Genomic DNA, 134732 nt, shown 5'->3' on the forward strand with positions numbered 1-134732 from the left:
AACGGTATTACGGAGTGTATTACTATTTAAGAAAGGAAGGGCACCGCTATATTAGTAACGGTATTGCCGAGTTGTTATTAGTCGAAGAAGGAAATCGAAAGCAAGGGAAAGTTAGCGCTAAGACGACTAGCGCCGCTATTGGCGACATTACTTGCTATTATTACTACGCCTATAGATATAACCTTACCTATACTACGAGCCTAAGGCACCTTAATTAAAACTTTAATTAAAACTTTAAGGCTAAGTCAAAACTTTAAGCCGCCTAAAAGATTAAGCGACTAATAGACTAACTAAGGGCAAAACTATAGAGCTAAGCTAGCCGGGGTCGATCTTGCGGATAATAGGTTACTTCTTAATCTTTCTAACCCTTTAAGCGAGGCGAACCTTAACTACTGCACTTATAATAGCCTTTACCTATAGAAACTAGACGAGCTGTGTTTTTTCTAAAAAGTAAATAATAGCCCTCGTAATAATAAGAACAAACCCTCGGAAGCGGACAACCCTTAGAAGCGGACATTGCTAGGTCTTTTAAAAGTAGACGTAAAGAACTCGATACGATATTACTTAGAACGGAGGCAGTGCTATAATACCTCGTACGTCTACCTATTATAGTAGGGAAGACGCGCTCGTATTATAATTAGTCGAAGGCCTTTAATTCTTATAGATATATATTACTTTATAGTTTATTATATACAGAGATAGCGCAGTTAGAGTTAGACATTGTGCTATATTAGAGGTAAGGTTTGATATAGTTATATAATCAGTAGTTATACGTTTAATTTAGCGCGGGCTAAGCGGCTTATTAGACCTGCTAAGTTAGCGATAATAGAGGTTAAGACTAGAATAAAGACTAGCTACGAGGGCGCGGCCTTTAGAAGGGAAGCGTATATTAGGACTAAAGAGGTTATACGTAATTGGTATGTAACCGGGCTCGAGTAAAGCTAGGGTCTTAATGCCTTAGGTAGGGCTTAGCGCTTAGTAATAGGCTAACTTGCCTGCCTTCCTCCCTCTCCTCTTAGCTCCTTATCGAATACTACTCGTACCTACTACTACCCTATCTACCTGCTAATATACCCCGCTTACAATTAGTTATAGGTACCTTAAAGAGCCGGAAATATATATATCTTCGTAGATTAGTAGTAGCTTCCGTAAGCGCCCTTGTTTTATAAGGTTACGTATATAGAATATACTAAATAACTTATAGTTATTATAGAGCTTGTCTATAGTGCGCCTAGCAATGTTTATAAGGTCGCTAATGCTATTATTCGATAGGCGACCTTCGTTAAAGAGGCGCTTTATCTCGTTAAGCTAATCGTTAGGTAGGCGCGCTATTAACAATACCTTAGAAGGGTCTATACTATTGAAACAGCGACAACATGGAATTTAGCTATAGTAGTAGAGATCTAGACTGCCAAGAACGCCAAGTTGCTAACTAATTATAGTGGCAGCTGGCAGAAACCGAAACTCGGCCCTCCGACCCCATGGCGCGCACTTCTGAATACCACAATACGACGCAAGTACAGGATCTACCACTTCAGCCATCATATTCCCCCCATATCGGCTACAGACTTCCTAACGCGAGGAGCAGGCCACAAAGTCCTCAATCCGACATACAGCACAGTGCTCGTCACCAACCCGAACAAGTAGCTCTTTTGCGACAGAATTTGATGAGCTCACCGCATGCGCAATGCCAGGAGTCAACGGGATCCAGCTGATGCACCACGCAGCCACAGCTCGCCCATTTGTACCGAACCGGTTATATCGGTACCTCGCATCGGGCTGATACAGCTCTGGAACCACGTATGACTGACGCTGAACGATCCAGTAGTCTGCAAGAAGCACGCCAGTAATCGGTGCCAGCCAAATCGTGTAGCCGTCCATGAAGTTTAACAACGCAGACGCCGAAGCGAGGATGTTCCAAGGCGTGAGCGCCCAAGCACCTATACATGCAACGACGTAGCTACCTCGGCGTAGATTGATATACTGCGCACTGTAGTTAGTATGAGTGGTGCGATCAGAATTGGACGCATTGACTGCTTTTCGTTAGTGTGTGACTCTAGACACTGGAAAAGAAGGACCTCACGTCAAATGTCCTAATGTGATGATCCCGATTGCTGTCTACTACGACAGACCCAGCGTGACGACCGAGGAGCCCAGTCGCAGGTTCCCTGGCGCCATTGCATCGCATAGCCAAATCGATCTTGGGATTTCCTCACAGTTGAGGCTGTGCCAGGTCTGTTGTTCTGGAGGTGTGGGTTCAAGATCTGCGACGTCAGCCCCCGTGTCCTCATACATATTCCAATCGTGACATTCGTCCGTACCAGCGTTGCTCTATTTACTGTCATCGTTTGGTCCGTCTGGCAGACGAATCTTATTTAGACACCGGTGAATGCCGAAACGACCACCCAGGTTTAGGCTTTCGGTGTCGCCGGTTTCGACTTCGGATGCTGCCACGGTGTCGATCCCCTTGGCTTTCTCCTTGCGCTCCATCTCGTCAACGCAGGATTCCAAGGAGACAGTTCGGAGTCAGCAGTACTGTCTGCCATTTTGAAGGATGAGAGACAGTTGGTGCGCCACGCCGTTCTTTGAGTTTGACTGATATGTCGATCGGGCAAGCAAGGCTGTGAAGCCGTCGGGCCCCGGGCTGACTTCAACCGATTACGGTGGCCGGCCCAAAGTCTGATAAGTGTTGGGAACTTGGGACTGCCAATGGGATGGTTTCATCGGCATCTGCAGACATGTTCTACGTATCATACATGTACCTAGCGGTGTGGGACACGAGGAGATTGTAGCCTACTCCTCTGCAAGTACTATGTTGGACAGTGTCAGATGACAGCCTGAAGTGTCATCGAAGATGCCGCACAAAATTGAGGAGTTGAAGATCATTCCGCTCGATGCAGAACTGCGTAAGCAGACGCAGCTGGGCGCCGAAGTGCTGCTGCCGACATCGTCGCCTTTGCTTGACCCTGCTTCCTTGTCGGCTTCAGATCTAGAGACGCTTCGGAATGCACTGTTCGAACATGGGGTCTTGGTGATTCGAAATCAGACTGGCGTCAGCCCAGATGTGCTTCCTCAGGTGGCGCGGATATTTGATCCGACAGCACGCGACATCCACTCGGGAGGCGCCAAGCAGGAAATGAACAAGCAGAACATCCTATCGCAAAACAACTGCTCAAGGATCCCACGAGCTCCACAGGTCACGGTGATTGGCAAAGGAAACACGAGCGGCCATGAAGATATTGAAGACCTGGAGCTGAAGCATCTAGTGAGCACTGGTTTGTAATATCCACCGTCTGAATTGCAAAATTGACAGGAGCGTGCCAGGATCACACCTCATTTCATGAAACGCCATTATGGGACGAACAGATCGCCGCTGGCTACACTCGGCCTTATCGATGGCAAATGGACGCCCCATTGTACGAATCTCTGCCAGGCATAGCGACCGCTCTACACTCGGTAGAAGTTCCAGAGCTACCTGATCAGAAGATCATGTTCCCGACCGGCGAAGAGATGGAGGTCGCCGCGGGAGCAACTGCTTGTCAGTATCGCCGTAAAAGCTCTCAATTGAAAAAAAAAAATACTGACCAGGTCCCAGTTTTCTCAGGCGCCAGGGCATTTGATCTGTTGACGCCCGAGGAGCAAGAGTTCGCTCTGAACACCACGGTTCATTACGCCCCTCGGGCATACGAATTTATCAAGGACTGCAAGGCGACTGACGACGGCCTGACCATTGCGAAAGTAGGTCGGGAGAAGAAGCAGAGCGAACTAACTCCTTTCGAGTGGGATAAAGTCCACTCGTATCCAGTGAGTCGTCCGGTCAGAAGTAAATCGAATGGTGCTACACTGACCGAATTGCAGATGGTATGGAGAAATCCAGCAACCAACAAGCCTCATCTCCAAGTCCTGGGCTGCTGTGTCGCATCTCTGCACACGAAGAATGCATATACCGGGAAAGTGTACGTTGTCGATGATTTGGCCAAAGCTAGAAGGATGGTCCATCGAATGCAAAGCCGCATCTATCGTCCCGAGAACATCTATGCTCACCGCTGGCGGAAGGGTGATCTAGTCATCTTTCATAATCGCGGTGTGATGCATAGCATTACCGGACAGCTGGAGAGGCATCCTCAACGAAGGCTGTTGTGGCAATGTAGTATGGCTTCGGAGACGTGGCCGGAAGCGTATAGGCCGCGGTGATTCGGGATTTTGAGGGTGCCGCTGATGGAGGGAGAGCAGTAGATATATACATTCCGCTTTGCCGTTCTTGATGAGGGTGTAACCGCGGTGTGGAGATGTTTCCGGATGGGACTCCTCTCTGGGCGGCTTGTTTCGAATCAGATCTGGATCTGAAAGTGCGGTGCTTATTCCAGTGTTCGCTCATTCCGATCTTGAGTCTTTCGCGAGATCGTATCGCAGCAGCGAGTCCCCTTTTGCAAGCACTCTGAGGTCGGATGGACATCGCTTGCCATGCTCCAGTGCCTGACACTTCGGATATGGATGCATGGTATTGTATTCTTGCCCTGATGAGTTATCCACCGATGTATGACGAAGCGACATGTATGGATTGGGATTCTGCAGTGAAGCCAGCCACAGAAAGGACCGACACGATGATTAAAAGGTCAAGCTCCACTAGACAACCGGCAGTTGAATTACCTTATATCCCGTAAGCACCACCACATACAACCTCGTCACCTACGACGTGAGATCTGGCATTGAAAATCATGAAGCATTGATGAAGCATTTGAATGGACGTGCGTGGCACGGTGGCACCACTTCATACAGTAGACTCCACTCCCACTCCCATGTTCGTAGTGCCCGCACCTCCACCTCCACTGCTTTAGGAACGTGGATACTACGATCCCGACATGGTTTATTCTAGTTGCCCCATCGATACAACTCATCAAGAGATTCGCACTGTTTCAAAACCTTGCGAAGCCTCACCATATTCCTCAAAACCCGATCTGTGTCAATCCGGCCTTCACGATCCTAGAAATGTCCCACCTCTTGGTTTCCAGCGCAAAATGCCCAGCGTCGACAAATTGCACGATTGCATTGGGATTATCCCTCTTGAAGGCTTCGGCTCCAGGTGGAATGAAAACTGGATCTCCTTTGGCCCAGATAGCGAGGATTGGGACCTTTGAATTCCGAACGTATTCGTGTACCTTTGGATACAGAGTGGCAGGGTTAGTGCGGTAGTCGTAGAAAAGGTCGATCTGGATCTTGGTTTGCTTGTCGCCAGCGATATTCTGCAGGTAGTCCAAGTGCCACGCGGTGGGGTCCAAGAGTGCGAGATCAGATTCGGGAACACCGGTATTGTATTGCAATTTTGTTCCTTCGAGCGTCAGGAAGTTGTTCGCAAGGTACTCTCGTTCAGCTGAACCGTTCGATGAGTTCCAGAGATCGAATACAGGAGCCCAGAACTCCTGGCCAAAGCCTTCGTTGTAAGCATTTCCGTTCTGCGAGATGATGGCTTTGACCTGGTCTTCCCTCTCGAGGGCAATTTGAAGACCGACTGGTGCTCCATAGTCGAAGATGTAGATGGCGAACGATGTGAGATTCAACGCTGCGATCCAGGCGGATGTCACTGCTGCAAGATTGCCGAAGGTGTAGTTGAAGTTAGAAGAGACTTGGGTCAGGCCGAAGCCAGGGAAGTCGGGGGCGAGAACATGGTAAGAGTCTGTGAGGAGAGGGATAAAGTCTCGATACTGATATGATGAGCTCGGGAAGCCATGAAATAGTAGGATTGTTGGAAGTGTTGGTGCTCCGGCCTCAACGTAGTGGACTGTTGCATTGCCAGAAGAAGTTGGGCCAGCGAAGCTCACTGGAACATCGTGGTAAGTTGGCACGTAAGGTACTGCTGTCAATGCCATGACTGTAGACTGATTTGACTCTTCTCGACTTTGTTCGATTGTTTTTCGCTGTTCTCTTCCTACATCTTACCTCTCAAGAAGCTTTCCAGCTTTTATAGAGCTATCGGCGGTGATTGCAATGTCTAGGGTTTCAGCATGGGTTGTTCTGACTTGATCCTCTCGCAACGTGCATGATTGAAGTCTGGTTAGCTTGCCAAGCATCAAGTCCAGTGTGTTGCTGCTGTGTCAGCAGAATGGCCAACTGAGCCGACACTGCTAACCTATTTGAGGCTTCGCGAGCGAGCTCTAATGTCATCATTCGTGGTTGCTTGTGGAATCATGCCTCGCATCAAGCTCACTTAGATCGCTTCGCTCGTCCATGCTCTATCCATGCTTCAATTCAATCTATGCCCGATTATCAGGCCCGCGAGCTACTTAGCAGAGGGCCATCGTGTCACTTCGTCAGCCCGAGCTGCTAGTATGAATTTGGCCGAAAATAGTCATGGCGGTCGCTCGATCAGCCGTGGTAGAAGCGTCATGGCGTGCAAAAATGGGCTTCGCAGCCGTCTTCAGAAGACTGGCCCAGTCCGGATGAACGAGGTACATTATTCCTCAGCAGCGCCAACAGCGATCATGGCCGCGATCTATGTGTCAAGTCCTGCTGAAACATCATAGCCCTGCTGCAAACGCGTGCTGTCAGCGATGCGTAAGTATACGTCAATGCAAAGTGCGTGATACGACATGAAGCAGACGAAGTCGTGGGTTCAGCGCTCTCGGCGGAGAGCCCAACAAGTATAAGCTCTTTATGTGCTGTTTGAAATCTGCCGTGTAAATGTAGACGATCTGGCGTCTCGCAGCTGATGTCTTCGTTGATGGACGGGCTTTTCTGAAGGCGAAGGAAGCAAGGCGAGACAGGTTCCAAGTTCAAGGTTGAGAGTGAATGGAGGCCGAGCCAGGAGGCGGCCAGTGCTTCGGATACGCCAACATCACAACTTCGCATGCCTTCCCACTTCTTCCTCTTCCCCATCTTCTATTCAGACAGTGTATCATACACTGTAGCATCTCATGAATGCCTCCATCGCTGAAGTCGATTGATTGCCGGCTACTCCGCTGTAGCTGTAGGCTGGTGTGTGTACGAATATCAGGCCGGCGGCCGCCTGCTTCCAAACACGATGCGTTCCTCGCGATTCAGCGACAGCACCGCCGCCGACATCTCATCGAGACTGTAAAACAAATTAAAGCCGTTCAAGGCGACTATAAAGAGCACAGGAATCGTATTCGAAAGTCCGCGGAGCTATGGAAAGCACCAATGTAGCAATGGTAGTCTAGCTCTTTTGGAGCTCCATTCTGCAGCAGTGCAGCTACAAGCAACGGGAGGAGCACAGGGTTCGAACGGACGGTCACATGTCCAACCTCCAACGAAGTTTTTTTGCACGAGGCCGCGTACTCTTGTCGTGCGGCTTGTATATTGCTTATCCTGGTATATCACGACTTCAGCTGAACCGGTCTCGTGCTGATACCATCTACATTCGTTGAATACAGGGAGCAGCCATCTATTGCACCATGCTATATCTAAGGGCCTTCGCTGCCACGATCGGCGTCCTCGTCACCTACCTAATAGCCGATGTATCCGGTCAAGATATTGACACTATTGTGATCAAGGGCTCAAAGTTCTTTTACTCAGGCAATGGCACACAATTGTAAACTTGTCACATATTTGCATGCACGCAGAGCTGACTGAGCTCTACAGCTTCATCAAAGGAGTCGCTTATCAGCAGGACTTCCAGCCTGGTCGCGGTCAGCCGAGTAATGGCTACAATGATCCTCTGGTGAGTGCCAGAAAGCTGTCTTCAACCTCTACGTACGGCTGACTTCACACCTATCAGGCCGACACTGCTGGCTGCATGCGAGATATTCCATACCTTAAGCAACTCGACACTAACACAATTCGCGTGTATGCCATTGATCCTACTCAAGACCACTCCGAGTGCATGACCGCATTGGCCAATGCAGGAATCTATGTCCTCGCAGATCTGGCGGCTCCCAATGAGTCAATCGACTCGAATGACCCATCATGGAATACGGAGCTATATGCACGATATACTTCCGTGGTCGACGAGATGCAAAAGTACAGCAATCTGCTTGGCTTCTTCGCTGGAAACGAGATTGTCACGCAGCCAAACGTCACAGCCTCGGCAGCTTTCGCGAAAGCTGCTGTGAGGGATATGAAAGCATACATTCGTTCCAAGAAGTACCGCGCGATCGGCGTGGGCTACGCCACGAGTGATAATGCTGATATTCGTGTGCCACTCGCGAATTATATGTATGTCGGAGTCCCATGCTTGCGAAAGACCAGCTGACGAGGTTCCTAGGGATTGTGGTAACTCAAGCGACGCCATTGACTTCTGGGGCTACAATGTCTACTCGTGGTGTGGAGATTCGTCATTCTCAACGTCCGGCTATCAGACTCGTACTGAGGAGTTGGCAAGCTACAACGTGCCGGTCTTTTTTGCTGAATATGGATGCAATACCGTCCAACCGAGGACTTTCACAGATGTTCCCGTGCTTTTCGGGCCTCAGATGGACGACGTCTGGTCCGGAGGCATCATCTATCTATACTTTCAAGAAGTCAACGACTATGGTAAGGATCATGACTTGAATGCAGAAATTTGTACCACCCACTCTACTGACGGTACCCAGGTCTCGTCTCCATTGACGGAAACTCGGTGTCTACTTTGGTAGATTTCAACAACCTAAAGTCACAAATCACGACCGTGTCGCCAAGCGGTCCAAATTCAGCTTCCTACAGCCCGACCAATTCTCCTCAGTCCTGCCCGACAAAGAATTCAGCCTTCAGCGCAGCCACGAATCTTCCGCCCACGCCAGACACCTCTCTGTGCGACTGCATGTACAACTCTTTAGGCTGCGTGCCGTCCAACGATGTCGACGCAGACTCCTACGGCGATCTCTTCAGCTACGTTTGTGGCGACAACGCCAACCTGTGCAACGGAATCGCTAGGAACGGCACTACTGGTCAGTATGGCCAATTCGGGATGTGTAGTCCAAAGCAGCAGCTTGGCTATGTCTTGAACCAGTACTATAGTAGTCGCGGTGCCGATGCGACCGCATGTCGCTTCTCCGGTTCGGCAGTGACACAGGCTGCTGCGAGCGCCACTGGCAGCTGCGCTACACAGTTATCTGCGGCCAGCTCTGCGAATCCCGCTGCCGGCAGTGCTTCTTCGAGCCAAGGTGTTGGTGCTGTGAATCCTGTGGCCGGAATGGATGTTGGATATGTTAGCTTGGCGGTGCTTCTTCAAGTTGCTATCATCTCTGGTGTCGGTATGATCTGGCTCTGAAGGCGGAACGTATATGAGAGGAAGATGAAGTTCGGTGCAAGAAATATATCACCATGACGGTCTCGGCACAATATATAACAATGGATCTTGGGGAATCCGGTTTCATTTGACACTCTGCCAGTCCGCCGATCCCACGAAGTCGATACGCTCTCCGAGACAACCGCGCACTTGAGCTCAGCATATCAAATACCGCTGCGGGGCTAAACAATAGTGATGATGTTGCTGGAGTGCAATTTTCATGCCACCGAACTGCCAAGATCGGAATAAACTTTCTCCGCTCACCGATATCGACATCAAATCTCCGTTCCTTCCAGCCACTTCCTCTTCAGTAGCACATCCTGCTCACGCATATCATATGCACGACACAGCATGGAGCCTTGTATGTTAGCCCGCTGGGTCTGTTTCTCGGCTTCTTTCGCCCAATCTGCTTGACTGCGGACACGGCACAAGCTTGCAAGCGCCTGACATATATTGTCGTTCCAAGCATACACATAAAACCGTGTGTCAGATCAAGGCGAATGAAAAAAAAGGAAAGAAATTCGGCGGCCCCCAAAAAAACGTAAAAAATTGCAGAATCCACATGATCAATACATTTCATACCGGAACGTACCAAAGAGCGACGACTTTCGATCAATCGATCCACCAACGACATCCCATCCACCCCTTCCCACATTCTACCTCCACATTTACTTCGCCGCGGGCAAAGTAACCCCATCCTGATAACTAACCTTCTCCCCAATATCAAGCCCCCAAGCAATACTATCAAACTCCAAATCAAGTCTCTGAGCCTGAAGCTGCTTTCCCTTACGGGTCATAGTAAAGAAATTATATCCATTAACAGGAAACTGAGCGCTCCCGACGCCGAGGAAATTCCATTTCCACACGATGTGGTTGCAGTCGGCGATGACGGCTTTGGTGGTGATGCCTTTGATTTGTGGGGAGTGGAGGACGCCGGCGGTCCAGGTTGCTTTGTTTGGGGCGGAGATGTTGTCGCCTGGTGCGATCTGGGGAGGGAGGAGGGGGAATGTTAGTTGATTGTGCGTAATACGAAACGCGAATACGTACGGCTTTGTGTTGGAGAGATAGGATCGAGTTGGAGTACTCGACGAAGTCGTCTGCGATGATTTTGTCGGCTGTTTGGGCGGCGTTCTTGTCGGTTTGGCCTAAGACTCCGATGAAGGTTTTGATGTAGGCCTCTGCCTCTTTCTGGGTAATGCACTGGGATGGCCAAGAGCTGTAGCCTGGTGGGCTGGCCATAGCGGAGGAGGCTAAAGCAATGGCAGATACGATGAGGGAGAACTTCATTTTGATGGTTGGGGGTTGTTGCAAACGAGCGACTGAAAACGAGTGACTGGAATGAGGGTCGGGAATCTGGATGGTAGAACAAGATTGATCGAGTGCTGCTGATGATGAGAGAACAGGTGATGAATTGCGAGTTGCCCGCGACGTCTTATACCTTCTTCGAGCCCTCAGCTCTAGTAGTCTACCTTTGTTATGGTCCATGGCGTTGGCCTCTCGGTCCGGAAGCTCAACGCCGCTACTGTCAGGTACGCGAGTGCCATCGCATGACTTCAGCATCAGGATCAAGCAGAAATGCTATTTTTGTTCCCACGTGATGTTTGTTCGAGCACGATTTCGCTCACGTCAGACCGGCCGGAGACGTTGTGATCACCAAAAGAGAATCAAGGTTACTCTTCGAAGCGCCATCTTCACACTCTCAGCCCGGAAGCAATCTTCCTTCAAGCCCTACAGAGACGTTAGCCCAAGGAGCTACCGAAGCATTTAATCTCGGCAAGCCTTGCTTCCAAAACAAGCCTCCTTGGATATCGCCAAAATGGACTGTTCTAGCCAACTTTTCTTCAGCCCGCCAGCCCCAGATTCTCGCTCTTTTATGATATATCACAAGCCATCGTACCGACCGTACCTTCTCGGAGCAGATTCCGGACATCACTCACCAAACCCGCCCGTGAAATCCCGAATTTTCAGCCCTGCCCTCAAATTTAATTACAGTTACCAAGGCAGTTCTGATTCGTGACATCTGATTCAAGCCTGCGGGTGTGGTGTGCGGGTGACTCGTTTCAGCCACCCAGCCCTCTCCTGTTGCTCGCATGCAGGATGCCGAGCCTTCCAACATCAACTCGAACGCGGCATAACAAGCAAGCACAACCGACAGACCCAACGGTCAATATTGTCACCAATTCGGACTCCAGACGAGGATACTGCTTACAGTATATATAGAATTTCGACCAATTCGGGCAATGTTGTGATTTTTTTCATAGTCCTGGATAGAGCAGTAAGCAGCCTATGGAGTCTGGACACGCTATCGGAGAAGGAATGCGAAGTGGTAGAGGAATCTCGATTTGCTAGGAACGTGGTGCAATTGCTAGTCTACTACTGCAAGTTCCAGCGGTAGACTATGTCTGTGTCCGATTCTCGTAAAACTGGCCATGCCGGGTTTCGTTTGGGATGAGACCGTACCTAGCACTGTACCGAATCGGTTACTGGTTTGGCAGTTGCCTCGTACCTTCCTACCTTCCTCCCATGTGTATAACACAGCCACGCGAGGAAAGTACGAGCTTGAAACCTTCATGTTTCTTTCAGATTCATAATTCCTCATTTCAGTCATATCTACATCCAACCCAACAAACCAATCCAGCAATCGCGGCATCTCATCTCATCTCTATCTGAGTATCGTATCTCTCATACTACTACGACAACTGTATCAATGTAATAGTGTGTCCTCGCATGGGAGGCATAGGGTATCATAAAAGCGTCACGTCACGTCACGCCACAAAAGATCCTGACTCCAAATCCAAGCTCCCAAATTACCTCCTCCTTCTCCCTCCTGAATGCGATCCAAACGCCAACCTCTATTTCGTCCAAACAGAGTACTCTTCTTGATCGTCATCGTACACGGCTTCGCTGTACGAGGGCTCGTTCCAATACGAGGTATCGCTATCGTCGGTTTGGTTGCCGCCGGGGAGAGTACCATCTTCGATATCCTCTTCCGGCGGGATGCCAGTAGCGGGTTTGGCGCCGCCGAGCCAGTGCCTGACCTCGCAGGTGCCGTGTCGCTGGCAGACGTTTTTCCGGCCGAGATTCTTGAACTTGGGGCCTGTAGGTCCGTTGACGTAGTGGTACTGGCCGGCGAAGCGGTACTGTCGTGGGTCGGAAAGGGGGTAATATTTGTCACCCCAGTGGCCGGCATAGTTGAGCCATTCCACCGGCGACGTTGGGTTGAGCATGGAGGCACGCATGGTTCGATTCTTGGCGTCGTAGGTGTAGGATTGCAGGTTCTGCACTGGATCCCAGAGAGGGCCGCGGTCGGTTTCGTCGTGAAGCAGACCCCAGGGTAGGATGTAAGGGTGAAGTCCAGGCGTGCCGTACATGGCGTGTGAACCGAGGGCGCTGTAGACGACAGGACGTTTGGCCATGCGACCAGCAGTCTCGTTACTCCAGCTGCCGATCATAGTTCCAGATCCGTCGTGGCTGGGGATGTATTTCTCCATCGCCTTCCAGGTATAGGCTTGTCCGAAGTTATGCTCTGACAAGAACACCTGGTAGGGCTTGCCATTCCTGAAGCGCACGCACGTGTGCTCCCAATCGCCGACATGGTTGCCGAAGCGGATGTTCAACACGGTCTGTCCGAGATTGAATGAGTAGAAGAAGAACCAGAAAGCATCGACGATGCCATTCTCCTTGGGGACAACGATGAGGATGGCAGGCGCTGAGCTCTTGCCGCCTGGCTGCGGTCGGTGTTTATCGTCGTTAAAGTCCAAGGCATTTCTTCGGCGCAGCTCCTGGTGTGGCCCACGAGGTGGATTGTACGGATCAAAGCAAGTTCCGGCAAGTGGGTCGCAGGGGTCTCCACAATATTCTTCGCTCTTGCCGCACCAACCGTAGATGGAGCAGCAAGACCCGAACTTGCTCCCGTCGCAAGTATATCCGCTGCTGCCACCACATCGTCCGTCTTGGCTAGGCACGAGATCGGAGAAGAAGCCTTGAGTCGAGGCCTTCTCATCAGACTTTTCCGCTTGGTCAAGAGCCTGATGCTTCAGGGCGTCGAGGTCGTAGTCCTTCAAGTCGTCGAAGTCAGGCCATGGGGCCTCTGCGTCGTCTTCATCGTCGTCGTCGTCGTCTCGCCCTGGAGGACTAGGTATGTTTTCAATACTGGTGAGCCAATCAGGTCTCTCTTCGGGGTTATCGTCGCTTTGGAGGTAGATGAACCTGCTGTGTTCGCCACCAGCGTAGTCGTTTAGATCATTTAGATTGGTGAGATTGCGATCTTTCAGGTCGGAAATCTTGGTGTAATTGAGGTAAGGCGAGGTATGCACGAGGTGTTCGCCAACATCGCTGGGCCAGAATTTCTCTCCAGAGAATAGATGAACGTAAGGAGCGTGGTCCAGCACGTACTGCGGAATCTCTCGAAGCTTCCTTTCAGCATTCGACCATGAGTTGGGATCTTCACGTCCAGACTCCCACCATGGTATAGGATCGTCATCGGGTAGAGGTATGCTGTCTTGAATCTTCGATGACGTCCATGCGCTTTTGAAGAGTATGTGTGTGCCTCCACATATTCCTATCCAACGACAGGCCTGCCTGTCCAGCCAATGCTTTGACGTTGCGATCCATTCCGAATTCTCTAGCAGTTCGAGCGAGCTGGTGGTCTTGTCGATCTGCACGCCAATGAGGCTGCCCAGAATGTAGACGAGTGCAAGTCCCAGGAACCAGGCAAAGGTTCGTTTGAGGCGAAAGCGCCGCCTCGCGGGAGGTTGCATGTGAGTTTGGTGTGGAGTGGTCGCGGGCCTGCTGCGAGACTCAGCATCATTATCACCATGATTATTGCGAGCGAGATGGTGAGAGTGGCGCGGCTCCATGCTCGCTTGAATGGGCGGAGCAAGTGGACTTACCGATGCAGCTGTGAGTGCCGCTACCGGTTCATCGGGTGTTCTTAAATGCTGCACCGTAAATGTTCGCTGAACGCTGCAAAATGCGAAAAGGGCCGATGAAATGTAGATGCGATGGCAGATGCGCGATGGAGGCGTAGTAGGAGGAGTGAGGAGGGCAGTGGGTGGTACGAGATGGCGGAAGGCCGGAGGAGATGTAAGCAGTTCCTGACCGCCGAGAAAGGCCACTACGCAGGTAGTTGCAGCACGACGGCTGACGGCTGACGGCTGCACTGGCAAGGCAAGCTGACCAAAGTGTCACCGCTAATGAATGCTACTCCAAAAACGCTGGTGTGAGGAGGGGGTGGAAGGAATGCGTGGGTGCCGAGCAGTGGAAAAGAGGCTTCCCGGTCGCTGACGTCGCGCCTTATGATGATAAGTTAAGGCCAGCAGGCCAGTAGAGCAACAGCCAGCAAGCAAGGCTCTGCAGTGTGCACGAGGCGGGAGTGGGCGGAAGGTTCCGGCTGCAGGTTTGTAATGCAACAGAGGGATTTCGCCGCGCCTTCTAATGCCGCTCCAGGTGCCGCTCTAGCACCTAATATAGACTAGGGCGGCCTAATAAGGAAGTGAATAGTGCGCGTATACGTGTTACCTTTAGCTACCGCTCTAGCGCTAGCGCGGTACTAGAAGGGCCTAAATAGGCTACTAAGTAAGTAAATATAGCCTAGTATAGCGGAATTAGCTATAGTATCGGACCTCCTACTTTCTAAAGGTCGCGTCGATTACTATCGCTATAGTATAAATTAGTATATATATTACTAGTAGTAGCAATATAAGAATAGCTTCTTAAGAGTCTCGTCGGTCGCCTTATCTACTATTTAATAGTCTCTAACCCCTATACCGTTTCTATAGGCATAGAGCGGTACTTAGCCGCCTATATAGTCTCTAATACCTATACTACTATATCTATAAGTACTAAGTATTACTTAGCTACTTAATAATAGTATTAGCTTCTACTATTTCTATAAACTAACTAGCGACTAACTTTAAGTTATCTATAATAAGTATAGTAAACTATTCGCTTAATAGACTAAGTAATAGACTATAACGCCTTAACCTATTACTTAGTACCTTACTACCCTTTAAGGTAAAATACTACTACTAAGTACGCTATAATCGTTATATTATAAGTTAAGTAAATTCGCTTAAAGAAAGGCGAGGTTAGAAGCTTAATTAGAGGCTAATTAAGAGGCTATTAGTATCGATAAAGAGGCGCTACGAGCGAGTCGGCCTATAGGCTCTTCTAGCCTTAGTAACTATTAGAAGGTCGTACTTAGCAAAGTAGTAATAAAGTAGATAATAATACTTAGTATACCTAAAATATAAGATACTATTAGCCTCGTATTCGCGAGAGAAACCGGCTTTATATATAGTAGCTTAAAAAAGGAATTTAATATTAATACTAAAGGTCTATAATAAATAGCGTAACCCTAAGTAAGGCGGCACTTATATCGACTCTAGTACTAAATTTAATAATAAATATACCGACCGCCTTAGCGAGATTAAGGCGGCAATTGCTAAGAAGTAATAATTAGTTTAAGACAAAGCAAATACCGCTAAGAAGAAGGAAGATAAAGCTATTAACGCTTAGCTAGTAAGACTTAATCTAACAAAGAGCTAGAAGGGCAAGGGGAAGAAGAAGGCGCCTTTACTAGACCCTAAGTCTAGTAGTAGTAAGTCTAATACTTATATTAATAAAGAAGATGATAAGACAGACGGGGAAGCGGACTATAATAAGTATAATCTACGAGAAATAGTCTATCCGGAGGCGGACCTTAATAAAGATTTAAGAGGCAGTATATAATTTATTAGAGCTAGCTTCTTAAAGTTCTTATTCTTTAGTAACGCCGGCTTCTCGTTTAATATCGGCTTCTCGTTTAATAGTAACGCTATAGCTAGTTAATAGCGCTAGGAAGGCCTCTAAGAAGCGTAGGATAAAGCGAGAGTTAGCTAAAGAACCTCCGATAATAGAGGCTAGTATAGCGGTATTAGTACGGTCGTTAAATAGTAGTAAATTAAACGAGAATAGCAAGCGTAAGCTAAAGAGGCTAAAGAGCGATATTAGTACGCTTAAGGCTTATAATAATATAGTAACACTATTCTATCGCTCTTAAAGAATATAGCTAGCTAGCAAGAATCGGGCTCTAAGTAGGCGAATTTAGTAAAGGAAAGCACTCCGGCAGTTATCGAAGATATAGAGGTCGATTTATCTTATAAAGTATTAATTAGGAATACTTATAGCAAAGTAGAGCTATAGGAATATACAGTAGCGGGTATAGACCTATTCGATCCGAGCGTAGATTTATCGCAGTTTAAGGGTTAATAAAATAGTATATTTGTCGCTTTAGGCTTTAGCTATATAGCTATAAAATAGTTAATTTTAGTTATATTAAGTCGCGTAAAAAATATATTATAGCTACTATATACACAATAAAGCGCTTATATAGTTATATACAGGTATTAGCGCTACGTTATAGTAAAATATAGTACTAAAGGTTATAGCTTAGTATATATATATATTAGCTAAGATAAAGTCTACCTCCGCGGACCTCCTATCTAGAACCTACTCGACTATTATTAAATATTAACTGTCTGTCTATATCTTCGCGTTCGTATATGTTTTCGCCGTAGATAGATAGGCTCGTCTAGAATAGGTATATTGCCGTATAGATATAGATATTCTATAGTAGAGGGAGGTCTTATCTTAAAGCGCGTATTATACTAATTGCTACTACGTAGGTAGGTATAGACGTTTGTAAGTAAACTAGCTATTAGATAATAAGACGAGACAGGCTAGTTACTAATATATTATTACTTAGTAAGGCCTAGATATCTCTCTAACTATAAGGTCTTTCTAAAAGCGTATTCTATCTCTATTTTTGCCCTTAGTATATAAGTATTAAATACTTGTTTTAATAGCGGCAGTAGTTTACTAGGCTATAGACAAATAATACTAGAAGTGTAATAGTATACTAGATCGCTATAGAGATTGTAAGAAGGGTTATATTAGCAGGTAGATAGGGTAGTAGTAGGTTAGTATAGTATTCGATAGAGATCTAAGAGGAGAGGGAGGAAGGCAGGCTAGTTAGCCTAACGCTAAGCGCCAAGCCCTGCCTAAGGCATTAGGACCCTAGCTTTACTCGAACCCGGTTACATACTAGTTACGTATAACCTCTTTAGTTCTAATATACGCTTCCCTTCTAAAGGCCGCGCCCTCGTAGCCCTTTATATTTCTATTACAATCTCCCTAGGCTAACTTAGCAAGTCTAATAACTAACTCGCTTCTAAGCTAAATTAAACGCCTAACTAACTAATTATGTTATTCTATCTAAACCTCACCTCCGATAATGTCTAACTTCTAACTACGCTATTACTTCTACTTATAATAATAAGGGGTTATATAGCTATATAAATTAAAGGCTAGTAACTAATTATAATACGAGCGCACCTTCCCTACTATAATAGGTAGGTATACGGGGTATTGTAGCACTGCCCCTATTCTAAGTGAGGTTGTCCGAGTTCTTTACGTCTACTCTAAAAGACCTAGAAATGTCCGCTTCCGAGGGTTGTTCTTATTATTATAAGGGCTATTATTGTTCGTAGTTTCGCTAGCCCTAATTAGTTAGGTTTAGCAGCCTTTAATTGTTAATTAATCTTATCTTTTCAAAAACACAGTTCGTCTAGTTTCTATAAGTAAAGGCTATTATAAGTATAATAGTTAAGGTTCGCCTCGCTTAAAGAGTTAGAAAGATCGAGGAGTAACCTATTATCCGCAAGATCGACCCTAGCTAGCTTAGCTCTATATTTTTGCCCTTAGTTAGTCTACTTAATCTTCTAAGCCTTAATCTTTTAACTTAGTTAAAGTTTTAATTAAACCCTTAATATATTTAATCTTTTAACTTAGTTAGTATAGTGCTTTAGGCTCGTAGTATAGATAAGGCTACCCTCGCTAATATAGCGATAATAGCAAGTAATGTTAATAATAGCGGCGCTAGCCGTCTTAGCGCTAACTTTACCTTGCTTTTGATTTCCTTCTTCGACTAGTAACGCTTTAACTAGTAATATACTCCGCAACACTGTTACTAATATAGCCGCGCCGGCCGCGCCGTCCTTTAGTATAAGCGCGACGCCGTCGTTATTATTATTATTACTATTTACGCGCGCGCTATCCCCGCCGACCGCCTAGGCCTTAGGGCCTCGATAGAATAAAGAAACAAAAGGGGGACCCGAATACTAAGGGAAGGGCCTTATTATATTAGCGAAGCGGTAAAATCCTTAAAAGAGTAGACGGTTAGTTAATACGTTATAGCGCGCTTATTAATACTCGGTACGCGTTTACTATAGTAGTACAGTCTTATTATCCTTTATTGCTAACAATTGCTTGCCTCTAATTAGTTAGCTAATAGCACCCCGAGGGTAGCATTAATCCTAGGCCTTTCTAGTAATATTATAGGCCCTTAGCCTTCTTCTTGTTCTTTATACTAGTCTAATACTTATCTAGCAACTTAGTTATATCCTTAAACGAGTCTTTAGCCTCCTACGAGTCCTATTTAGGTAAATAGCCTTACTATCTTAGTAGGTACTCCTTCTTCCCTTACCTAGTCCGATGCTTTAGTATACGCTCTATAGACTATAGCTCTTTACTATTAGCTAAGACTTCTTCTAACTTAGTAGGCGCTTTATTGCCTTTGCGCTAGTAGTATAGTTTAAAAAGGGAGATATAGAAGGTATTATAGATAGTATAATAAGGTAGGAGCTATAACTAGTAGGCCTAGCTATTGCCCTTTAGTTCTCGGATGCGGAATAGGCTAATAAACCGTAGTACTAGTTTAGGGCGTGTTTTGCTATTAGGCGACAGGTGTTTGCGGATACAGAGGTTCTTAGTGCTTAATATAACTATATCGCCTTGTTTAAAGGTTATTAGCGTATAGTGTTTGTTATAGTAGGCCTTCTAATAGGCCTAGGCCTTTGCTAGTCTATTAGCTATCTTAGCGTAAATTTCTCGCATCTTTTAAACCCTCTTAATAGCCGCTAGTATTTTAGAGGCTTAACGTTTAGAGGCTTAACGTTTAGGGGCTTAACGCGCTTCCCTTTCCTTACGCTCGGCCTCGAGCGATAGGGGGTCTTATAGTATAGCAGCGTTCTAGCCTATTATAGCTATATAAGGTAAGACCTTAGTTAATAAATGCATACTATTGTTATATACGAATTCGGCCGGTTATAGGAGGTCGACCTATCTATTAGGGTCCTTATTAATATAGCTTCGTAAGTATTGCTATAGCGTAGCATTCTACCTCTCGGTCTAGCTATCTGTTTATAGATAGAACGCTATAGACAGGCGATGCTTAAGTCTTAGCTATAGGCATATCTTACTCTAATAATAAGATATAAATGTCGAGCCTCTATCGGAGACTATCCCTTTAGGGGTCTCCTAATAGCTGTAGAAGATGTTATTCTATAGTAACTTAGCTAAGTTAATAGCCGTCTAATCCTTCCGAGCAGGGATATAGCGAGCGACCTTAGTAAACCGGTCTATAACGACTAGGATAGCGTTAAAGATGTCTTTGCTTCCTTTTCGCTTAGTAGAGGGAAGACCTATAATAAAGTCTATTATAAGCTTTACAAATAGCTTATAAGGGATTAGTAATAAGAATAACTCGCTAAAAGGCTAATGCTTTAGTACCTTAATACGTTAGTATACAGTATACGTATTAACGTATTCCTTTATATCCCGCTTACTATTTAGCTAGTAGTATATACGCGATAGTAGCTCGTACGACCTCTCTATACTATAGTAACCGGCAAGCTTACTATTATAGTATCGCTTAAGAAGTTCTTATCGGATCGAATATTTAGCGGGGATATAGTATCTGCCCTTAAACCTTAAGTAACCCTTATTATCGATCGAGTAGTTACTCTTACTAGATCGAGTCGTTCGCCTACTTACAAGCTTATCGATACGTTTAGTAGTAAAGGCGTCCCTCTACTAAGTACGTAATAGCTTATCTATAAACGATTAACTATCCCTATTTGTAAGGTTATTTAATAGCACCCTCGCTATTAAACGAGGTACGTATTATATATATCTAATAGCACTAGCAGCCGGATTTACTACACTAGTGCCCTAATCGCTGTTACTATATATAGCGATATCGACTAGGGAGTTATTATAACTTCTCCTATCTGTATTCTTAATACGCACTATTAATATAGTAAGAGTATTAATATACTTTAAGCCGTCGCGGAGTCCGGTAAGCCGCTTATCCTACGCTTGCTTACTAACAACACGGGCTATAGCAATCTTACACTATAGGGTTGGAAATAAAGAATTAATATATTAGGTCTCGCTATCGTAATTAGGTCGCCTCGATAGGCTATTAGTAGGGTTGCTTACGCCTAGCCGATATAATATATTAAAATTAAACCTAGCGAGGTAGACGGCCTATCTAGCGGCCTAGCCTATCGACCTATAACCCTAGTAACCTTAGTAATACTACGGAGGTTATTATAGTCCGTATAGACCTATATCGTATACTAAGCCCTATCGAGGTAGTGCCTCTAATACTTAAAGGCCTTAATAATAGCGAGTAATTCTTACTTATAGGTCTCGTAGCGACGCTTAGTATTAATTATCTTCCTTAAAAAGAAAGCAATCGGGTGCTAATAATAGTCTTTGTCCGATTGTTATAATATAATAGCTAATATAGCGAACTATAAAGCGTTAGTCTTAATGCGGATTAGTTTGCTTAGTACGAAGTAGTATAATAAGGGGACTTTAGTAAAGCGTTGCTTTAAACTATTAAAAGCGGCTTGTACTCTATTAGTCTATTTAAACTCTCTAGTAGGGTTGGCCTTAGTTTTAGTAAGCTTAGTTAGTAGCATTATATGCCTCGAATAGCTCTTAATAAACCGACGGTAGAAGTTAGCGAAGCCGAGGAATAACTGTAGTTCCTTAATACTAGTAGGTATTAGCTACTTAGTAATAGTCTTAATCCGATTAGGATTAGCCTTAATACCCTTAGTTAATACGAGGAAGCTAAGGAAGGCTACCTCCTTAGTAGCGAAGGTGCATTTAGAAGGCTTATAATATAGCCTATAGGCCCTTAGGCGATCGAGTACCTTACGGACTATAGCCTAGTGCTCCGCAATATTAGGTAAATAGATATAAACTAGGATATTATCTAGGTAAACTATACAGAGGTAGTCTAATAGGCTAGATAAGGCCCGATTAATATAGGACTAGAATATAGTAGGGGCATTAGCTAAGCCGAATAGTATAACTAAGTATTCGAAATAGCTATAGCGAGTATAGAAGGCTGTTTTCTATTTATCGCCCTTACGAATACAAATACGATAGTACGCATCCTTAATGTCTAATATAGTATAGAAATAGGCGCTAGATAGGCGGTCGAGGGTCTTATTAATAAGCAGAAGTAGATAGCGGTCCTTAATAGTAATAGTATTAAGCCTACGATAATTAATATATAGGCGTAGGCTACTATCCTTCTTTAGTACGAATAGGATAGGTATACTAGTAGGGCTGTTAATATACTAAATTCGACTATTAGCTAGGTTCTTATCTAGGTACTTACGTAATATAGTAAGCTCTCGTTTACGGTTTACTAAGGTTATAGAGGGGCCTAAAAGGAACCTCCTTGCCCTATATAATATCGATCTTATAGTCCGTCTCTTTAAATATAGGCAATGTCGATACTAGGTAGTATTTAAATCTACCTCTATTTAGGCTTATAGGAGGAAGAATTACGTTACATCGACTTTTATTAACATTTAATAGGACTTTCACGACACTTTAATAATATATAACTAATTCTTCGCCTATAAGCCTAAGAACAAACTAGGCTAAACTAGTACGTAGAATATAGCTGTTTGCCCTCGGAGGCTGTAATACAACTATCTCTACGATAATATTACAATCTAAGTAGCTAAGTTCTATCGTAACGTATCTAACTAGGCCCTCTAACTCTAAGAGCGAATGCGACGGGGTATTGTTATCGCGTACTACTTAACGCGAGAAAAAGCGAATTGCGATAAAAGTCTTAGCATTTGCCCTCGAGGCTAACACTCTAGGAATAATAGGGACAGCCGGAAACGTATACACCTAGAGGGCCGAGAGACAAGCTTATAGAAGGGCCTCCTTATCGTAGATATCGGCAGGTATATAGTCTTGTAGTCTCCTAGCCTCCGAGCCGCTAAAATCCGGGATTTTATTCGACTTTATACGGACAACTAGCCTTAGTATATAGCAAATGTAGCCTGCAGTATCTAAATTAGCGATAGGCTTATATAAGAACAAATCTTCTTCTTATTATTACGTAGAACAGCTTTTTAGGGTTTGTCTATCTAATATATAGTTATGCTTCTATAAATTCGAATTCTTATTTATATACCGGACGGTTGTATAGGAGCCGTATAGTTTTCTTTTAGGCGCTTCGCTATAGGCTTAGTATAGACCGCTAACTAGATATATATTAGTATAGATAATGTAAGAACGAGCGAGAATAGAAGGTAGAAGGTAGAAGGTAGAAGGTATATATAAGCCTATAAAGCGGGGCGCCTAAATAGAGGTAGGTTTAAATACCTTAATATAGGTTTCTCGAATAGGCTAAGGTATACGAGCAAGCTAATTAGGATCTATGCCGTTAGGGGGCACTAGTTTATCGTTATTACTACCGAGTAGGTCGGTAGTCGGATTAGCTAAGGCGGAGGCTAGTATTAGGTTGCTAATAAATAGGACCCTAATATCGTTAGGGCACTCGCTAGCGTCGATATACTTAATGTCCTCTTTCCTAGCAATTCTAAATCGCTACTATTAAAGGCCTAAGTCTATAGTAATAGCGTAGTACTTAAGAACAGGGTTGCTAATAATAATATCGGATAGAAGGCTATCTATATCTATTACGTCGGCGGTAAAATCTAATAAGCGCTTATTACCGAGGTCGTCTCTTAGGACTATAGGAATATAGTAGGCTCTATAGATTAAGTGCCGAGCGTTATTAAACTAAGCAAGGGTTAGCAGGTTAGCTCTATCTAATTGTCGAAGGTCTAATTGCTTAGCTAGGCGATAGCTAATAAGGGTACTAACTAAATTTCCTAGATCTAGTATAACCTTAGTCTTATAGTTAGTTCTATACGTGTCTTATATAAGATAGGTACGTATAATAGCTAGTATAATATCGATAGTCTTACGCCGTACAAGGCTAATAGTTAGTGCGGCGCTTATTCTTTTTTCGACTAATAGGAAGGACCGACAGGGGTAGCATTAGCGGCTAAAAGGTACTTTCGGTACTTAGCGGTAGTACGGTCGATTCGGGCCTAGTCTCGAGGTCTATTATATTAGCCTAGTAGATAGCTAGTACTATTATAGTTAAAGCACTTCAATCCGGTTAGAAGGTTACTAAACCCGCTCGGATTAGCGCTAGAATTAGAGGAACGATTAGGGGTATATAGAAATAAGCCCCTTCCTCGCTCTCTTCCTTACTAGGGGTTTCTACCGCGGTATCGGCCTCTACCTCTTCTACGTTAGTAGTCGTTACTGTTTCTATTATTAGTAGTGTTCGTTTAGGGAGTACTTCCTTAGTTTCTACTATAGCTACGGTTATTAGCGGCTAGCCGTATCTTAGATTCTAGTCGTTACTAAAGCTAGATAGCTCGTTTAGCTATTTCTACTTCGACTATAAATTAAATGCGTATTAGATTAGCCTGTTCGAATATACGATAACGGTCTAATTCTAGGATAAGCTCCTATCTAAGCTTTAGGCGTATTTTAGAGATCTATATAGAATTAGTCTTAGCCGGAAGGTTATCTTCGAGGGTCTTTAAATAGGCCTTAAATAAGCGAGCCGACTAGTTAGTTTTTTGTTTAGCTCGAAGGTACTAGTCCTAAGTATGTTGTTGCCGTAGTATAGGGTTTCTAAGGGTGTCTAGTATAATAGTTTTGTAGGTCTGCTACTAAACAGTAGTCTAGTTATTAAGGGAGTCGAAATAGTTATCCTAGGTACGCTTTAGGTCTCTATTAATGTACTATATAGCGTAGACGACTAATAAGTAGTTATCTAGAAGAGCTCTTAGTGCATTTCGCTAGTTAAGCTTATAGTTACGAATATAGTCGTTGTATTGCTTTCGACTAGAGCTATTAAATACAGTGCAGTCCTTAAGCTTAGCATCCTTCTTCTAAACTAGGACGGATAGTAAGGAAGGCCCTACTATCGGCTTAGTATTAGTTATTAGAGCTTCCTATAGGCGGCGAATTTCGAGGAAGTTATTCCTTAGCTATTATTCTTAACGTAGAGTAGCGAGCCTGTTTTAAATAGCTTTATAAAGTACCTCTGCTAGCTGGGGGCTAAAGGCTGGTTAGCTATATCGTCGATTAATAATATTGTTAAGAATATCGTTAATAGGCAATTCTAGATTATTACCTAGAACTATAGGTTCTTTAGTAGGCACTTCGGTAGGCACTTTAGCGGGAACTGTGCTACTAGCGTTGTTATTGCTAGCGCTACTAGTAGCGCCGCGGTTATTGTTATTGCTTCGTAATAAGCCGGCTATTATAATAAGGGATAATACTAATAATATATTATAGCCCCTTATAGTACGGATGTAGCGGAATTAGCAGATACCGGTCTAGTGCGATTAACTCGGTATAATAGGCCGTACAGAAGGCCTTGCTTAATAATTAGTACGGTTGTTTTAATAGAATAGTACGTATAGGTCCCGTTCTTCGGGCGTAATATAGTTAGATTAACAGTTTTCGGGGCTATACCGCTAAAAGCTTGAAATAAGGACTATCTAGCTACTGCCCTTAAAGGGCAGATCGAATACTGTATAAGAAGGGTTATATTAGTAGGTAGATAGGGTAGTAGTAGGTTAGTATAGTATTCGATAGAGATCTAAGAGGAGAGGGAGGAAGGCAGGCTAGTTAGCCTAACGCTAAGCGCTAAGCCCTACCTAAGGCATTAGGACCCTAGCTTTGCTTAAACCCGGTTACATACTAGTTACGTATAACCTCTTTAGTCCTAATAGAGATAGAGCATTCTCCGTTTTACTATAATACGGCGAGTTTACTCGAGAATCGGGGATTCCTACTAGATAGACTTATAAGAAGGGTTATACTAGCAGGTAGATAGGGTAGTAGTAGGTTAGTATAGTATTCGATAGAGGTCTAGGAGGAGAAGAAGGAAGGCAGGCTAGTTAGCCTAACGCTAAGCGCTAAGCCCTACCTAAGGCACTAAGACCCTAGCTTTACTCGAACTAGTTATATACTAATTACGTATATCCTCTAATAAGACTAGTTATTAGATCTGCCCTAAAATAGGCCGATAAGAGACGATAGTATACCGTTTGTTCGGAAACACGATATCTATACGAAGCGTAAAAAGACGGAATACTAGGCTTATTCGAGACCTAAGCGGCTATAATTAGGAGCTAGAGTAGTATCTAGAGTAGTATTTAGAGCGGTATTAAAGGCGCGGCGAAATCCCTCTAATTAATACTTATAGGCGCTCCTTAAGTCCTTAATATATTAGACCGGTATTCTACTACGACCGGCGTTCTACTATCCTATCTAAGGTACGATCTTAGTAAGAATGTTATATATATAATACGATAAAACAAATCGATTTAGTTCTATATACTATACTTCTATACTTATAAATAGTAAGGATAGTCGCCTAATACGATTGCCTATCTCGAAAACTTCGAAATCTAAGCTCGTCGTCGCTTTCTTCTATCTCGCTTCTATTCTATAGATCTAAGTCCTCCTACTATCGTCTAATAACTATATAGCGTTAAGCGAATTTTAATAGCGCTATACTTAATTTGTATCTTAGGAAGTTACTAAGATCGTATCTTAGGTAGGATAGCGGAAAGCCGGTCGTAGCGGAATGCCGGTCTAAAATAATATATACCCTAAATCTATATATAATTTAGTATAGTCTATAATTAATCCGGGATTGCAATCTAGATTAGCTTAGCAATTTAATCTAATTTAATCCGGCTTATTCCTGCTAACTAAGCAATCTAATTCAATTTAATCTAGCCCCTTTCTAAAGCAATCTAATTTAATCTAGCCCTTTTTAAAGCAATTTAATTTAATCTAGGGGCTAAAGGGCTAAATTAGATAGGCTTAGTAATTCAATCTAATCTAATCTCGCCTAGTCCTATTGATTTAGCAATTCAATCTAATTTAATCTAGCCTCTATTAAAGCAATCCAATTCAATCTAATCTAGGGGTCCTAGCAATCTAATTCAATTTAGGGGGGTCTAGATTGATTAGATTGATTGTAGACTACACTAACAGAATTGGCCGCTAACCTGTCCGGGATACGCTATTAGACGGCCGGGCCCGGATAAAACGGCGATTACGGTTAGTAGAACGGTTCGATAGAAAACTTCCGCAATAACATATTCTATACTATATAGAAACACACATTAGTTGAACCGCTGCGACGTAACGATTCCGCTAGTACTAATATTTTCGTAATACGACGAGGCGCTACCTCGCTGTCGCTAAAATAAGTCCCGCGACGCGTCCGATTAAAACAAACTAGCGACTAACAACACTAAAACTATACTATACCGACCTATTATTAGATAACACAACTATTATTACGAAGCACTACTACGACCTCGGAGCATAGACTGCATAGTTAAAGGGCGAGCCTAGAAAGAGCAGACCGACTAAACAAGACGCGCTTCGAATGCTAGATAAACTAGTAGAGCTCTACCTAAACTACGCGTCCTAAGTAAATAACTACGCGACGAACGATATTAGCAAAATGCTATATAACATTCAAGCGAGAATGATTGCTTCGGTAGCGATAGGGAAGGAGACTCTCTACTGCGTACGGACTAGCCTTCGCGGTAATGCCCTCGTAGTCCGTAAATCTACTTAAGCCGTATAGAAGGCGGTCCTCTCTTTACGGAGCTTATACCTCGGCTAAGGGGGAAGAACGAACGAACAATTATTAGTATACTCCCTACGAATTCGAATACCCGACCTAGTAATATAGAAAGCCCTCCGGACAGCCGACTAAGAACTATATAAGATACTCTCTCTAATCAATAAGAACGCCCGAAATTAGGGAGTCTAAGTACAGATAGCAGTAGCTAAACAACTACTATTAGGCGACCTAGAACTACACTTCGATAGCTACGCGGAGAGAGAGCAATTTATACGACAATCGGCACCGTTTTTAAATAGACTAGGCTTAGGAACTACTATTATTACCTATACCTACCTACTAGTCGTCTATAGCATACTAATACGCACAATTAGCATATATGCGGCAGGCAAGCAAAAGGCTATTAAGGAAATCCTCCTATAGAATAGTATAGCTATACTAAACGGAGCGATTACCTATATCGGCTAGCTAGTTAAAACTAGGGCGAACAGCAAACCGACCTTATTAATCGTTCTATACTTTACCCGCGCTTTAGACGCTAATAAGGTACTCGGATAAGGCCTACGATAGTATAGCAGCCTATGCGTAGCCGAAATCTATAAGCTAGGCGCGAGAATCTAGTAGTACTTTAAATGCTAAATATATAGTTATAACGGAACCCGGTGCCGTACGCTAGATCGATGCCTACTATATGCTAGGCTATATAAGAAGGAGGCTTGCCCGCTAGGCACACTACTATACTACGCACTATGTGCTAGGCTATATATAGCATTTAGCGAGGGCTGCCCTAAGAGGAGGAAGGCTAAAGCAAAGGCGGCGAAGAGCCGTAAACACCGTATAAGGTTTAACGTTCCTACTAAGGAATAACTAACAAGAAAGCAAAGCATTCGAGCAGTAGAAGTAGGCGACCGGCGAGACCCGGAAAGTAGCTAAGCTAAGACGCTAGGGGTACAATCAAAACAGACCGGCTACATTATACTACCCGACTTAGACCTATAAAGTAACTAGGACCTACTAGAGAGGCTCTATTCGGATATAGGTAAACAACGCGTCTAACGCGTCTCGGACCCTAGCGGTAGTATAGCAAAAGCAACAGCTCCCGCACTAAGCACTAAAGCAAATTTAACGTCTTTATCGCTAACTCTAGTCGTACTAATACCCTACCTAACGTAGACGCAGAGGGAAACCTAGCTAGAAGCTATACCTGTTTTTACCGATCCTAAAGACTACTACTAGGAGCGCCCGTTAACGACTGTAGTAGGAACACTAAAGAAAGGCAACGTACCGCTTTTACCGCTCTCCTACTTAAAGACCCGCATTCGGGACCTTCGGGCTAAAGCTAAAGCGTTTAAAAACCTTATTCAAGCCGAGCAGGTCCGGGAACGCGCTAAATTACGAAAGAGAAAGCAACTATTTAACGAGGACCCTCTTTAGTAGTATACTAACGGCTAGCAATCTAGCGCGGACTTAGGCGACTCTATCGGCGACATTAATATACTTAAATTACTAGAGGGCGGTAGAGGCAAAAGAACTAAGACCCTTATACCGAGTAGCTAATAGGTAGCGGCGCTTATCGCTAAAAAGAAAGCTAACAGCCTAAAACGCAAGAAAGTAGCTACCTCCTCTTCGAATAAAGAGAACGAACTACTAATAAAGAAAGTCGCTAGAATTACCTAGCAGTTAACTAAAGCGCCCGTCTATACCTTACCGAAGAAAGTCCTTATAGAAGACGAAGAATAGATACTTAAACTAGTATAGGGAGACCCCCTACTAGGGGACGATAGCGATAGCAGCTCCGGCGACAATAGTAGTAGTAGCAACGAGTCGACGGACTTACCGAATTAACCGGACAGTTACGACGACGTAATAGACCGGTAGGGCGGCTACTCTCGAAGACGCTACGAATACTTTAGTATAATGTAGCCGGTAGCCTTTACCGGATAGCCGCGCTCTTCGATAGTAATTAAATTTATAAATACGATATTATCGCTATTTAGGAGCCCTATCTAAATCGATAAAACGAAGGCTACGTAATAACCTACTACCTATAGAAGGACCTCTTCTAGCTACTCTTCTTAGGAAAGCTAGACGTACGAGTAGCAACTTTCGTAACTAAATATTAGGATACGAGCAAATAGATAACTTATCTTACTAAGGAATACGTTTACAAAATAACTATCCGGTCGGGGCTACAAACGGTAACAGTAATTAATGCCTACTAACCGCCGATTAATAATAATTCTACGGTAATTCAATACCTCTACCGGCATATTACAAGGCATACGATAATAGTTAGGGATTTCAACGCCTACTATTAAGACTAGATGCTAGACCGACCGAATAACGCTAGGGATAGGCACCTTGCCTAACTAACTTAGGACTACTATTTGGTTTAGGTAGTCCCTCGCGGCTAAACTATACGAATTAACCCGCGAGACGGGGGTATATCTACCCTCGATTTAGTCTTTTACTCGCTAACGGTAACATACCGCAACCTCTCGGTTAGTACTAAACACGACTAGGATTTAGACTATCTCCTAATCGAATCGACCTTCCTCTTCGCCGATCTCCTATTAAATTAGAAGGAAGAACCCCGAAAGAAATAGAAGGATACCGACATTTACGCCCTATCCGCTTGCCTCCGCTAACTCTAGGTACTAACAATACAAGAGCTAGACACCCTAGAGAGGCTAGATAAATGTGTAATTAGACTTTAGGCTATCCTTTGCTAAGCTATAGAGGAAGCAGTACCGACGGTTCGCTATACCGAAGGCAGGACTAGGACCGGATAGAAATTAGGCTTTACCTAGCTCCGCTAGGAGATAAGACGACTAAAACGATACCTCCGACGCTATCAAATTACCGAGGGACCTAAGTACGAAGAATACCGGTAGCTATATAAAGAATATAAGCAGAAAATCCGAGCCTAGAAGCGTAAGAGCTTTAGGTAAGATATAGTAGTATGCGATAACAACCTGCTACGCCTATAGAAGGTAATTAAATAGAAGTCTAACTAGGGGTGCCCGCGAACCTTACACTTTCCGACAATGTAGTATAAAGGCCAATTAGTTACCTCTAGTTACGATAAAGCTAAACTCCTCGAGGCCGCCTTCTTTCTAATATAGAGGTAGGCAGACCTAGCCGATATTACGCAGGATTTTACCTACCCTAAGCTAATCCCCTACCCGCCGATTACCCTCTACGAGGTAGCGTTAGCGGTAAAGAAGATAGCTACCGGCAAAGCACTAGGACCCGACGGAATCCTAGCGGAGATAATTAAGAAAGCCTTGCTATACCTACCGCTATCTGATAAAGACCTATCCGATCCCGACTATAAGTCCGAATTAGATAACGAAGACACTCCCCTATCTAGTAGCGGCAGCTCTAACTATACCGCTAACACTACGGCGAGCGCCCGCTAACTAAGGGATAAGGAGAATATTAGACTAACACCGTTCTACGTATACTTAACGGCCCTCTTTAATATATCTCTAAAGCTCGGCTACTACCTATAAGCGCTACGGACATCTACGACGGTCGCCCTTTAAAAGCTAGGTAAAGACCCGGTAATACCGAAGGGATACCGACCGATTGTATTACTTAATATAATTAGCAAATGCTTAGAAAGCATTATTACAGAGAGAATGCACTAGGCATTCGAAACCTAGCAAATCCTCCCGACTAGCTACTTTAGAGGCAGAAAGGGCTACGTAATAGATAAGGCCCTTTACTCCCTAATCGAACTGATAGCCGACTTATAGTAACAAGGCGGTAAAGCCTCCGCACTAGTACTCGACATCTCCGGCGCTTTTAACTACGTCTCGCATTAAAGGCTACTTTATAACATACGTAGACGCCGCCTAGGCGGCGAGCTAGCTAAATAGACATAGAGCTTCCTTATAGGCCGGAGAACACGCCTGCGATTACCGGACATTATAGTACCGGAAGCAGAGGTTACCGTCGGGATACTATAGAGCTCGCCGCTTTTACTACTACTTTTCGTAATCTTTAACGCAGATCTAGTTAAGCAAACGAGCGCGGTCGAGAACAATATATTAGTAGCCTAGATTAACGACGTAACTATACTAGTTACCGGCCCGACAGTAGAGGCAGTTAAAAGGGTAATAAAAGAGTTAGTTACTATCTACGAGAGATAGTTAGCGCAATACGTAGCTATCTTTACACCGGCTAAGTTCTAACTTATCTACTTCTACGCCCTAGGCACCCGCTACTAAACGATAAGAGACTCCGCCTTTACTATCGAATTTTAAGGGACAATTATCTAACCTACGGCGGCGGTTAAAATACTTAGAGTTACGCTAGACTTACGGCTAACATTCGCGGTATACCGAAAGGATATCGAAGCTAAAGCTACAAAGAAAACTAACGTTATCGCTATACTAAACAAATCCTTATAGGGAGCCTCGCTAATAGTAGTACGGCGAGCCTACCTAGCGACTATCCGACCCCTTCTCGTATATAGTGCTTTAGTCTAGTACCGACCTAGTATAGCGGACGCAAAGAAAGCAGCAAAGCTTATTAATTCTATTTAGCACCTAGCAGCCTGTTAGATCGCCGGCGCCTTTAAAACGACCTTATAAGCAGTACTGCACACTAAGCTGTATATTAAACTAGCTAAGGTGTACCTCTAATTAGTATGCCTCCGTACTTTTATTAGAATAGCTAGTCGACTATATAGTACTATACTTATTAAATGTGCAGATACGGACGCACGCCGGAGATAGACTATACTACTCGCTTACTACAAACAAGCGTACCTAGTAGTAGGCGGTACGCTGCTGCTCTAAGTTTAACAAGTCTTTATTAATACGCTATAGGGAGAATACCCGAATATAGCAATACTAGATAATACCGACGAAGCTATTCGAAGGCACGACGAGACCTCTCGGCTACCCGGTATTTATATCTATACCGACGGATTACTTAAAGAAGACAAAAAGGGTAACAGCAAACTCGGCTGCTCGGCGGTATTACTAGACGGGAGAGTCTTCGAATTAAGACTACTCGGTATAGCCCCTTTCTTATTATCTTTCTACGTAGAAGTATACGGGCTTTTATTAGCACTCTAATCGATTATTTACTATAGTCTAGTTAAACCGGTTTACATCTATACCGATAATAGGGGACTCGTACAAAGAATTACCGATACTAACGCTAATATAGTATAGGACGCTATCCGACAATTTCACGAGCTACGGCTATATATACTATGCCCTATCGCAATCTAATAGATACCCGGCTATTCGGGCATACTAGGCAATAAATTAGCGGACAAACTAGCAATAGAAGCCGCCGATAGAGCGCGACTAATTCATTCATCCCTAACCTATAACTATAAATAGGCAAAAGGACAAATCGACACCTTCCTTAAAGGTAAATAGCAACTTAAATAGGCAGACGGCGATATAGGACGGAGTGTCTACCGACTATAGCCGCATATAACTAAAGACGTCCTTTAGAGATACTAACAAGCTAGCCGGCCGATAGGAAGTATTATTACCTAAATGTAGACAGGAAAGATAGCCCTTAACTAATACCTCTATAGAATCGGAGCAGTAGGCAGCCTATTCTACGGCCTATGCATTAACGAGGATAATTACGAGCTATAACGCTAAACGCCCGTATATATACTACTCGAATGCCTACGACTAACTAAAGACAGAGACAATATATAGGCAGCCCTCGGTAAACGAATTACTAACCTTAACCTCCTTCTTAGTAACTTAGCGATAGTATAATAGGCAGCCCTATTACTACTAAAGGCGAAAGTCTTATAGTAGTTTAGGGCAGTCGATCCGGAACTCGTAGAATCTAAGCATAGCGACCTAATTTAAAAGCAAAGCGAGGCATTGAACTCTAAGAGAGAAGCTAAAGCTATAAAGAAAGCCGCGAAATAGGCACGCTAGGCTTAGATAAAACGAAGACACGCGGAGGCTGCTAAGCAAGCAATTACTTAAGCATTACCGGGTCTAAGTCAAGTAGTATATAGTACTTATATACAAAGAACGTACTACCGTTCTAATTTAGTGCCGCTAAAGCGGCTATACGAGAGACATCCGCCTAGACCGTTAAGCTACTACTAATCTTTGCTAAAGTATACTATAAAAAAGGGACGAAGGGTTATAACTAAGCGATTAAGTATAACGAAGCTGCTAGAGGGACTACCTACCGTTATAGGTCGCGGAAGGGCTTACGGACTATAGTAGAAGGATACGAATCCTAGGTAACGAACGACTTACTATAATACGACTTAACGCGCCTAGCTTTATTACCTCGCACCGCTTATTACGGGGTAACCTTAGGACCCTGTTTATATAAGGCTTAGCATGTGACCTTAGGACCCTGTTTATATAAGGCTTAGCATGCTTAGTTATAGCTTCGTTATCGGCTTCGCGTACTTCAACTCGCGTTGCTTCTTAGACTTAAGCTCTTCGTAGCAAGTACTCGATATTAAACGTACCTATACACTTCCGCCCCTTGTTATTACTTACTATCCTTAGAAGCTTAGAAGCTATTTAGCGACCGCCGTATAGAACACAGAAGCGCTAAGTAGCCGCTAGAACACTCGACTTAACTAGATTAGTCTTTGTTTACGATAACTAGTACCTTCGTAGTAGCATACGACGAGCCGATACTACCCTCGACTTACCCTTCGTATATCGCACTCTAGAGAAAGCGTATAACGAGCCCGACCGACAATCGGATCCCCTTTCTAATACAGAAGCCCGACTACTTTGCTAGACAGCTATAGGTAGGTAGTAACCGAGGAAAACTGCTTATTCCTATACCGAACCTAAACGGAGCGCTAGCGCTATACGAAGTAGACGGCAGACTCGAAGACACCTTCCTCGATATAGAAGGTAGTATATTTAGGAAGTTTAGCGGAATAGGAGGAGGACTATCTTAGAACCTATTTAGAGTTCTAGGAGCTAGCATCTCTTAAGATACTCTAGCTAATACCTAGTAAGAGCAGGAGCGCCGTTAGCAACGCGCCGCTTAAATAGCTAGGTAGCAAAAGGAATTGTAGGCGGAATACGACCGCCGCGTCGCTCGAGATAGCGGGTAGGGCACCGCTACTCGGAAGGGAGACGCACTCTCGCTTACTCTATTTGTGCCGATTAAGCGTAAGGGTAATAATAATCGAGGATACGACTATAAGCGTATATATAACCTAAGCTACTTTAAGGTAAAGGATATAGATAAGCTTGTTACGCGGGTTACGTAGAATAAGGAGGAGTAGATAGAAACACTCGACGAATAGAAGCTTCTCTATAACTATAATAAGGACCTTGCTATCGAATAGCGCGACAAGCGTAAGGCCCTCGATAGGACTTTAATAGACGCTAAGGACCGCATTACTAAGCTCGAGGAAGAGACCGAGCGCCTAGAAGATAAGAATAAGCGTTTAGAGGCTAAGAATATAGAGGCTACAAATGCCCTCGAAACTAGAGGCACTAATCTTAATTAAGCCGCTCGTATTGCTAAGCTTAAGAAGGAGGGTAAAGAAGCTATAGAAGAAATCGAGTTACTATAGACTCGTATATAGGCACTAAGTAACGAGCGAGAAGACTTAGAGGCTTAGGTATATAATCTAGTAGTGTTCGTTAGGAAGTATACGCTAGATTATTATAATACCTAATACGACACTAGTATACTAAAGACACCCGGCGGTAGTAGATTTATAAAAGCCCGCCTAGACGAACTCGACGCCGCTTGCTTAGCTAAGGAGGCTACAACTCCTAAGCCCTTACGATTGCGCTAGCTGCTTAATAAGAATAAGCAGCCGACACCGCCTGCTTTACGGCTAGGCTTACTAACTAGTATTAGTAGTAGAGGTTTCGGCGGAGTTATAGACTCCGTTATCTTTAATAAGCGCACTTAGCGTATACCTCTTAAGGAGCCGGGTACTACTAACAGCCCCGTCGGAGCTATTGCCCCTAATATAGCTCGCTCTGCGAGCGCTCCGAATGCACTATAGACATTCTTATACCGAAAGAACCCTTATAATGCTCCGCCGAAGTACTCTAGCGATAAGAAGATAGACAAGATAGACTTTAAGGAATAGAAGGACCTTATCGAGTAATTTATAGTTTTTAAATCGAAAGTCCGGTCTAAGGACGAACTGCTTACTATCGTATATAATCGTATAACGGGTAATGCTCGTATGCTCCTTCGACCTTATAAGGAGGTAGGCAGTTTTAAGACCTAGCGTAACCCGATCGACACCTTAGAGACTAGTAGCTATAGCGCCTATTATAAGAAGCGTTAGCGGAGACAGGCACTACGGGACCTAACTTAATCGGCTAACTAGACATTCGACGACTTCTATACGAAGTTTTACGGACATATCGTCTATCTTAGGTATTTAAGTACTAAGGAATCCCGAGAAGAGGCGATAGCGTTATTACGCGAAAAGGTTAAATTTAACTTGCGTCGGCAGATTGCTAGTCGGACGTATAAGTCGCTTCCTAAGATAAAGTTAGCCCTCTAGTAGATTAAAGTTAATCTTAACGATATCCCGACCCGAGCTTAGGACAATGCTATAGCTAAGAAGCCTGCCGCACTAAAGAATACTATACTAGCTACGTAGAAGAATACCGCTACTAGCTATAAGGACGTCTCTAGTAAGCTACGTAAACAGCGCTTAGAAGAGAAGATTAAGGAAGAGTATAACATTGCTACTGCTAGGGCAGCTAGCATTAAGTATCGCGCTCTAACTAAGGAGGATTTAGCTAAAGCTAAGGAGAAGGAAGTCGAGGTTTGCTTTGCCTATAAGGAGACAGGTTACAGTAAGTAGTACTCTTCCTACCCTATAAAGCCGTTCCGTAAGACTAATACAAGTGCTATTGCTATCGAAGAGAACGGTAACGGTATAAAGCAGCTTACTTAGGGTCCGGAAAACGAGTAACCTCTAGCGTACGACGCGGCGCTAGAAGGTCTCTATTACTAATTACGTCTAGTACGGACCCGCTACGACCGGCCTCGCCGAACGATCTTCCTATACCTAATTATTATCGATTACGACCCTCTACGCCTATATCCTAAGAACTCGCCGAAGAAGGTAATTTGCTACTTATTATACGCAAGCACTCGGCAGTAGCGATAAACGTAATTTCGGCAATAGAAGCTAGCAACGTTCCTATACGTACTAAGAACTTTGTCGTCTATAGCTATATTATAATAGCTAATAGAACATATATTATAGTACGTATCCTTATCGACCTAGGCGCTAAGTCTAGCTTTTATAGTATAGACTTCGCAAAGAAGATACTAAACCGCAAACTCCTTCCTAATACTTAGCGCCTTACTATAGCAAATAATACTATAGGCCTCGCTACCGAATGCACTACTATACGCCTAGACCTAAACGGCTACATTAAGAACTATAACCTCTATATTGCTAATATAGGCAATCGCGACCTAATCCTCGGAATAGACTAGATATAGAAGCACGACCTAGAAATCCGTTAGAGAGATATAATATTAACGTTCCGATCTAAGTGCGACGACTACTGTTCTAGCACTCCTATAGTCCTGCGATGCGAAACTTATAAGAAAGGTAATAATTCTCCCCTCGGTATAGCATCGATAGATATAGAAGAAGCCGTTAGCCTTACTAAAGAAGAGCTAGCTAAAGGATACCTAGTTTAGGAATTTCCTACTAGTACGGATAAGTTAGCAGCAATTAACGTAGTAGATATAGAATTGAATGCTATTACTGCTGCAGACTTTAAGAAGTTTATAAAGGAGAAGCCGGACCTAGATCTCGACTTACTCTTACCTAAACAGTTTAAGGGCTATAAGGACTGTTTCGACCCGAAGGTTGCTAACACCCTACCGCCGCATAGGCCCGATATAGATATAGCTATTAAGTTTAAGCCTAGTGCTAAACTACCTTATGCGCGACCCTATCTAATAGGAAGGCAGGAATTAGAAGCGACGTACAAATACGTCCGCGACTAAGAGAAGAAGGGCATAGTTAGACTATTAACCTTACGTATCGCTTCGCTCGTGCTTATTATTAAGAAGCCTAGCGGTAGCCTACGGGTGTATATTAATTACCGCGCGGTTAACGCTATTACTATTAAGAACCGGTACCCGATTCCCTAAGTACGAGAGATTATATCTAATATAAGCAGGGCTACGATCTTTACTGTCCTAGATGTTATTGCCGCTTTTAACGAACTCCGCATTCGCGCTAGAGACGAGTAGAAGACGGCATTTACGACCCGTTTTAGCACTTACGAATATCTAGTCGTACCCTTTAGTCTATATAACGCACCGAGTGTCTTCTAAGCCTATATTAATAAGGCACTTAAATAGTACTTAGATAACATCGTTACGGCTTACCTTAACGATACTATTATCTTTAGCGAGGACTATACCTCTAGCTACGTTATATACGTAGCATATATTAAGAAGATTCTTAACTGCTTCCGAAAGGCACGGTTGCTACTAGACATTAATAAGTCTAAGTTCTTCGTTACCCGCGTCAAATACCTCGGCATTATTATTATCGCTAGTAAGGGTTTAGAAATAGATCCTAAAAAGATTAAGGCTATCGTTAAATAGTAGCCTCCTCGCAATGTTAAGGCGGTACTTTCCTTCCTTAGCCTTACTAACTTCTATAGACGATTTATTCGCAACTTCTCGATAATCGTATACCCGTTAACTAAGCTTACTAAGGGCTAGAAGTAGAAGAACTAGGAAGGAAAGGCAAAGATTCCTCCTCGGCCTTTTATCTAGACTAAGGCCTATTAGAAGGCTTTCGACGCCTTAAAAAAAGCATTTACATCGGCGCTAGTACTAATGCACTACGACCTAGCTAAGCCCTATATAGTTGAGGCTAACTCCTCTAATACCTACACTAGAGGTATACTCTCTTAAGTTAAGAAAGATAGGTAGACACACCTAGTTGCCTTCTACTCTAACAAAATAAATCCTACCGAATACAACTACGAAATCTACGACAAGGAGCTTATAGCTATCGTTCGTGCCTTTGAAGAATAGCGGCCGGAGCTAATAAGCAATCCCTCTCGTATTATTACAGACTATAGAGGTTTATAGTACTTTATAACAATAAAGTAGCTTAATCGCCGTTAAGCCCGCTAGTCTAAGTTCTTATTATCTTTCGACTTTTAGATTAAATACTACCCTAGTAGGCTTAACGACCGAGCCGATGCCCTCTCTCGTCGAGACTAAGATATAGACGCTTCCGAAGATATAAAACATAGATAGCAGGTATTACTAAAGCTATACAACCTGTCTCCGGACGTACGGACCTCTCTCGCCGTCGCTATAGTCTCTATTAAGCTAGCTACTACGGCCTAGAAGCAATACCGTTGCGCTTTAGCTATTCTAGAGGCAAATAAGGCCTCTATCGAAGAAATAATCTCCGCGGTATACGCAAAGGATAAGCTTGCTAAGGTTATTAAAGCTGCTTTAAAGGAGGGGGTAAAACGCCTCCTATACTATATTAACGACATCGGCGACTTAAGATTCAACCTAAGCGAGTATAAATTCAAGGATAATATAATCTATATCTAAGGACGTACGTATATACCGGATATCGACAACCTGCGAGGAGAAGTAATTTTAGATATACACGACTCTATACTTGCTAGTTACCTAGGCAGAGAGATTACCTACGATATAATAGCCCGCTCGTACTACTAGCTAGGCATATATATAGACGTCGCTAAATATATAAAGGTCTATTATATTTGTAAAAGGATCAAATCTTCCCGTAAAGGTTACTAAGGACTGCTAAAACAACCGCTACCTCCTAATAGAGTATATAGTGTTATTACAATTAACTTTATTGTTTAGCTTCCTAAGAGCTACAACTTTAAAGGTGTACTATATAAGAATATTCTTACCCTAACTTGTCGCTTAACAAAGCGTAAGCATCTCCTAGCGGTCGTAGATTTAGAACCCGACATATCTGCCTAGACACTAGTATAGCGAGTGTTTAAGGACACTAGCCTCCCTAAGTATATCTTCTTAGATAGAGGCACGTAGTAGACTAGCCGTTTCTAGAAGACCCTTTGCGAGAGATAGGGAGCTAAGCGCAAGATGTCTACTACCTTCTACCCTATAACTAATAGTTAGTCGGAAGAAACGAATAAGGAGATAGAGCAATATCTTCGCGCCTTCGTTAATTATATATAAGACGACTAGGTTAATTACCTTTACCTATATAAATTTGCTTTAAATAACTACAAGTTAGCTACGACTAGCATTTTACCCTTCTATACTACTATCGGGAGACATCCGAATATAGGCATACAAGCGAGTGCTAAGACGCACGTACCCTCTATATAGAAGTTTAATAAGCGACTTACTAATAACTTCGCCGCGTATATAAAAAAGATTTACGACTATTATACGAATTAGATTACCTATATTTAGGCTACGCGCGAGGCGCAAGGTAGCAAACCGGCTCGATAGTACAAGGTTAACGACAAGGTTTAGCTAGATATACAGAATATTAAGACTAAGCGCCCGAGCAAGAAACTTAACTATAAGTTTATAGGACCCTATAAGATTACTAAGGTTATTGCGACCGATATGTATCGTCTCGAGCTACCGAGTAGTATACGTATCTACAACGTCTTCTATACTAACCTCCTACGACCTTCCGATATAACCGCCGCCGATGCTTTTCCGAACTAGTAGTATAAACCCGAGCCTAATCTAGTCGAGGCCGACGATAGCACTATTAAAGAGCATTAGGAAGTCGAGGAGGTGTTAGATAGCGCGTAGACTAGACCGGCATACAAGGGAGTTAAGTATACCGTTCGCTAGAAGGGCGGCGCTATTACGACTAAACCTTATATTAACTTAAAGGATAGCGTAGCCGACCTAATCGCTAACTACTATTATAAGAACCCGCAAGCGCCTAAGCTTAAGAGTTAGAAGCTACCTATTAACTAGGACCTAACTAAGGCTAATAGTAGCACTAAGGACAAGGACACTATCGTACCTGTCGCTAAGACTTCTACTACCGCGGATAAAGTCAATCTAACGCTTAGGAACGATATAACTAAAGAGACATCTATGCCTGCCGCAATAGGCACTACTATAGACTAGCCCGCTAGCGGCGCTATTAATACTAGCTTGCGACGCAGCTTAAGGCGTGCCGCTTAGATACGATAAACAGCTATTTGTAGGGTATAAGGCGTACCGCTTAGTTACGATAAACGGTCCCCGTCGCAAGTTAGAGATATAGTTAGCTTTATTACCGTAGAATAGAGATCCCTTTAACCTATTAGATATAGTTTAGTCGATGCGCTAACCGTCTTTATATATACTATAATTTACGAGGAAATAATAGAGTTAGAAAGGATATACCCTATAATTAATTGTTTGCTTTAAGCGATATTATACTAATAGATAAGCACCTTAGAGGGCTAAGCGCTAGTTTAAAAGGGGGGTAATATTACGGGGTGACCTTAGGACCCTATTTATATAAGGCTTGGTATGTAACCTTAGGACCCTGTTTATATAAGGCTTAGCATACTTAGTTATAGCTTCGTTATCGGCTTCGCGTACTTTAACTTGCGTTGCTTCTTAGACTTAGGCTCTTTATAGCAAGTACTCGATATTAAACGCACCTATACACTTCCGCCTCTTGTTACTGCTCTAGACGCCTACTATTTTCAAATAGGTAGACTAGTTCTTTAAGTCGATCCCCCGATAGCGCTATATATACCTTCTAATACGTACTATACGCTAACGAACCTAGTAGGCACCTAAGGGTAACTACGTATATACCGCGACGACAGTTAAATGCCGCGCGTACCCCTATTAGCGTAAATTAATGCTACGCGCCGCATCTACTTATACGGCTACTTAACCGAACGTCTCGCTAGCTAGTAAGCATACTAATAAAACTACTATCGAGCGGCTATCGACTAGAATAGCCCGAATATTAATACTAACCTCTTTAAAGCCTATTACTACTAGGCGTACGACTTATCGAAGCTAAGCCGCCCTATAATACTACTACTACCCTTAGACTCTGTATTTAAACTACTAATTAGAGTAGGTAGTGCACCTATCGCTTTAGGTAGTAGTAGAATAGACATTTATCTATAGTACGCCGGCAACTAGGTAGCTTAAGCCTACTGCTAGTAAGCTAACACATATATACTATACTTCTAACCGAGTAAGCAACCCCTTAGTTATATAAGGAGGCATTAGCTTATTTATTAAGACTCGTTAAGAGGCATATATTAATCTAAGGGACATTGAAAGACGTACCAATCAAATATTGACGGGAATGTCTATAGAATTATAACGACAGTAAGGCGAAGGATTAGCACGGAGCGGGTCAAATTGTAGCCAATGCGGGGGCATTAGGCTACGTATCCATAAGCCGCGTAGATCAAAGGTCTTCAAATAGGCTTCAAATGACATACCAACCAACTAACCAACGGTTCGATGCCTCACTGACAAAGACACTCACAAGCACAACAATATCATATGGGAGGGGACAATGGTACGAGGATGGGAAGCAGCACTCAAACATCCGATGCTGCAGCCACACATCTTGAAGGCACAATCGGACAACTCTATCTCTGCCTCGTGACCATGCATCCTTTGTGCCCGTTGATCTGCAAGCTGCGAAGATCGCGAGCCCGCTACAAGTCCGCATCACGGACATCTGCTGTAGATAGCATACCGTTGTTCCAGTCGACAGTGACACTTTCCTCCACGCCCACACTGTCTTCTTGAACTACTATACCAGTGCCTGTATTGCTACACTTTGTTGTGCCGCTGAACCTCCTTTTCCAGCCTCGCAAGTGACCATGCTTTTGCCAAGACATTTGGCGCCAGCGAGTAAGTGACCTTTTCTCCCACACCTTCAAACTTTCTTTCCTTTGACGCCCATAAAATAAATACCATGAGCAGTCATGGGCCAACCACAGCCTCATATCGAGGGCACGCCCATCATGGCCACAGCTCCATGGAGCAGTTGTGATGGCGTTGCAGAGGACGAGTGGGAATACGAGTATGACCCGACTGAGACAGAAGACCTCTATTTCACTCTGGACCTGACCACGCACGTGGCCGACGCGCTGGAACCCAAAGAAGAAGAAGGAGAAGAAGAAGAGAACGACGACGGCAACCACGACACTCATATCAGCGACGCGCAGAACGGAAATGCGGATGCGAATCCAAACGCACAGGTTGCCAAAGATCCACGACCCCCGCCACGCTCACAACTGCAGATTTTAGATCTACACACCACAAACCCTCTGGTCAAACTTGACGAGGGAGTCTACAGCTGTTGCTGGTCCACTGATCTTGGCACTCAATTTCACATTGCTCAAGCTGGTCACATTCCAAATCCACGACGTGCCGGACATGTCTTGGACATCGTTGGACTTTCCCAGGCACGTTTGACAGGGAAACCAGGCTCACTTACAGTCAAGAATGCCACAGGGGAAGGGCAGCATGATGCGACTACTCCTGACCTCGGCAACACGATGGATGATGAGCCTGGAAGTGCAGACGAATCGAACCCCGTCGAGGACACACATGTCCCGCAGTCCTCTCATTACGGGCAGCCTTTAGTGATACCACGAGAAGACTGCAGAACCCCGACAGCCGTACAGCAGGCTTCTTTCCTGGAGCGCTTATCTCAGATCAAGCTCAAAAAAGGCGAGAACGACCCGGTACCGATCTACAGCGTCAAAATCCACAGGGAGCCTGCGAACAAAGCTGAGCTGAAAAGGCAGGCGCTCGATGCTGATGCAGAGAAGAAGAAAATCGCCAAGTCGAGCGAGCGGCCAAGCAAACGCAGGAAGCGTCTGACAGCTGCAGAGAAAGGAATTATTCCTGGCACAACGCCAAAGGCAGGACGGAAGAAACTCAGTGCCATCGCTGCACGGGTCGGTTTTCTTGATGAAGCAACGGATAACACACTTGCAACTCCTCGTCCACGGCGTCAGAGGACCTCGACTGCCAAAGCCGCCGATGCAGCTCAACAGGAAGATCTTGACTTGGAAGATGCGCCAGCCGAACCAACCTGAGCGCAGATAGTTACTGAGGTCACAAATGGACGCCACACTGGAGATGACGTTGTGAAGTGAGGTCAGCGGTATCATACTCAAGCATGAAGCCGGATTTGAACCACGCGCGAAGTTGTTGCTCCAGCCAAGCAACACCCATGCATGTACATCAATAACAACCAAGACTGGCTGCTTAACACTGGGCATGGAAAACTTTCTCCATCCAGGTCGATCACGGCTTCGCGTCGCACCTGCCAAAAGGTCTCACTCTAGGCTCTCTAGAAAATCCTTCCTGATCTGCTACTGCTACGTAAACCCAACTTAATCTTGGCACGAGGACGTTCCAAGATCTGGAAAACGTCGGATCGATCTGCGCAAATTTTGGCAACGTTCGCTAGAGGTACCGATACCGATACTGGATCGGCGTGTCATGCTTCTTCAAGAACGATCCTGTCTATCGCTGCAGCAAATCTACGCTGAGATAGATCTCCCTAGGACGCATCAGCAAACACTTTTTGCCGTGGATATTTCAACACCCCAATCCGCCTTCAGGTAGCCGCCTCAACGACACTGTCATCAAATCTTGAATGTCAACCCAGCTTCGCGTGTTTGTCCCAACGTAAAATGCCTTGCCACCTAGTTTCTGCATCTCGGACGTACACATTGGTCCTATTCTCTTACCATACATGTCTGGCGGGCACATGGAATCAAATCTTCGGGTCGCCTTCGGGACTCAGAGCTGTAGTTGGCTCCAATCTTTTATCTGCTTGCTACACGTGGATCTCGCCACTTTTCGCTCTAGGGTGTATGATGCATTGTTGTTCGGAAGCGGCTTACTCGTACTGTAGCGATGTAAATGAGTAACAACTACATGTTCACTGGTATTCAATCGAGGACGATGGGATCTGCAGAGTGTGGTATGGATGACTGCATTGCTGGGTGTCGCTGCGCCGGACGGAACAACTCTCAGACTGTCTCCATTCAAACCTCCACGGAAGGCAGGAGCCTCGCTTGTGTCTGTATGTAGCGAGGAATGCGCACACGGAGCGTCTGGAAGGATACAGTATCAGAAGTCAAGAAATTTTCAACGCCTGACCACGATTTTGAGCAAGCGATTGCATGAATGTTAATGGATAACTGCTGGAGCGCTGAATGCATAGGTGCGATTTCAAAGTTCGATTCTTTCTGCTCCCCCGTTGGTAGAGAGGACGGAGATCATGCTGCAGACCATGACGTGTAAGACAAGCGAGGTCAGGTACGAGAGTTGGCGGTCGGATGCCGCCAAGTGACTTTACAGGTAGCTGACTTGGAAGAGGCGGGAGGTGAAGATCTACTAGCTGCAGCATGTGAAAGCCGGCAGAATGTCGGCCCTTAGGCGATGACTTCACTAGCAAGCGCAACTTCTAATTCCGAAGCGGCTTCAAACCTCGAACCTCCAAACAAACACATTACAAGCCGCCTCGCAATGGCAAATACCAGCACTGGCAAAGCTCTCGCAACGCCCGAGCTACTCGAGGCCATCCTCATCAATCTACCGATTCGCGACCTGTTCCTCGTCCAACGCGTCTGCCGCTTGTGGCGCGACAGTGTCCTCGTATCGAAACCAATCAAGCGCCAGCTATTCCTCGAACTCTCCGATCCTGAGCGACACAGATTGTATTACGTGCCAACGAATTCCGATCTCTCCGCTATCGATGGCGATCGAGCCAATTTCCTCGACCGAGAACTGTATCATTCGAGCCTTCGGAAAAACTACATCTGGAAACCTGACACCAACTCTCTGTCCAACACCACGATCTACGTAAACCCGATCCTGCATGTGATCAAAGGTCTCATCAAGCGCGACATCAACACTTTCTTCGCCACAGACCCCAACACGCAGCAGACTCCTGTCTGGAACCGACCTGAGGCGTCGTGGCGCCATATGCTGGTCTGCTCAGCGCGCTTGACCACCTCCTTCGGCTTCTCCTGGGGTGGGATGCGATGGTTCAAGCGGGCCATGGTGGACACCGCGCAATGGCGCCTGGGAGATTTTGTGGATGAGTTGCAGAGACAGTGGCAAGTGTTGCCGCGTCGTCGAGGTGGGAGGGTTCCGCGTATTAATTATACGATTACTGGAAGCCAGTTGTGGTGTCGATGCGAATAGGTTGAGTTGAGCGGGTGATGGGCTGAGGGAAAAAGGTGGATGGCGGATGAAGTCTTGCTTCGAGGTTGAAGACATTGTCTAATCCTGCTGCAAGGCGCGATAGGACCTGAAATTGGCAAAGGATGCCAGCCGCATCAGCACGTTACGCACTTGCCGCACTGTCTGGACTTCCCACGGTAGGGCGTAGTGTACGCAGCGGACTCGAGCGCCGAAGCCCCAAAGCTGCATTGAGATCCAACGAAATTTCCAAACCTCTGCATCGATGGACGGGGCAGGCGACATCGGTGCCCAAGTTGGAGCGCCGTGCTGAACTGGCTTGAAAGTCAGCAGTAATGATAGCGAAGGTGTGCTTTGGTCATGTTGACAAATGCTCATATAGCTAATACAATAGCTAGATCAGCGGGAAATCAGCCTTGCATCGACTTCTGCTACTGACTCCATATTGCCACAGCCTGATTATCTACATTAAGCGGGTCGAGCTGCTAAGGTTTCGCTCTCATCGAATCACTTAGAGTACAATAAGCTGGTAAGCTGCAATTTTGAAGCTTTCCACACTTTTAGTGTGAGGACACCTCCAAGTGGGGATTGGCTCTGAGGACATGCTTGAAATGGCGAACGGTCATTTCATATATTAATCACGCTCGATCCTCTCTACTCTCCCTTTCCAAAATACAACGATACAACAAGCAACCATCGACTCAGCAATCAAATCAATCAACATCAAACCGAACCAACAACAACAACAACGACCACTTCCACCCACTATGGCGTATAACAGCAAAATGTCACTCACCACCCTCGTGGTCACCCTCCTCTCCCTCTTATTCGCAAAACCCACCACCGCAGCCAACCAAACCGCCAAATTCCTCTCCATGCGCAACAACAACATCACCAGCTGGAACCAAACCACCGACTTCTCCCTCCTCCGATCCTCCCACGCCCGCCACCTCATCCACGGCGACCGCGGCGACACCGGCTTCCACTACTGCTACACGCACCACTTCCACAACCCCAAAAAGCACCCCACCCGCATCGACACCCTAAACATCGACCACATCAGCGGCAAAATCTCCAAAATCTACAAAGGCACCACCCTCGGCTTCGAATTCAAAATCACGCCTTCCGAAGACATTCTCGAAGGCACCCAACTCTGGCCCGACTTCAAACCCTGGGTCATGGATTCTTCGGATTTCGACAAACCCCCCACGGGAGCTTCGGCGGATGCGATTGACGTGTGTTCGCTCGTCGATTGTCCGGTCCCCGCTGGCCAGCAGATGCATTTCACCGCGAAAGTCTTGATTCCGAATAGCATTCGGACGACGACCGGCAGGATGATTTTTGGGAGTAAGTTGCGATTTCAACTGGTGGCGCCCGTGACGGATGTGCAGGATGGGCATGATCGGTATCCGTTTGATGTGCTGCAGTGTGTTACGCATCATATGAAGGTGGATGATATGAGGGTTGAGACGCCTTGTGAGGTTTTTTGCGCGTGAGAGTTTACCATTCGAATGGCAATGTCAATAGACGAGAGGATGGGAATTGGAGAATGTGGAGTTTTACGGCGTTTGGCTATTTGAGTGCGAATCAAAAATTGAAAAGAAAAAAGAAAGAAATCCGTCGAAATTGTCATGTGCTTCTCCTTTTTTTACTCTTGACAGTGGCGTGCTGAGGCACTTTGTGAGCTTCGTTAGCAGATTTCAAGCAGCATCTGTAGGCTGAGGCATGGCTTACCGTCTTGTGGAAGGTATGATTAAAGAAAGATAGGTCAAACATAGCTAAATTTTCAGGCTACCGCGGAAAGATGTAGTATACTCGGAAGCCGGTACGTGTCTTCGAGCACCGAGTATCCAGAGACTAATGCCTTCCCATAGCCTGCTTGCGATATCCACCATCTAGCTTGGGGCGAACTTGTATCGGAAGGACACGAGGAAACTCCAAAGGACTGCTGCAGATTCACCATTCGCGTCGCGTCGAGGGTTGCTCCTGAGATTCCAGAGTCAGGCTGTGCCAGGATGCAAATACTCTATCATGCAAGTTGATCCGTAATGTGCCCAATCATGCTCACCCACACTCATCACTTGTTGGGGTGGCTCAGTATGATATACAAGCTGCTGCGGTCATAGCAGTCTCCTGTGCTCCTCAGAGATTGGCCGCAGCTGCTGCAATTTGCCCGTGGCTTGGAACTTTTCAGCGTGCACAAGTATGCATTTCCCACGTGCGTCCGGTAACTACTGATATGTAGGCAAGGTGATGGATTCCGTGTTTTGCTTTCGAAAATTCGACGACCTTTCACAAACCCACAGCAGACTCGGTATCGAGAGTGGCTGTGCTTGTTCCACGACAGAGCGAAGCTCATAGCAGGGTTGCTCAATGCAAAACTAGCGGATTCTGGTTGGCGAGATATCTGTGGTTTCAACTCATATCTCTCCTCTTTTTTTGACTCGTTTGCAAGGTATGAAAGCCAATCCACGTTGTACAGAGCCGTTTTCGAATCCTGTCCAAGTAGTCAGAAAGGTACATTGCTTCAGTCGATGAAAACCATCCTTCAACGATCGATATATAGAGCGCTTGGCAATGGTCCAATTGCAGTGACGTGTCTCATCGCATTGTAAACTCGAATTGCACAGAGTCGAAATGAATGCGACCACACCGAGAAGGAAACCCTCGTGTCGATCGATCATACACAATCGGTGAAGGCTCCTGTCTTAATCCCAGAATCCTGGGAGCCTGTAGTTTGTTTGCGCATACCTGCAGCGTGTGACATCGTCAGAGTGATTCCAGCGCAGTGTCGAACTGCGCATTCGCAAGCCAGCAGTGGCTATTCACCAAGTTTGTGCGAGATGCTTCCTCCCACTGCGCTCAGTACCTGTCATCGAGTGCGCGCGCCTGTGCAATCCTGCTAGGATCCCAGGCTGCACTGCTGGGGTGAGACGAGATGCGTTATATAACGCTATTATCCAGGGATTGTTGGCGGAGAGTAATGTTGGGGCGTAACAAAACGGTCTTCCCGTTGTGGAATCTGTGAATGTTTCCGCCCAAAGGCCCGTGAGAAAGCAGCGCAATGCCAGCGAATATTGATTGCCGAGGAATTTGAGGGGCGGAGAGGTCGTACTGCAGACTGGCAGCCAATGTACGCCAGGTCGCGAGTCCTGTCTAACACATCTTTGCGCAAAGCGTAACATGCTATACTTTTCGTCATTGCTCGGCCACTGCTTTGCACAAGACGTTGTCGCCATGGAAAGGCAGCCTTCATGCCGGAATGTCGAAAGTCTTAAGAAGCAGGCTCAGCGCCTCAACATGAAACATTTTCTCTCCAGCAGCAGATGTGTCAACCAGCAGATCACGAGACATTGGTTACACCCGAGGAGGATGAGTGGGACCAGACATTCCTAGATGATCTGCAGCTCACTGAGAACGTGTTTTCGGATGATGATTTCGACATTGTAAGGCATTTGCTGAGCCCAAGTTTCGATGATGATATGCTGACCAAGGTTGAAAAAGGAGTCGGCATGGTCTCGTTTCGTTTCGTCTTGTCGGGCTTCTGCGGGAGTCTTCGATGCAGGCTTCTGGGACCAGATGCAGACTTCCCTACCTGAGGGCAACGAGTTTGAGGGAAATGGAACTGCTAGCATATCCTGTGGCGAGTCCCACGAGCCGATTCCAATGGCAAGCGATCCAGAAGATAGCCAGTGGCAGGTAGCATCGGCGGTCCAAGCAGAGCAATCCTCATCCAGCAAAGCTCCGACGACTCTTTCCTCGACCAGAGGAAGTCCGGCATCGCCGCAGTCTTCAAAACCACCTCGACGTCGCCACCGGCACAAGAAGCACCCATGCGAAATTCCAGATTGCGCTCGTTCATTCTGCTTCCAGAAGGACTTGGATCGACATCGGCGCGTACACGATGGATTGCGGCCATGGAAGTGCCATGCCGTGGGTTGTTCGAAAAGTCATCGGGGGTATAAGCGCAGAGATGCGTTGCTAAGGCATGTGCGAGCCAAGCATGAAGATGTACAGCCGTTGAAGCGGTCCACGTAATGGGTAATCGATAGATAGCGCGTCCCTCATTTTATCGTCCAGTACCTACTCGTCTTCGATAGAGTATTAATTAGTCTATCATGGTGATATCCCGAACGTATTAAGAAGAGATGAGCTCCTTGACTCCAATTTGTTGTGAGAACTTGCCTTTCAGCCTTGCAGGAAAGTTGTCTGGAGTTCTGAAGTTTTCGCGAATAGTAGATTCCTGTCATAACGTCATCAGCAGGAACGATGTCGGGAACCGAAAGGAAAGGGTGATGAAGAGGTCAAATGTGTTCATTAGAGCATCAACGACAATGTCTTAGGTGTGCCACCAACGCCGTGCTTCCAACAGATACCATGTCCAGAACCGTGCTGTCGTCCATGCAGAAATACGAGTCATCCGGTCGCCCACATATCATTTAGCCGCGCAGAGTATCGTCAAGGTTGCCTTTCCGTCGCTTGAGAGGCGAGAATTGGAAGCCGCTTCCATCTTGCGCGGTCATGAGAAGCGAGGATCCTATCTTGCTAGCGCCTAGGAAACCTCCTGCCTTCTTTGCTCCCGGAGCTAGCCCACCAAAGCCTCGTCCACCAAGAAGGGTTCTGCCAGGAAGTGCCTTTGCAGGAGCTTCATCCTCTTCGTCGAAGAGCGTCTTGCCTGTTCCGCCGAGCTTGCGATTCTTCTTGCTTTGAACCTTCTTTGCTTCTTCTGGCTTGTTGAACGTAGCAAAGTCGACAAGCGACTTGCGCTTCTTCTGCTTCTTGGCCTTCTCGGCATCGACAGGTCCGTCCGCAGTCTTAGTCCTGAGCTTCTGGCCCGCGGGCTTGACTGCAGGTGCGTTCTCCTGGCCTTGCGAATGGACATCTTCCTCTTCTGTGATCAGCTCCAATTGAGGCATGACTGCCTTCTGTTTCCGCTGTCGTGGGGCTGGCTTAGGCTTCTGCGCGTTTGCATCGGCCGTGGCAAGGGGCTGTTTCTTCTGCTTGGTTGCTACGGCCTTCTCCACAATTGGCGACTCTGCTGGGGCCTCTATCTCAATCGACTCGATGGGCTTGTCAGGATCGTGCTCGTTGTCGCTGTCTTCTGGCAGTATGCTCGCAGTCTTGTTAAGGAACGGCGTCATGCTGAAAGTAGACTTCTCCCCGACGTTTGCAGTAGCCTTGCGTCCACGCTTAGCAGCAGGCCCGTCTCCGGGCGTTCCAATGTTCGTCGCATCAGCGTCGAAATGTGCAGCAGATCGCTTCTTGGCATTCGCTGCAGTCTTTACACCTTTCTTGGCTGGCTGTGCCTCAGCTTCCTCCTGTGCGGCTGCAAGGTCGGCTTCGGTCTGCTTGAGCTTCTCTTTTGTTGTTCGCAGTTTCATTCGAAACTGGTTGAGCTTCTCTTCGAGCGTGGCTTTCTGGGACTCAAAATCGGAAGACTGCTTCTCTGACTGCTTCTCGACCTTCGCCCGCTCCTTCCTTTCGGCCGCCAATTCTTGTCGAAGCTCGTCCAACAGCTCATCTGCTTCGGAATTTGCGGAAGTCTGCTTTGCTGCTTTAGCGACCCGCTTCTTCTCCTTCTCCAGCTCTTCTTGCAGTTCCTCGATCCGCTCTTCAAGCTTCGCCTTTGCCTTCTTCTCCTTAAGAAGATCTCTCCGCACATCTTCTACCTGCGTGTTCTCCTGTGCTGCCTCGAGTTCCTCTTCGGCTTTCTGACGCGCCCGCTTCTCCCTCGCGAGCTCCTTTCGCACCTCGTCGACGTCAACATCCATCTGCGTAACATTGGCGGCTTCCTCCGCTCGAAGTCGCGCTCTCTTCTCCTTAGCGAGATCACGCTTTAGCTGGTCGACCTGCTCTTCTTGTGCGATCTCAACACCAGTGTTTCTCCGCTTCGCCATTGCGCGCTTCACGTCGCGCTTGGCGTTTTCCAGTTCGCATTGCACATTGGTGAGTTGTCGCTGGAGATCCAGCTTCTCAGTCATCAGAGTTTCCGTGCTTGCGGCTTGTTGTTTGAGGTGCTCCAGCTGTGGCCGCAGAAGTGACAATTCGCGCGTCAAAGCAAGCTTTTCGGTCAGAATAGTCTCCGAGTCTGCTGCAGAAGTGGCAAGAGCCTTCTTCTCGGCCTCCAACGCGCCGACTTCGTGCTCCCTCGATCTCAATTGCAGTTCAAGATCTGATAGTCGTGCTTCGGCATCGTCGGCACGCGTCAAGTTCTCGTTCAAAATGCGCTCGAAATGCTCGGATCGCGACTCTTCTTGAGCAAGCAGGTCTCTGAGCTCGTCTATATCGTCCGCCTGAACATGCAATTCGAATCGCAGTTTTCGTATATCTTCGTCTTTGCTGATAATGTCGACTAGGTGGCTGCTGCGCTCATATTTGAGCTCTGCCGCCGCAGTGTTTAGTGAGAGATCGTATATGGGCGCCATGTTAGCTGCTTGTGCGCGCAATGCAGGCATAGAATGCGCTGTAATCTGTGCTCGATGCAGTCGATGCAGTTACTTTGGTTGTCGTGATGGAGCCAGTGTTTGTTTACATCTGCAGGTGGAGCAGCAACAAGGTTCCTTGGCGCCCGCAGATCCCGCAGAGCCTCATCATACATTTTTCCACAGCCGAGCTAGCAGTTCGCCTTCGATTCTACGATCATGGATTCAAGATGGTAAGGCCTTTTCCTCTATGACAAGACCACATACTGATAAATTACCTAGAAAATCAAAGCACTCACTCGCTCGACGAGTTCCGTCCAAACGCCGGGCAGCGATGTGGCTCGACAGCCTCGCAATCTCGATCCCGCTCTGCATCCATTTGCGCAGCAGCGGGAGTATACCAGAGCACTAAATGCGACCAAGATGGAGCGCATGTTTGCGCAGCCATTTGTTGCTCAGCTTGGAAGGGGTCATGTTGACGGAGTGTATACCATGACCAAGGATCCAAAGTCTCTAGAACGATTCGCAAGTGGCAGTGGTGATGGAGTAGTAAAGGTCTGGGACTTGCCGACAAGAGATGAGATCTGGCAGACGCAGGCGCATGAAAATTTGATCAAAGGTACAAGCTGGACCAAGGACAGGAAGCTACTGAGCTGTGGCACTGATCGAACAGTCAAGATGTGGGATCCATACAACACAGTTGCCGGCGTGAAGGAGCCAGAGCAGAGTTGGCTTGGTGCGACATCTTTTTCTGCTCTTTCAACCCATCGACAAGAGACATCCTTCGCAGTTGCTGCATCATCTGAGATTCATGTCTACGACTATTCGCGAGGGCCACAAGAACCTTTGAAGCTCAGCTTGACCGGATCTGTAGACACGATCAGTGCTCTGGCTTTCAATCAATCAGAGACCTCGATACTTGCCTCATGTGCAAATGACCATTTCTTGCGATTTTGGGACCTACGGACACACCAAGCTACCACCGGGGCGAGACTTACTTTGGCAGGCAATACAGTTGCATGGAATCCCATCGAGCCGATGAATATTGCCGTTGGATGTGAAGACCATGATATTCACATATTCGATATGCGCAATTTGAAGCGCTCACTCAACACGCTGAAGGACCACGTAGCTGCTGTGATGTGTGTAGATTGGTCGCCGACCGGACAAGAGCTGGTCTCAGCCTCATACGATCGCACTGTACGTTTATGGAATGCCTGGAAGTCTGGACGAAGCAGAGATCCATACCATACGAAGCGCATGCAACGTGTCTTCTCTTGCGTGTGGACTGGCGACAACACATACGTCCTCTCTGGCTCTGATGATGGTAATATCCGGATTTGGCGATCGAACGCTTCCGATCGAAGCGGCATCAAATCTGCACGAGAGCGACAGAGTCTGGAATACAACAAGGCTTTGAAGGAGAGATGGAAGCACATGCCAGAAATCAGGCGTATCGATAGGCATAGACACGTGCCCAAGGTGGTGAAGAAAGCAAATGAGATCAAGGGAGAGGAGCTCAAGTCGCTGAAGCGGCGGGAGGAAAATAGGAGAAAGCATACGAGAGAAGGTCAGAAGAAGAGAAGAAGCGAACGAGAAAAGATGGTCATGGAGGTCGAGCAATAGCTTTCCTCGCTCGGATTTTCGTGGCGGCACAGCGAAGGCGTTTGTGATAGCATTTCTCGGGCGTTTGGTTTGAAGGTCAAAAAGATACCATGGGAAGTGCGGCATTTGTGGAGTTGTCGAAATATCTCACGAAGAGCGACGAAGAAGCAATGTAGCAATCAAGACATGTATTGTCGCCTCCAGGCTGCTTTTACAGCTGCCATGTCGTTCCTGCTCTCCGCCATGAGTTTCGCCAAGACCTCATCCCAGCCCCTCTATATAAGCAGATTTCCCTTTTCGCAACGATAGAATATGCGGCGGATGTCTACACTTTTGCTAGTCTCATAGGGCTTTTACAAGTATTTCATTACAGGCCCATACATCTTTGAGACCTCCGAAGTCAGGCCTCACCGGCATCAAGCCCATGGCACCTCCAATCCCAGCTCAGAACATGCCCGGTCTCATAGCACTTGTCATCTACACCATCCTCCCCATCACCTATTGGACAACAGAATATCACGCAGCGCGAGCGTACACACCTTCGTACAGCTGCCGGAACGATTTCACGAGCAATCTCGGAATCCCACACGCTCGCATCGACAAATTCACAAATCAACGCATCTTCTCAGCCAGAGCACATCTCATGAACATGAATTTCATCTTCAACGTCCTACATTTCTTGCTGGCAGGAATCTGCTTCGCTACTGCTACACACAAGACTTTCAACCCTAGATTCAAAGTAGCCCGAATCATCGTCGCGGGACTGTACTGCGTTGGAATCATCCTTGTCGCCGCAGTACCTGATGGGCCGAAAGAGAGACAGAACGGTACCTCGATCTGGCATCTTCTTGGAGCACTATTGGCTATTGCTGGAGGGAATGTCAATTCTTTGGTGACTGGAATGGCGGCTCCGGCGAATAGGATGGTCTACAAATGCACCTGTCTGCTAGCGATACCGAAGCACCTATACCGTTATACGATATACGAAGTCCGCCTCATCTCCCATACCATCTATTTGTGCGTAGTTATGCAAGCCTCGGCAACGTCTAGCCGATTTGCTTGCAGACGTGACTGGACGCCACAACCACTATAGCGTGAAGCCGCGATCGGCTTTACTGTGCCGATAGCTCCTCCAACTTGTGCACGCACGGTAGGCACTGCCGACCGACAGCAAAGAGGTAGGAATCAACGGTGTACATAGTTCAAGCCATGAGTTCCACCTGGGAAATGTTTTACGTCCACGTCGCTCCCCCGTTCGAATATGCACCCTCGACACGATCATCTGGAGCATTCTCAACAAACAGTACTGGAGTTCGTAGACGGAGTATCCGTTCCAGGCCGGCTAATTGAGAGGAAGAGCTCTCATACCTCGAGAAGGTGCACGACTCAGACCCAGAACGACACTGCCACAGGACTTGAACGAGTCAACAGACAAGTGTTATAGACAACAAAGCAGCTGAAGCTGAAGACGAAGACGAAGTCTGAGGAGCACAGAAACTCGATCTTAGCATCGAACTGCAGCAAGACAGCTACCTCATTCATCCATTCCTTCATCATGTCCGAAAAAGAAAACTTCCAACAACGCCCCTCCACCGGCAAAGATCTCGAAGCTCAGAATGACGACTCTAGCCATAACGATGATTCCAAAAATCCCTCCTCGGATTCCCAAAAACCTCAATTCAAATCCACCGACGCCCGCCAACACCAAACTTCCTCCGACCCCAACATCGTAGACTGGGAAGGACCCTCCGACCCCCAAAACCCTCGAAACTGGCCCACGAAATCCAAAATTTACAACACATCCCTCGTAATCGTCCTCTGCCTCCTCACCCCGCTAGCCTCAAGCATGTTCGCCCCGGGCGTTCCCCAAGTGCTTCAAGACTTTGGATCCTCAGGAACAGCCACGATCGCCGAACTCGTAGTTTCCATCTACATTCTAGGATTCGCAGTCGGACCACTCATAATCAGTCCTCTATCGGAAATCTACGGCCGGTATCCGGTATACGTGGTCTGCAACATTTTCTTCCTGATATTCACAATCGCCTGCGCGGTCTCTTCTTCGATCAGCCAGTTAATCGTATTTCGCTTCTTCGCGGGGTGTTTTGGAGTTTGTCCTGTTACATTAGGCGGGGCTTCGATTTCGGATCTCATTCCGCAAGAGAAAAGAGGTGCGTCGATGGCACTTTTCGGAATGGGACCGCTCTTGGGACCTGTGATTGGACCTGTTGCCGGCGCATACTTGGCCGCGGCTGAGGGTTGGAGATGGACGTTTTGGGTGATTGCGATTGCGTATGGAGTCTTCACGATTTTGCATGCGGCGTTGTGTAAGGAGACGTATTCTGTTGTCTTGCTGGCGAGGAAGACGAGGAAGATGCAGAAAGAGACGGGGAATTTCGATTTGAGGTCTGCGCAGGATGATGGGCTGACGGAGAAGGTCCGGATTCAGAGGGCTGCGGTTCGGCCTTTTAAGATGTTGCTGCGAAGTCCGATTGTGGGGTTGATGGCGGTTTATGCGGCGTTTGTTTATGGGGTGTTGTATCTGTTGTACACGACTTTTACGTTTGTGTTTGAGGAGTATTATGGTTTCAGCTCGAGTAATGTTGGGTTGACGTATCTGGGGTCGGGGATTGGGATGTTTCTTGGGCTGTTCCTGATCGGTGCCGCAAGCGACAAATTGTTGAAGAGTAAGGCGGCGAAACATGATGGGGAGTTGAAGCCGGAGTACAGGTTGTTGCCCTTGATGTACACGGCTTGGTTGATCCCGGTCGGCTTGTTTATCTATGGTTGGACGGTGCAGTATCGGGAGCAGTGGGCGATACCTCTGTTTGGCACGCTTCTGTTTGGTGTTGGGATCATTGCGGCTTTGATCTGCATTCAGGTGAGTGGACTGTCCTTATATTTCATGCTGGAGGAGCATGGTTGAGTGCTAACATTCGTACCAGCAATACCTCATCGATGCTTACACACTATACGCTGCTTCCGCTGTTGCAGCCAACACGGTTCTTCGCTCTATTGTGGGAGGACTGCTCCCACTGGCTGGGTTGTCCATGTATGAGAAATTGGGATTGGGCTGGGGAAATAGTCTGATCGCCTTCATCGCGCTGGCCCTCACTCCGGTGCCGTTCGTGTTCTATATATGGGGTGAGCGAATACGTAAGAGCGGGCCAGTGAGTCTGTAGCAAAGACTTTAGATACAGCATCGAGCATTGTGAGCCCCAATGTTATTCACGTGTCTAAGCTCCCCAATCACAGAAAGAAGTTCGAGCCGCATCGAAATGTCTCGATCTTACGAGCGTGTCCACGCCACTATGGCTTTCTCTCAGCGGGTTCAGCATGGTCCCGGTCCCCTACTTGCTGAGGCATCGACTGCGTTATGAGAGGGCTGGAGAGAATTTCGCAACCGACATATTGGGTATGCCGACCAGCAGTCAGATGAGCACTTCATATGAAAGATCTTTGTCGCGACGTGCCTCCCGGAATGGTGATGGGATGAGTCGATGTCGAATGTGAAGATGGTGTGCGAATGAGGAGAGCCAATGTGGAGGTTGACGTGCAGTCCACGAAGGGCAGGGATGATTGCTTGGCAATGGTGCTTGGCAGTGGTGATGCTGGCTCATACTACTCTCTTCTCTCAGTCGCATACCGCATTGCGGCACAATTTCGACTGATAGCAGCGCCGCATCCGTCACATCTACGATCCCACGCCTGCGAATGCTGGGCATTTCTTGGAACATCGGTTATATACGCACGCCGCGCGATCTCTGGATCGCCAACGGAAAACACGGCCCGATACTACAGCGCCATCGTTCGCCTCGAGCTTGTCCGTACGGATCAGAGCAGCACATGTCTTCAGCCAAAAGAGTCAGTAGCAATGCTGTTGGGAAAAGCTGGGACAGAAGCAAGTTGCGCTACCCGAGTCGACTGAGCGAATTCTTCCCGCCAGCCTTCTAGTCACCATGAGCCTCTGCGCTTAGATCGACTTGTCGAGCCGTCCAGACACAACAGACCACGTCGATGGTCGAGGCTGAAAGGTGGATCGGCCAGTGACGACTCCACTGGGCCTCAAAAGCAACTCGATTGCAACCTCCAACGAAGCCTTTCATGCAACTGTGGGATGGCTCATTGCCGAAACAGGAAGGTCCTGCTATAGGCGAAGAATCGAAAGGCCCACAATCTTTGCCAAGTCGTAATATATCTCTAGAACTCGGGAGGACCCGTTCCACGCATGCGTGTGATCGACTCTAGACAGCGACATGTGTGTGGTGTGGAGACCGTAACGAGACTCCGAGCCGCAATGTCTGCTCAACTGAGCGCAATTGGTTGTCAGTCTCGACTGGGGACGCTCGGAACGGCGAGGCTCGGGCGTGAATAGTGGAAAGGCTGAGGCTGAGTGGCCTTGCTACGAACCCCACTGACTGGTGCAGTATCATCTATAAATGCTCATGCGAAGCAGACGATGTTTCTTCTCATCGCGAAATTGCGTTGATTCAGGCATCATGAGGCTGTCTCTAGCTATTCTCTTTCCCTTCGTTACCATTGTCGCATCACAGCGATATGTTCGCTGCGGAACCCCGAAGCCTGTCCAATCGCTGCTGGATCAACTCGATGTTACGTCCGCAAACACTAGAGTCAATCCAAATGTGGCCACCTATGTTCACGTCGTTACCACTCAGGCGAAGCAGGGCCTGTACAGCCAGGCACAGATAAATGAACAAATCCGGGTTATGAATAGCGACTACAGTTCGACTGGCATCTCGTTTACGCTCAAAGGAACGGACTTCACAGTCAATGATGCTTGGGCTACTTCTTCAGAGTAAGTCTAATAGAAGGCTGCCAACATATCGCCAAGGGTGCTTCTATAAGATCTGAGCTGACCTCGTTCGTCATCCACAGTGGGTCCGCTGCCGAGACGGCCATGAAGCAAGCCCTTCGTAAGGGCACATACTCCACACTGAACCTTTACTTCCTGTCAGATCTTGGAGACGGCCTTCTCGGCTTCTGCTACTTTCCCGTCCCCAACCCAACAGCAAACGACCGTACCTTGGACGGCTGTGTGAACCTTGCCGACTCCTTACCCGGTGGCAGTGCGGCTCCATACAACCTCGGAAAAACAGCTTCTCACGAGGCCGGGCATTGGTTTGGGCTTTACCATGTGTTCCAGACCACATTGCCTGTCTCCATCCCTCAAGTACCATGCGCGGCAGTAGGAGCCGGCGACTATGTGTCCGATACGCCGGCGCAAATCACGCCCACTTCTGGATGTCCAGCTTCCAAGGACTCTTGTCCGAGACTTCCTGGTCTGGATTCAATCCATAACTACATGGACTATTCGGATGATATTTGCTTGAATCAGTTCACTCCGGGACAGGGTTCCAGAGCTAGAGCAATCTTCCAGGCACTCAGAGCTGGCAAGTAGACAGAGGTTAAGGGGAAATGAGGATTAGGCATACCAGTATAGTGAATTTAGTCAAACTTCTGCACTCTTCCTCTTCTTCTCCTTCCTGTTGTGCTTTTTTCCAGCGTCTCAGCTTCGCAACTATAGTGGGGAACTCGAACTACAACCACCAAGTCCCGATCACGATCACAGTCAAAGGAAGCGTGAGAGCCATATACAGCCACAACTTGGCATTATCCAGCATACGCATCCCCAACACCGACGACAGAAAAGTTCCATTTAGGAAAAGCATCGTCAAAGCCGCAAGCACCTTCATCGAAGCTCCATCGGCGCGAGCTTCCATTGAAATAGTCGTGCTGGTGGCGCTGTTCTGCTGCATCACAAGATTGTACACGAGATTCATCGCAGTGTCCTTGCGAACTTTATAGCTCTGTAACCACCGCTTCTGCGCATCGATCGATGGTGCGAGATATCTTAGGCTGTCATTCGTCTTCGTAATCGCATTGCGCATGGATAAACCGAAGAGACGGTTTCTTAGTTCCGGTTGTGAGCTTCGATGAGGCGATGGACGATCATACTCGCCATGTCGGCGCTCGCGGTCATGGATTCGACTTCCTACGACACGACGTTGAGTTGGATTGTGTTGATTTTTTTGTAAATTTTCTAGGTCCTGTTTTGCTCGTTTGTGAGATTTGGATTCGAAAGAATTTCGAAAATTTTTGCTCGTTTTGAGTAGAATAACTTGTCGTCGAGACCAAAGACCGGAAGACTGTCCGCTGCTTTCGAAGATATCACAGCTGCTACAGATGTCCGCGAAGTTGGCGGGATTGTCCAAAATTCCTTGATAGTAGCGAATATCGTGCAGAGACCCGACTAGAGCGGTTATTATAACTGCTTGGGGTAGCGCGGCTTTGATGTCTCCGTTCGTTTGACTGGTTTCCATGCTGTAGCCCGTCTCTTCTCGGAGCCTTTACGATAAGAGACATTTTCCACCTTCTCTACAGATACTTCTGTGGCGCCTTTCGCCATAGCTTGAAGGGGGAAATAGTGATAGAAAAGTGCTGTCAGGCAATTCGAAAAGATTCACTAAGAAGCAGTGTTGGAGCTACCACAACATACTTGCGTGCAGTACTTGGGCGCTGACTTTACTGTAAGCGCTCGTGCCATGGGCGGCCTCTTCCATCATCTGAGGCTTGGCAGTATCTTTAGCCTGGGCGCGAGAACTGACTTGGCGCAATGGTGGAGGAGGAAGACGGCGTCGTTGTGAAGTCGTCTCGAGCTTGGCCAGGATCGTGGCTTGGCAGTGCTTATGTCAGCCTGGCCTCTTTCTGCTGCACCACAACATTCTCCAAGAGCCAATGATAGGTTATTACACCTGAGAATGACTGCGCCAGCTTCATTGTACGCAGAACGTGCTACATCCATCATCTTCGCCACCACGACTCACGGGCATCGGTCGCACGAAACGCGGAGCAACAATGTACGGATTGCTGTCCTGAAGCACAGAAGCACAGGAACGCAGGCCGCCGGCAGACATGTGTCAAGTGCTGGAGAGAATCATGGAATGGCCGAATATTGAGCGATGGATGTGAAAATGCATCAAATTGGCGAGGTCGAGAAGAGATGGAAGCAATACATTGCTTCACTCGGAGTATTGTTCTATGCATTGACGTGACCGGGATACAATAACGCACGAGTAAGGCCAGTAATGAACGGCATGTTCGTATAACACAAGACGCTCTCTAGGAGATAAACCTGCTCACGTTGAGCAGAGTATGCTGTAGCGACAATCTGTCCAACCTTTTTCTACGTCTATATTCAACTCGGACACGGGGATACGTGCCTGTGAGCAGATTGTGTTGTTCCACTGAGGCTCAGCAGGACATCACGATACACAGCAAGCAAACACCCTCACGATGAGAACTCTCTTATATGAAGCGAGAAAGGTGCGAGTCGAGAATCGGCAACTATCGCTTTCCAACCATCTACACGATGAATCTCACGCTCGTTACGTTATTCACGCTCATCAGCGTAGCATTCTGTCGTAATTACACTAGATGCGGCACGCGTACACCACCTCAATGGCACCTAAAGCAGCTGAAGGTTGTGGACAGCGAGACAAATTCCCGCCTTGAACCTATCGAAATCACGACCTACGTTCACGTTGTTACTACCCCATCGAAAAAGACGTCTGTTACGCCAGAGATGATAGTCACCCAGATGCAGATCATGAACGATGCTTACAGCCAAATTGGAATCTCCTTCACGCTTGGAGATTTCGATCTCACAGTTAACAAACAATGGGCGTCGGCCACACTGTGAGTCTCATCGCTTGCTACATCGAGCAGTAGCCCTGTGCCTCACTCACGCATTTCTCGTTCGTTCTATTCGCTGTCATTCTGACTTTCCGTCTAGTCGATCCACTCCCATGCGAAACATGAAACGCTCACTGCGAAAAGGCACATACTCCTCCCTCAATCTCTACTTCATGTCAGACCTAAAGGACGAAGATGGAATCCCGGATCTGCTCGGCCAATGCGGCTTCCCTCATGTCGATGCCACTGCCTCAATTTTCACCCTCGACGGCTGTGTCATCTTGGCGGATACGCTTCCAGGAGGAAACAAAACGGCATACAATCACGGCCTTACGGCCGTGCACGAGATTGGACACTGGTTCGGCCTCTTTCACGTGTTTCAAATGGACTCACACTTCATGAGCCGGCCTTTGCTTCCTTGTACTGGCGTGGGAGATGGAGATCTGGTGGATGACACTCCGCCTCAATCGACGGCGACGAGGGGATGTCCTGCGGAGAACACGAAGGACTCTTGTCCGAATTTACCGGGATATGATTCTATTCATAACTTTATGGACTACTCTTCTGATGCTTGCATGAATGAGTTCACGCCAGGACAAGGTGATCGAGCTCGAGCTAAGTATAGGGAGATGAGGCTTGGGAAGTAGATCGCAGTTTTTGCGCGACATTCCACTTCGATTTGAGATACTAAATGAGGCAATGGTGGCAATAAAAGACCTGGGCAGTGCTCTCAAGGAGCCGAAGTCTCGATCTCATCGGTAACAGGACAATGATGTCTCTATTCAGAATTGGTTTCTATAATCTATACATCTATGGTAGCCTTTTGGCCAAATTCTGCCAACGCCCGCATTGGTCCATATCCGCACCAAGCGTGGTACTCCTCTTCCGAATGACACATCACAATCCCAATCATAGCAGCAGCAATTGCAAGAAATCTTGACGCCATTCTCGTCCTCAAACCAGCCTTTACTTCGAGATATCACCATAATCTCCTCCACCGTCAAAACAACATTATGCGCCTGTTCCCTATCCATCCCCAATGCCTCCCGGCACTCATTATACCTTACCAAAACCTCCCTCCCAGACCCACAACCCTCAATCCCCCGTCCCGCAGCTCGAAACGGCAACTTATTCTCCCCAGGAACCCCTTCCCACACGGAAGCACTTGCATAGGTTTATGCCCAACACTACTCCCGGCTTGCACCCCACAATTAAAAATCCCAAAATACTGCTTCCCGCCACCATCAAGTCTGTGCAGAACTTTCCAGATCGCATCAAAATCTTGCGAATTCAGAGCTTCGCTTTAGAGGTGGAAGGTTAATGTCGGGAGAACGGAATTGTGGTCTTACGATACAGAATTTATTGAGGATTAATTTGTGGGTTGAGTTTATGAGGCCTAGATTCCAGTCGCCATCACTTTCTGGGAATGCTGATCCAGTTTTTTTTGGTGCTTTTTGTTCGGTGTCGATGGAGGAGTTCGGAGATGTAGGATTTGAACTGTGAGATGGGGATCAGAAGGGGTTTTTTGCATGTCTATTGTCTTTTGTATTGCTTACGTTGAAAGGTGAAGTTTCGAAGTGGAGAGGCTGGACTTCTTTCTAGAATAGTTCGCCGCTGGATACCAGGCGGTCGAATTGTTGTAGTGCTTTCCTGGCTAGATCTGAATCTTCTGTAGGGATTTCTGAACCAGTCATTATGGGTGCTGATACTTGAAGAATTGGCGTCGAGGTGGTAATGTCAAGGAAGGAGGAGGAGGAGGAGGAGGGTGAAAAATGGAACCTGCTAGGTGAAGTCGTATCAGGCGGAATTGCTTCGGGCAGGATTGAACGTCGATGAATGAAATTATTGATTGAAGCACTCTTTCACAGTACATCTGGGCTATGCAAATGGCAGCCAGCATGACCTGATGCGCCAAGGTTATGTGGTAGGTAAAGACCGAACAGCAGTAAGTCAACCGCCAAAAACAAGGACAAAATCGCTCATCTTTACATCCAAAACATCGTGTCATCCAGAGCCGCCTTCCACGGATTGCCATCCTTCCGACCACCTTCCTCCCACACACGCTTGACCTCATTCAACACATCCTCCTCCTCGTCATACGTACCCTCTCCATCATACAGATGGCGCAAATACTGTTTGACCCGCTCGCATAGATGATCGGCATAGTACGCTGGCGGTGCATATGAGACAGCAGTCGTTGATCGGGCATAGGTATAACACAACATGTTCGTAAAGTTGTGGATCTGCTCAGCCGAAAACCCCATCTCGTTGCGAAGAACAATGTAGTGAGCCGGACGACCGGTACCTTGGATGGAGTTCTGTGAAAGAAGGTAGAAGTCGAAGTGATATGGCATTGTGATGCCACTGTCGACAATCGTGCCTGGCATGCAGTTGCCGTTATGAATCTTCGGTGTTTTCTCCATTGGATAGATGCGAGTGTTGTGCCGCTTGGTGACAACAACCATGGTAATCTTCACCTCGCTGTTGGCTTGGTCAGTGTTCTTCGACGCATCGTTCCAAGCTCGACGAATATCCTCCATCTCTTCATCGATCAAGCGACGGAATTTCCCCTCGTCTACACCGTCGCGGTAGTAGAGAATGTTTGTTGGGAGCTTGCCAGAATTTTTGCCCTTGTAAGCTTCGATATGCTCCAATGCCATGTCTTTCATGCCAAGGATGATTTCCTCGCGACCTGGTTGGTATCGTGCAGAGCCTCTGTAAGTGATCATATCACTGTCGAAACTCGCCACCACGGCGGCGATTGATGGTGTGCCTGTATGACTTCTGCCACCTGGATGAACAACGTCGGCGCCGAGAGTCATGACACTCTCGCTTTGTCCGTTCGGTAGCTGGCCGGTCAAGCCTTTGACAAGGTGATTGCTATGACCCAAGCGGACGTTCAGCTTCATGGCCACATTCCGAATATACCCTGCGAATGGATGTCGGTCGGTAACATCCTCGGGAGAATTTGCGTCCTTGAAACAAGCGATAGCTTTCTGTTCGCAGAGACAGAGCGACTGCAACCCAAATTCTTGGTCACATAACTTCTTGAAAGTGGCGTAGTGCTTGAGGTAGAACTTGTTCTTCTCGGGAAGCACTAGCACGACTAGACCAGCTTTGCAGGCCTGTGCTTGGGCGAGGGCACCCTCAAACACCGTTTGGGAGAAGTCGGACAGAATCGAATGATTGCTTTGGTCCAGTTCCTTGAACTCTTTGAGACCTTTGATGCCGTTGAATTTGTAATGATCGTGAAAGCTGCACAGATAGTCGTTGAGTCGCTCGGGATATCGCAAATCGTTCTCGGGGATCAAGAAATAGGCCGAGCCGCTAAAGCTGCCAGAGGAGATGAATTTTTGGTCCGTAAGCATCCACTTGCCATCTCTGGGCACGGTTTCCTTATCAGAGTACTTGACCGTCGGCGCTTTCGTGAGGTACGCTGGTACTGAGACGAGCTCGGGGTAGATGTCGATTCCGTAATCTCGCAGGAACTTCGGCACGGTATTCTCTGAGTTTTCAGCAGTGGCGTCCTGTACGCCTAGAAAGGGTACAAACTCCTTTGCGATCAAGCTGACGTTGAGCTCTGGTTTCCGACAAGCCTGTTTGATGAGCTTAGATGTCAGATCAGCGGAAAGGTCACCACGAAATTGCTGATAAGGAAGAATGATGAGGTCTTCTGCCATGAACCATAACTCTTTACCTTCACCGCTGCCACCAAGATTGACGCAGGTTGAGTTGGCATTGCCCTTTGACTTGGTACCATAGCTAGAGCGCATATGCTTGAAGACCGTCACATTGTCGTACGCGATCTGCTGCCTAGCTTCCTTGCTGCTGAAGCCCGTGATCGTCTTGATCCTCCGTTTCGTATGATCGAGCGAGCGGTCAGGATCGTTCGGTCCAGTCCGAGTGAAGTTGAGCCACACACGAACTCCTCGTAGATCTGCCATTCGCTCTCGACGAATGCCAAAATTGAGGTATTGAGATACACTCATGGGTTCGTGAGACACGCTCGTAGAGGTGTTGACGTTCAGCAAATGGTAGCCCATGCCACTGCGATAGGAGAAGTTGTAATCTCTGACAGCAGCTTTGTTCTCTGTGCCCAACGAGGATTGTCCTGTCTTGAAAACACCTTGTTCGTGCCGAGCGTAAAGGATGATCCCGAGGACTGCCGCTCGATGGCCTTTTTGATGATGATGTTGATCGCCTCGACCAGTACGTTATCCTTGAAGGAGACGCTCTGCGCTCCACCATAAATGAACACATCCAACTCATCGTAAGTAAAGCGCTTGACGTATTTGAGCTGGAGCTTCGTCTTCTGCGGCTCGCTGTTTGGAGTTCTGGCATCATAGTTATCGACAGAGATCGAAGCCAGAACATCACCTTCACGAGCAATGCCATACTCTCCACTGTCGTGTTGAGAGAGGTCTTTGTACGAAATGATCTTCTTCTTGTCATCTGATACGAAGAAGTCTCGCTGATCGGCCAGCAGAGGACACTGGTGGATCATGGCTTCCATGAGCACCCGCTTCTTCAAACGAGTAGCATCCTTATCGATGCCATTGACTTCATAGAGATAGATTGTGCTGTCCTCTTTGGCACAAAAATCCATTGAGAGGAAATTCGTCAGGACATCAAATCGCTGGTTGTCCTAAGGGTTGGCAAACCCTCGTCGCAACATCCTCAAATCTTCAGTGTTCTGGCCGACTTGCTTCCTGAAAGTCTTGTAAAATCCCCGCCAGGCGTGGCGTTTGTCGAGCTTATCCGAGCTGGGGGGCGAACCAGCTTTGATGTCAACATATGGGTTGGCGTTCAGGGCAGGAGACGTGAAATCAGGTATGTTTGAGTCATTGTATCGACGCCGAGATATGCGGCGAGGAGATGAAGCATCATTGTTGATTTCGAGAGTCGAGAACTTTTCCGTAGTTTCATCGGAAGACATGATCTGTCGTTTCACAGTGCTGTCAGTAGCTGATGCGTAGCTAACCTCTTTGTATCGCAGCCAAACCAGTGGCATAAGACTGGCTTCATGTTTGCTCTGCAAAGTTTGCTGCCCCCGTCTGAAAGGGCTCAGTCAAAAAGAGATGCGACTACGATTGCCCGATCGCCGTTATAGCCTAGGAAACAACACGAAACGTACATCAAAGACAGCATGCAGCTTCTTTGTTGTCGTCAACAATCATTCAAAAGCCTGTGCCTTCCAGATGCACTTTGGCTGCGCCATCGACTATTCAGGTGCGCATCATGCTGTGCAGATAGGTCACCGAGCAGATCCGTCCGGTGCCTGGGTCAGATGCAAGCAGTTCAACGATTGTCGTAAATCCACGATCGTTAAACTCAGCGGATAGTCTGCCACGTTGTCCCATCTGACACTGTACAGCATTCGGTTGCAGCAACTGCCCTTACTCTTCCATTCCAAGCCTGTTACCATGCAGACCGCCAGAGATCAATCCAACATCGAATACAATTGTCTGCTCATTACTGAGGTCGACCATGATAGCGAGGACCCTATCAGGTTCCCTTCTGATAAGCCGTGTCGGTCGGAGCCGCGTCGGCTACTTTTACCTGCCTCCGCTACCTTCTACGCCGAGTACTTCGCGGTTCGCGCCCGGACATGTTCGCGGTGGTAACCTTGGCAGTTCCGAGCGTGGTCGCATGCTGTTCACTCATTCTAGCTCTCGCAGTCGCTACGTCAAGCGTGCTGGAAAAGACGAGGATTTGATCCCTCAGTGCAAGCGTACCTCACTTGCGGACCATCGAATTGTCCAGCTTATCGAGGAGCAGTGATGAATCTGCTCCAAGATGCTGTTATGATCGTGGACAGGAGGCCGAAATCTTCACCCGAATACAATAAGCTTGTGTTTTGGCATTAAGCCTGTCGAACGCGTGTCGAAGATCGAGAAAGAGAAAGAGAAAGGGATGCAGGTGGAACAAGGAGATGAGAAACACATGCTTACTAACTGCGGCTTGGCCCGGAGCACAGTCTGATTGGACGAGATTGAAACCTTGTCTAGAGACGACGACCACCACGTCCTTTGCGAAACTATTGCTCTTATTCTCCAAACTACACGGCAGCGCATGCATTTGGTATTCGGACAGTATATACCAAGCAAAAGAAGTATACCCGCACTCACAATCCAAGCAGCGAGAGAAAGGCTAGCGCTCATTCGCCCCAGCTAGCAGAGCTCGCCATTTGTCTATCCGCCTCCTCTGTATTCCGTCCGCCACCATGCTCAGACTGTCTCAAATGTCGACCTCCTCGGAGATCCAGCGGTCCATTTCCCTAGGTGGATCCTCCTCGATGTCTTCTAAGGATTCAAACTGGTTAGCAATGCCCCTGAGCCATCGATGTATGCGATTCGAGTCGACAGTTACGATGAAATCCTTCTCCATGCTCCTACGATAACTATCGTCGGCGTCATCTACGAAATCGGATTCTACGTCTGATCCGGTAGGCTGAACACCAGCCTCCAGAAGCGCTGATTTTGCGTTGTAATACTCCTCTTCCGCTTGTATGAGCCAGCGTGTAAGACGTTGCGTCTCCTGGAGCTCGTCTATATCGATTTCCGCCACTGTTTTTACCTTTTGGCCTGCTCGAAGTCGTTCATCCCTAGCTTGACGCTCTCGATCAAAGTGCTCCTCACGGTTCCAAAGGAGGTCCTGCGCATCTTCCAATTGCGTCTTGTACATTTGGAAGTCGTAACGAAGCTTTTCTGGACTCGAACGAACTTCTGGGGAGTCTGGCGTTCGTTCGAGATCGGGGGATGTTGAAGTGTGGTTGCTTGGTCGAACGCTCGATTTAGCACTTAGTGATTGGACGACAGTACCATCGTTCGAGTAGAGCTCTGGTCCTTCATCTGCATCTTCACAAAGGCTTTGTTCAGTCGACTCTGGCTTCTCCGCCTGCGTTTCGCGAGGCGGTGGTCTCCACTATTTCCTAGAGTAACCATACTGTCTTTTCGAAAATCGGCCGACTCGACCGCACAAAGCTGCTCCTCCGACCGCTGCCCATTTGCCTCCTGCAGCTAGGTTGAGCTTTATAGTGTCGATTAAGGGTTGCGTATAATCAAGAACAGTGTTTTGTAGCAATTGCACGTGTTCTCGAGGAATTATTCAATATAGTTTGGGCGATTGCTTAATTTCATCTGGGGAGAAGTGTTTTTATATTCCCTGCGTTTGCTTGATGCGCACGGATCTAGACAATGCTTTTATGTTACTAGCTCACGATTTACTATCAAACAAAGTTTTCTTCACACGGACTACGCAACACAAACCGAATCATCACTGGACTAATGGCTGATACCTATCACGTTAATCCTTCACAAGCTCTGCAGATAACGAGAGGCGCCTTAAGCCATCGCGCCAACTTCGCTTCACTATACCTATCCTGGACCCACCTTCAAATACTCAGAGGCATGAGAAGAATGGCGCAACTGCTATGATCTATGAATACTAAGTCAATGAGCTCTGACAAGCAAAAAAAATGGCCTGTGAGACGTGAATGGAGGAGAAGGAAAGTAAATGGCGCCCGTGAAGAGGAATTTGAATGCGGCTACATTCGCATACGATACAAAGCATCTTGCAATACTCGTTAGCCTCCTTAAATATGAACTTTGCACTTATAAACCCAACCTCGCCATGCCAGATTCAGAGATTATCGCGACGACTACCCCTATCGCGCAACATAGCGATATACGCAGCCGAACCCCCAGATCATCACATCAAACCCTCAAACACACAGCACCGACACCATGCCTGGAAGAAACGTCTTCTCGTCGCTCAAAAAGAACACAAAAAGCCACTTCAGCAATTCTGGTAGGGCAAAGAAGACGACAGGGCCCGTCGAGGTCCTCGAGGAGCCTCGAAATGTCTTGAAACCAGACGGCAACTGCAACAGTACCCTGATTTCGAACTCTTCCGTCTCCCATTATCAGGAGAATACCGTGCCCGAGGATGATGGCTTCGAGATGCCCGCTTACCAGAAGAAAAGAGCCAGGACAGAGTTCCGGAAGGCCGCAGTAAGCAATGCGATCAACGAGGTCGAGGCCGCAAAGGCGATGGATCCTTCAGATGAGGGTTCTTGGAAGCGTCTCAACGATGCTCAAGCGGTACTCGCACAAGCTCGCAAGGAAGACAACCGTCGATTGGCGATGCAGCAGAAAGCCGCCGAAGCTGCGCGTCCGAGGCACAAGTCGATAGTCATTGGTAAATATGGCCACCGAAGCTTGTACGAAGCCCAGCCGAAGACGAAGAACCACGGCGTACGGTTTTCAGACCAAATTCCCGGCGCGATCTTCTACCACGAAGAAGTCCGTAGACTTGCCGGTCACCCAAGCATCAAACCAGGCGATCCAGGTACGTTCCAGGATCATCGTGGGATCTGGCACTTCGCCAAAGGCCGATTCTTGGTGTCTTATAGTCGGCAGCACGCCAAAATCAACGAGGTCGAAATCCTGACTTTCGGTAACACCGGCGTCGCAAAGGTTCCCGAAGAGGAATTATGCGAATACATCAACCTGAAGCCGAAAGGCGTGGTCAATTACAAGCCACAGGTCCTAGGGGCTCCAGTCCTAGAGGTGCAGACCAAAATCGGACGCCGCTTCGTGGATCGTGACACTATGCTCGTGCGCGTTTCTTGCCCGCATACTCGCGATCTCGACTGTGATGAACTGGAGAAGGTTGGTTCGATTACTAATGAGAGCCTTAGGATTCTTATCGCATCAATTCAGAAGTTTCCGGGCCGCAATGCTTTAACTGAAGGCAAATAGAGCAAGGTAAGGTATTAGACTAATGTAATACTAGTAGATAGAAAGTATAAAGGCGTTTAGAGGTTTTGAATTTCTAGAACTTTTTAGACAACTTATAGTATAGGATGCCGGCGAGCCTTTACTACGATTATAAAGTACCGTATAGGCAGGGACTACCTAAGGGTTGTCGAAGGCAAGGCAGCAAGGTTAATCGGAAGGGTATTAAAGATACGAATATCTAGGTTAAAAATTAGAATAATAGACAATTAAAAACATATTTAGTAAGTACGGTTACAAATATCTTGTTCTTACACGTTGCTCTCCGTTATTAAACTATATTATAAAAGATATATTCGAATTCTCGAAAATATACTATAGTTCTAATACCTATATAGCGCGAGTAGCAAGCGCGATTTTAGCCCTCTATAGCTATAGCTACTAGAGCTTGCTACCTGTCTATCTGCCTCCTTTATACTCTATTAGCAACTATACTCTAGCTATCGCATATCTCAACCTCTTTAGCGCTCTATAAGTCCCGTTCTCTAGGTTTACTATTATAAAAACATTCCGAAGATTCTAGTAGCATTTCGTCTAGAACTTTACTAAGCTAAAGACGACGAAGACACGATTTGCGTCTACGGCGTTTAGTACTATAATAATAGTCGATTCTGGGTTATTATTATTCGTAACAAGGACTCCGTTATTAAAGTCCTAATCTTACCTATAAAAATACTAGTCTAGAGAGAGTTCCTAAGGGAAAATATAACGAATATCTTAAGTTTTAACCTTATATAAGCTAAAGAACGTAAGTAAGAACTCTAAGCTATAGAACGATAAGGCAATCCTCGAGATTGCGGTCGACTATAGTAGGATAAGGATCGATCGGAACATAATAGTTATTCGTATCGTAGTACTAGATACTTACGAGCTCGACCGCGACGAGCTAAAGAAGATTAGTACGCTTAGCTACGTAAGCGTAATAGTTCTTCTCGACGAGTATAAGAAGATTATTAGTATAAATATAACAAAGGGGAATTTTACTTATCTATAAAAAAATACAGATAGCGGTTATAGCGGAATTATAAAGATAATTTTTTAAAAAAAAATATTAAAACGATTAAACTATCGTAGGAGAATAGGAACGAACTATAAAGGCGTTTAGAGTTTTTTAATTTAAAATTCTTAATATAGTATAGGAGACCGGCGAGCCTTTACTACGATTATAACTATATAGAGAACGATCTTAGTATTTAGGAACAAGGCGTAGAATTTTAGATTTTAGTATAAGATTACCGACTGCCGCCCTTTTAGCGTAGATAATAGCGAGATACCTAGAGTCTAGCCTAGAGCAGTAGGAGACTATAATGCGATTTTGATTAATATAGACCTTTTAGTGCTTCTTACTTCCTTTTTAACGTAAAATAGTCGTAGTACGAGGATAGAGCTAATGCCGACGAGTGAGCTCGTAAAAGCTTACCTTAGCCTTCGTCGCTCCGACGTACTACTTATCGCTATACAGCTCTATAGTAATCTCGTAATATGAATGCTTGCCGACTCCAATGAGTTACTAGATTAGCTTAAAGAATGTAACGGGGCAAGTTTGAGTAAAACCTAACACAAAAGCTTTTGCTCTACCTTACACCTTATAAGTCCCAGTGTCTACCAACCTCCGTCCTTGTCCCGCCTCTTTCTCCCAAACCCTACACTACGCTACGCATGATTAGCCCTAACCCCCCCATCAACACACAAAACCACCCCATTACAATACCCCCCAGCCTTACCAGCCAAATACAACACCGTGCCCGCAAGTTCCTCCTCCCTCCCCATCCTCTGCGCGGGAACCAAACTCTTCGGCATAACCCCACCCGTACTCTCAAACATCTTCTGCACCGGAACAGTCATTTCGCTAGGAAACCAGCCAGGCGCAACAACATTCGTCCGAATATCATGGTGCACCAAGAAATTGCCTAAATTCTGCATCAAATGGTGCACGCCGGCTTTGCTGGCGTTGTAAATGAAAGTATCGGTGAATTTCACCATGCCGCCGGCGGAGCCGATGGTGAGGATTTGGGATGTTGGGGAAGAAGAAGAACGGCGTGTGTTGCCGGCGGCCAAAAGTTCGAGGAAAGCCATTGTGGTGGCGAAGACGGCTGTGATGTTTGTGTCTAGGACTTTTTCCCAGAGGGAGTGGGGACGGTAGTTGAAATAGTAGTCACGGATTTCTTGGATTGAGGAGTCGGGGGAAGGTTTTGGGCGGGGGTTGGGGGTGTCGTCGAAGGAGGTTTGGCCGGCGTTGCAGATGAGGAGGTCTATGTGGCCTGTTTCTCTGGTGATGAGGTCAACGGCTCTTTGGAGGTCGTCGTGGTCGGATGTTGAGCCTTGGATTGGGATGATGTTGCCGTGAGCCTGAGGTAGTGTTAGTCCCAGCCCGATTGCCGGCGTAGCCTGATGAATGAAGTCACTGGTGCTTACGGCTTGCTTGGCAGCCTCGTCTAATTTCTCTTTTCGTCGGCCAGTGATGTAGACTTTTGCTCCATTGTGTTCCAGAGTCTTGGCAATTATCAGACCCAGACCTGGTTCCTTGTCAGATGCTACATTGCGAGAAGTATACCACCAATCTCACCAGTACCGCCTCCGGTGACCACGGCGACCATACCGGACACATCGTTAAGGGATTTTGGATCGTATGTTGCTGATGCCATTGTCATAGCCTGATGGAGGAAGTCGAGGTGTAAGTGAAATCAATGAAAGAGTGCTTTGGTCTATACCACTCGGCGTCGCAACTGTTCGGTATGCGAGGCACAGCTTGCTGCCCCGCGTTGAAGACGTCAGACTTCTCCACACGGCAATCGAGAACCCGAACTGCCATTTTCAGAACCTAGATATACGAAATACGAACTACATCGCAACCATACATACAGTTTCTGCTACAAACTTCGAAGTACATGTATACAGTATCTATGTAATTCCTAGAAGCTAGAAGGCGGGTGGAAGGATGCAAGGAAGCACTGAATCTACGAATGCTTGTCCAACACTCAAGGGCAACCCGGCCTGCCTTGTGACCACATCAGGCCATACCTACAGCGTCTTCGCGCATCGGAAGGCTATCAATTGTCCCCCATTCCGGGCTAGCAAGGGGTTGGGCCAATTGAAAACTCGGCTTCACTGCAAATCAAGGATTACGGCGAATAGCTACTTGTTGTTCAGCGGTCCGAGCCTACTCTCTTTCACTCCGATATGTACAGCGGCAGCAGAACAACATTTCGAAGGCGTGATCGAAGGCTTCTCGAAGCTACATGGCTACAACCATGCTATGCTGTTGTATACAGTAGAACCACATGAGGTGTAAGTATATCAACCTATACAAGGGTGTAGATCGCGCCGCCACGGCGGCTAGGTTTGTAAGGCCGCTTAACCACTTCTATAGTTGTTTATAGGCTATATATAGACCGCTAAGAGGTCCAATTTCGAGCCAATTTGAAGCCTTATAATCGCATAGTATAGGCCTGTAAATAAGGAGTAACGATAAAGCTAAACTAGACCTTATTTAGAGGCTATTTCTACCTCTTATTTATCGACCTGTTTTATCTCTTCCTCGCGGTTACATATCGCGCTTGTTTCGACCTTACTATCGCTAAATTCTACGCTCTTTACGATGTATAAGAAACACCTACCTCCTAAGGATATAGAAGCGTTACTTACTAAGCTAGAGGTAGAGCGGCTAGTACGTATAAGGTCGGTAAGGTCGGTAAGGTCGAGAATAGCGCTAAGTTAGTATACAGTTTAAGAGCCTATTTCTACTAAATATGTATAACCGAAGGCGCCTATTCTTCTACCCTCCTATAGCCGAGTTAAGTAGTGTTTAGGCGTACGAGGGTCTATAAATAGAAGGCTTCGAATACGACGAATACCGCTATTTCGTAACTAATATATAGTATTGTAAGAATCGACTAAATAAGCTATTAAAGGACTCGTAAGGTCGGTTATATCGCCGACTCGGCTTCGAGTATCGTATCTATAAGCGCTATATAGACTATAATCGCGTAGATAGTAGAGAGGTTGTTTTTAAGCGCAAACGGCCTTAGCGACAGCGCGTAGCGCGTACGATGTATATATACGACTATTGCGCGAAGTTAGTAATTATTAAGGTCTACGAGAAGCGACTAAATCGCGAAATAGGCGAGTTTCTCGATAACTGTATACCGGCCGCGCTACCTTCGACTCTAAGTGCGAATTTAACGGTTATAAGGCTAGTCTACGTAGTGTTAAAGCCGCTTACTAACCGCTACTCGTATAGTCTCGAATTCGTCGATTCTTTACAAACTAACGATAGCGTAAAGGCGGTATAGAAGGACCTAATCGCTTCTCGAGGTAGCTTAACGTTAGTCGCTTAGTTAGTTAAAGAAATGCGAAGGCCTAAATAGAGGCAAATTTGGCATAATGCTAATGCGGTTAGCATTACTCGAGACCGCGTTTCTAGCGCTAATCGAGAAGGTCTAAAGCGACTAAGTAATAAGCGAAGACAAGGTGCTAAACTAGCTATCGAGGAGCAGTTATAGCAGGCTTATTAGTACTTGTCTACGAAATTCAGTAGTAGAAGTAGCTTTATAGAGATAATTGAATCTCGTAGAAGCGATAGACTCGTCTATAGAGGCCTAATTTAGGCGGTAAACTAGCAACTTCGAGCCCTTCGCAACTATAGGTCCTTATTCTTACTAGATTCTATATACCTCACTAATAGGCTTAAATGGCCTCTCTTAACTATATACATCCGCAATAACTACTTAGAGTAGCTTCTAGCGGCTCACTTCCTTATAGATTGCGAGTAAGTATACCTAATTAAGAAGGCAATCTCGAGCCTTCGAGAAATAGCTAAATTAGACTACAAACACTAGATAACCGGTTTTAATAGCTATAGGAAGTACTTCTTCTTTAACTAGGCTAACCGCTGTTCTTCTAAAGCTAAAGACTAAGACGACTTTAACTATACTAAGCAATCTTCCTAGATACCACTATAGTTAATAACTGACGACTTAGTAAGTAAACAGCTCGGAGTTAGTTACGGTCTTATAGATTGTAGTATTATTTAACGCCTCTACTAACGGCACCTTATTAAGACCCTCGAGAAGTACTTTAAGCGCTTTCTACCTATTTTGAAGGCAATAAGCAAGGCTCTATTTATCGCTCGAGACTAAGAAGAATGCTAATACTTTATTAACTAAGCAATAGCCGCCTTCAACACCTATAATACGGCTAAATCGAGTGAAGAATTGGCCTATTTGAAGGCTAATTAGAAGGCCTCTAACAGCGATCGCTAGGCGACTTAGGCAAGGCTCGGAGACCCGATTTTAATAGCCGTTCGCACTACTAGTCTATTAGAGGGCTATTATATATACTTGAAGCACCGAGACAAGCGTTAGATACGTAAATAGAGCTTACGAGGTACGTATTCTTCCCCTTCTTCTATTACTATCGGAATTCTATAAGAATAGAGTCCTGCTGCATTCCTTAGAATAGGCGGATTCCTTAGAATAGGCTAGCTTTCGGCCTTTAGTATTATTCTTAGACTTCTACGGCTTCTTGTCTCTTCTATACAATAACAACTAACTATTCTAGGTACCGTCCTGCACCTCGTTTAGCTTAATAACTATATCCGCGAGCGCGTCTGTTAAAATAGCGTTGTCGATAAGAATGGCTAGCTTCTAATATAGCGTTAAGAGAAGACTTCTAAATTTCGACGGTTACCTCTTTCTATATAAAAGAAAATAGCGGATAAGCTTATATAGTGCTATAAGGACATAGACAATAACAAGCCTGCTTAGCGAATAGCTCTGCCGGCTACGGACGACAATATATATACTAAGTGCTTCTATTACTTCTAGTATAGCTATTACCTTCCTTATAAGCATATTTAGCGCTTTTATAAGGAAGCAATTAGTCGCCTTACACTATACCGTTATAGCCTCTATATTAGTCGCTTCTAAGGTCCAAATAGCAACCTTATCTACTCCGACTAGCTTAATACAAAGCTTATTATTAAAGACGAGCAGTTAGCATAGGTCTTCTACGTTAATAAGGCACTAGGAGTGTCTCGGAAGCGCTAGGTAAAGGAATACTTCTATTCTATACAAGAAGCAGTCTTATAGGCCTTCTTCCGGTTCTACGACTCGTAGGCTTCTAACCTTACCGACAGTTAGCAATATAAGGCCCTTCTATAGTAGGTTACTAACTTTGTAGCACTTAGCTACGACTCGCGAGTCGCTTAGATAGACTAGTAGTTTAAGAATAGTACTCCGTAGGCTAAATTGATACCTCGTCGTACTATAAAGTAGCGAGTTGTTAACGATAAGCCGTTGCGGCAACTAGTCTTCTATATAGCTCTAGCTCTATTGCTACTGCTACTAGCACCTATCGCTTCTATAACCAACCTTCTATATCGGCCTCGCCTTATTGTCGAAGGCTACGCTCTACTAGTCTATAGTCTACCTAATAGCAACGGCGTTGTTGCTTAGGCTAAAGATAAAGACGTACTATACGAGGTTAATAAGGACCTATTTAATAGGCTCTTAGATACAGACCTTCTTCTACAATTAACGCTAATTAGTCGATTGCCGCTATCTTTGCTAAAGGACGCTAGCAAAAGTGATTAATACGATAACGACGAGGTATTAAGGCATTAATAGCCGTTGCTATCGTCCTTACTAGATAATTTGCCTTTACTAAGTAAGCTGTTTCTACCTTCTATAGTAGAGCTACCTTCTATAGCAGAGCTACCTTCTATAGTAGAGCTACTACCTTCTATAGCAGAGCTACTTTCTATAGTAGAGCTACTACCTTCTATAGTAGAGCTACCTTCTATAGCAGAGCTACTACCTTCTATAGCACTATCTATAGCTCTATATTCTTTACCTATATAGTCGCTAGGTAAGGACACTTCAATTAATCTACTATAGCTATTAGGTAGCTCTTATAAACCTCGTCGTTAGAAGCCTTTAATTAGTAAGCCTATAACACCTTCGAAACGCGCTCGTAGAAGGTTATACGTAGGTATACTACCTAAACTGTACCGGATAGATTAATCCTCTCGTACGCTATCTCCTATACTAATTAGACTACTAAAACGACGGATCTAAGGAGAGGTTGTCGCTTCTAAGCGGTAGAAGTGGTAGTGCTAAGGTACAGGCGTAGACTTAGTCGTTTTCGAGCGATTACGGCTGTTCGGAACGGTAGAAATCCGAGGTAATTGGGTTATATAAGGGGTGTTTACAATACCCCGATTTGTACACTAATTTCGGTGGTTTCAGGGCACTCTGCAGGGGCATATAGAACCCACAGGGTGTGCTGGAGCTACCTCGAATTTACTTTGTAGGTTGATATACTTGGATCTGAACCACATGCCCTGTTCCTTCTTGTATTAGAACTATTGCAGCAGCTCAAGAACTGCCGCATATGCACATCGGGACCCTCGCCAAAAGGCAGTCGCTATGCTGGTACACCACTATACTTGCGGGTGGGATTTTAAATTGTTCATGCTCACTCACATGCCGCCGCTTCATCTTCTTTTACTTCCTCGTCCAGCCCTACCAGGCTTCCCACCTCGTCCTTTCGTGTCGGCATTAGCTCCGCTAAGCATGACCCTCACGCTCTTGACAGGAACAACACCAATCACTTCCGGCTCACGCCACGCCTTGATGAGTTCGGCTTCCCTGGGCCATATTCTCTCGGTGTCCCGGCTCTGTGCATCCAGCTTCTTGTTGTCACTCGCATCCCGCGCCCATTTCCCAAGGATTTCTCTGACCGCTTTGCCCTTCTTCTGCTGTCCAGGTTGCATTTTAGCCTTGTACTTGAACCTGCCAAGAGCCGCCCATGGAGCACAGATAGGTATTGCTTCTAGAATCTCATCGCCAGCAAGAGGCTGCCCGATAAGCGTATCGAGTTGCGTGAGAGCTGCTTCGTCATCCGCATCGTCTGCGCCGTCTTCGAGGTTCAACCGCCGCATCTCTTCGGCCTCCAGACCTTCGCGCTGAGCCTTTTCATGTTGTGCCCTCCGACGGGCGCGAGTCTCCTCTGCTGTCTCGGTCTTCGCAGCCTTTGCCGCTGCTTCTGCTTCACGTTTTTCCTCAGCTTTGCGAGACCCAAGTAGCCGCATGGCAATCTCTCGATCTTCTTCGTCTTGATCCGCATACTTCTCTGCAAGCTTCTTTGCCTTTCCTCTTTTGCCACGAACCAAGGCCTTGATCTGCTTGGCTTTGGCTTTCTGCGATGGCTGAGGTTTCTTGTCTTTTTCAAACTTGGCAAGCGCTTTGCGCTCCTTGTTCGAGAGCGGCGCGGATGTTTCTGGTTGTTCCTCTTGGTCTGCGGGAGTGACCGTGCTCTCCGTGTCTTCTCGACCAAGCTCCGCGCCATTCGTGCTGCCTTCGACAGACCCAGTTTCCTCATCCTTTTCGTCGTCACCGTCTTCATCTTCATGGTCGTCGTTGTCATGAGCGTCAAAAGCGCTTGATTGTAAAGGATTTCGTTGACTGCGCGAGTGTTCTTCCTCATCATCATTATAGTCCGGCGTGCCGTATGTCCGCTCACGTTGTTCTTCTGGTGATTCGTCACTTGAGATCTCGTCTTGTATTTGCTGCACATCTGGGAACCCGTCATCCTCATCTTCGATACGCGGCGCAGGTGGCGCGTCTGGGAAGTCATCGTCACTGCCATCGTCAGAAGGCTCGCCTGCAGCCGATGACTCCGCGATCGTCTCAGCATCTGTGAGATCCGGCGTCGCTTGGTAGCTGTCCTGTCGAAGCAAGCGGTGTTTAACATGCCGAGCTTTGCTTTCTTCGCTGATTTGAAACATGACACCAAAGCCAAGAAGTAGCCGGGCTGGTGGCAAGAAGTTCTTCTTCCCACGAATGATGAAACTGCCGACTGCAAGATACTCGCCGGTATCTGCAGTCTTTGACACCTGCTCCGCATTCACCCACCAAGCTGACATGACTGCTTTACTGTCCCATGCACTACTCCTGCACACCACAAGATCGCCAGCTTGCGCTAGAGTTGAAGGTGGAATGGGAGCACATGGAGTGTGCGGGCTGTTCTTGATAACGACGCTCGAGGCACCGTTAAGGTCTGCATGCACGTAGACGTCGCCCTTCCTTAGGTGCCGTCTGTAGAGCATTTCGTTCTGCAGATCATCCCTGCCAGCTAGAACCAGATAGCCGTCAGAGGATATGAAGTAGATAAACTTCTCGAACCAGAATTGCTTGCGCACAGGTCTCAAGACGTCTTTCTCTTGCTTCAGATCTTTCTTCAGTTTCGCCATTACGTTCTGCTCGGTGGACTTCAGCGCTTTTTTGGAGGCGGCCTCCGTCCTCTCCTGCTTCGATGCAGCTGTTCTCTTCTGGTCGTAGTACTGGCGAGCATTGCTCCAAGCAGAGGCGGCCAGATCAATGTCAACGGTGAGACGCTTGTCCTCGGCGCGAGCAGGTGCCGTTTCTGCATCTCCATCTTCGCTGTCTGAAGGCTCACTATCCGTGACGTCCATTTCCTCATCTGCATCCCGACCAATCTCGGACAACAGCAGCGTGATTGTATTCTCATGCAACTTGAGGGGTAGCTTGATCAGCTCAGCCACAGGGTTATGCCGAGCCTGTTCATTCTCGATCAGGCTGCCAATATCGGCCCAGTCCATGCCTTGCGCAATGAGGCCATTGACAGCAGCAGTCGCCTCCTCAACTCGCTCGACATTTGCCTCTATTGCTTGAGCCTTGCGAACGTGAAGTTCTTGGACTTGCTGCAAGCCCTCGATGCGCTGCTCCTGCTCTTTGCGTGCATGCTCGATACGCTTCTTGGCGTTGTCCTCACGCTCCTGAAGTCGCGATTCCAGCTTCTGTCCTTCGATCGAGGAGAAGAACTCATCGACTGCCACGTTGAAGCCATCATACTCAAGGAACACGAAGGATTGGTCTTCGGCCAGCTGAGCAGGCTTGAAAGGATGAAAGTGCTCGTACATGACATCCTTGCCCTCGTCCGCCGTCCCATCTGTGTCTTCTTGCTTGCTACTTTGTTTCCTCTTACCCAGTATGTAGCCCTTCGCCACAGGCTGACTAGTGATTTCTGCCACCACACTCTCCGCTTGCTTGAGAGCCTGCAACACCTTTTCCAGCAGTTCATCGTGTTCCAGCACCCTCTCTGGCTGAAGCTCTCGATCTACTCCAGAGACATGCAGAGCGTGATCAAGCAGGACAGGCGGGAACTGCGTCGTGGTCACAGCCAATGCTTTCCTCAGCGGATCTCCCGCCTTCTTCTTGATCTTTTTACCAGGCTTCTGCGCCTCAGCCTGCTGCTTCTCTACAGTCTTCTGCAAGCTTTCCTTCAGCCATTCTTTCGTGAGTGACGGGACTCCTTCATGGTTCTGCCGCAGTGACAAATTGTACTTCAACCCTTGTCGATACTGCTCGTGCTCCGCACCCTCACTGACACTGCGTAGGAGAGCAAGAATTGTGAGCTCATTGTCGGTGAGCACAATATTGCCACCGGCATAGAACTCGAGGAAAAGACGGTATGCGCCGTCTGAGAACTGGAGCTCAATGACTCGATCAGTGCCGATTTGCTTGACAGCAGTGCATCTCCTGGTTTTGAGGAACTTTCGTAATCGAGCGACGAATGGCGACGGCGCTGCCGCTGTGGCTCGTGCAAACTTGGTGAGATGACAGCGAAAGCCGGAGTCGACTAGGAGTTGTTCGCGATGCTCTGGCTTCTGGAACTTGAGCAGAAATATACGCGTCGAAAGGTCGTAGACATTCGCGAGGCGGAGGGTGGTGAGGCTGTTGGAAAGCTCGTGGGCGATACACTTTACGTCCAGACTAGAGAAGCGCTGCTTCATGGCGACGTGCTGGGTGGGAGGGTGTTATTAGTTGAGACGAATACATGTGTGAGAACAGTCATGAAATGCTGTCCCACATCGAATGACTACGTCACTATCAACATCCCGCCCGGGCCGGGTAACACGTGCATACTGTACATAGAACTATCCGGTCTGAGCTTTCCATTCACTCAGATTCTCAGAACACAACCTCTTTCATCTGATCAGTTTTGTTATACTGTGGAACTAACCCTCAGCATGCCATATTGTGAACGAGCGTCGTAACATCCAGAATGCTGGCTGCAGAGGACCGCATTGCTCATAGCCATACACGACCTAACCGAGACACCGCGAATACCATCCGTACCCGGCTTCCCCACGCTGGACAAGAGTTGTACAGGGGAGAAACGAAGGATGGTTAGAAGGCAAACATGACATTCAAAAACACGGGTTTTATTTGGAACGTGGTTGGTCTGACGCAAGAGTAGAATTGGTAGAGCGCGTGCGTTCGCTTTGGAGGTTGGTAAGAAGAATTCGAGGACGATGCTGTACTGCTCTATGCTGCTCGACAGTCCCTTCAGAGAGACTGACTCAACCTCAACGTGAGCGATTCGAGCTGATCACGTCGAATGCCGTGGCAAGTATCATTGCCACCACGATGACTTCAACCGCCGGGCTACAGAACCTTCTCCAACACTTTCATCATCATCATACTGTCTTGTGAGGAAGGCAAACATGAACTCTCTCCTGAGAAAGCAACATCCTCAGCTTCTGACGTGTCATTACAGGCCTCACAGTACCCGACACCCATAACCGTAAAAGTGGCCTGTGCAGGGCATTGAGGAGAAACGTGAAGCCGTGAGGAGAAACGTAAGGCCGCCGGGGGGGCCAAACGTGGCTCCGAAACGAACTATGACGGGGATGCTCGGAGCAAGGAGCAAGGAGTATACAACAAACATAGTTCCGGCATTGGACGAGGGTGTGTGATCCTGTTTCTCGTTGACTTTCTCAGGTATTCGTGTTGTTCTATCCCACGAGTACTGTACAGCCTCGCTGGTCGTTTTTTTTCGAATGCGTCTGGTGATGCTCTGCGTGGATGGTGCAAGAAAGGCGGTGAATAGGCCCCTTCGAGCATTCTTGCTTACCTCTTGTCGTCAAGCACTTTCTCGACGACGAGTGACGACGATTATCACATGCAAAGCGGCTTGAATCGGCGTATTGCCTATCGCTGTTGATCTTGGGACGCCGGCGACATTGGTGGTTTCGGGGCGTTGTTGGAGGTCATCATTACGAACATGGGTGTCGGATAAGCAAGGGGGTTTCCGCAACTCTGTTGACTGACTGAACGGGTGACTTGGAACTGATGAAGTGACAGGCCAGGGTCGCCAGGGCAATTTACTGCAAGCCAGATCACATCGGATTCGAGATGAATACGAGATGGTGCAACGTTGGTTGTTATGCTGTGCGGGCAGGGATCAAGCGAACATCTCGCAGTGCATGATCAGAAAAGGTCAAGCATAGTGACAGGCATTCGTTGAAGAAGAAAGAGCTGACGTGAGTGTTGTCCTTAGTATGTAGTGTCTAGTGTGATAGGTTGACTTGATTCAGCCAGCGGCACCAACGCGAAAATCACGCATGATCATTATCAAGCATAGCAGTCTCGTGGTCAGACTTGGCCGACGCAGTGATCGGTCGGCGCGATGGCATTCCTATGTCATTGATGCATTTTGATTCATTCTGCTGCAAGACGTTAGTATCAGCGCCAGTCTCAGATTACCGCACTGTCGACCAAAGTACAGGGATTTACTCCCTCATGGCACGGAGAACGGTCCTGTTCAAAAACCGCCCGGCTTACCGCAAATGACAACCCAATGTCGCAGAGAGCAAGCACTAGACAAAACACCATGTTGTCAATCCAGTCAAGGGGGCGATAGAGCGGGTCACGAGGAACAACCACGCACGTGGTTTCCCGTAGGTTGGACATCGGACACGGCGGATGAGGACATGGGAGGATGTCGTTGATGGCGTCTAGGTGTGCATGGCATGACTAGCGGTCCCAACTCTGTCGTCTCGAGGCCTGATTGGGTACGGTCGCCGTGTCGATGAACTCGCTGTTTTACGACATCCGCTTGTTCGTGATCGATCTGTGCAGCGGCCACAGGCATTGTATAGAGGCGGATCGTGAAGCTAAGGAACCGAGTTGCATTTTCCGATGTTTAGGCGCTCCAGCCCGTGGAGAATGTCCGCTCTGGCGGTGAGCCCAAACTCCACTCATTTTGCGGGATGTTGTTATTTCCATCGCTTGTCGAAAGTGTGAAAACAGTTGTGGTCAGTAATGCTTCTGAATGACCGTAGGCAAAGGCCCCAGTAACACGATGTTGGCCGTCCGAGGCACGATTCGCACGCGATCAGCAGGTGTTGGAATGACCGCAACTATTGTCACAATGCTGATGCGGTTTGCCGAAGGAGCTCTATAGACGCAAAGGACTTCGGAAAGTGGGCCCGGTGTTGTGGTTGTCTGTCTGCACAAGGCTGGTCACAAGCCGACAGGTACGGCTTCATTTTGTCGTGGCGTGTGCTCATCGGTCCGCATAACTTGATTTCGGTCTGCGAATGCGCATATTTTCCCTTCATCATCTGCAACAATGACCAGCATGACCAATGCTCGAATGACAATTGGCAGCACATCAGCCTCGGTCAGATTGATCGACAAGCAAAGCCTAAACAGAAGGTCACAGCAGCTGTGACAACCACGCTTACACCATCTAGTACAGCTTGCAGCTATCACATAGGTGCTAATGCAGCTTTCTTGCTCGACCAGAGTAGTAAGAGTAGGCAAATGACGGCGTGGACGTTTTGGGGCTAAGTTGTACAACGAGGTTGGTGTTCTCATTTAGTATACAGATATCGAGATTGCAAGGACCTCGAGCGAACAGAAGATGTTGATGTTTCTGTCCTCGTTCTCGTACAGGGGAGTCGAGGGTCACTGAGATCCGGAACATCCCGTTTGCTAATGCGCCGGCGTTGTCTCGTTCTGTGAGGCCGCTGCGTGTGCCCTGCTAGTGATCTCCTCCAGCGAGGCTCTAAACCGAGTTTGCACAATGGACGAGTAATGAAGGAACGGTGGCAGTGCAAATGAACCATGACTGCCGTATGCGCGGTCGATCGTGTAGAGGTTCATCTCATGTCGGGCCCCTCACTCAAGATGATGGTGAGCGAAGCCAAAGAGCTTCTAGTCGCGTGGAGGTGGAGACCGTTTCGCAAGCCTGTGATAATCTCATGTCGGGTAACCTGACTTTTGCGCACCAAGCGAAGACAGACTTCTGTCCTCGGGACCACTTCCATATCCAAGTTGTTCATCAGAAAAGGCCCGTTTGGATTGCAGGGTGTTGTCGAGGTTGGATCATAGTCAATCGCGTAGCATGCTGGTTGAGCAGGGCAGTAGCCTGTTCAACTCGCCGCGCTACCATCGATCCCAGCGTCGCTTCCTACCAAAGTGCCTAGGCAGACCGAGCTCCTCAAAGCACATCTCGTACTCGCTTAGCTCCTGCTTCTCTTCGATAGCGTCCTCTCCAAGCACAAACCCATCCTCAGCAAGCGCGCTCTGAACGTCGTGCTCTAGTTCCCCCTCACGCTTGTACAGGAGCACGATGTGCTGGAGCCACTTGGTCTTCTCTGGGCCAAGCGAGACCAGCCAATCGACGAAGGTGCTTTGGTTCCAGTTCTTTAGCCAAAACAGTGGTCTCCAACACTCGAAGACATTGCATTGGTAGTACAGATGTAAAGTTTCGCTGCGCAGCTGATGAGACACTCTAGTTATGGGTGGAGGAGGCGGGCGGTTGAGGCGGTCCATCCTGATAGGCCTTTTCGTCAACTGTTTGCGCTGCAACCGACCATGCGCATTCGGTCCTACATCAGCTGTCTCGTCATGTTCGTGTGATGCAGCAGTCCATTCAGTCACAGCGTGCATCCAGATTTGCTCACGCAGCTCTGCTGGTAGCTCTAGCAAGCGAGAGCGCGCTTGCGTGCCCGAAGGTTGCATGGCTTTTCCCAGATTGGAGTTGCCGAGCACGAGGTCGTGACGGCCGAGAATCTCCTCCAGATGTTGTTCTTGTTGTTGTTGTTGTTGTTGTCGTTGTTGTCGTTGTTGTTGCTCATCTAACCACGTGACAAATGCGGCGTCTTGGGCGGCGCCTGGCAGGATTCTGACGCGCTCAGTTTCGGTGATGAGGGTACGGCGGCGACTTCTCAAGCCTTTCGGCAGGCGAGTATTCGGTGATCTGGTGTCTAGAGATGCTCGGTAGCCAACCCTGGCTCGGCAGCGGATATCGTCTGGTACGCTTGCCAGGTGCTGGCAAACGCCTGGAGTTGGTTGCAAAGGTCGTTGTGTGCGGTTCAGTGCCAGAGCATTCACGTTCAAGCGAGGGAACGCACAGTGCGCGGGCGAGAAGAGTCCCGCATGGAATACAGAGACACTGATGAAGGAGTGATGGAAGGACTTGGTGTTGCCCGCAAGGTGCTGTGCGAGATGCCGGAGCGTCGCAACTCGCCGAAATTCAAAAGAGCCAAAAGTTTCTAGCGGCACAACGGAGCGAACACCTTCTTTTGCACCTCACCTCACCTTTTCTTACTTCACTTTGACATACAAGCTTCAAGCAAGACGTTGACAGCACAATTAATGTTCGGGGGAAGTGGGAAAGCGAACGTAAAACCGCATTCGAAGATCGAAATCCCTCCTCCCGCCAGGATCTGCTCTGGCCTTGGTCTTGCGACTTGTCACAGCGGGAGGCTCGACTTGCTCTCTCTCTCTGGCCTCACGACCACGCGTATTGTGATGCTGTCCAATACCGGACTGCCACTCTCACCGCTCATCTTCATCGCTGACCTGAGCCGACAACAAGCGAACAACGAAGATCGTCCAGATTGTCAAGAGCGTGGGAGGAGATGTATGCAGTTGCCGGATGTTTCACGGCTCTTATTCCGACACACCACCAACAAACAACCACGTTCGCTGACATGCCTGATAAGTGGCGGTGTCGAGTCCGACGCGGCACGCCTAGGTACATGCTACATCCCTCGCAATCTACGAAATTTCCGTCATCACGATGGCAAAACAAAATCCAAGCCAAGCTCGAAGAAAGTCTATGTGATGCCCGAAAGATCATTCTTCGTTTTGAGTTTGCGCGGTCATGACTGTGTCGCGGTTATGCTACCGATACTAGCAAATGAGCCGGTCAAGGCTTTACCGTCTTGAAGCCTCCTCACTCGTACAGAGAGCTTCTACAGTAGATTAGTTCAGGGCGACTGTACACCTCCCTCCAAAGCCTCCTGAATCGAAATCGACGATTTGCCAGCATTCAAAAGTGCGGCACATCGCGACGAGTCATTTATAACAACCATCCAAGGGCTAGAAATCCATCTCCAACGTAAACGCTATCTTGAATTGTTACATCATCACTTCAATACATGTTCCTAGACGAAGGGACGGACCCTGAACCTTGGACAACTTGCCGATTCCGTTGCATTAGTGTGGTGGTTTTCCATGACTCGGCAGATGTTCGAGATGATGCGAATGATATAGCTCTTTCTGTCCAACCCCCATCCATCATCCTTACAGAGAACAGTAGCTCAACGAGAGAAGGTAAGCTCACCGCCTACGTGAAGCTGACAACATTCGTCTTGGTTGTAGTGTCATTGCGATTTGTGATTGGGCCTGGCCAGCAGGTACTTCCTGTTTCGATTTCTAGGTTTACCGTGGGTCCGTCTACTTTCTTACACTCGAGCTTCGGCAGCTGGCGACCGAGCGTTACGTATCGAATTTTTTCTTCTCCGACTCTTCCCACTGCAACTAAGTTGCGCGTCCCGAGGGATGTCCGACTAAGCAGATGAGGTGTGGCGGCAGCTTGCGTAACGAAGGCGATCTGCAACGGCGCTGAGCCTCACTCAGAATCTGTTTGTGGATAAAGTCCAACTGTAGCAGAGATTAGGGATGTATCCTGCTGATTGACAGTCATTTGAATCAAGCCTAGCCGGGATAAAATCTACCACTGAATGTGTCTGAGTACTTCCCGAGACCGGGCTTGCGGACCAGGTATAGCTAAGATCGGAATCGACCTCCCGGTGTATGTGCAGTACTTAATGCATCACGTGGGCCGTAGATGACTTGTCATTTATTATTCTGTGCTGTCATTTAAACACGCAGCGCAGAGATGATTCGAGGATGCACGCGATCCCGGCGAGTGTTTTCCGGCAAACCCGTGTACTGCCGTTTGTAGACACGGCATCCCGAAGCAGTTGTAGGACCGACGAGGTTGTTTCTGAGTTTAAGGTGTCCTTGGGATCGCCCCATCAATGCTCGTGACTTGCTCGTGGTCGGCAAGGATGTGGCAATTGCAGAGGTCATTGCATCGTCATTACGAGAACTGACGCCTCAAGTAGCAGGGTGTGGTGCCAGGTCCACGCTGTAGTATCGAAATGCAGAGAGAGTCTTCTCGAGGAGAGCGGGCAGAAGGTCAGGATTGGATTGGGTATATGTATATTAGAGTTCGACCAAACGGACGTGCGCCATGCAAGTTCAACGCTCCCGTTGTCAAACTCGTCCCGTGCAGGTGTACGCAGAACATCGACGGAAGAGTTTCGGAAGACGAGCCCCATGACAAGCCAAGCTGGCCAAGCATCGGTGAGCAGGAGGATCCCTGCGCAGGCCAGTTGGCTTGCAGGCCTGTTCACAGCGGCCAGGACAGGGCAAGGCATGTCGAACGCGGCTGGTTTTCGATGATGAGATGCTCGCGCGCCCCCGCGGCCTGATGTAATTTCTTAGTCGCCTTGCCTAAACAGTGAAGTCGGGGCCGACTGGCAGCCTGTCGCAGGATGGAATTGAGAACCCCCACTCTGGATGATGAAAGAAGGGCTCTGTGTGTGAAGCGCTCGCCTACTCGCAGCCGAAAGGCACTAGAGGTGCAGAAAGGAAATTGGCTCTCACATCGGTCGCGGGTCGTTCGTCTCGCTGTGTGGGACAGAAGGCGGGCGGAGCAGCGAATCCGCGAATGACGACGAGAGGTTCTCGTATGTAGCGATTTCGAGCATAGCGGCATATATCGGGTCAGAGGTTCTCGCGAGCCAGCTGGGACGGGACAGCCTGGCGGGCGCGGTAGGTAAACTCGCCAGCGGGCCTGGGAGAGAGCAGAGAGTGCTTCTAGCGCGCTTCGAGGGCCTGTGGCATGAAGAACAGGCTGCGCGTGCAGGTACTTAAAGTGCAAGCTAGCGGAGGGTGGAAGTGAAGGCCACATGCCTGCCTGCCGCAGAGGTGGTGGATCTGTCGCCAAGAAAGCATGCCGCATTCCTTTTATTGGAAAGCCGTCGTCGTCGTCGTCGGGCAAGCAAGCATGGCAACCTGAACGCGTGGTGCGCTGCGCTGCGCTGCGCTGCTGCGAGTTCCAAGCAAGCACCCATACACGCATTAACGTTCCCTCTCGTCTTTGACCACGCAGCAGGCCGCGGCCCAGAGAGCTGCACTCCCAGCGCGTGCTGTCTTTTCCGTTTGATTGCGACACGCCGGCGGTGGACCTTGGACCTTGCCTTGCCAGTGTGCGCTGCAGCCTTCCACCCTTGACGCTGCCGTGCATGCAGGCCTATACACTATACACACACTAGGACTGTCGCTACTGTCACTTGTATACTGTACTACGCCCATTCCTCTGGCCCGCCGTTTGTTTCGAGATAGAGTTGGAGCTGCTAGAGCGAGCGTAGAGGCAGCCTGCGCGGTATGCACCGCAGCTCGACCAAGGCACAAGCACCAGCACCAGCACCAGCACCAGCACCAGCAACAGGCTCAGGCTCAGGCTCAGGCTCAGGCTCACGGACGCTGCCTGGGGACCTTCACTGCACACCAGACCACCAGACCACACCAGTGACCACCAGACCCGAGCCGACCAGCACTAAACCTCACACCCTGCACCTGCGCCTGCACCTGCACCTGCACCTGCACCTGCACCCGCACCTGCACTTGCACCGCTGCTCACCATTGCAGCGCATCATTGCATTTGGCTCCCGTTGCCTTGCCGTGCGCGTTTGTCGTTGCGACCTCGCGGGCTGACCAGGCGGGCGCCGATGCATGTTGGCAGCACCTGCAGCTCCCGCACGCCCAGTCGCCTCCCGTCGTCAGTCTCGCACCGGACGTCGCTCGCGCCTCGAGCCACCGCTCAAGCCTTCCAAGGGACTGCGTGACCTGATCTCCAAATTGGTCTGAGCATCTCCCCTCGTGCGACGCCAGTGAGGGATCCTGGTCGCTGGCCGCCACTTGCCGCAGCTCAAGTTATCAGTCGCGCCTGCCAGCTAGCCATCGAACTTGTTATCGTAAGTACCGCTCTCGTGTATCATCGTCCTATTTACCGGCGACGTCGCGCCCACTGTCGCGCGCCCTCCGCGCTGCGCTATACAACACTCTGGGGCTCTTCCCAAACCTCGCCCACCCTTGTCCCGAATGTCTGCCGCCGTGATGTCGAATTATTACTCATCGCAGCTCCAGGTACACAACTGGATGCTCGCGCACATGAACAACAACAATTACCCGCCGCCGCCCGAACAGCAGCAGCACTACAATGGCCTCTACGCCGCCCAGCCCGGCGCCCAGCAGTTGTTGGACCCGGCGCAGCAAGAGCAACTCCAGTTCAGCAACTTGAACCAGCCCATCTACCCGAAAGTCGAAACTCTTCCAGGCTCGAATCACCACAGCCCCGCCCCTCAACATGTTCAGACCCTGGCTCAAGGACTCCACGATCACTCTGGTCTGGACGAGCACCAGCACAGGCACATGCAGCACAATGTCCATGCCCTTCAGCAACCGACTCCCGTCACGAGCCATCCGACGAGCGCAGCAGGCCACTCAAATCCAGCTACGCAGACCTCGACCCCAGAACAGCCGCAGAAGACGAATCGATTGAGGAAAGCATGCGATTCGTGCAGCATTCGAAAAGTCAAGGTGGGTGCTTCTTAAAGTCTGACAAAATTCGGAGCTTGAGGCAGAACTCTGACACTTCACAGTGTGACGAGACTGGACCACCATGTCGAGCATGTGCGGCATTGGACATCCCCTGCACATTTGATCGACCTAGCAGGCGAAGAGGACCACCAAATCGACATGCAGAAGCTATTAAGCGTAGACGACTCGAAGAGCAGGCCGCAGCGAGCACACCTGGCTCCGGAATGTCCTCTCCATCATCACCTACGAACGCAGCACACGCTTTGGCTGCGCTTTCCGGACACTCGTCAGCACCACTTTCTGCAGAGTCCATCTGCCCCATCGAGACGCTCGACCTGCTCATTGACGACTTCTTTACCTACATTCATCCACTTTGCCCGTTCCCACACGAGCCCAGCTTTCGCGACGCTTGGAAGCGTCGAGAGGACTTGACCAACAAGTCATTCCTGTCCCTGCTGGCATCCATGATCGGAGCTTTAGTCGCGTCTTTTCCAAGGAAGCCGCGTTTGCACCTCAAAGCCCAGAAGAGAGAGAACATGTTTCCCAATCACATGAGCCTGGTAAAGCGATGCCAAAATGTGTGTGCGGTGGCGCGCGGCCCAGGATACCTGGAAAGCGATCACTTGAATGTGTATGACGCGGCAACAAGCTATTTCCTCGCGTTGACAGGCGTGTATACATTCAGATGGCGTCTGGGTCGGCTATATTTCGGCGAATGCTTGACCATCCTCCGAACTCTTGGCTTGCATAAAGCCAAAACCCAAAATTACGCCCAATTGGGCTCTCTGCCGACCGCGATGGGAAGTCACAGCAATGCATTGGAAAACGGCAATGAGCTCGACAACATCACGCTTGAGATGGGCCGTCGCATCTTCTGGACCATGTTTGTGAGCGTTAAGTCGATGGAGCAATTAGGTGCCAGCTTTGGTGAACTGGTCATTCCTCCGCCGACACATACCGAGCCGTACCCACCTCTGCCGACTGAAGTCGATGACTTCTGCATCTACCCAAGGTATACTGAGCAGCAGCCCGCTGGATTGGTGCCCATGATCGCCGGGTTCAACGCCAATGTCCGCGTCTACTGCTCGTATAACGCCCTGGCCACTATGGAGATGGCCTGGGGCATCGATGCTGTCGTGGATTGGGAGCGACAGAAGCGTGTCCTCCACGAATCTCTTCGCCGATGCAAGGAAGCCATGAGCAACTTGCCAGCGGAAATCACTGTGCAAACGAACGCTGGAACTCCAAACCAGAGCAACGGCTTCTATCCCACATTCGTCCAGCCCCACCTCGGCAGAGATCCAGCACAGAGCCTCATGAGTCCGTCGTCGCGAGTCACAGCGGAGCAGTCGCCGGAAGAGCGTCGACGATCCCAGCATGAGATCCAAAAAGCTAACATCTACGCCTCGAGCTTGGCCACTCGCTCATATCTGGTGGAGAAGTACTGGAACCTTTGCGAGGCTCATCAGCGAGCGAGACAGTCCCAACCTGGGTCTTTGCCAAGCTCACCTGGCGCCGGCGTCACAGCTGCCGGGATCGACAATATGGTGCCTCAGATTCCCACCAGCCATTACGACATGGTAGAGAACGAAATGCGCGAAGAGCGCGAAAACATTGTGAAAGATCTCCTCATCGTCCTGGGCAGCATTGACCAAGTCAACATGGAGCCCAATGCCGACTCCTTCGTAAGTCGTACCAACTCCGACAAACCTATGAGCTTTGTGCTGAGCCAACCTTGTCAGACCATGAAGATCCGCTCGATCGCGAGCACACTGATCGAGACACCCGACCAACGTAAAGGTCAACTTGCCATTCAAGCTCAAGAATACCTCACGGCCTTCTTGAAGATTCTAATGAAACTGGAACGTGTCAGCCCGGCCAACAGTGATAACAACGACCTACCAGAAGATGAGGATGCGGAACTCAGAACTTGGGCCGATCTGAGGGAAAACCAGATGAAGTTTGCGCAGCAGGGTGGCCTGCTTGGTTTGTCTTGAAGTGTTGACGCTTTTTGCTGGTGGACTACTGTTATACAATTGCGCAGGCGCTCTGCGTGTATGTGCGTGCTTGCTTCGGAAATCGCTCGATACCCCGTGGGCCCAAATTTTATATCATGTCGGCGCTATGGGTGGAGGGGATGGAGGGGATGGGAAACATTTGATCGCGGCGACGATCCCCAGATTGCTTCGCTTCGGCTGGCTGGCGTGTGCGCTTCGCTTTGCTGGTTCGATTCGATTTTGTATTATGATGCTGTTGAATTAAGTTTCAAGCATCTGTCTATAGACTTACAAGTTTTTTTTTTCAAAAAAACTGTAAAAACAATTTATGTCGTTATGAATAGGATGTTGGATTTCGTATCTTGTTTTTCCATTCAAATAAAACATATATACATATATACGTGCCGTGTGTCTTATGTCTTGTTATAGGAAGTTTTTTTCTTTTCTCGGATTAAGCTTTTATACTATAATATATACGATAGATTTAGTAGAGGCTGTTTAGTATCTTAGGGTTTCCGGAGAATGTGCCTTGTTAGTCTATACTCTTATACGAATAGGTTAGTTTTAGAAGACGACGAGCAGCGAAGTGCCTTCTGAGAGGCGGTTGGAAATATATCCCGAGATTCGATATGCGCATCGGATGGGAGGAGGGTGGAGTTTTAGGGAGGATGGGAGTGGTTCTCCACAGATCTGCCTTGGTGGCTTTCGTAGTACGATGGCCTGCAGCTTCGCGAGCTCGTTGTGCAACAGCATCATCCACAGCACAGAATCATCACAGAGCGGCTGCTCAGGTCACAATTGGCCGCCAATGCGTGAAGTGACGTTTGAGTTGCGTCTTGCGTAGATCTTTGAGAAGGTCATGATTATCCTCTTCTCCAGAGAGTCCTCGATATTCTAGCCGACGTCTTCACACCAGTATTGCTTTTGCGGCAATGCGCCGAGTTCCCACTCCCATCGAACTCGCTGTGGCGCTGGAGGCGTTGTTAACAGAATTGGAATTCTCGGGACATGGCTGCATGCGATGCAAATGTCAACGTATCGGGAGGATGGAGTTCCAAGCTGAGAAATGGCAAAGCGACAGGCCTCTCCGTCGCTATATGAAGGCAATTTGCAAGGTTCCAAGCTTGGCGCGGCGCCCACGGATGGAATGCGCAGATCAGAGGAGGCGGCAGCATTCGAGTGGTGCAAAGGAACGCAGTGCAGCCGCTCAACACAGACGGCGGGTGTTTTGGTACCAAGAGCAGCCACACATCGTGCTCGTCCAAGCTGAAGCTGAGCCACCACGGCGCTCTGCGGATTTGGGTCTTACAATTGCATCGAGAGGGGGGTTCATTATCGAGGGACGGGGACGGGGACTGGGACTGCAACCCAGCTTTGCGAGTTGGCATGACAGCACCAACACGAGTGTCGTGTTGCTGTCGCTGCCGTTCGGAGTCGTTATTGCTCGCCTATACCTCCTGCTATACCCATACTCTACAACATCCTCCCCTGCCGTCCATCCTCCTGTCTTGCTGTACGGTAGTTCGTCTTGATCTGTGCGGTGACGTCTGCGCTTAAGCGTCCACTTTTGGCGTCGGATCGACAGACAGCATTTTTCCCTTTGAACTCTGCACTCGGCAAGCCGTAGCTTAGAGCCCGCGATCGCATCTCCGTCACGACGCTGCTGTGCGAGTTGCTGTGCTTTCCGTGCCCACCAGACTTCGAGTTCGAGTCTGGCCCTTGGGAGTCGCATACCAATTGAAGACCCGCTGGCCGCATACCACGACCGTCGACGTGGAGCCTGAGGATTGTGCGCTGCTTGGACAATAGTTCTAGCCGCGGCGACAGGGCAGCGCTGCACGACAGATGACATAGCATTGCCGTGGTTGTGCATCGTCTGCAGCAGCTATCGCATCCCGACGCCATTGTGCCCAGCTGCCACGAGGCCTCGACACTGCCACTCCCACGCCAATCGCACGCGAGCGAGCGCATGACCATACGAGCGCGACACCGCCGTTGCTTCGGGGTCCGCGAAGATGGACAACCAGTCTGGCCAGTCGGCCAACAGCAGCAGCGACTTTGTACGTACACACGCAGCTGATCGGACTCGGAAGCTCTGCTGACCGTGATGCGCAGGTTCGCAAGCTATACAAGTAGGAGCCATCCCATTCGAGCTGCCGCGTTGCGCGCCTACTGACGCTGATGAATGTAGAATGTTGGAGAGTCCACAAGATGAGAGGGTCGTGAGATGGGGAAACGAAGGCGACAGCTTTGTCGTGCTGGAGGTGCGCATGGCTATAAACATCGGGAGGCTGTCGAGCGCGCCTGGCTGACCAGTCCCGCAGAACGAGAAGTTCACCAAGCACATTCTACCAAAGCACTTCAAGCACAGCAATTTCGCGAGTTTTGTGCGCCAGCTCAACAAATACGACTTTCACAAAGTACGGCATAACAATGAAGAGGGAGGAACATCGCCTTACGGGCCAGGAGTACGCCATCAAGCGCCAGACAGCTGTGGGAGATATGCTCACGCGATCACAGGCCTGGGAGTTTAAGCACCCCGATTTCAAGGTGAACAACAAAGATGCTTTGGATAATATCCGGAGAAAAGCGCCGGCACCTCGAAAAGCAAATAACATGACCGACGACATGCTCCCGACACAGCAAGTCGATCTTATTAACACCCAATTGATAGCGACACAACAACAGCTGCAGCAACTGCAGGAGAGATACAACGAGCTCAGCATGCATCACTCCATGCTGTTACAGGAAGTCATTGGCGTGCAAAAAACCGTGGTCAATCACGAACATGTGATGCAATACGTCATGAATTTCCTGAACTCAGTCGACACGCAAAGGCGAAGAGAGAGTCGAATTCTCAATCCAAACCCATTCGCGAATGCAGCCGGAAACGACCAGGCCAATGGGACGACCACGCCTGGAAACAACCAAACCACGCCAGTCCCACCGATCGAAGATGATGCGCCGGCCTCGCCTTTACAACATGCTGCTAAGCTTCTCAACGAGGTCAATGCCGACCACATGCTGAATACCCGCAACCTGGAACAAATGAACGAGGCCCAGATGCGAATGAATGCTGCCCTCACAACACCACCACCAGACGTTGCCACTAGGAATGGAACACGGTCCTCAAGTCGCGGTGCACAACCGCATTCTGCAGCTTCCTCAAGCTCAGTGGGATATGACCTCGATAATATGGTATACCCGATCGGCCATACCCAGGGTATTGATCCTGCGTACAGCGAGCACATTCACAACATTCCTTATCCAATGCCTCCAAGAGCCCCAGATGGAGCCATCCCGCCGCCAGCGCCGCCAGAAATACGGAAGAAGAGTACGCAGGTAGACCCAGGTTGGGTCCGTCAGCCGCAGATTCTCCTTGTTGAGGATGATCAGACATGCCGAAGGATAGGCGGCAAATTCCTTTTCGCTTTTCATTGCTCTATCGATAGCGCTGTAAGTTTGTGAGACACACTGCGCCCGGATGACTGTGCTGATGCATGGTACAGCTCGATGGTCTTGAAGCTGTCAACAAGCTCAATTCCGGATCCAAGTACGATCTTGTTCTCATGGATATTATTATGCCCAATCTCGATGGAGTGTCAGCCACACATCTTGTTCGACAGTTTGACAGCACAACGCCTATCATCGCCATGACCTCTAACATCCGCAGCGATGATATCTCGATGTATTTCCAGCATGGTAAGTTCTCGCCACAACTGAAAATATAGATGCAAACATAACAATTTCCAGGAATGAACGACGTTTTACCAAAACCTTTCACGAAAGAAGGTTTGCTGGCCATGCTTGAAAAGCATTTGTCACATCTCAAAAAGGGCGGCGCTGGAATCGCTGACCCTATGCCGCCGCCTTTGAATTCTGCTAAGCGGAGCCTAAAGAGCGAAGATTCTCCGGCGACCTCTCCAGCGACCGCCAGCAACTGGAACTCGCCTAGTCAGTTTCCCGGTGGATCACCCTCGGGTAGTGCGCTAGCAGAAGAGCCTTTCATACCGCCGCCATATGGACAAGCTCCCATGGGGGCTCCGATGTACGCACCTCCAGCTCCAGGACAGCTCGTGATGCCACCCCGAAGAAATATAAACGACATTTCCGGAGGTCCTGACATGCAAGACGCAAAGCGCCAGCAAATGTACGCGCAAGGACCGATGGGCCAAATGGCCCAACCTATGCAACACATTCCACGCCCTCCTCCACGATAGCGACATCGTGCTGGTCAGAGCGCTTAATGCATTTGTAAATATGTACATATACCCCGAGAGCAGAGGCGGAGTTTTTTTTCCCCCACGCGTTCATGAATGCGTGGGTGGTGCGTTTGGATTAATGCGCGGGTTGTCGCATTTTTTTGTGTGTATTTCTGCGAATCTGGAATGGTACTGGTACTGGATCTCGAGTCGATCTAGGTAATGTGCTCAAAGGCGAGCTGCAAGGAAGTGATCAAGATGAAATGAAGATGGCGAAACAGTGGCTGTCTCGAGATGTTGACGGTAGCGAGCATATCTGAGGTAGATGCCTGATGAATCAAAGCTGTTTATATCGAGCATCTCCTGCTGTCTGTAATATCTTGCTGCAGTGATACATGTCTTCCTCTGAAGTTCTAGCCGTTATCTCGTGATTCAACATGCTTGTGATTCAATTGTCGACGCACGTTCCAATCGGATGCTCCCGGCGCTACTCTAGCTTCGACATCCGACTCGAACATGACTCCTTCGACGAAAGTACACATCGCAAAAACACACAAACACTTGAGACAGTCAAGATCAGACACCAAGATGCCACCAAAAGGAAAGAAAGGTGGTGGCAAGGACAAGGGAGAGGAAAAACGCGAAGAGCCTCTTCAAGCAGTAATTTTCGCCGACTCCTTTGAGACCAGATTCAACCCCTTCACCCTCGAGCGACCAAGATGTCTACTTCCGCTAGCTGGAACACCATTAATCGAGTACACACTGGAATTCCTCGCAAATGCTGGGGTGGAAGAAGTCATTCTCTATTGCGGCAATCATACTGAAGCCGTCGAGGAGCACTTGAAGTGAGTCGCTGCAATCGAAAACTTTAATACATGCATGTGCTGACTTGGCAGTCACTCCAAATGGATTCTCCCAACGTCGCCATTCGAGCTACAAATCATAAGATCAAACTCTAGATCGGTGGGCGACTGTATGCGAGATCTGGACGCCAAGGGTCTCATCGAGGGCGATTTCATCAGTGTTTACGGCGATGTCGTGGCCAACATTCCCCTGGAGGGCGCGCTCGCGGCTCATCGCGCCAGACGCGAAAAGGACAAGTACGCTATTCAGACTATGGTCCTCCGAGAGGCAACAGCATCTCATCGCGCACAATCGAAGCACTTGCGACGAGTGTTTGTGCTCGACTCCGAAACACATCGTTGCGTGCATTACGAGCAGCTGCGACCTGGCGAAAGTGCCTTGCTCGACATTCCAGGAGAAGTGCTGGAAAATCACGTCGAGCTGGAAGTCCGCGAAGATCTAGTTGATTGCGGTATCGACATCTGCACACCTGAAGTGCTGGCACAATACACGGACAATTTCGACTGGCAGCTCCCGCGACGTGGTTTTCTGTATGGTGTCTTGAAGGATTTTGAGACCTTCCAGCACACTATCCACACTCATATTGCGACAGAAGGATACGCGGCACGGGTGAAGAACCTCCAAACCTTTGACGCCATCAGCAAAGACGTTGTGTCGAGATGGACGTACCCGCTTACACCAGACATCAACCTCGTGGCCGGCCAGTCATTCCAGCTGTATAAGGGCAATGTCTACAAGGAGGATGGTGTTGTGCTGGCAAGGTCGAGTATTGTCAGTCGTCGAACCGTGCTTGGCAAGTCCACTTCTGTGGGTGAACACACCACTATCACCAACAGCGTCATTGGTCGACGTTGCATAATCGGAAAGCGAGTGAAGATCGATGGTGCGTACATCTGGGATGATGCACACATTGGCGACGACGCAGTGATTGGGACGGCAATCATCGCGAACGAAGTTTCGATTGGCCGGAGCTGCAAAGTGGAAGACGGCGCCCTCATCTCATACGGTGTGCGTATAGCCGACGGTACTGGAGTACCTGGCGACAAGCGCATCACTACGCTCAAGCGCAAGAGAGGATATGAGTCCGACGAGGTCATCAAGGCGCCTTCTGATCCCAAGATCGTAGGCGCAGACGGTCATGGTTATCACATGCAGATTGACGAAGATGAAGAAGAGCTCGTGGATTCACTACTCTCTGGAGTGCAGAACCTAAACTTCACCATGGACGAAGACGCAATCTCTGAGCTGGAGTCCGAAGATGACGAGGACGATGACTTCTCCGGTCATCACGTCCGACGAGAATCTAGGAGCGATAGCTTCGCCTCCGCCGATTCCGAAGAGAGCAAGGAGACTCGAGCGAAAGCTAGAGACTTTCATAACGAGGCAGTCGCCAGTCTTGTCGACGACATGGTGAAGGGTAATGATCCAGGCAACATCAGTCTCGAGCTCAAAGCCCTTATCCTCGGCTCAAACGCCCAAGATGATCAGATCCGACGAGCAACAGCCGTGGCATTCGGTAAATGCGTCTCAACTCTCATCGAAACCGGCCAAACACCGAATTCGGCCGTCACGGAACTCCTCCCTCTATACTCTGGCCTCATTACGAGCATTGTCAAGGAAGAAAACGAGCAAGCGGAATTCTTACTCTTCTTACAACGCGATCTGGTCAACCGCGCCCAAGGCTCGAAAATTCTTCTGTTCATGTCCAATGCTCTCGCTAAGGACGATGTCATTGAGGCAGAAGGTTTTGAGGCGTGGTGGAATTCTGAGAAGAGTGTGGAGAGTGCGCAGCTTGAGGATGTGAGGAGGGAGACGAAGCAGTTGGTTGATGTCCTCTGTGCTGATGATGATGATGAGAGTAGTGAGGAGGAGGATGAGGATAGTGGTGATGATGATGAGTAAGAGTTATTTATGCTCGCGATGCACGCATGCGTCAAGGTTTCTGAGCATCGCGACCGGAGGCTTCGTTTACATATATAGTCTCCCACTTTCCGACTTCAGTGGGCGCATATTAGACCACGGAGCTCTGCACCGTTGCGAATCCGAATCGAATCGAAGTGAGGAACATTTCTGCGGAGAGCGAAGGTCACACGTGTTGGTCAGAAGTGGTATCTTGTTTGCATCGGAGTTGGAATTGTGGTGCCACTCGCAAGGCTGCATCTGCGTCTGCGTCTAGCATCTCTCTTTCGTCTCTAAACCCCAGAATCTGTCTCATGCATGACATTTTTTTCTTTTTCTTCTTCTTCTTCGATCTTGCCCTCGCTGACTAGGTTGTGCGATGTAGTGTAATGCATTATGACTTGCATGAAGATCTGTTGCCCTTGTCGCGACGGACATGGTTTTGGCCTCAGATATGGAAGTAAGCGCGATTGGCCCCTAGTCGCGTATGCTTGTTTACTCTCTCTCTCCTATGACTTCTATTTTGCTGCTACTTTGCGGTGTACTTGGAATAGCAGTCGAGAAGCGTAATTTTTCTGCGGAGTCCGGTCGATGCTCTGCTCTGCTCTGCATGTGATGTGGTGTGGGGAGGCGTTCGGGAAAGGGAAAGAAAGCGCGCGTGCGCAAGATTTGAGAGAATTTCTGGGATTTTTTTATGAGAAATGTTTGGAAGATGATGAAATTGAAGGGTAGAAAGTCTTGACGAGACGTCGACATGTGGCTTCAATTTTACCTGCTATGATGGTTCTCTGTAGTTCGCTCTTGGTTTCTGGAATGTCTCGCGAGATTCTTGATCGTTAATAAGAAATCCTCGTGGAACGATTTCGTTGCTGAGAATATACTTTTCTCAGTAGTGCGTGATCAGTGTTGTTTTTCCAACCCGGATAATGGTTGTCATTCGCAGGAGACGGAGGTTTCATCTCGTATTGTTGCTACTTTGCTTCGGACTCTTCTTCGATGGCGCCGGTCGGTGAGTGGGATCTTGATATTACCGCCCGGGTTTATCTCTGGCCTAGAATATTCGCATGAGCTGAAGTTCAGCCAGGCAGCGTTCTTTCTCATGCCTTGGCGTTGGATGATATCCGGGTACAGTCAATTCGGAGAGAACCCCATCGCAGTGCACGAGCACGGAGAAGGCACCGGAAACAGGCTGCAAGATCCGCGGTTCGCCTCCATTTTGCCCGGCAGGAGACTGTGTCCGAAGTCGAACACGCTCAGGCTTCACTCAACTCCGATTCTAGTGCTGTTGATCGAAATCGCGCCTATGAAGGTCGCGCCGTGCCGTGGAATGCAATTGAATAATGAAGAGGTGCAGGTGAAAGTCTCAGAAATCTTTGTTAATCACTTCCGACGTTGGCACATGTTCGCATGACCCCTGCCCCCGGATGCGGCTTGTGACGACCCTCCCGCTGCCTAGCGCGAACCCAAACCATTGCGCCTCGCCCGCCGTCTTGAGAAACAGCAGCTTGACCCTCACCTGCGAACCCTTGGCTCATCCACCAACGTTTGCCTCCGCGCTTGCTTCGCCACTCGACCAACGGTACTACTCTGACTCCTGCCTCGTAGTCATCAAACCAGTCGCTCAGAATCATCATCTCCGCGAGGCTCGATCCGAAATCAGCTACCAACATCCTCCAGCGAAGCCGGGTGCCTTGTCCTAAGGACGAGGCAGCCGCAGCATCTGCCAAAATTCCACCCACGTCTCGGAAACGCTCCTTTGATAATATTTCTACCTCCACGCACATCGAGGCCACTCGGAAGGCAAGCAAGACGAGTCACAAACAGGACGGCGCGTTGCTGGCGGAGGTTGAGGCCGCTCCGACCCCACAATCTCTGGCTTCCGATAAAGGCCGTGCAATGGACTCGGACGACGAGGTGATGAGCGTAGGCGGCTCCTCTGGAGACGATTTCGGTGCAGACGACAGCAGTGTCGACTTTGGGGCAGCAGGTGTGCATCACATGACACAAAGTGAGACAGCCAGGGTAGCGACTGACTAATGACATCAGATTCGGACGTCGAGATTGAGGATGACTTCCAAGACGATGGCGCATTCGAGGCGCAAGAGAAAGACCTGAAGCGCGAGAAGAAGGCATATGAGGTCGATTTCAAGGTTTACAGTCCGCAAGACATTCAGGCACAGCAGGACCGACAGGTTTCGGAAGTCGCGAACCTGCTGGAACAGCCGCACGAGGCCACCGCGATCCTGCTACGGTATGGGCGATGGAATAAAGAGCGCGTTATTGAGCAGTACATGGACAACCAGGAAGAAGTGCTTGAAAAGGCAGGCCTAGGGCAAGATCTACAGCGAGATCCACCCCGGATTGAGACGATTGACGGCTTTGCTTGCGATATTTGCTGCGAGGATGAGGCCGGTCTAGAGAGCTTTGCTATGAGGTGTGGCCATCGCTTCTGTGTGAACTGCTACAGACAGTATTTGGCCCAAAAGATTCGGGAAGAAGGGGAAGCTGCGCGGATCAAGTGCCCGGGCGATGGCTGCAATAACATCGTGGACGCCAAGAGCCTTGATCTGCTGGTGACGGCAGATTTGACTGACCGGTGGGTACTGACTCCACAGGACGAGCATGTCCAAGCTCGTTGCGTCGCCTCGTCCAGCCACTCGACCGCAGAGCGATTGTTAATATTATTTTTTGAGAAATGCACTGACATTCATCCTTCAGGTATCACGAGCTTCTCATGCGCACATATGTCGACGACAAGGACAACCTGAAGTGGTGCCCGGCGCCAGAGTGCATCTATGCTGTGGAGTGCGGTGTGAAACAGCGCGATCTCAAGCGGATAGTGCCTACCGTTCACTGCGACTGCAAGCACAGCTTCTGCTTCGGTTGCACCTTACCCGACCATCAGCCATGCCCGTGCTCGCTCGTCAAGAAGTGGCTGAAGAAGTGCGAGGACGACAGCGAGACCGCGAATTGGATATCAGCCAATACGAAGGAATGCCCAAAGTGCTCGTCAACTATCGAGAAGAACGGCGGCTGCAATCACATGACGTGCAGAAAGTGCAGGAACGAATTCTGCTGGATATGTATGGGTCTGTGGTCGGAGCACGGCACCTCTTGGTACAATTGCAATCGTTTCGAGGAGAAGAGTGGCTCCGATGCTAGAGATGCGCAGGCAAAGAGCCGTCAGTCGCTCGAGCGGTATCTGCACTACTATAATCGATACGCCAATCATGAACAGTCAGCTCGCCTCGACAAGGACATCTACCATAAGACGGAGAAGAAGATGCAGCTCCTTCAAAACCAATCAGGTCTTTCTTGGATCGAGGTGCAATTTCTTGAGCAGGCCTCGCACGCGCTTCAGCAATGCAGACAAACTCTTAAGTGGACATATGCCTTCGCATACTATCTGGCCCGCAACAACCTGACGGAGATCTTTGAAGACAACCAAAAGGATCTCGAAATGGCAGTTGAGAACCTTTCCGAGATGTTTGAGAAGCCTACAGAACAGCTAGCAGGTCTCAAAGTCGAAATGATGGATAAGACGGCCTACTGCAACCGGCGTAGGCAGATTTTGCTGGCAGATACGGCGGAAGGTTTGAAAGCAGGTGAGTGAATCTGGCGTACAGGTGAGATTTTGCGGCGCTGACACCTCACCCAGACAACTGGCAATTTAACGTCGAACTCCAGTGAGCCGCTCGCTCGATCCAACAGCCCTCGAGCGAAAGTCAAGCTCTCAGTCCGCATGATTTCGCAGAGCGACCACCCTCATAATTATTGCGAATGCGGCCGAGCCCCCCATGACAGACGATGCTACGATTCAGTTTCTTATGTATCATTTGGGAATTGGGACACGATGCGAGGCATGGGAACGAGGAATTTGACATTTTGGCGTGGCGTGGCGCGAACGAGCCCGACTGACGGATGATTCATAGTTGGTTGCTCGCTCGCTTGCTTCTTTCCTCTTTCTCGACTACAATCATGCCGCATGGTCTGGGGCGAGGCGAGGCCTTAGTTGTGCAGTCAAGTAGGAGCGAGGCGCTTAGCGAGTTGTATGAAATGTAGATCATAACTGCCAATGTTATTATACAGAGCAAGATGGAAACTTTTCTAATCGAGATGTGTGCTCTCTCTATAGTATATAATAGAGGCTCTGCCTATAAGGAGGATCGTAGGACTTTATCTGTCTCGATCTCGTCTTTTTTTCTGTATATGGAAGGGTTCGGTATATTGAGGCACCTGTCTCTTTATAGAACGACTCCGGTTCTAAGGGACTCTCTAACCTCGCGGTAGAAGGTAGAAGATACTTTTAACTAAATATTTTCCCTCTACTTTTTACTATTTTCTCTCTCTTCCTCTCTAGATATAAGCTAAACGAAACACTCTTCGCGGAAATATTTTAAAAGTAAAAGAAACAGAAAACGAGAGAGAGTATGTTAATTCGGTTAAAAGCGTTTCTTCTTATTCTTCGTATATATATACGTATAGTAGACAGAGGCAGTAGGTAGGAGCTTGTTTATAGTAAAAGGAGAGGTTTTTACGTACTACTGCTAGTAGTAGTGAACTTATAGATTTCAAATTTCTTTTTTTTAGAAGGAGGTAAACCAAATACCCTCTTTCCTACACCTACAACTCCTCTAACTCTTCTATTATACGAGGTTCTAGATCGTTCTCCTCTTTTTTTTTAGTTCCGGTACTGTAATACGAACGTATCCGACGAATATCTATAGCCCGCCTGTTATTAGGCTATGCGTATAGATCGACTTACGATTACTTAGCCGAAAGTTCTTCGCTACCTACTCGCTCGCTTACCGACTCGCAATGTCTTTTTTTTTCATATTATAATAGGTATCTCGCCTCTATAGCCTTTACGTCCGAATAAAGTAGTCTACTTTCCCCGTTATATTAGGTATTGCTACGCCCCCGTCGTTTAGTAGCAAGTAAGTCTTAACGACCTAAGTCGCTATCGTCGTGTTAAGAAGTCTATACTCTAGCATTGTCGTTATCGTTATCGTAGTCGAGGTATAGGTTCGTAAGTTTTATTAGAGTAATCGCTACTAAAATTCAGGTTCGTACCTTAGCCGACGTGTTTAGTAAAGGCTAATGCGAACTTATTGTTATTCGGTTTAGGATTCCGCATTGTCTATACGAGGTTATTAAATAAGGTACTTTATAGGAAAAACGGAGGGAGGGAATTGTAATCCTAATCCTTATCCTTATGCTTGCTGCAGTAGTGCAGTTCAAGTTCTTTCTCTTGTTTAGGCAAGAGGACACGAGTGGAGGCGAAAGTGATCGTCGCTCAATGCTCGAGGGTAAGCGTTTCATGTATCCTCTGCGGCGTGAGACCTGTGAAGACGTCAGATTTTGAAGAGTTTGAGAATGCAATGCTCAATGCCTGCTCACGACGTCATGCTCAAACAGAAACGTAGGGGGATCAACAGAGACATGCTGGTTGATGGTCGCCACAGTGACGCAGCAGTGCTGACAGACAGGCGTCCGAAACGAATGGTCGTAGCCTTCAGAGTTCGAAGTGATGCTGCTTTGCGAACTGAAGTCGTGTGGTCCTTCCGTTTCTTTCCGAATGTGTTTGCCTCATCACACACCGCTGTGTCAGGTGCAAGCGAGGAGGCCAAATCGCAATCTCGCAGACAATCTCGCAAAATGGGAGTTGGAATGGACACCGATGTCATACATTCACCGCTTGCTCTCAGGTACGCCATACACAGATGTGGGGAGTGAGCTGTGGTGCCGCAAATTCGTGAGTACATGTACATGTGCGTGTAAAGTATGTGTCAACCATACTTCACATGCCACATCCTTAACAGAACGCATCGCCACCAGAAGGATCAACATGCGGAACCTGTACAGGACTGCCTGAGCACATACAACCACCAGCACAGTTCGCTTGGATGGACCCTCGTTTACGAAGGCCGGAAGGTCCAGGCAGTGAGGCAAGTGCAGCGATACCAAGTCGGTACCAGGAGGTTCCTGATGTGTGGGACACGAGCGAACGAGAACCGCCACGCTGAAGTTCCAGCAGGTGAAGCGAGATCATCTGCGCGGCGGAAACTCTGCAAGGTGGAATAACTGCCCTGTTCACCGCTGGAACAACTTGACGCCGCTGGCGAATGCCCAGCTCCAGCATTCGGGCCAATGGACCGTGAGCCCTATCGTCAAAGTGGATCCCGAGAATAGTGTTTGCAGGCTGTTAGGGTAGCCTTGTCGATGCAGATGCGCAGCCTTGTCGCCCGCACCTGGTAAGGCAGGTACGATACAACAAGTAGCGAAGTACCGACACGGGGTGTACATATGTACAAACGTACAAGGACAGGCACCAGGAGCTCCGTGGGAAAGCTTGGTTTCTCAATCCTCGAGGGGACAATTGACAGGCTAGGGGGCCTGGACGACAGGCAAAGGTTCCCTGGTAAACTTAACTTTCGCATGAGGTCGAAGCTAGCTGGTGAAGACCGGAATTCGTTCCTCTTATGCCGAGGGATGTCATATGGAGGCAATAGTGAAGTTACTAGGCAGGAGAGTGGCACTTTAGCGGTAAAAGCGGTGATTGTGGTTTCAGATTCGGGAATGTCGAATGCGGCAGTGGCGAGGAAATTTCGAGACTGCCACCGATTTCACGGCGAGTATCTAACTGTGTTCACCGAGACTATCGAGCGTCTTTTCGCAGTCTGCGGACTACAGTGGTCTTTCGCGGCGCAATTCAAGGCCTTGAGAGTAAGTAGCGGGTTCGTTTCCGTCCCGTATCTCTCGAATACGATAGCGATTCAAGGATGTAGTCCTCATACCCAAGTATTGTCCTCATTGAGAAGTTGTCGCGGACGGACGAATGAAGCCAATTGTTGATGTTCGAGTTCTTGGAAGATAGGCCAGTGAGATTGCCTTTCGGCAGCAGACCGGCATTCCTTGAAGAACTCCTCCTTTCTGGAAGCCTTCTCATCTAGTCATGACTGGGATACTGGTGCCTTGCAAACCATGGCGATTACCAGCTCGCAAAGGAACGAACTCGCACATGCTAGGGCTCGGTCGGCTAGCTGGGGCTCGGTTTAGAGTCCAGGAACTCGCACATCCCTTCGTTGTTCAAAGTGTCTTTTGAGACAGAGTTTCAAGGTTTTCAGGCTTTCAATGTCTGCGGGAAGACTGTGAACGGACCAGATTTCTGCTTGTGCGCGCGTTGGTCTGCACGCAAAATACCCTGCGCCACCAAACCTTGCTATCTCTGGGGACGACAATGCTGAATCATAAAGGGATTGCGAGCACACAGTACGCCGCGCATGCAATAATCTGATAGCGCGCAAAAGGCCATCACACTGCGAGCGCGCGCACGTAGCATTGGCGGCATTGTCACACGCTCATTTCCCCCCACCTGTCATCCCAGAATGTCTGGCGGCCAGAGTTCTGTCATGCACTAGGACTCGAAGCTTGTTCCGAGCTCACCGGAGGCTCATCTGTTGCATGTGGTTGGTTGTATTGGCGTCGTCATAACATCCCACGCACGCTCACCGCTTAGACTTGCTGCCACTCTCCCAGGACAAGAGCCCTTGAGCACATCCTTGTCGGACGATAGACTTCTTCCAGAATAGTATCCTTGCTTCTCGAAGAAGTTTATTCACTCCCCGGAAGGGCAACGGTCCCGGCAACCTTTATCGTTTGTATACAGCGGCTTCGCGCATCGGAGGGCTATTACTTTCACGCTTAACAGTGAAGCCGAGTTTCCAATTGGCCCAAACCCTTGCTAGCCCAGAATGGGGCAAAATTGATAGCCTTCCGATGCGCGAAGACGCTGTACGGAGTAGGTGAGATGATGCGTGTGCGGTTCCGCATGAATGCAGGGTCCACCCGATGCCGCGGTCGGTACACATGTTCTCAGAGCAGCAGACATCGTTCGCTGGTCCAACCCCGTGCGCATCGGTATGAGTTTCCTGCAGTCTTTCTACTGTATGCGCTGCGGATATGCCGGAAGATGTTGCGCAGAATGTTACTCTCGTCTTACAGCGTGCGCAGTCGCGCCGTAGATCGATCAGTCCACTCTCATCGAGAGTAGACAACTGATTGTGACTTTGTTGCTCCCACTGATGCAACAGCGTCTTGACGTCCCACCAAGCAACCGCAATAGAACGGGCTCATGGTGGAAAATTGAAGTGGCAAAGCAGATGGAAAACCTCCGTCGCTCCCTTACCAGCTCCATGTCCGCTCGGGGCCGATGCATTTCCGCCAGGCCATGCTGAATTAGGAATTCCATGGCGGAGAAAGGCGTATATGACCGTCTCGATTCCGTTGCATCGATTGCCTTCAGAGGTAACTTACGCGTCTTCATCGAAGTCTCCTGACGCCGGCAGATAAAAGGAGAAGATTAGAAGTACGGTTTACTGTCGACCGGGTAGAAAGTCATTGGTCGCTTAATGATTCCCCGTTCCAGTAGCCTGGTAGGATATTCGGATAATATCTGGCTTTTCCTGCGAAATGACGTTCGGCCATGTAGTGTCGCACGTCGCACCTTCACATGCAGTCAACAATGCACATATAGTGCCTGATAGACGGCAACTGTCTGACAAGCAGGCGGCAGAAAGAGCATATCAGAGAAATTCGGAAGCGAATTGATTTGCCCGTCTCCACCACGCAAGAGCACCAAGAAATATCGCCTTTACAGTACTGGTCGGTTCGCAGTGAATTTCGAAGGCAGTCATTGTATCACAGCTCACATATTCTACAGCCAGGTGTCCGATTTTGGCGTCTGCCACCAAAGCCTTTCCAACTCAAGCGGCAAGCGACAAGCGGCACGGCATCCAAATGCGGTCGATGACAACATTGAACTTGGCAGTGACATGGGAGCCACGGCGTGGAGAGCCCGTTCAAGTGTCTGGTCTTGGGATCCTGCCGGCTGTATCTTTGGATTTCTCGAATGACTCAATGGCGGTGTCGGACTGTTGTGACCTGAGACAATGTTGCGAGATATCGAAGCCAGGCCAGTGCTGCCGATTGTCAGGATGTATGAGCGATCCACGAGCTGTCAGTGAGCGCAAGGAGCGCAAAGAGGGAAGCGAGTGTGCGGCCAAGAAGCACTCGGAAACGACGCACCAGAAGAAAGGAGCGTGAAGCAGGACAGTACGCGATAGACACGAGGCGCGCTTCTGTTGTGACGGTCAACGGCGCATCTGCCACTGCCACCAACGCGCATCCGCGTCAGATTTGCATCGCTGAAGAACACGCCGCTATATTCATCGCGCAACTGCTTGCACACCTTCAAGCACGGCGGCATGCGAAAGGTGGCAGCGAAGCGGAGGAGGTCGTCGACCACGAGCTCGTCGCACATCTGGTCGCGCAACGCTGGCGGGAGACACAGCAGCGCGGGCAAAGCGGCAGTGGTGGTCATGGTCACATCCTTGATGCCAGCGATGCGATGCGATGCGAGGCGATGCTCGGAGATGTGATGGAGCTGTACATACAATCATGAATTCGCAGTGGTCGATATCCGATATCCGTAGTCAACTTCCCTGTCGCCAGCGCGCCCGCCTCTTGCTTTTCACCTTGCCAGCCACCAGCCCAACGATGAATGTGCCAACGCGCCAACTCTCCCACACTGTCCATCACCCACGACTGCCTCCGCTCATTGTATTCATACCGCAGCACAATTGATTGTACGAAGAAAGAACAACAAGCGCATTGTTTGCCCGCATCCATCGGAGCGGCAACGGCAACGGCACCGGCACCGGCAACGCCCTTCGACCACATCCTTGCCGCACAGCAACGCAACGCAACGCAACGCAAAACGCTCGAGCACTCGAGGAGCTCGAGGCGGCACGGCACTGAGCACACCACCAAACACACCGACCGCCAGGCACGTATCTCTCACCACTCCCGCTTTGACGCCAGCCAAATCCATTCGCCGCAATGCCGGTGATTCCACGAGCTTTATCCACCCTGCCCGACGATACGCGCGTCCTGGACTCGCGACAACTACGCATTGCTGCCTCACACATCACGCGTGCCCTTTCGAACCTCTCACACAACCTGCGACGCACCCTGACAACCCGGCAAAGTCGTGCTGTCGTAGCCATACCGACACAGTATGAAGGGATCAAAGCCGGTCCCTCGCCAGGTGCAGTGGCAGGAATCGTGCTCGGCAGCGTGGCCGGCTTCCTCCTACTCATCTGGTTGCTCTGGATCGCAAGCAGCGGCTCCGGCTTCATTCGAGCCACAAATCTCACGGAAGAAGATGTGGTGGTGAGACGAAGGAATCGAAGCAGAAGCACGAGACGGAGCAGGGCCAGGACCGAAATGACGAGCAGATCCCCACGACGAGAGCGCGTAATTCGACAAGAACGAATCATCAGGGATCATGTTCCTCCGCCACGAGAGCCGAGCCGCGTACGGGAGACGATTGTCGTGGAAGAGGAGGAGCGTAGAGTGCCGGGCGACGATATCGTCGAAGTCATTGAGGAGCACTCTAGTGTTGGTGTCCCACCGCCAAGAAGAAAGAGCAGGCGGAGTAGCGCCGGATACAGGTGAGCATCAGTCCAAACCACCCTCTCTCTCTCTCTCAGCGGCGATCACAGTAGCTGCTCATCATCAAAGAATCTCCGAGCCGGAATTCCGAGAGTGCAGCACTGATGTCGACAGCAACCGAGGATGAGCAGAGCAGCCTGAACGTAAGACTTACACAAGCAACACAACAGGCGCGGAGAGTTCAGTGACTACTAATTTTGTCTCGACTCGACAACAACAACCTCTTCTTCGACGTCTGCCACCATTTTCGAAACAAAACAGCATTGATTATGGATTTCACGGGACTTTGGCGGCGGCGATGTGTGCATAGTGTACAATTACGAGTTTCGAGTTCCGCATGAATGGGACGGGACGGGATGGGAATAGCGATGGCGTTTTACTTTTGCGGGCACAGATGGAGGATCTGAATTGAATGGGAGACGATGGCAGTGAGAGAGGAAAGGAAGGATGGAGATACCCCCCCCTGTTTTTGCTGTGATTATGATTAGCTTGAGTTGGCCGCCAGGTGCGTACTAAGTGACTCTCTCTCTCTCTCTGCACAAAACGCGCGTGCAAATACTAAATACGCATTATACTTGTCAAATCAATCTTCGTGGCTCTTCAATTCTCAGTTCTTAAGTATATCGCTCGAGGTCAGGTAGGCAGACGGATTTACGAAGCGGGAAGTCGACCGTCTTATTATAGTACTTAGTAGCTCGAGCTGTGTATAGACGACATACCTTATCTTCTTACTTACCTAAAGCAAAAGTTACGGACCTATAATGTAAGTTCTTAGCTTTAGCATTTGTATACCTCCTATTTCGTAGCAGACGGTAATATTCGGTAATTTTTTATTTAACGAGAATTATCGATCGACCTTTATTCGACTCGTAGGAAAGAGAAAGAGAGAGATATATATAATAATAGCGCTTCTTAGCTATACTCGGTAGGAAGAAGGGCGAAGTTAGAACAAAGTTCTAACTTAATACGTATACTCTTTCCTAGCTTATTTATATATATTATATACTAGATTTTAGAAGGCAAAAATTATATTCGTCGAAGGACTCTAACTTTCGTAATAGTTATAGGAATTCCGATTATTATTATTTATTACTAGTGTTTATATAGCTCGAAGAGCTATAAGTAAAGGACGAAGTGCTATAAGTAAAGGCCGAAGAGCTATAAGTAAAGGCTAAGGCGACAAGCGAGGTAGGGTAAGCTAGATTCTAGAAGATTCTACGGCGGCTATAGCCGTGCCGCGCTAGGCAATAAGGCGGAAATCGTTACAAATCGCGCTTTATAAATCGCGCGCCTTTCTAATAATAACTTCTTCTACTTACTATTACTTACTACTACTACTACTACTACTACTACGACTCGTTACTACTCCCTTTCTATCTTTACTAAGCTAGATACTATACCTACCCCCTATACTAGCCCCTATAGAAACCCCGAGTAAGATCTCGAGCGCTACTAGTAAGTTTAATATTATCGCTAAACCTTTATAACCGCGTCGCTAATAGTATTAGTCGCTTAAGTATTTAAAGGTAAGGAGGTTATCGATCTCGCTAGTACGTCGTCTAACGAGTCTCTCCCTCGCTCTACGAAGCGAGTTCTAGTTAAAAAGACCGGCTCTAAGAGGGTCGCGACTCTAGTAAGTCTTGTTTATAAATATATATTGCTAGATATACTAACCCTTAAAGCTCGTCGTAGGCGAAGTCTTCGTACGTTTCGTTAGTAGCGTAGTACGCCGCCTTACCTTTAACTATACTATCGTCCTCTAAGAGGGCGCTAAGACAATTAAGTACTAGTAGTCGCTAGGCACCTCTACCGTTAACGCCTAGTCGTACGCTATCCTTCTAGGCTTGGACTTTACTTGCGACTTCGACGCTAGCTCCCCCTTCTTCTAGATAGGACCTAGTAATCGATTTGCTATAGGAATCTATATCGCCGCTACTCGTAAGAACGCGATAATCTAAGAATAGTATACTAATTAAGAAGTTAAAAGTTAGAAAACGCAATAGGAAATAAGATAAGATATACTATTTATACTATAAGGCGCGGACCGATATATATACTCTACGGAGGTTAGTTAGCCCTTTATAAAAAATAAAATCTATAAAGTAACTTATAATCTTCTCCTTCCTATTTTTATCTCGTCTACCTATATAATAGATATATACTAGGCCTACAATGTCGGTTAGCGAAGCTAGTAATGTTTAATCTCGCGTTTCTTAGTACGTTACCGCTGTTATTGCTATTCGTATCGTAGTCGGTTTGAAATATATACCTAATCTAGTTAAGTCTGCTCTACTACCGCGACGACTCCTATACGAGCTCGCTTATTGCCTATTTTCCGTATATAACCGCTTGCAATCTCGCTAACACTCTCGTAATATATATCTCGAATATACTACGTCGGAAACGTAGGAGAATTAGAATACAACAATTCCGCTAGAAACTCGAAGAGTTACTAGAGCTATACTTTGCTTATACTTCGCCTAAGTTCTTCCGCTTTCTAAGATACGTCCGGAGTAAAGCCGTATTCCTACTAGTAGCTAGCATCTTCGGCGGAGATAGTCTCTTAATATTCTAGGATGCCCTCTTCCTATTCGTACTCCTTAGATAGAGGTCGAGTATTCGATTTCGAAGCCCGCCCGCTATCTTCGAATTCTAGTAATGCTACTCTCTTCCGGTTATGGTTTATATAGCTAGTATAGCTCCTAGGATCTCCTCTATAAGCGCAATTACTGTATAGTAGCTTTAGCGCTAGGTTATAGGAATAACGGCACCCTTCGAAATAACTACGGTTAGATTCGTAAGTTCTATATTTCGAAGGAAAGGGACAGTTTAGTATAGCGTAACTTCTAGCGTCTATACCGAGGATATAGACTAGCGCCGCTCGCCTCGCTCTCTTATTAGTACCCTTCTACGTTACGCCTTCTCCTAGTATACGTATATAGCCCTCTCGAAATACTAGATCTCGCCCTTTACTGCTTACGATTTTCTTTGCTAGCGCGTAGTCCGTAGTTCTGGTTTCTTAAATTTTACCTTTTTAATATACTTCTACTACTACTTATACGAACTATTACGCGTAGTCCTTTCCTACTTTAGGTACGATATTAAGGCTCGATATTATATTAGCGCTAGGAGTATAGTAGAGAACCCGAAGAGAAAGGAGGATAACTAAGAGAACTACCGGGAACTTAGCTTATATAGATAAGGGATAAGCGGCTAAATAACAAGGTTCTTAGTACTTCGGAGAAGTAGTAATACGCTAACTGTATTTAGGTAGCTAACCTCTATACCTAAAGAGAAAAAAATGCTACTACGGATAGAGAAGTTTTATATATATATATTATAGAGAATAACTACTAATCGTAGCCTAAAAGTCTTTTATATCGAAGTCGAGATCTACGTCTTAAAGTATACTAAGGATCTTAGCTTCTTATTTATATCCGACAACCGGAGCCTTTCCCTTAGTAACGTCGCCTAGCCTTAGAGTACGAGGTAGCGTTAGAGCGTATACTATCGAGGTCGGAGTAGAGTCTTAAGTGCGGGATATAGGCTTCGAGAGGAATACGGATTGTCCGGGTAGTTAGTTCCTAGAGAACGAAGGACCTAGAATAGGCGTAGTATCCTTAGAAATCTATTAGATTATACGCGCCGCAGATGCGGAACGAGGTACTAGTATAGGTACTAGCGTAGGTAGTGTCGATAAGGTCTTAGTTAGATCTGCCTACGCAATCTCCTTCGAAGGTATTATTTTAGCCGTAACTTATATTATCTATTAGGCGTTACTAGGACCCGGGGCTAAGTTCTAGAAGTAGACTAAGGAGTCGTCTAGTTAGTATCTAGGAAGTTCTACGAATAACGGTCGGCGCGAAGTTTTCGCTAGCACTATAGTTAGCGTAGTTTCTCGCCGGCTTAGCTATTATCCGACTCTAGTATCGACTAACGTCCTATCTTCGTCGTTACCTAGTACGAATGCCCTAGGACCCCTTTCTACCCTACGCGGAAGGCTACTATCGCTACCTACTTCGCGGTCTAGACCCGTAAAGTTTCGAGTATACTAGTTAGGCTCGTCTTCGGGTTCTATAGCGTCTTAAGTAGAACCGGTAGACGGTTTAGCGATTTCGGGAATATACGCTCGAGGTACGTAGTTAAGAGTACCCTACGGGCGTCGCGGTTGCTACGCTAGTCTAGTAGAGCTAGTAGGTATAGCGTATATCGCTCTACGTAATAGGACGTTAGAGGTTACATCTATAAACAGATTTCTATCCCTAAAAATAAAGTCGTAGAGACGCTTAGGCAGATATAACAGAGCCGAGTAAAACACCTTATTTAGGGAGTCGCCGCTCTACGCAAAAGCATACTTTCCGTTAATAAGTACGCGGAGGTTACACACGTCCGTAACGCGTAAGAATGCTACGAAGAGTTAGCTATAGCTAAATACGGGCCGTCGAAGGTCGATACCGATATATATAAGGGATTAACCCTAAGATTTGTTTATCGTTATTGCGAAACAAGGTCGAAGCGGGAGTTGGTATCGCTTAGGGGTAAACGGTAGGCCTTTGTTCGGATGTATCTAAATTCGCGGTATCTAGTATACTTCCTAATTATCGTCGTCTAGCAGTTTCCAAACTTTAACCCCGAACTAGAGTGTTTTTACGACGATAACCCGCGTTCCGTTTACGAGTCCTACGGTCTTATAGATATTCTGTATAATTATTATTAGTATACCTACCCGGATCCGTAGGCAAGGAATCTAGAGCTCGGTATTCTAGATAGATTTTGAAAGGCTTAAGATTTCCGGAGGCTAGTCTTTATCGCTAGGCAACTTCTCTATCTTATCCTCGTAGCGATATTCGCGAATTGTACCGTACGGTAGGTCGTCTACGATACGTTCGTTAATCTCGTAGGCGGTATCGTTCGTTATATAAAGGATAGCTCGAGAACGATAGAATACTAGGTCGTACTTAGCCTTAATAATACCCTATCTTAGAAAGACGAAATCGATAAGCTCGCTAAGGTCCTAGACTCTTCCGACGTATATTAGTAGCTTAATAAATCGATCGAACACGTCGTCGTATACAATATAGAGGGTCTAGCGGTAGAAGTCGACGTTCCGCGGATTGCTATCTATAAGCCGTATATTTTACTAGAAATAGAGCACCTTAATCTTATTCTAGATTAGGAAGGCTTTAAATATAATCGCTATTACGTCTACTTCCTTCGAAGACTTCTTATGCTCGGGAAGCACTAGAAGAGTCTATACCTAGTCGCCGCCGAATACGACGAGGACTCCTACGAAGAATAGTTCGTTACTCTAGCCGTTACTACCTAATCGTAACTTGTAAAAGAGTCGATATATAGCTATAATATCGCGTCTATTCTATATCGCGGCTTCGTCCTAAATAACTAGATAAGTCTTTCGGATTAGCTTAGCGTCTATTATATCTTACGTAATAGGACAGTCCTACCGCCCGGTATTACTTAAAAGAAGTTTAAATCGGGAGTGCGCTATACGACTACTAGGAAGTAGCTATACGGCGACACCTGAAGACGCGATATATAGTACGATAAGGCTACGTGCTCTATAGGTCGCTATAAGTATACGGTATAGGAACGTCTTCCCGTAGCCTCCTAGACCTTAAATAAAAAAGTGCGCCGTTAATAGATTCTAGTCGATATCGTTCGTAATATCGGTAAAGGCTCGCCTTTAACCGTTATTAAGAAGGTAGGCGTTTTGTTATATATAGAGTTTGTTCCCGTCTTCGTTTCCTATATCGACTAGCGCTTCTTCTTAAGCGATAGCGTTATTACTACTACGTATTTTCGCCTACGAAGGATCGGAACTCGGTAGTCTATAGCCCGATACCTTATATCCGTATTAGGGCTAAGGAGGCTATACATAATTAGCATATAACTAGGCCGAGTAAAGCTAGGGTCTTAATGCCTTAGGCAGGGCTTAGCGCTTAGCGTTAGGCTAACTCTCCTACCTTCCTCCCTCTCCTCCTAGATCTCTATCGAATACTATACTAATTTACTACTACCCTATCTACCTGCTAATATAACCCTTCTTATATAGTATTCGATCTACCCTTTAAGGGTAGCAGCTAGATAGTCCTTATTTTAAGCTTTTAGCGGTATAGCTACGAAAACTATCGATTTAACTATATTACGCCCGAAGAACGGGACCTATACGTACTATTCTATTAAAACAACCGTACCAATTATTAAGTAAGGCCTTCTATACGGCCTATTATACTAAGTCAAGCATACTAGGCCGATATCTACTAATTCCGCTATATCCGCATCTTAGGGGCTAATAATATATTATTAGTAACGCCCCTTATAATAGCCGGTTTATTACGAAACAACAACCGTACTACCGCTAGCAGCGCTAGCAACGACAACGCTAGCGGCATAGTGCCTACTAAAGCGCCTCCTACTAAAGTGCCTACTAAAGTGCCTCCTACTAAGGTGCCTACTAAAGAGCCTACTAGAGGGCCTACTAAAGAACCTATAATCGAAGGGGATAACCTATCGTTGCCCGTTAACGACATTCTTAGCAATATTGTTAACCGTCGATATAGCTAACTAGCCTTTAGGCCCTAGCTAGTAGCGAGACTTTAAGAAGCTACCTAAAACAGGCTTACTGCCCTACGTTAAGAACAATAGCTAAGGAATAATCTCCTCGAGATTCGCCGCCTATAGGAGGCCCTAACAACTAATGCTAAACTAACAGCGGGACCTTCCTCGCTATCTGTCTAGAAGAAGGATACCAAACTCAAGGACTGTACCGTGTTTAATAGCTCTAGCCGCAAGCAGTACAATAATTATATACGTGATTGTAAATTGAACTAGCGGAATGCACTAAGGGCCTTGCTAGATAACTACTTATTAGTCGTCTACGCTATACAGTATATTAATAGCGACCTAAAGCGTACCTAGGATAACTATTTTAAATCCCTTAACGATTAGACCGCTGTTTAATAGCAGGACTACAAGACTATTATACTAAACACCCTTAGCAACCCTATATTACGCTAGCAGCACGCCTAAGACTAATACCTACGTACTAAACAAAAGGCCGACTAAACCTCTCGATCCTTCGAGGCCTATCTAAAGACCCTTAAGGACGATTTGCTACCTAAAACTGATTCTATCTAGATCTCCGAAATACGCCCTAAATTAAGATAGGAATTAGTCCTTAAATTAGACCGCCGCCGTGTGTTTAAACAGGCCAATCTTATACGTATTTAATTTATAGTTAAAGTCGAAACTATAGAGCGTATAGTATAGCTATAGCAATAGTTGGAATCTAAGATACGACTATCTACTAACCGTAGTAGCCGCGGTAGAAACTAAGGAAGTACTCCCTAAACTAACACTGCTAACAATAGAAACAGTAACGACTAACGTAGGAGAGGCAGGGGCCGATACCGCGGTAGAAACCCCTAGCGAGGAAGAGGACAAGGAAGGGGCTTATTTCTATATGCCCCTAATCGTTCCTCTAGCTCTAGCGCCAATCCGAGTAGATATAGCAACCTCCTAACCGGATTAAAGTACTTCAACTGCGATAGCACTAGCTACCTACTAGGCTAATGCTATAAACCTAAGGATTAGGCCCGAATCGACCGTACTACCGCCGAGTACTATAAGCACCTTTTAGCCGCTAATACTACCCCTATCGGTCCTTCGAAAAAAGAATAAGCGCCGTACTAACCGTTAGCCTCGTACGGCGTAAGACTATCGATATTGTGCTAGCTATAATACGCTCCTACCTTATATAGGATACGAAGGGCACTACCTATTAAACTAAGGTTATACTAGATCTAGGAAATTTAGTTAGTACCCTTATTAGCTATCGCCTAGCTAAGCAATTAGACCTTCGACAACTGCCGAAGACTAACCTACTAACCCTTGCTTAGTTTAATAACGCTCGGCACTTAACCTATAGGGCCTACTATATTCCTATAGCTCTAAAGGACGACCTCGGAAATGAACGCCTACTAGACTTTACTGCCTACGTAGTAGATATAGACAACCTGTATAGGGGAGCTACTATTGTTATTAGCAACCCTATTCTTAAGCACTATACTGTAGCTATAGACTTAGGCATTTAGAAGTAGCGATTTAGAATCGCTAGGAAAGAGGACATTAAATACATTAATGTTAGCGAGTGCCCTAATAATATTAGGGTCCTATTTATTAGCAACCTAACCCTAGCTAATCCGACCGCCGACCTACTTAGTAGTAATAACGATAAACCTATGCCCCCTAATAGTATAGACCCTAATTAGCTTGCTCGCATACTAGAGCCTATTCGGGAGACCTATATTAATATATTTAAACACTACCTAGTATCGACATTGCCTATGTTTAAAGAGACGGATTATAAGATTAATATTATAGAGGGCAAGGAGGTTCCTTTTGGACTACTCTACAACCTTAGTAAGCGCGAGCTTGCTATATTGCGTAAGTACCTAGAAGAAAACCTAGCTAATAGCCGGATACGATATAGTAATAGCCCTGCTAGTGCACCTATCCTATTCGTACTAAAGAAGGATAGTGGCCTACGTCTATATGTTAATTACCGTAGGCTTAATGCTATTACTATTAAAGATCGCTATCTACTTCCTCTTATTAATAAGACCCTCGATCGCCTTTCTAGTGCCTACTACTACACTACATTAGATATTAAGGATGTATACTATCGTATCCGCATTCGTAAGGGTAACGAATAGAAAACGGCCTTCCGTACTCGCTATAGCTATTTCGAGTACTTAGTTATGCTATTTAGCCTAGCTAATGCCTCTATAACATTCTAGTCCTATATTAATCGGGCCCTTTCGGGCCTATTAGACTACCTCTATGTAGTTTACCTAGATAACATCCTGGTTTATATATACTTACCTAACATTGCGGAGTACTAGGCTATAGTCCGTAAGGTACTCGACCGCCTACGGGCCTATAGTTTGTATTATAAGCCTTCTAAATGCACCTTTGCTACTAAAGAGGTGTCCTTCCTTAGCTTCCTCGTATTAACCGAGGGTGTTAAGGCTAATCCTAACCGGATTAAGACTATTACTAAGTAGCTAACGCCTACTAGTATTAAGGAGCTTTAGTCATTCCTCGGCTTCGCTAACTTTTACCGCCGCTTTATTAAGGGCTATTTACGGCATATAATGCCCCTAACTAAGCTTACTAAAACTAAGGCTAACCTAACTAGAGAGTTTAGATAGACTAATAGAGTATAAGCCGCTTTTGACGGTTTGAAGCAGCGCTTTACTATTACTAAAGTCCCCTTATTATACTACTTCGTACTAGGCAAACTAATCCGCATTAAGACTAACGCTTCGCAGTTCGCTACATTAGCTATAATGTCTTAGCAGTTAGATAGTAACTACTACTAGCACCTAATTGCCTTCTTTTTATAGAAGATAATCGATATAGAACGTCGGTACGAGACCTACGAGCAAGAGCTCTTAGCAATCGTAGAAGCCTTTAAATACTAGCGCTACTATCTCGACGGTGCTTAGCACCCTATTTAGGTCTATACGGACTATAACAACCTTCGTAGTATTACTAAGGTTACTAGGGTTATAGGTCGATAGGCTAGATAGGCCGTCTACCTCGCTAGGTTTAATTTTAATATGTTATATCGGCTAGGTGTAAGTAACCCTACTAATAGCCTATCGAGGCGACCTAATTACGATAGCGAAACCCAATCTATTAATTTATTGTTTCCAACCCTATAGTATAAGATTGCTATAGACCTCGTAGTAAGGCAAGCGTAGGATAAGCGGCTTACCGGACTCCGCGACGGCTTGAAGTATATTAATGCTCTTGCTATATTAATAGTACGTATTAAGCTCAATAATACTAATAGGAAGGGTTACGATAACTCCCTAGTCGATATCGCTATATATAGTAATAGCGATTAAAGTACTACTATAGTTAATCCGGCTGCTAGTGCTACTAGATACATATAGTACGTACTACGCACGACAGCGAGGGTGCTATTAAGCGAACTTATATAAGGAGATAGTTAAGCCTTTATAAACGAACTGTTGCGCGCTTAGCAAAGGGACGCTTTTGCTGCTGCTCGTATAGATTAGCTTAGAAGTGGCCGCAAGACTAGATCTAGCAAGAATTAGTCGATTGATGCCGATAGCTATTTGCGCTATAAGGGCAGATTGTATGTCCCTACCGAGCATTCGATACGATAAGAGCTTCTTAAGCGACACTATAATAGTAAGCTTGCCGGTTACTATAGTATAGAGAGGTCGTACGAGCTACTATCGCGTATATACTACTAGCTAAATAGTAAGCGGGATATAAAGGACTACGTAAATACGTATGCCGTATATTAACGAGTTAAAGCACCGAAGCACTTACTATTTAGCGAGTTGTCTTTACTCCCTGTTCTAAAGAAGCTATTTGCTAAGCTTACAATAGATTTTATTATAGGCCTTCCGCCTGCTAAGCGTAGGGGAAGCAAGGATATGTATAATGCTATCCTAGTTATCGTAGACCGGTTTACTAAGGGCGCTCGTTACATTCCTGCCCGAAAGGATTAGACGGCTATTAACCTAGCTAAGTCGCTATAGAACAATATCTTCTATAGCTATTAGGGGACCCCTAAGGGGATAGTCTCCGATCGAGGCTCGATATTTACATCTTACTATTAGAGTGAGATTTGCCTATAGCTAAGACTTAAGCATCGCCTATCTATAGCATTCTATCTACAAATAGATAGTTAGACCGAGAGGCAGAATACTACGCTATAGTAATACCTATATAGCTATATTAACGAGAATTCTAACGACTAGGTCAACCTCCTATAACTAGCTAAATTCGTATATAATAATAGTGTCTACTTATTAACAAAGGTGTTACTATATATAGCTATAATAGGCTAGAACGCTGCTATACTACAAGAATCCCCTATCGCTCGAGGCCGAGCGTAAGGAAAGGGAAGCGGGTTAACCTAAAACACTAGCGGCTATTAAGAGGGTTTAAAAGATGCGAGAAATCTATGCTAAGATAGCTAAGAAGCTAACAAAGGCTTAAGAGTACTAAAAGACCTACTACGATAAGCGTTATATACCGATAACCTTTAAGCAAGGCGATATAGTTATGCTTAGTATAAAGAACCTCCGCATCCGCAAACACCTATTACCCGATAGTAAAACACGCCCTAAACTAGTACTACGGTTTATTAGCCTATTCCGAATCCGAGAACCGAAGGGCAATAGCTAGGCCTATTAGTTATAGCTTCTACCCTATTATACTATCTATAATACCTTCTATGTATCCCTCCTTAAACTATACTACTAGCGCGAAGGCGATAAAGCGCCTGCTAAGTTAGAAGAAGTCTTAGCTAATAGCGAAGAGCTGTAGTCTATAGAACGTATCCTATAGCACCGGACTAGGAAAGGTAAGAAGGAGTACCTATTAAGATAGCAAGGCTATTTACCTAAATAGGACTCGTAGGAAGCTAAAGGTTCCTTTAAGAATATAGCTAAGCTATTAGACGAGTATTAGACTAGCGTAAAGAACAAGAAGAAGGCTAAAAGCTCGTAATGTTACTAAGGCTTAGGAACAATACTATCCCCGGGGTACTATTAAGCTAACTAATTAGAGGCAAGCAATTGTTAGTAAAGGATAACAAGACTATACTACGATAACGGATACGCACCGAGCGTTAACAAACGCGCTATAACTATTAACTAATCGACTACTCTTTCGAGGATTCTACCTCTTTACTAATGCGCCCTATAGGTCCCCCTCTTAGTCTTTATTCTATCGAGGCCTTAGGACCTAAGCGTTCGACGAGGGCGATATACGCGCGCGTACGAATAACGGTAATAAAGGTAATAGTATCGCGCTACGAGCTAGCAGTACGCCGGCGGCGACCGAAACTATGCGACGAGCGTAGTACGTTATCGTCTATCGCTACGTAAGTCCGCTATCTTCGCGTTATAGTTAAATACAATATTACCCTTAGGGCGCGGTAGGTAGACGTCTAGTCGAATAACCGCGGGCTATTCTTTATAGCGCTTGCCTCCTAAGATATTATATATCGCTATCGTAGGACTAATATATCGTATATTAACGTAGTTAGCGATCTTGTTACCGGGAATCTCGAGGCAGGTAGTCGTACGGTCGGCGCCCTTATAGATATACTTATTAATATATTTAATCGCCTGTAATAAGCGGACCTACTCGACGTTAATATAGGCGTTAAACCGCTTTAGTAGGTATAGATTATATAGTACGATATAACGATTGTCGAAGAGAAACGCGCGATTCCTCCTCTTATTCTATATCCTCCCGTCCTAGCGTCTACAATATTTCGGAAACGCGATATTAGTTACTACCGTCTCGTCCGAGAACTCTATAGAGAATCCCTTAGAATACGTCCCTTCGGAGTATCGAGGTAACTATATATACGGGACATATAGAAAGCCTACGCTACAAGGTCTATAATATATATATTCCTTAACTAAGTTCGTTACGCTACTATCCGGGTCCTCGGCTAGGCTCGGAAGCTTAGCGCGGATAAAGTTGTCGATCTTAGATATAGTATCTAGCGCTTAATCGGGCGCGATCTATAGTAAGAGATAAAGGTAGGGGAGGCTACGCTTCTAGTATTCTACTATCTAGTATCTCGTAATATAGCGACCGAATACGTTCCTATAGTAGACCTCGTATAGAAACTCCCTAGCTTTCTAAATAAAGACCCTTATCGTAATGTCTAGGCGGTCTATTACGTCCTAATAGTCGAACAAATAACGCGTAATCTCCGGCTAGTTAGGGTTAGCCGTAAACGTAATAAAGTACGTAGGGACGCCGAAGTAGCCGACGATAGCTATAGAATCTCGGTAGCACTATAAAATCTACCGATCGCCGCCGACGTATAAGGACGGGAGAACTATTTATAGAGCTTATAGGATACTATCGGATAATAGAGCCCCGTTCGTAGGGACGACTAAACAGTTCCGCTATAGTAAACTATAACGCAAGCTTCTTTCGCATTCCCCGTACTATGCCTTAGTTCGAAGAATATCGTAACGTAGGTCTTTGCCTATCTATCGAGACAATTCTTATTAGATGTCCTATCTGTCCTTATTGCCTAATAGTACGCGGGTGCTACGCTATTTCGGTTGTTTTAAGTCGTACGTATCCGCCTATACTTCTTTCTAATAGTTGCCTAGGAAAAGCAGGTCGTTTAAGTCTACTACGGTATATACGTCGACGTATAATTGTTATAGAAGCTAGCGACTATAGAAGATAGTAGGAAATTAGTTTAGCCGATAGTATAAAATGTACCTAAAGTAATCCCTAAGCGTAACGTGCCTCCTACTACGCGTATAAAACTAGTTCTCCTACGAAAACCTAGGAGTTCTAGCCGCCTAGAGGAGGACGTAATATATAGGGAAGTAGTATAGATAGTAGCGATTTATACGATATAGAGTAGTAGACACCTCTTCTATACTTAACCGCTCTACTACTATAAAATCCCTTATTCCGCTAATAGCTTCCGGATCGTAATCCGGATAGAGGGCAGCTACTTCGTTTACGACTAGCTTATTATATCGACGTGCGTCCTATATACCTTCGTAGACTAAACTAAGGTCTATAGCCTTAAGAACGAGGCGCCTAGGTCCTTAGGAGAATATAAACATTTCCCGAGCCGCGGCGAACTTGTAATATAGCGCGTTATATTGCGTAATTATCTTATATAACGCGATTATAGTACCGTAGTCTAGCTACGGCGATAGTATAGATTTCTAGTTCTAGCTAGTATGTCTACGATCGCCGGATTTCTATATACGCCTCTTAGTAGTATATACGGGGTCGTGAAAGTATAGCTACGCGTATTAGGGATCTTCCGTCGGAGCGAAGAGACCGCCGCCTAAATAATACGCTTCCTCGTAGATCTAAAACGAACTATATTCTAATACCCGTATATTACGCTTAGCTATAAATAAAGTTATTGCAAGGCGGTAATTGTAGGCTCGAATGTTCTCCTAGAACGTTCTTGCTTCTGTATCCTTAGATAGGTCTATAGTAAGTAGTCGCCGTAGTAACGGAGGTAGTTTAGGGATTAGAAACATACCTTTTATCGCGCCGCTACTATAATATATTATAAATACTATACCGTTCTTATTCGTAGAAGAAGATAGTTTGCTATCTACTCGGACGTTCGATACTTTACGGATCTAATACTTAGCTTAATAGTATTAGTAGGTATATACTATATCGCTAATATTAAGTATTACTACCTTATATAGTATCGAGATATACGCCTTAGGAAGAGTAGACCTCTCCGGGCGTAAGAGGTCGGCGTTAGTAGCCTACGATCGACCTAGGCTATAGTACGCCTCGGCGACCGCCGTAGGGAGGGTATTATAATCGTTTAGACGTTTAAAAGATATCCGCCCTAGAGAAGGCTAACTAGCTCCCACCTAAGGACTAGAACCGCTAGCTCTAGCCCTACTAGTAGGGGTAGTAGCAGTATCCGTCGGTATTGCTCTAGGGGTAAAAGGAAGGCTTAGTAGAAGTAGCGGTTAGATAGGCCCTAGCGACGGAGCTCTAGGCGCGATAGAGCTACTATTCTTAATTAAACTCGTAGAGTTAGCGTTATAGGAAGGCTCTATAAATTCAACGTCTATCGGTCTAGAAGGATCGAGAAGGTCGCCGAAGTCGTAGTAATTATCGAAAGCGTCTAGACCGTATTTATTAGGAACCTCTATATCCGGTAGCGTCGGACCTTGCCTCTCGGCGTCCTATATAACGGTATCTCTAGGCAAGATAGACTAATCGTCCTAGTTATAGTCGCGACCTATTAGACTTAGTAGAGTATAGATACTAGAAGCGCCGCTTACTAATATAGATATAGAATCGGACCTGCGACTAACGCTCGGAATTGTAACGGTAGGTAAACTCTACGCCGAATGCGATAAAAGAGATAGTATTAGACGTAACGGGTCGATAGTATATAACTCGTAGGTAGGCGGAGTATAGGGACGCTTAGTAGAAGAAGATATATAAAAGGAGGAACAATCGGATAGCGTTTTAGATAAAATACCTTGCGTATATAGCGATAATACGCTAGGGAGGTCGCGCGTCGTCCCTAACGCCTCTAACGTATTATTAAAGATAGGACTTACTCGACGTAACCTAGGTAATAGTCCGGTAGATACGTCGTCGTACGCTAACTATAGATATATAGTATTAGAATCGTAGTTGCTATAGGCAGAAAGTTAGGCTTTCTATTAAAGTTAGGGAATATTATCGCTCGAATACTAACCTATACGCTAATATACTACTAGAGTACAGACCCTATAGAATCGTCCGTTCTTCCTCTAGAAGTTAGATACTAGTTTAACGATCTAATAGAATTTGCATTAACGTAGTTCGACTACTAGTCTAGGAGCGGGACTAGTAACGGGAATACGGTTATACGGAAACGATAGCCTAGCGGAAGATTAGGAGATACCCGCTCTATGCCTCGTCTCTTTATCTCTATATAATATCGTTTAGAACGGATTATCGTCTTATACGACGTTTATCCCTATAGACATTTTAACTAGTAATAGGGAACTAGATCTCCGCTTTAGCTTCGGCTATCGTCGCGAACGCCGTAACTTAGATAGACTATCGTCCGATATTAGATTAATCGTAAAGTCGGGCAGTACGAAAGAGCTAGGTATTGCTCGCTTCTTACCTTTCCTCGCGCTCTTTATATCTAGTAGCGTAAGTATCGGGCGCTTAGATCTAGAAGAAGATAGAGTAGATAGAGAAGATATTTTAGGTAAGGAAGAGCTAAGCGAGTACGCCGTACTATAGAGTTTGAAGAATCGCGGCCTTTCGTACGAAAAGCGAAGTAATTACGATATACTATTAGTAGACCGACGATATCGAGGCGTCCTTATATACTACCTCTCGGAGATAGGGACAATTCTAAAAGCGAGCCGTTGTTTTCTCGTAGAGATCGTCGATAATATAAGCGTTAAGGTACGCCTCGGAAATTAGGATCCTAGAGCGGTATAAGGTATACGAATCGTAAAGAGTCGATATTAGGGATCTCGGTTAGGAGGGACCGCGGCTATTAGCCTACCTACCTCTAATGCTTACTAGTCCTAAGTTATTTATAGATAGAATAGCTAGATGTTCGATATTACGAAAGAAGTCTAAGATCTAGGGCGGACGAATCGCAAAGAATCGATAGCGGAGAACCTAGTTAGGAGGGCCTATACGATTAGTACTTGCTTACGAATCGTAATAATTCGGAAATTAATACTAGGAAGTTCCTTTAACGGAGCTAGTTAGATTATTAGAATCCGTAGATTAGAAGATTCCTATATCCTAAGATAGTATTAGCGGAGTATATAGATTAAATAAAGGTTACCCGGAATACTACTCCTATACGAGCCCTCGAGATCTAGTTTAGACAAATTATCCCTAACTAGTTAATCAAATCTAGGGTATATAGTTTGCGAGAGTAGTAGGATACTCGCTAGCCGAGATTACGGAGGAGGACTAAGTACGAGTAGTAGGTTCGTATAAGGTAGTTCGTATAGAGGAGAGAGAGAGAGCGAGAGTACTCGGTAGATAGGCGCCTCTTTAACCGATCCTAAGAAAGCTCTACGTTTACTAGCGTAATCTAGTCTTATATAGTGTCGATCTCGCAATTTCTCGACGCGGAAAGGCTATAGGTACCCTATAGAGCGCCTAAAGTTAGGAGACTAGTAGGATAGCTACTAGATTCCTTAGGCGTTAAGTAGATTGCTCTATACGGGTCCTACCGGGAGTACTATCCTCTAGTCGCCGATTATTAAAGAGAGATACGTATATAGCTAGGGGCTATTTAGAAAACTAGATCCTACTAGAGCTAGTAGTATTAGTAATAGCCGATTAGAGGTATTAGGCGAGGACGGCTATAACTCGCCTTTAAGCGTCTAAGACATTAGCTCGCTAAACGATAGTCCGGTATATCTAGAGATAGTATCGTAGGCAGCGGATATAGAGGATTTTAATATAGAAGAAGGTAAAGAAGCTATAACAGTACCTGCTACGCCTAAAGGAAGGCAGATCGCGGTTAAAAATATAGACTAAGCGCCGGTTAAGACTATATATTCTAGGAGGGCAATTTCGGCGTTAAAGGCCTAGATTAGCGATATAGTACGTATACGCTAGCTCGGATAGTATATTCTTCGGCTTAATTTCCCGTACTCGGCGCTCTTAAAGAGCTATATTCGTTCGGGTAGTATCGCGCAATTCTAAAGACCTTTATTTCGAAACCCCCTAGTCCTAAGTATATCTCGAAGTAATATACGCGCCGCGTATACGTAGCTGCCTATTTGTTTATATACGTAACGCGATCTAGAAGTGATATATTAACGCGATTGTTAATACGAACTTAGAGCGCGATACGGATATTAACCGTTATTCTATCGACCGCCGCCCTTCTATATACTTCGCGTAGTCTAATACGGCTATTTCCCCCTCGATTTCCTTCGCCGATACTATTATATTAGCGATTAGAACGCGCGCGATAGCAGACTAGGAGGACGTTAATTTTATAGCTATTTAGTAGTAGGAGCTAAACTTCGCCGCTAAGTCGCTTTATAACGAGAACAACGGTATTAAGCCGGAGACTAGCCCTATCTTCGATCGCCTAAGGGAGAACCGTAGAATAGGCTAGTAACCGGATATAGCGTACCGCGATAACCGCCGCTACGATATATACGCTAACGAGATCGTAATAGCGGTTAATAGAAGAATAAACGCGAAACTAGATACTAAGTTTGTAAGTATTAGCGCCGCGTATAGATATCGAAACTAGAGCTAATAGTAACTAGACGTACTAGTACGAAATAGTAGACGGCGGCGTAGTCGAGCTTACCTTTTAGCTAAAGGACGATAGCTCTCCCTACCCCTTCGATCGTTATAACTTCTTAGAGATAGATAGTAAGATTCCGGCCCTAAAGAGATTCGTAAGTTAGCCCGTCGGGAAGGATTGCCTATTTTTAATCTCGTACTAACCTCTATAGCCTCGGATAGATATATTAGAGCGAGCTCCGTTTCCGGACTATCGCTATAGAAGACTACCCCCTCGCCGAATACCCCCTCCCGCTTCTTATATACCCTATCCTCGACCCGCGGTCGCCTTCCTTCGAATTAGTAGGCAAGGTATAGCTATTCTATACCTTCGACCCGAGGTAGCTAAGCTATATCTCGACTAGCGGACCTAGTACTAATCTAACCCTACCTAGCAAATAGGCCCGCCTATTCTATTTTCTAGTAGAAGGCACTCGAGGCCTCTAATATAATATTACGTTCCGCTCCGTATAAGATAGGGAGAACAAGTATCGGCCCTAGATATTAGAGAAGGCGTAGAATAAGGCTAGCTTTAGATATACGGACTAGTAACCTAAGATATTATAGAAGTAAGGAGTTAGCGACGTATATCTAAAGGCTATTAACGAGCTAGAGTTTAGAGGTAATTAACGGCCGTATCTAAAGATATCGCGATTCCGGTAGTACCTAATTCGGTAGAAATAAAATAAAAATAGTCCTACCCTTACCGTCGCTCGTATCTAACTGTATATTTTACTCTCCTTTCCTATACTCGCTACCGCCGCGAAAATTGTACCGACTACGTATACCGCTAATTCTCTATTTACTCTCTACTCTTTCGGCGTCGCGAAATGCTAGTAAGACGTATCGATCCGCGCTATCCTAACGGCGAAAAGGGAGCCCCTCTCCTAAACCTCGCCTACTTCTCGCGTCGTCTCTACTAGTCCTCTATTTACTACCTATGCTTTCGTCGTCGCGAAATGCTAGTAAGACGTATCGATCCGCGCTATCCTAATAGCGAAAAGGGAGTCCTTCTCCTAAACCTCGCCCGCTTCTTATATCGTCTCTACTAATCCTCTATTTACTCTCTATCGATACTATATATACTTCTATAGCGAAGAAAGGCGAAGTCGGATAGGAGCGGCTTTCTAATACGTAACTAAAGCTAAGCGAGCGGGGACGCTTATAGCCGCTATATAAATAGAGACCTCTAGCTAATTAGGTAGTCCTAAAGGTTATATCCTCGCTAGTTATTTAAAGCTAGCCCTAGTTAGCGAGATGCCGAACTATATTCGCTTAAACATATTAGCTAACCGTATAAGAAGGGTATATTAGCAGGTAGATAGGGTAGTGGCGGGTACGAGTAGTATTCGATAAGGAGCTAGAAGGAGAGGGAGGGAGGCAGGAGAGTTGGCCTAACGCTAAGCGCCAAGCCCTGCCTAAGGCATTAAGACCCTAGCTTCACTCAGCCTAGTTACATGCCAATTACGTATAACCTCTTTGGCCCTAATATACGCTTCCCTTCTAAAGGCCGCGCCCTCGTAGCCGGTCTTTGTCCTAGTCTTAACCTCTATTACTACTAACTTAGCAGGTCTAATAAGCTACTTAGCCCGCGCTAAATTGAACACTTAACTACCTAATTATATAACTATATTAAACCTTACCTCTAACAACATAATGTACAACTCTAACTGCGCTATCTCTATATATAATAAACTATAAAGTAATATGTATCTATAAGAATTAAAGGCCTTCGACTAATTACGATACGAGCGCGTCTTCCCTACTATAATAGGTAGACGTACGAGGTATTGTAGCACTGCCTCCGTTCTAAGTAATGTCGTATCGAGTTCTTTGCGTCTACTCTTAAAAGACCTAGTAATGTCCGCTTCCGAGGGTTTGTCCGTTCCGAGGGTTATTATTCTTATTATTCGTAGTTTCGCTAGCCCTAATTAGCTAGGTTTGGCAGCCTTCGATTGTTAATCTTATCTTATCTTTTCCGAAAAAACACAGCTCGTCTAGTTTCTATAGGTAAAGGCTATTATAAGTGTAGTAGTAGAGGTTCGCCTCGCTTAAAGGGTTAGATAGATCGAGGAGTAACCTATTATCCGCAAGATCGACCCTAGCTAGCTTAGCTCTATAGTTTTGCCCTTAGTTAGTTAGTCTATTAGTCTACTTAACCTTTTAAGCGGCTTAAAGTTTTAACTCGGCCTTAAAGTTTTGATTAAACCTTTAATAGGCTTAAAGCTTTAATCAAAGTTTGATTAAAGGTGCCTTAGGCTCGTAGTATAGGTAAGGTTATGTCTATAGGCGCAGCGACAATAGTAAGTAATGTTAACAATAGCGGCGCTAGTCGTCTTAGCGCTAACTTTACCTCGCTTCTAATCTCCTCCTTCTACTAATAATACACTCCGCAATACCGTTACTAACATAGCCGCGCCGGCCGTACCGTTATAAGCGCGACGCCGCCCTCGCCGATCGCCTAGGCCTCGAGGCCTCGATAGAATAAAGGAACAAGAGGGGGACCTGCAGGGCGCGTTAGTAAAGAGGTAGAGTCCTTAAAAGAGTATGCGATTGATTAATTAACGCGTCGTAGCGCGCCTAGCGTAGTCTTATTGTCCCTTGTTGCTAACAATTGCTTATCTCTAATTAGTTAGCTAATAGTACCCCGGGGATAGCATTAATCCTAGGCGACATTATAGGCCCTTAGCCTTCTTCTTGTTCTTCGCGCTAGTCTAATACTTATCTAACAACTCGGTTATATCCTCGAAGGAATCTTTAGCTTCCTATAAGTCCTATTCTAGTAAATAGCCTTGCTATCTTAGAAGGTACTCCTTCTTGCCTCGCCTAGTCCGATAATCTAGGATACGTTCTATAGACTACAGCTCTTCACTATCCGCTAGTATGTCTTCGTATTTAGTAGGGGCTTTATCCCCCTCGCGTAGGTAATATAGCTTAAGGAGGGATATATAGAAGGTATTATAGATAGTGTAATAAGGAGGAAGCTACAACTAATAGGCCTATGCGGAGGAGCCCTTAACTTCTCGAATGCGGAATAGACTAATATACCTTAGTACTAGTTTAGGGCGTGTTTTGCTATTAGGTAATAGGTGTTTGCGGATGCGGAGGTTCTTCGTACTAAGCATAACTATATCGCCTTGTTTGAAGGTTATTAGCGTATAGTGTTTGTTATAGTAGGCCTTCTAATAGGCCTAGGCCTTTGCTAGTTTGTTAGCTATTATAGCGTAAATTTCTCGTATCTTTTGAACTCTCTTAATAGCCGCTAGCGTCTTAGGTGTTAGTACTTAACGCGCTTCCCTTTCCTTGCGCTCGGCCTCGAGCGAGGTAAATAGGTCTTATAGTAAGGCGGCGTTCTAGCCTATTATAGCTATATATAGTAAAACCTTAGTAGATGAGTATATACTGTTGTTGTATACGAATTCTATAGGCTATAGGAGATTGACCTAGTTATTAGGGTTCTTATTAATGTAGCTGCGCAGGTACTGCTATAGCGTAGCATTCTGCCTTTCGGTTTAACTATCTGTTTGTAGATGGAATGCTATAGATAGGCGATGCTTAAGTCTTAGCTATAGGCAAATCTTACTCTAATAATAAGATATAAATGTCGAGCCTCGGTTAGAGACTATCCCTTTAGGGGTCCCCTAATAGGTATAGAAGATGTCAGTCTACAGCGCCTCTACTATATTAATAGTAGTCCAATCCTTGCGCGCCGGGATATATCGAGCGCCCTTAGTAAATCGGTCTATAACGACTAGGATAGCGTTAAAGATGTCTTTGCTTCCTCTTCGCTTAGTAGGGGGAAGACCTATAATAAAATCTATTATAAGCTCTACAAATAGCTTATAAGGGATTGGCAATAAGGACAACTCGCCAAAAGGCTAATACTTTAGTGCCTTAACTCGTTAATATACGGCACACGTGTTTACGTAGTCCTTTATGTCCCGCTTACTATTTAGCTAGTAGTATATACGCGATAGTAGCTCGTGCGACCTCTCTATACTATAGTAACCGGCAAGCTCACTATTATAGTGTCGCTTAAGAAGTTCTTGTCGGATCGAATGTTTAGCGGGGATATAGTATCTGCCCTTAAACTTTAAATAACCTTTGTTATCGATCGACTAATTATTACTCTTGCTAGATCGAGTCTTTCGCCTACTTATAAGCTTGTCTATACGTTTAGTAGTAAAGGCGTCCCTCTGCTAAGCCTGTAACAGCTTATCTATAAACGATTAACTATCCCTATTTGCAAGGTTATTTAATAGCACCCTCGCTGTTAAACGAGGTACGTATTGTATATATCTAATAGCACTAGTAGCCGGATTAACTACATTAGTGCTTTAATCGCTGTTACTGTATATAGCGATATCGACTAGGGAGTTATTATAACTTCTCCTACCTATATCCTTAGCTCTTGCCTTAACACGTACTATTAATATAGCAAGAGTATTAACATACTTTAAGCCGTCGCGGAGTCCGGTAAGCCGCTTATCCTACGCGTGCTTATTAACAATACGGGCTATAGTAATCTTATGCTACAGGGTTAGAAACAATAAATTGATAGATTGCTAGGTCCCGCTATCGTAATTAGGTCGCCTCGATAGGCTATTAGTAGGGTTGCTTACGCCTAGCCGATATAATATATTAAAATCAAACCTAGCGAGGTAGACGGCCTATCTAGCCTATCGACCTATAACCCTAGTAACCTTCGTAATTCTACGGAGGTTGTTATAGTCCGTATAGACCTGAATAGTGTGCTATGCACTATCGAGATAGTGCCTCTAATGCTTAAAGGCCTCGATAATAGCTAGGAGCTCTTGCTCGTATGTCTCGTAGCGACGTTCTATATCGATTATCTTCCGTAAAAAGAAGGCAATCGGGTACTAATAGGTATTATTAGCCTGCTATAACATAATAGCTAATATAGCGAACTATAAAGCGTTAGTTTCAATTCGGATCTGCTTGCTTAGCACGAAATAGTATAATAAGGGGACATTAGTAAAGCGTTGCTTTAGGCCGTTAAAAGCGGCTTATGCTCTATTAGTCTATTTAAACTCTCTAGTTAGGTTAGCCTTGGTTTTAGTAAGCTCAGTTAGTAGCATTACGTACCGCGAGTAACCTTCGATAAATCGACGGTAGAAGTTAGCAAAACCTAGGAATAATTGAAGCTCTTTAATACTAGTAGGCGTCGGCTACTTAGTAATAGTCTTAATCCGATTAGGATTAGCCTTAATACCCTCGGTTGATACGAGGAAGCTAAGGAAGGATACCTCTTTAGTAGCAAAGGTGCATTTAGAAGGCTTGCAATACAAGCTATAGGCCCGTAGGCGGTCGAGGACCTTTCGTACTATAGCCTAGTGTTCTACAATGTTAGGTAAGTGCGTATAAACTAGGATGTTATCTAGGTAAACTATATAGAGGTAATCTAATAGGCCTAATAGGGCCCGATTAATATAGGACTAGAATGTTATAGGGGCGTTTGCTAGCCTAAATAGCATAACTAGATACTCGAAATAGCTATAGCGGGTACGGAAGGCTATTTTCTATTTATTACCCTTACGGATGCGGATGCGATAGTATACATCCTTAATATCTAATGTAGTGTAGTAGTAAGCACTAGAAAGGCGATCGAGGGTCTTATTAATAAGAGGAAGTAGACAGCGATCTTTAATAGTAACAGCATTAAGCCTACGATAATCGACATAGAGGCGCAGGCTACTATCCTTCTTTAGTACGAACAGGATAGGGGCACTAGTAGGGCTGTTACTATACCGTATCCGGCTATTAGCTAGGTTTTCCTCTAGGTACTTACGCAATATAGCAAGCTCTCGTTTACTAAGGTTATAGAGGGGTCTAAAAGGGACCTCTTTGCCCTCTATAATATTAATCTTATAATCCGTCTCTTTAAATATAGGCAATGTCGATGCTAAGTGGTGTTTGAATATATTAATATAGGTCTCTCGAATAGGTTCTAGTATACGCTTAAGCTATTTAGGATCTATGCCATTAGGGGGCACTAGTTTATCGTTATTACTACCGAGTAGGTCGGCAGTTAGATTAGCTAAGGCGGGAGTTAGGTTACTAATAAACAGGACCCTAATATTATTAGGATACTCGCTAATGTCGATGTATTTAATATCCTCTTTCCTAGCGATCCTAAATCGCTATTATTGACTGCCTAAGTCTATAACTATAGTATAGTACTTAAGAACAGGGTTGCTAATAACAATGTCGGATAGGAGGCTGTCTATATCTACCGCGTAGGTAGTAAAGTTTAGTAGGCGTTCATTTCCGAGGTCGTCCTTTAGAACTATAGGAATATAGTAGGCTCTATAGGTTAAGTGCCGAGCGTTATTAAACTAAGTAAGGGTTGGCAGGTTAGTCCTCGGCAGTTGTCGAAGGTCTAATTGCTTAGCTAGGCGATAGCTAATAAGGGCGCTAACTGAATTTCCGGGGTCTAGTATAACCTTTGCCTTATAGTTAGTATCGGGCCTAGATATAAGACAGGTACGTATAATAGCTAGCACAATGTCGATAGTCTTACGCCGTACGAGGCCAATAGTTAGTGCGGCGCTTACTCTTTTTTCGAAGGTTGACCTATAGGGGTAGCGTTAGCTGCTAAGAGGTGCTTTCGGTACTTAGCGGTAGTACGGTCGATTCGGGCCTAGTCCTTAGGTTTGTCGCATTGGCCTAGTAGATAGCTAGTGCTATTATAATTAAAGCACTTCAACCCGGTTAGTAGACTGCCGTAGCTATTGTTATTGTTAGTAGAGCGGTTAGCATTGTAGGGATACGAGCCCCTTCTACGGCCCCTATCGCGGCCTCCTCTATATAGCCGTCGGCTACGGCCTCTTCTACGGTCGTTACTGTTCCTATTGTTAGTATTGTTGTTATAGTAGGAACCTTGGTTTCCTCCGCGGCTACTACGATTGCCGCGGTTAGTACTAGCTAGTCGGATCCTCGATTCTAGTCGTTGTTAGAGCTAAATAGCCCGTTCGGCTGTTTCTACTTCGACTATGAATTGAATGCGCGTTAGATTGGCCTGTTCGAATACACGACGGCGGTCCAATTTAAGGATAAGCTCCTACCTAAGTTTTAGGCGTATCTTAGAGATCTATATAGAATTAGTCTTAGCCGGGAGATCGTCCTCGAGGGTCTTTAAATAGGCCTTAAATAAGCGAGCCGATTGATTAGTCTTTTGTTTAGCTCGAAGGTATTAGTCCTAAGCGTATTATTGCCTTAGTATAGGGTTTCTAAGGGTGTCTAGTATAATAGTCTTATAGGTCTGCTACTAAATAGCGGTCTAATTAGTAAGGGAGTCGAAATAGTTATCCTAGGTGCGCTTTGGGTCTCTATTAATGTATTGCATAGCATAGACGACTAACGAGTAGTCGTCTAGAAGGGCCCTTAGCGCGTTTCGCTAGTTAAGCTCGCAGTTACGGATGTAGTCGTTGTATTGTTTCCGACTAGAGCTATTAAATACGGTACAGTCCTTGAGTTTAGTATCCTTCTTTTAGACTAAAACAGATAGAGAGGAAGGCCCTACTATTAGTTCAATATTGGTCGCTAGGGCTTCTTATAGGCGACGAATTTCGAGGAGATTATCCTTTAGCTATTGTTCCTAGCGCAAGGTAGTAAGCCTGTTTTAAGTGGCTTCTTAAAGTCTCGCTACTAGCTAGGGGCTAAAGGCTAGCTAGCTATATCGTCGATTAATAATGTTGTTAAGTATATCGTTAATAGGCAATTCTAGGTCGTCGCCTAGAACTATAGGTTCTTCGGTAGGCCTAGTAGTAGGCTCTTTAGTAGGCACTTTAGTA

General features: G+C 46.8%; 33 protein-coding genes across 33 annotated transcripts; 19 read left to right on the forward strand and 14 right to left on the reverse strand.

Annotated features, from left to right (window-relative positions):
* Positions 1-1755: 1755 nt before the first annotated feature.
* MYCFIDRAFT_123820 (uncharacterized protein) lies at positions 1756-1986 on the reverse strand (the record flags this gene model as incomplete). Its single annotated transcript, XM_007930351.1, has 1 exon — positions 1756-1986. A coding segment is annotated over one exon (231 nt), but the record flags the coding sequence as incomplete, so codon positions are not given.
* An 868-nt stretch (positions 1987-2854) lies between these two features.
* Positions 2855-4363, forward strand: MYCFIDRAFT_204269 (uncharacterized protein; the record flags this gene model as incomplete). The annotated part of the gene is made up of 5 exons (XM_007930352.1): positions 2855-2906; positions 2988-3265; positions 3325-3538; positions 3596-3804; positions 3859-4363. 5 exons carry the CDS (start codon positions 2855-2857, stop codon positions 4192-4194), a joined length of 1089 nt encoding a protein of 362 aa, XP_007928543.1. The 3' UTR covers positions 4195-4363.
* Positions 4364-4976: 613 nt separating this feature from the next.
* On the reverse strand, positions 4977-5804 carry MYCFIDRAFT_120880 (uncharacterized protein; the record flags this gene model as incomplete). Its single annotated transcript, XM_007930353.1, has 1 exon — positions 4977-5804. A coding segment is annotated over one exon (828 nt), but the record flags the coding sequence as incomplete, so codon positions are not given.
* Positions 5805-7409: 1605 nt separating this feature from the next.
* Positions 7410-9202, forward strand: MYCFIDRAFT_38594 (glycoside hydrolase family 72 carbohydrate-binding module family 43 protein; the record flags this gene model as incomplete). Its single annotated transcript, XM_007929769.1, has 5 exons — positions 7410-7546; positions 7597-7675; positions 7733-8169; positions 8219-8487; positions 8547-9202. The coding sequence occupies 5 exons, from the start codon at positions 7410-7412 to the stop codon at positions 9200-9202; spliced, it is 1578 nt and encodes a 525-aa protein (XP_007927960.1).
* Positions 9203-9771: 569 nt separating this feature from the next.
* On the reverse strand, positions 9772-10641 carry MYCFIDRAFT_88023 (uncharacterized protein). Its single transcript, XM_007930354.1, has 2 exons — positions 10268-10641; positions 9772-10206 (listed from the first exon to the last, which is right to left on the reverse strand). The coding sequence occupies exons 1-2, from the start codon at positions 10505-10507 to the stop codon at positions 9889-9891; spliced, it is 558 nt and encodes a 185-aa protein (XP_007928545.1). The 5' UTR covers positions 10508-10641; the 3' UTR covers positions 9772-9888.
* Positions 10642-11789: 1148 nt separating this feature from the next.
* On the reverse strand, positions 11790-14435 carry MYCFIDRAFT_215923 (carbohydrate-binding module family 18 protein). Its single transcript, XM_007930355.1, has 2 exons — positions 14113-14435; positions 11790-14011 (listed from the first exon to the last, which is right to left on the reverse strand). Exon 2 carries the CDS (start codon positions 13978-13980, stop codon positions 12073-12075), a length of 1908 nt encoding a protein of 635 aa, XP_007928546.1. The 5' UTR covers positions 13981-14011; positions 14113-14435; the 3' UTR covers positions 11790-12072.
* Positions 14436-31624: 17189 nt separating this feature from the next.
* On the reverse strand, positions 31625-41985 carry MYCFIDRAFT_176615 (uncharacterized protein; the record flags this gene model as incomplete). The annotated part of the gene is made up of 8 exons (XM_007930356.1): positions 31625-31662; positions 41417-41497; positions 41529-41542; positions 41569-41613; positions 41641-41714; positions 41752-41829; positions 41859-41942; positions 41980-41985. 8 exons carry the CDS (start codon positions 41983-41985, stop codon positions 31625-31627), a joined length of 420 nt encoding a protein of 139 aa, XP_007928547.1.
* Positions 41986-42046: 61 nt separating this feature from the next.
* MYCFIDRAFT_81394 (uncharacterized protein) lies at positions 42047-43129 on the forward strand (the record flags this gene model as incomplete). Its single annotated transcript, XM_007930357.1, has 1 exon — positions 42047-43129. One exon carries the CDS (start codon positions 42047-42049, stop codon positions 43127-43129), a length of 1083 nt encoding a protein of 360 aa, XP_007928548.1.
* Positions 43130-44573: 1444 nt separating this feature from the next.
* MYCFIDRAFT_81395 (uncharacterized protein) lies at positions 44574-45254 on the forward strand (the record flags this gene model as incomplete). Its single annotated transcript, XM_007930358.1, has 1 exon — positions 44574-45254. One exon carries the CDS (start codon positions 44574-44576, stop codon positions 45252-45254), a length of 681 nt encoding a protein of 226 aa, XP_007928549.1.
* A 764-nt stretch (positions 45255-46018) lies between these two features.
* On the forward strand, positions 46019-46853 carry MYCFIDRAFT_215925 (uncharacterized protein; the record flags this gene model as incomplete). The annotated part of the gene is made up of 1 exon (XM_007930359.1): positions 46019-46853. The coding sequence occupies one exon, from the start codon at positions 46019-46021 to the stop codon at positions 46745-46747; it is 729 nt and encodes a 242-aa protein (XP_007928550.1). The 3' UTR covers positions 46748-46853.
* A 2536-nt stretch (positions 46854-49389) lies between these two features.
* On the reverse strand, positions 49390-49654 carry MYCFIDRAFT_176618 (uncharacterized protein; the record flags this gene model as incomplete). The annotated part of the gene is made up of 2 exons (XM_007930360.1): positions 49390-49494; positions 49604-49654. 2 exons carry the CDS (start codon positions 49652-49654, stop codon positions 49390-49392), a joined length of 156 nt encoding a protein of 51 aa, XP_007928551.1.
* Positions 49655-49690: 36 nt separating this feature from the next.
* Positions 49691-51676, reverse strand: MYCFIDRAFT_81397 (uncharacterized protein; the record flags this gene model as incomplete). Its single annotated transcript, XM_007930361.1, has 2 exons — positions 49691-50916; positions 51127-51676. 2 exons carry the CDS (start codon positions 51674-51676, stop codon positions 49691-49693), a joined length of 1776 nt encoding a protein of 591 aa, XP_007928552.1.
* A 285-nt stretch (positions 51677-51961) lies between these two features.
* Positions 51962-53512, forward strand: MYCFIDRAFT_215926 (uncharacterized protein). Its single transcript, XM_007930362.1, has one exon. It carries the CDS (start codon positions 52097-52099, stop codon positions 53297-53299), a length of 1203 nt encoding a protein of 400 aa, XP_007928553.1. The 5' UTR covers positions 51962-52096; the 3' UTR covers positions 53300-53512.
* A 1321-nt stretch (positions 53513-54833) lies between these two features.
* MYCFIDRAFT_38503 (uncharacterized protein) lies at positions 54834-56457 on the forward strand (the record flags this gene model as incomplete). Its single annotated transcript, XM_007929764.1, has 2 exons — positions 54834-56156; positions 56221-56457. 2 exons carry the CDS (start codon positions 54834-54836, stop codon positions 56455-56457), a joined length of 1560 nt encoding a protein of 519 aa, XP_007927955.1.
* A 154-nt stretch (positions 56458-56611) lies between these two features.
* On the forward strand, positions 56612-57203 carry MYCFIDRAFT_81400 (uncharacterized protein; the record flags this gene model as incomplete). The annotated part of the gene is made up of 2 exons (XM_007930363.1): positions 56612-56690; positions 56914-57203. 2 exons carry the CDS (start codon positions 56612-56614, stop codon positions 57201-57203), a joined length of 369 nt encoding a protein of 122 aa, XP_007928554.1.
* Positions 57204-57774: 571 nt separating this feature from the next.
* On the forward strand, positions 57775-58694 carry MYCFIDRAFT_38651 (uncharacterized protein; the record flags this gene model as incomplete). Its single annotated transcript, XM_007929777.1, has 2 exons — positions 57775-58091; positions 58172-58694. 2 exons carry the CDS (start codon positions 57775-57777, stop codon positions 58692-58694), a joined length of 840 nt encoding a protein of 279 aa, XP_007927968.1.
* A 1971-nt stretch (positions 58695-60665) lies between these two features.
* Positions 60666-61635, forward strand: MYCFIDRAFT_38561 (uncharacterized protein; the record flags this gene model as incomplete). Its single annotated transcript, XM_007929767.1, has 2 exons — positions 60666-60979; positions 61089-61635. The coding sequence occupies 2 exons, from the start codon at positions 60666-60668 to the stop codon at positions 61633-61635; spliced, it is 861 nt and encodes a 286-aa protein (XP_007927958.1).
* Positions 61636-63092: 1457 nt separating this feature from the next.
* On the reverse strand, positions 63093-63897 carry MYCFIDRAFT_15182 (uncharacterized protein; the record flags this gene model as incomplete). Its single annotated transcript, XM_007929693.1, has 1 exon — positions 63093-63897. A coding segment is annotated over one exon (805 nt), but the record flags the coding sequence as incomplete, so codon positions are not given.
* Positions 63898-66768: 2871 nt separating this feature from the next.
* On the forward strand, positions 66769-67269 carry MYCFIDRAFT_176622 (uncharacterized protein; the record flags this gene model as incomplete). Its single annotated transcript, XM_007930364.1, has 3 exons — positions 66769-66798; positions 66857-66964; positions 66997-67269. 3 exons carry the CDS (start codon positions 66769-66771, stop codon positions 67267-67269), a joined length of 411 nt encoding a protein of 136 aa, XP_007928555.1.
* A 38-nt stretch (positions 67270-67307) lies between these two features.
* MYCFIDRAFT_176623 (uncharacterized protein) lies at positions 67308-67994 on the reverse strand (the record flags this gene model as incomplete). The annotated part of the gene is made up of 3 exons (XM_007930365.1): positions 67308-67319; positions 67352-67912; positions 67968-67994. The coding sequence occupies 3 exons, from the start codon at positions 67992-67994 to the stop codon at positions 67308-67310; spliced, it is 600 nt and encodes a 199-aa protein (XP_007928556.1).
* A 129-nt stretch (positions 67995-68123) lies between these two features.
* On the reverse strand, positions 68124-68560 carry MYCFIDRAFT_176624 (uncharacterized protein; the record flags this gene model as incomplete). Its single annotated transcript, XM_007930366.1, has 6 exons — positions 68124-68177; positions 68223-68241; positions 68268-68278; positions 68306-68388; positions 68417-68425; positions 68455-68560. The coding sequence occupies 6 exons, from the start codon at positions 68558-68560 to the stop codon at positions 68124-68126; spliced, it is 282 nt and encodes a 93-aa protein (XP_007928557.1).
* A 60-nt stretch (positions 68561-68620) lies between these two features.
* MYCFIDRAFT_176625 (uncharacterized protein) lies at positions 68621-69750 on the forward strand (the record flags this gene model as incomplete). The annotated part of the gene is made up of 2 exons (XM_007930367.1): positions 68621-68748; positions 68781-69750. The coding sequence occupies 2 exons, from the start codon at positions 68621-68623 to the stop codon at positions 69748-69750; spliced, it is 1098 nt and encodes a 365-aa protein (XP_007928558.1).
* A 1581-nt stretch (positions 69751-71331) lies between these two features.
* MYCFIDRAFT_52041 (uncharacterized protein) lies at positions 71332-72449 on the reverse strand. The gene is made up of 3 exons (XM_007929808.1): positions 72353-72449; positions 72202-72302; positions 71332-72135 (listed from the first exon to the last, which is right to left on the reverse strand). The coding sequence occupies exons 1-3, from the start codon at positions 72435-72437 to the stop codon at positions 71440-71442; spliced, it is 882 nt and encodes a 293-aa protein (XP_007927999.1). The 5' UTR covers positions 72438-72449; the 3' UTR covers positions 71332-71439.
* Positions 72450-72473: 24 nt separating this feature from the next.
* Positions 72474-73126, forward strand: MYCFIDRAFT_176627 (uncharacterized protein; the record flags this gene model as incomplete). Its single annotated transcript, XM_007930368.1, has 4 exons — positions 72474-72505; positions 72535-72683; positions 72732-73074; positions 73105-73126. 4 exons carry the CDS (start codon positions 72474-72476, stop codon positions 73124-73126), a joined length of 546 nt encoding a protein of 181 aa, XP_007928559.1.
* Positions 73127-77281: 4155 nt separating this feature from the next.
* On the reverse strand, positions 77282-80602 carry MYCFIDRAFT_114319 (uncharacterized protein; the record flags this gene model as incomplete). The annotated part of the gene is made up of 2 exons (XM_007930369.2): positions 77282-78304; positions 78362-80602. The coding sequence occupies 2 exons, from the start codon at positions 80600-80602 to the stop codon at positions 77282-77284; spliced, it is 3264 nt and encodes a 1087-aa protein (XP_007928560.1).
* A 60-nt stretch (positions 80603-80662) lies between these two features.
* Positions 80663-83447, forward strand: MYCFIDRAFT_176629 (uncharacterized protein; the record flags this gene model as incomplete). Its single annotated transcript, XM_007930370.1, has 23 exons — positions 80663-80727; positions 80777-80808; positions 80839-80849; positions 80888-80972; positions 81004-81296; positions 81334-81409; positions 81438-81564; positions 81594-81694; positions 81741-81757; positions 81783-81861; positions 81893-81913; positions 81951-82021; positions 82054-82074; positions 82109-82135; positions 82175-82294; positions 82329-82414; positions 82462-82598; positions 82633-82727; positions 82754-82762; positions 82802-82913; positions 82943-83036; positions 83079-83086; positions 83113-83447. The coding sequence occupies 23 exons, from the start codon at positions 80663-80665 to the stop codon at positions 83445-83447; spliced, it is 2022 nt and encodes a 673-aa protein (XP_007928561.1).
* Positions 83448-83452: 5 nt separating this feature from the next.
* Positions 83453-85459, reverse strand: MYCFIDRAFT_215928 (uncharacterized protein; the record flags this gene model as incomplete). The annotated part of the gene is made up of 3 exons (XM_007930371.1): positions 83453-84006; positions 84074-85100; positions 85400-85459. The coding sequence occupies 3 exons, from the start codon at positions 85457-85459 to the stop codon at positions 83759-83761; spliced, it is 1335 nt and encodes a 444-aa protein (XP_007928562.1). The 3' UTR covers positions 83453-83758.
* Positions 85460-89393: 3934 nt separating this feature from the next.
* On the forward strand, positions 89394-91558 carry MYCFIDRAFT_139431 (uncharacterized protein; the record flags this gene model as incomplete). The annotated part of the gene is made up of 2 exons (XM_007930372.1): positions 89394-89555; positions 89624-91558. 2 exons carry the CDS (start codon positions 89394-89396, stop codon positions 91556-91558), a joined length of 2097 nt encoding a protein of 698 aa, XP_007928563.1.
* Positions 91559-93750: 2192 nt separating this feature from the next.
* MYCFIDRAFT_52047 (uncharacterized protein) lies at positions 93751-96117 on the forward strand (the record flags this gene model as incomplete). The annotated part of the gene is made up of 5 exons (XM_007929809.1): positions 93751-93822; positions 93883-94026; positions 94079-95014; positions 95068-95260; positions 95312-96117. The coding sequence occupies 5 exons, from the start codon at positions 93751-93753 to the stop codon at positions 95776-95778; spliced, it is 1812 nt and encodes a 603-aa protein (XP_007928000.1). The 3' UTR covers positions 95779-96117.
* Positions 96118-96310: 193 nt separating this feature from the next.
* On the forward strand, positions 96311-98702 carry MYCFIDRAFT_58882 (uncharacterized protein). Its single transcript, XM_007929839.1, has 2 exons — positions 96311-96605; positions 96657-98702. Exons 1-2 carry the CDS (start codon positions 96349-96351, stop codon positions 98524-98526), a joined length of 2127 nt encoding a protein of 708 aa, XP_007928030.1. The 5' UTR covers positions 96311-96348; the 3' UTR covers positions 98527-98702.
* Positions 98703-100121: 1419 nt separating this feature from the next.
* On the forward strand, positions 100122-102615 carry MYCFIDRAFT_52051 (uncharacterized protein). Its single transcript, XM_007929810.1, has 4 exons — positions 100122-100510; positions 100570-101119; positions 101242-102128; positions 102182-102615. The coding sequence occupies exons 1-4, from the start codon at positions 100420-100422 to the stop codon at positions 102211-102213; spliced, it is 1560 nt and encodes a 519-aa protein (XP_007928001.1). The 5' UTR covers positions 100122-100419; the 3' UTR covers positions 102214-102615.
* On the forward strand, positions 101843-102615 carry MYCFIDRAFT_211818 (uncharacterized protein). The gene is made up of 2 exons (XM_007930373.1): positions 101843-102128; positions 102182-102615. The coding sequence occupies exon 2, from the start codon at positions 102266-102268 to the stop codon at positions 102446-102448; it is 183 nt and encodes a 60-aa protein (XP_007928564.1). The 5' UTR covers positions 101843-102128; positions 102182-102265; the 3' UTR covers positions 102449-102615.
* A 4886-nt stretch (positions 102616-107501) lies between these two features.
* Positions 107502-108007, reverse strand: MYCFIDRAFT_211819 (uncharacterized protein). Its single transcript, XM_007930374.1, has one exon. The coding sequence runs from the start codon at positions 107903-107905 to the stop codon at positions 107543-107545; it is 363 nt and encodes a 120-aa protein (XP_007928565.1). The 5' UTR covers positions 107906-108007; the 3' UTR covers positions 107502-107542.
* Between the last annotated feature and the right edge of the window lie 26725 nt (positions 108008-134732).

The sequence above is a fragment of the Pseudocercospora fijiensis genome, assembly GCF_000340215.1.
Source record: "Pseudocercospora fijiensis CIRAD86 unplaced genomic scaffold MYCFIscaffold_6, whole genome shotgun sequence".
In the NCBI taxonomy this organism is placed as follows: Eukaryota; Fungi; Ascomycota; class Dothideomycetes; order Mycosphaerellales; family Mycosphaerellaceae; genus Pseudocercospora; species Pseudocercospora fijiensis.

Coding starts and splice junctions, on each gene's coding strand:
- MYCFIDRAFT_88023 (XM_007930354.1), bottom strand. CDS start 10,507: ATGAAGTTCTCCCTCATCGTATCTGCCATTGCTTTAGCCTCCTCCGCT. Junction 10,207..10,267: donor TATCTCTCCAACACAAAGCC/GTACGTATTCGC, acceptor CTCCCTCCCCAG/ATCGCACCAGGCGACAACAT.
- MYCFIDRAFT_215923 (XM_007930355.1), bottom strand. CDS start 13,980: ATGCAACCTCCCGCGAGGCGGCGCTTTCGCCTCAAACGAACCTTTGCC.
- MYCFIDRAFT_215926 (XM_007930362.1), top strand. CDS start 52,097: ATGGAGCGCATGTTTGCGCAGCCATTTGTTGCTCAGCTTGGAAGGGGT.
- MYCFIDRAFT_52041 (XM_007929808.1), bottom strand. CDS start 72,437: ATGACAATGGCATCAGCAACATACGATCCAAAATCCCTTAACGATGTG. Junction 72,303..72,352: donor GGTCACCGGAGGCGGTACTG/GTGAGATTGGTG, acceptor ACAAGGAACCAG/GTCTGGGTCTGATAATTGCC. Junction 72,136..72,201: donor ACGAGGCTGCCAAGCAAGCC/GTAAGCACCAGT, acceptor ACACTACCTCAG/GCTCACGGCAACATCATCCC.
- MYCFIDRAFT_58882 (XM_007929839.1), top strand. CDS start 96,349: ATGCCACCAAAAGGAAAGAAAGGTGGTGGCAAGGACAAGGGAGAGGAA. Junction 96,606..96,656: donor GCCGTCGAGGAGCACTTGAA/GTGAGTCGCTGC, acceptor CTGACTTGGCAG/TCACTCCAAATGGATTCTCC.
- MYCFIDRAFT_52051 (XM_007929810.1), top strand. CDS start 100,420: ATGGACTCGGACGACGAGGTGATGAGCGTAGGCGGCTCCTCTGGAGAC. Junction 101,120..101,241: donor ACGGCAGATTTGACTGACCG/GTGGGTACTGAC, acceptor TTCATCCTTCAG/GTATCACGAGCTTCTCATGC. Junction 102,129..102,181: donor GGCGGAAGGTTTGAAAGCAG/GTGAGTGAATCT, acceptor CACCTCACCCAG/ACAACTGGCAATTTAACGTC.
- MYCFIDRAFT_211818 (XM_007930373.1), top strand. CDS start 102,266: ATGATTTCGCAGAGCGACCACCCTCATAATTATTGCGAATGCGGCCGA.
- MYCFIDRAFT_211819 (XM_007930374.1), bottom strand. CDS start 107,905: ATGACCACCACTGCCGCTTTGCCCGCGCTGCTGTGTCTCCCGCCAGCG.